Raw genomic sequence first — 107561 nt, 5'->3', positions numbered from 1 at the left:
CTTCCCTGTAAACTTCACAAGTTTTTTGTGCTTCCCTGTAAACTTCAGTCTTAGAATGATCCCACTGCAGGGTTGATAAAGAACAAGGGTTTGCAGGTTATGGCTGTCTGGGCTACTTTCCCCTCCTGCCTTGCTCCAACTGCCTTGCTGCTTGTGTGTTGTTTAGGGCAGATATGGTTTTGTGTTCCCAGTCTTGCAGGATTCCCTTGTGCGCAAACTTAAGAAAGCTTGTGGAGCTGTAACTGTCAGCTCTTGGTAATGGCTTGAGGTGCCAGCCTTGTGTCTGCAGTACACAACCCTGTCTGCTGCTACCAGAGCCTGGCTTGGTCAGTCCCACTCTTCTGCAGCAGCAGCAGCTGCTGGCAGGTGCTTCTGAACCACAGGTCCCTGTAGCTCTGCTGGGAAGCATAGTCTGTGGGTGCATGGGGCTGTGTGCAGGCCTTGCTGGACACCACAGTGACTTTCTGGAGTTCCAGAAAACTGGGGAGGTGCTTATGATGGGGAGCTGGGAGAGAAAGATGCCTCTTCTGAGAGGTTGTGGAGCTCAGAGCTGCATCAGGCAGCAAGCCTTGATGCTGGCTTGTAGATCAGGGATGTGAGTTGGTTTCACATCTGGCCAACTGATTATCTCCTGACCTTTGAGGGCTGCTACTCCCTTGGGAGACCCACAGGGGCCAGGCCTGCTTTAGCCAGTTGAACAAGGGCCCTGTGCCAGCTCTCCCTGGGGTGGCAGCTCTGTGGCCACCTACCAGACTGTTTTGGTGCTGCCTTTAATTAAACTAGTGGGGAGATAAGGGTGCTTGCTTTCACACTTATTACAGGGCTGATTTCTGACCCGAGTGCTGAGGAGTAGGAATGTCGGATGTCTGTGGCAGTCTGTTGCTTGCAGATGGTTGCTGCGTGGGGGAGATATGTGCCCTGCAAGGCTGTTAACAAAACTAACTGTATTGAGCTCTGGTCTCTGTCAGTGTCATGGTTCTGACAGTGCTGTTGTCTGACTGGGGCTGGTCATAAAGGGCCTTGCTGAAGTTGTTGCTGAAGTTGCACTAATTAGCTGTATAGCTTGTTGGAAATATGCAGTGTACACATTGCTTGGTGTAAGCAAGTACTTAATCCTTGATGTTGGTTACTGGACAGATTGTGGCCTGATACTCTAGTTTGCAAATAGTGGGAACTTTTTCTCTGAGATGGGGAAGTGACTCCCTGTTGCTGAGAGATGGAAGATGTGTTGCAAGGTCTCTATGTATTGTGCAGGGTGTGTTTGGGCCCCTAGGGTTCCTGATGATTTGGGATGCTTAGACCTGTTTGCTTGACTTCTCTTCAACTCTTCAAGGCTCGGCTTTGGGTTCCTCATCTCCTCCCAGCTCCTTGCCTAAGAGGATCAGGATGTGGGAGGAGTCAGAGGAAAGCAAGTGTCTCCCATGTGCAGAGAGGACAGATGAAACCAGTGAACTGTGAACACCTGCAGTGTGTGAAGTGTGGTTTAGCCTGGAGTGCAGTAAGAGCAGATGGCTGTCTGGATGGTAAACCACTATCAAAGTGCAGAGGGACATCAAGTCCTGATGTTGTGCACAGCGGACATAAGAGGGGAGTTTGGGTTCCCAGCCACTTGGTGCTCTGTGCTGGAAAACTCTTGCCTGCAGCAGAAAGGCTGGCACGGAGCAGTCACGGCTCAGGCAGGCCAGTGCACTTCACATCCCCCTGCTTAGTGAAGGTAACCCTTGAACCTGCCCTACAACTGCCCCTTGGCAGCTCAACCGTCAGCACCCCAGGGCCAGTGGCTGCCCCGGTGGGACAGAGGAGGGTGAGACATACCTGCATCTGCTCACTGAGCAGGGCACACTGGGGCTGCTCTCTGGTGCAGGACCATGTAGCATGGCAGTGTGGATGGATGCCAGCTCTTGCAAAGACCTGAAGACCTTGGGTTTCCCTGGAGACGTGGTTGCTCTGTTAGCTGAATTTAGCAGGATGTTGTTCTGCCTAGAGAAGCGGTGGAAAATGCATAGGTCCTTTTCATAAGGGCCTGTAGCATAATTCTGCTGGTTCTGCCCTGGTAGAAGTCTTGGTGCTTGCCCAGAGTCTGTGTTCAGGACAAGTCCAGTGCCTCCCATCTTCCCATGGTGCATGTAGCTGTAGCAGTGACAGAGGTCCTTCACAAGAGACAGCAATGAGGGGCTTGTTGCTGTTTGCACTGGTGGGGACTTCTGTGCTAGTGCTGGATTGAAATGGGCTTCTCCCACTGCTTGGGTAGATAGCTGTCATGGACCCCGAATTGTTCTGAGCTGGGGTCCTAGTTGGCCTGTTGTACTAGAGCCTTGGTGGCATCAAAGTCAGCAAAGTGATCTGTAGTGCCTGAGCTGGAGTGTTTCCCTGCAGTGTGAGATGCAGCTCGGAGCTCAAAGGTGACTGATACAATCTCCTGATCCTAGCCTGCCCAAAACAGGCAAGTACTCTGCAGGATTTTTGTCTCTGCCCTGGACCTGTAGTAAGGCTGACTCATTCACCTTGATAAGATAAACACAGAGCTTGAATAGTCAGGTACCTCTGCTGGGAGCTGACTCTTTAGGGCTCCTCAATCTAGCAAATAAAGGTGTAGCTGTATGTAGTGGTTGAGAGCTGAAACTAGACAGACTAGTTTGGAGCTTGCTTTTAGCCATTAAAGCAACATAAAGCTCAGCAGCTTTCAGGACTTCTACTTACTGCATTTCCCACAGCTGCAGCTGTGAGTGGCTCTCAAAGATGCCATAGCTCCTCCTGCACTTTTTGCTGGCCTTTGCTGCATATGGAGAGTGGATTGTTTTGGCAGTGCCCAGGACCTTAAATATTACTTGTATCACAGTGATACTGCCAGTGAGTATTGCTTGGTATTAAACCCCTCGAAACCTTGGGTTGGGAGGGTGAGCATCTGTTTTGCTCCTGGTGTGGGGATCAGTCCTGAGTGGGCTTTGTCCTATTGCTGCAGCTGCCTCCAAGATGGCAGGGAATACTATAGTGAGCCAGAACAGTGTGTGTCGGGCCCCTGTGAAGATTACTGCCAGCAGTGCCTGTCATGTAGGTGCTTGGTAGCACTGCACAGGTTGTTTGCTGCCATCCTACCTCGAGCAAAGAGGACTTTGAGCTCTAACTCTTGCAGTGAAGCTGAAGGAGCGATGCTGGTGCTGGCTGGTGAGGGCTGGAGGTGGCAGTGGCTGCTGAATACTCCCAGCTGAGACCTAACTGGGAAGAAGGCTGCTCTGGCTTCAGCCTCATGGTTGGGAAGAGGCTGTGTGATTCCTGGTGGTGGCAGCAATATACCTCCTGGGGAGACTGGGTTGGGCACCCATTTCCCCAGGCCTGTGTGTGGGCAGTGATTCCTGTGTGCCTTCCTGGTGGAAGGGGTAGGTGGAGTGTCTGGTAGCAGCTGTGGGGAATGCCTCCCTCGCAGGTGGGTGAGTCAGGAGGCTGTGCCTGTGTTCTGCCTCTCTTCCTGCTGCTCTGGTGTCCTGTGGGATGGGGAGTACAGGGAAATGGGTGAGGGTGTTTCGATCTTGCCTACAGCAGTAAGAGCCTGGGCCCCTCCTGCTTTTCTGGAGAGCATCTGCCTGGATCACTGGTGTGTGCTCATAGTGAGGCTCACCAAGTGTGGCGAGTGCCAGTTCCTCTCCCTGCAGCCTGTCCTTCTCTTGTGGCTTTCTGCTATCTGGAAGGGGAGTGGAAATGCCATTGCCAAGCAGGGTGCACCCTCTGAGGTACTGGGTTATGTGATAGTAGTTTCTTGTCAGAGGGTTTTTTACAAGGATATGAAATCAGGAACTTTGACACCAGAAAGTGATGTTTGTTTCTGAACAGGGCTTTCCTTCCTCATGCAGTGGGTCTGGCAGTGATGGTATGCTGCTTCTGTGGGAGGGATCAGGGGGCAGGAGCCCAGAGCTGGTTATAGAGGCGCTGCTCAGTGGAGAGTGTGGGCCAGTTCCCTATCTCCCTTGGAGACCTTGCACCAGGGTCAGGCAGAGCAGTGTGCTGAGTGGGTATGGGTGCCAGGGCTGGTGGCAATGTCATGGTGGCTGTGAGTGATAATACTTGAGCCTGTACAGCAGGAGCAAGATTAAGGAGCTGGAGATACAGTACTGAAGTTGGAAGCTTTCCTAGCTTGCCTTGGAAGGACTGCTGGTGGTGGATGATGGGGTGCCCAGCAGAGCTGGGGAAACAGGACCAGGCTCAGCAAGAAGTGTGGGGCATGTGGCTCAGCTGGAAAGTGGATGCTGGTGTGTGATCAGCTGAGAGCAGCACTGGCCAGATACACACGATTGTTTCTCTGAAGCTGTGCTTGAAATTTGCTGATCTGCAGGGCTGTGCTCTGCAGGCTGCCCTCCTGGGAAAACAGCTGCCTGATCTGCTCTGCCTCTCTCCACAGAGATACTGCCACCACCATGGAGGGGATTGTGACCATGTATCAGGACTTCATGAAGAAAGCAGGTGAGTGTTTGGCTCTGCCCAGAGTAAGGTAGTGCCTTACTGCCATGGGCACTGTGGGGATGGTCTGTCATCCCTGAAGTAGTCTGGGTCTGGCTGCATCCTGCCTCCACCCTTACACAGATGCACCTCTGGGGTTTTTGTGCTGCCTGTTATGAGGCTGTCTTGCCTCAGTGCCCGTGCAAGTTCTTCTGGGGCATTCGTGGATCTCCAGGCTGCCCTGCAGTGTGGCTTCAGGCTATACCCTGCTGAGTCTGGCTGTCTTCACCAACCTCTACTCCCAGACTGCTTCCCTACCTGCACTCCTGTCCTAGGAGAACAGGATTGCCATGTCCTTGCCTCCCCAGTGGCATTGCTGGCAGCAGGTTGGGGTGAGGACTAACTGCTCTGCACCCCGGCTCTTTCCGCAGACCCCCGCATCGCTGATTATCCACTGATGCAGTCCCCATTCCTTGTGATGGGCATCCTTCTGGGATATGTCTACTTTGTCCTATCCTTGGGTCCCCGGCTAATGGCCAACAGGAAGCCTTTAAACCTGAAGAAGTTCATGGTGCTATACAACTTCTTTCTGGTGGGACTCTCACTTTACATAGTCTATGAGGTGAGTTGTTGGCAGCATGGTCTAGCACGGATAAAGCAGTGTGTGCAGGCTGCATGGGTGATGGGGAGCCCCTTTTCAGGCTGTTCCCTGCCCTTCTGTGCAGAGCTTGACGTGCAGTGGGTGATGTGTTGGGCCTCACCCCAGTGATGCTCTTGTTGCAGTTCCTGATGGCAGGGTGGCTTACTGGGTACACCTGGCGATGTGACCCTGTGGACTTCTCACAGGACCCCAAGGCCCTCAGGGTGAGTTCTCATCCCTCTCCTGGTAAGTGGGAATAGCCTTTAATGCTTCTGTTTGGAAAGCAAGGTCACAGCCACTGCCTCTCCCGAGACAGAGGATTTGCAGGTTCTGGCTCTTGGTTGCACCCTGGGGTTACTGTGTGAAGACCTTTGGTCACTGGACATGTTCAGGCTGAGGTGGGTCTCTAATGTTAACCTGTTCTGTTACAGATGGTCAGTGTTGCTTGGCTCTTTGTTTTCTCCAAGTTCATCGAACTGACGGACACGGTGAGTGAGTTACTGAGAAGGCCTTGTCCTCACTTGCTGGGCAGGGAGTTAGGGCCCACTGTACTTGGGGTAGGTGCTTTTGCAGCCCTTCTAGTCTGACCTAGTAGTGCTTCTGTTTGGCATCACTGCGAAGAGGCCGCTCTGGGATATTGCTGAGGCCTCTCTTGGCATGCTGCAGCTCTGGAAGCTGTGAGGTGACCTAGTGTGTGATGGCAGCGAGCATGGAGGGAGGGAAGCATCCCTGGGATGCCTGACACTGAATTAGTGGCCCAGCCTGCTCTAGCTGCTCCCAGGACTGCAGGTCCTTGATGCTGTTGGACTTTCGTTGCAGGTGATCTTTGTCCTGCGGAAGAAGAACGAACAGGTCACATTCCTGCACCTTTTCCACCACTCTGTTCTGCCATGGAGCTGGTGGTGGGGAGCAAAGTTTGGTCCAGGTAAGATGGAAACTGTCTGGGTGCATGGCTTGGGGGAAAGGGTGGGTTTACCCCGGCATACTGAGAAGGGGTTTTTGGCCCTGTTGGGCTCTTAGGAACTCCCTGTAGTGCTGATTGCTGTGGAGTATTGACCTGCACTAATGGAAGTCTGTCTTAACAGGCGGAATGGGCTCATTCCATGCCATGATCAATTCCATGGTGCACGTTGTCATGTACTTCTACTACGGGCTCTCAGCAGCAGGACCTGCCTTTCAGAAGTACCTGTGGTGGAAGAAACACATCACGGCCATCCAGCTGGTGAGTCTGTGCAGTGGAGCAGAGCATGTACTGCAGTCATTGTTGTGAGGGACAGGCCAGCCCTTGTACATTTGAAAGGTGCTGCCAGCACCTGCAGTTGTCTCCTCTGTAGTATATCACTCTGAGCTTGTAGCAGCCTGGTTATTATGCTGCTCAGCCTGCTGCCCCTGGGCTGCAGCCTTGTTGGGAGGGTGAGAGGCACATGCTGCCCTGAGACTTGTGCCTGCCTCTTCCGGCTGCTGCTGACTGTGCCTCACCATAAGGACCTTTGCTTCAGAGTGGGAAAGGAGCCTGTGGGTTTCATATGGAAATAAGGTCTCTAGTGGGTTCCCTGACCCTGGTCCCATGGATAACTTGTTCTTGCTCTACCTTGCTCCCAGGCACAGTTTGTGATTGTCTCCGTCCACATCTCCCAGTATTACTTCATGCCCAACTGCCAGTACCAGTTCCCCATCTTCATCCACCTTATCTGGATTTATGGGACCATCTTCTTCATCCTCTTCTCCAACTTTTGGTACCAGTCCTACACCAAGGGCAAACGGTTGCCCAGGGTGGCTCAACAAGCAGCCCAGCACAACGGCAGCAGCATCCATGAAAATGGCACTGTCACCAACGGCAAGGTCAAAGCCAACTAGAGGGCAAAGCGCTCCCAGAGCCAATGAGAGCCCCGGGGCAGAGGCAGCTGGGACCTGTCCCTCTGTTCCTGGGTGCCACTAGCCAAGTCAAGTGCCTACAGACTGTTGTACCCCTGTGCCCAGCCCTGCTGTCCTCTGTCTGCATGCCCAGCCCCTCTGCTCTGAGCAGCCATGGGCCACTTCTCCTGCTCCTAGGAGGGCTTGTGCTGTTTCTCAGTGTTGCTGAGCAGAGAGGCAGCTGCTTGCATCACAGCTGTGGGGCTGCAGTCCCATTCCAGTGTTTCCAAAGGAACTTCCCCCAAGTGCCTACATCTGGCCCTTCTGCCTAGGGGCCATTTCCTTCTGAGTAGGACCAAAAGAAGAGACCACTTCCTGTCCTGGTGCCCTCTCCTCTTCCCTGTCTCACAAGAGCCTGTGTGGATGAGCAGATTTGTCCCTGGCTGCTTGCCACTGCCAGCTCAAGTGTGAGTGCTCCTGCTCTACGATGCCTTGTGCCACTTTGTTCCATGCCACAGTGCTGCATGTCCCTGTGTGCCCAGCTGGGGGGTCCTGCTCTGGCACATCTGTGCCCAGGTGTGGCTGTGGAGAATGTAGGGGCAGCACATATGGGACTTGAGGGCCCAGACCTGCCCAGTACAGTACACATGCCCTGTGCCTAGTACACAGCAGGGGCTGTGACATCCTGAAAGGCTCCCCCCACGTGATAAGCCCAGGTTGCTCTGCCTTTCTGTGCCTGGGCTGGGTGCTCAGTGTGTGCTTTAGCCACACTTACCTGATCCTCTATGGCAGCTGGTGGCTTGCTCCAGAGTGGGGGAGACCAAGCTCAGCCTAGTCTTGGACAACTTCCACTCCTGTAAATTCAAGACTTGAGCAATAAGTGCCCCTTAGAATCAGCTCCTGGGCTCTGCTGCTTGGGACCAGCCCTGCTCTGGCCTAGCATGAACACAGCAGAGGGTGGTTGTAGCATGCCCTGCTGTGGTGTAACAGTGAGCACCTCTTGCCTCTTTGGATCTGACTGGGTCTGGGTGAAGGTGTACTCTGCCCTACAGCAGGGCAGTGCAGCAGCTCTCCTGGGCCTGGTGCCTGTCACCTGCTCTGGCTGTAACCAAAACATGCTGATGGCCTTGAGGATGAGGTGAAGGAGCCAGGCCCTGTCAGATTGGGCTGCTCTTCTATCACAAATAAACAGGCAGAAGGAGAAATGGCTCTGTCCTTTTGTTTTCTTGGCTCACTGTACACGGAAGCTGTTCCAGGTGCTTGGTCCTGCCCAGTGTGGTTGGAGGCAGGGCTGGGAGAAGCAGCTGGTGTAGCAGGTTTGTGTGTTGGGGGGGGGAGAGTGATAGCTGTGTGCTGATGAAGCAGATGGCAGATTGTTTCCAAGTGTTTTGGTAGAGCAGTGCTCAGGGCAGGAAGTGTGTCAAGGCTTCTGTTGTGAAAGTGACTCCACCCTGTCAAAGAATGGCTGGGGTGGAGTGTGGGTGAGGGCTGGGCACTGGGCCACCTGCCCAGGAGAAGCTGCTGCTTTTCAGAAATCCTGGGGAGCTGAGGTATGGCAGAGCAGGGAATAGAGACCCTGGAAACTCGAGTGATTGGGAAACAGCAGTTTATTGCTTTCTGCACCTGCTGAAGCAAAACTGCTGCCATCTGTGAAAGCCTCTGCAGCATAGATCTGTGTGCAATGTAGCTCAGGGTGGTCAGAGGGAGGGTTATGTTGTTGCTGCCTTGCTCTTGCTGCAGAAGTGCCTCTCACCTGGCTGGGCTCTGTTTTCTGCACTGTTGTCTAATTCAGGTGTCTCCTCAGTGTTGTTGGGGTGCTGGGCTGCCTTCTCATCACCCTGTGACTGGGGCCCTCCTGGGCAGCCTGGGTGCTGACTCAGGCCTGGGAAGAGGAGTGGGTACTGGCTGGGCAGCTTGTGGCTGGGAGGAACGTGTTAGAGCAGCTGCCTCCAGATGCTGAGTTTCACTGTGTGCTTGGCTGTGGGGTAGGAGGGCTTTAGTGGATATCCAGCCAAAGCCCTGGAGCAGGATTTGGTGTTAGAGGAAGCTCTGCTGATCTTAGCTGGGCTGCTGTACAGCTCAAGGCCATGCTCTGAAATGTAGGAAAGCATCTTCAAGTGACCTGGTGTGACTAATATGCCTGAACTGCACATGGTATCACCCTGTTTTACAGGCCTCAGTGCCCTTGTACGTATGAAGCCGTAAACTGGGATTTGGCTGCTGCACTCTGTGGTGTTCTCCCAGTTTTGCTGCTTCTCTGTGAGCAAGGACTTGCATGAAAGCTTGTTCTGGTCCATGCTGAAGTGGTGTGTAACATTAGTTCAGTGCTCAGAAGTCACCACTTCAGGAGCTGTTGTTGATGGTCCAGCTGAGATGGACCTTTTCCTGTCAAGCCTCCTTCTCCCCTCCAGTTGGCTCTTGGCAAAGACAGGACTGTCTTTGCTCCTGCCCAAAACAGTAGCAATACTTTAAACTACTTATGCTTAGTATTTTAGAATGGGCTGTTCCCTACATGTGCTCTGCTCTCCCTTCCTCCAATTGTTCCAGTTAGCTGTGCTCTTCTGTGGGCTGGCCATGGCACTTGGTAATTAATATGCTGTCATGCTGTGAACTGAATTCACACCTTATAGGGCTGTGTTTACTGGGCCTGCTGGATCAGTGCCCAACTCCTTCCTCTGCTCCTCCTCACTCCAGGGCAGTAGGGCCAGTAGGGGCCAAAGACATTGCAATACTATTACCCTATAGTAATGCTCAGAGGACCTTCAAGGGCTGTGTAATGCACAGCTTCTGGGAGTAGGGTATGTGCTAAGGAGAAAGAGCCTGTATTGCCTGTCTGAGAAAGCTGAGCTGCTCTTACTTGGGAGTGAAAAAATTGCAACAGCTTTTCGGCATATAAAGCCTTCCTTCCAGGTCAAGAACTGTGGGAAGGCTTAATCAGCTGTGGGGCTACAGGGCAAGTCTGTGCTAACTCCCAGCACCAAAGTGCAGGGGTGTGGGGCAGGGCTCCCACAACAGCAGCACGGCTCTGGGGAGGAGCCCAACCTTGCATCTGGGTTCCTGCCTGCTTCCCCATTAGACACAGCTGCTGCTCTGGGATCTGTGTGTGAAGGCCAAGGAGAGCATCTTCCTTGGACCTCCTGTGACCTTCCTCAGGTGGCCAAGCAGGGATGCACCAGCAGTCCTGCTGGGAAGGTGCTGGGCTCAGCTGCTGCAGGCCGTTTTTTGAGACTGTGCCCCCCCATATCAGTAGTGGGTGTGGGGTGCACCCTCACTGGCCTTGGCACAAGTTGGTGCTGCCCGTGCCCACCTTCAAAGGTTCCAGCTAGCTTAAAGCTCTGGAGACAGAGCTGGTGCTGGGTACAGCATGGTACTGTGCTGAGGGGAAGGTGAAAGCAGTTAATAATCCACCCTCAGCTAATCACAGGCTGATGGGAGGCACAGGCTTTCTGGAGCTGCTTTGCACAGGCCAAGGTGCTAATCAGCTGCACAGTGTCCCCAGCAGCCCCAGGCTGTGCTGGTGCAGCTGAAGGACAGGCCTGATGGGTCTGCTGCAGCCCCACAACCTCAGACACTGTGGCTCCAACATGCAGAGCAGCATGGCTGTGCTGGCTCCTGCTCAGGTAAAGGCTCAAATATGTTCCCTGCAACTTGCACCAGCATAACCCAGCCTGGATAAAATGCATTTTTCCAAGTGCGGGGGAGTCAAGCTCTGATAAATGTTAGCTGAGTCCTGCTGCCTGCTTCCCTGCATGTCAGCCCCAGCCTGGCACCAGGGCTTCCCCTCAGCTGGAGGGGAGGACAGAGATAGGGCTGCTGGAAGAATACGTGACTAAGGGCTGTGCACAGAGTTGGTGGTCCTTTGTGAGTCTCTCGCATGACATCCAGGCTGGCTGTGGCAATGTAAACTAACCCTTTGTTTTGCATCAGGCTTTATGTCATTGCCAGCCCCTTTCTGGCCTTTGGGGTGATTACAGCTGTTACTGTATGTTTCCACCCCCTCCTCCCCTTTTTCCAATTGTAACTGGCTCTTAACTTCAGTACTAAACCACTGCAGAAGTAACTATTCTACTCCAGCACCATAAGCAGGCAGTGTTGGCTGCCTGTAGCAGAACAAGACAAACTAGTGTGCACATGACAGCTCAGACTGCCAAAGACTGCTCTGGAGCAGGTGAGCACTGCAGATCCAGAGTCATGAGACAGGACACAACAGAAGCTGGGGCCACAGCCATACCATGCTTTCACTGAGCCTTGCTCTTCCCCACCCCAGCTGGCACCAAAGCAGGCTCGAGCTGGGCAGAGGGCCCTGCCTGAGGCATGGGCCAGCTCAGCAGTGGATCACTGAGGCAAGTCAGAGCTATTTGCTTTCAACCCTGCTGTGCTTGTGGTCAGCATCAAGATGGGGCAGGTGACATACATACCTTAGCTGGGACAGATGGAGAAGTACAGCCATTGCACAGCATCCTTATCTTAGGGCTCTATGGTTGTGCTAGGCTCTGTCTGCCTGTAAACAGGCAGGCCCTAAAGAACAAGGGCTCCACCCTTTGCCCAGATCCCAAACCACAGGGAGGAGGGACTTGGTTCTGGGATCCATAGCTTCTTCCATCCGATTCCATAAAAAAGTCAAGTTAAAGCACTTTATTAACATTTAAAATACTGTACAGCATGTAAACCAAATACCCCCCCCTTCCCACAACAACCCTGTGCTCTCAACGGATGCTCTGGTGAATAATGCTGGCTTTGGCACTGTTTGCCTTCTCTTTCTCCTTCTTCTTTATGGGGTCCATCTCAAAACAGCGCCAGAGCCTCAGTGTTTCATCAGCAGCTGCTGAGGCCACTGTTGTACCATCAGGGCTCATAGTCAGATTCAAGATTCTGGCAGTATGACCTGAGGAGGAGGAGTTGGGCAGTCACCCTGTGCACATTTACTCCTGTGTGCCCCTGAGTCCCCCCAGCTTGCATAGCTGTCCCCCCACTGTGCTGTGGCAGCACCAATTCAGACCCTAGGCATGCATTTGGAGAAAGTGTTTCTTCAGCAGCCCATGGGCATCCCTCACTCCAACAGCATGCCCCTGCATACCGTCCTGCCGCAGTGATGCTGCAGGCTCAAACCAAGGACTGCATCTGCCTTCAGCCTCTGGCAGCCCCCCTTCCCCAGGCAAAGGGCCCAGCCTACCTTGCAGCTCTGCAATCTTGGTCATCGATGGATACTTCCATATAACCAGCTGATTCTGTGCAAAGCCATGGCCTGAAATGAACTCCTTGTAGTTTGTTGACCACAGGATAGAACAGACCTGAGAAGAGGCAGTAACACAGGTAAGACAAGCTGCTTGTGCTGATGCTCACCAGCCACAGCTGAGCGTGGTCCCCTCCTTTCCCATGCCTCTGGGCCTCAGGAGCCAGCAACTCTGTGTAGGTGTGCTGCCAGAAGGTGTTTGCTCCAAGCTGATAATTCATGTCTCACCTGGGAATGGGCATCCACAGAACTGAGGCAGGCGCCAGAACACACATTCCAGATGCGGATATGTCTGTCGCTAGTCCCACCTCCAGTGGCCAGAACGTTCATCTGCCACGGGCACCATGCCACAGCCTGGGAGAGAAGAGTTCATTCTACAACATGCAGGAGGCAACCTGGGCACAGCCAGTGCTGCACGTCCACCTTGCACACACCCGTGTGCCCACGGCAGCCCTGCGCTCACCTTGACAGCACCCTGGTGCTGGGTGAAGGTCTGTACAGGACTGATGTCTCCACTGCTCCCCTGGGCGCATGGCCAGACGTTCACCAGGTTGTCATTGCCACCACTGGCCAGGTAGCGGCCATCTAGAGACCACTCGAGCCCACACACCTCCTGCGTGTGGCCAGCAAGCGTGGCCACGTGATGCTCAGCCACACGGACGTCATGGTGGTGGATGTGGCCAGTCCGTGCCCCACTGTGGAGAGAAGAAAAGGCTTGCAGGGTTCAGGCTGACACATTTTCACCCAAATCCATTTCTGTGTTGTTGCAAGACTGCTGTACCTGCCACTGGATTTTATCCAGTGTTACCAGCATCACCGGTCTGTTGGTGTGAGTGAAGCAGCCACACACAGCTTCAGCACAAAGGGCAGTACAGAAGAGAGGCTTTCTCTGCACAGTCCCAACAGAACAGGCTGAGTAAGAAGCCCAAGCTAGAACAGAAACTCCTCTCTGCCATCCTTAACCCACACTACTCACAGATCTAGGGATAGGAATCTGCAATAACTGGACTCTGTCCTTGACCCACCCAGTGCTTTACCTGGAGAGGATGTAGCTGTTCCAGCTGAGGGATCCCACGCGGGCACAATGGCTGGTCATGTTTCGGAGACGCTTCTGCTGCTGAACATCCCATAGCTAGAGAGGAAAAGCAGTAAGTTCTCCAGAGGATGAACCCCAACCCCATTGCTATGCCCTAGGAACCTGGCATTCAGCCTTCTCAGTATGGGAGCAGAGAAAATTTGTATCTCATGCCTGTAGTACAGAGGATAACACCAGTTATCAGAAAACCCCCAAACCAAACTCTGCCTTGCATGCTGCAGTTGGCTGTGGACAGTTCCACCCCATACTAGGCAAGAAAAGTTGGGTGCATTGCATCCTTCCTGTGCTAGCCAAGCCTTTGTCCCCATGCCCCACAGCTCCATCAACCCTTAGACAGCACATGTGGTTTTACTGCTGCACTCACCTGGACCTCAGCATTACTTGTGCCAACAGCAAGGTAGTTTCCTTCTTTGATCCATGACAAAGAGGAAACATAAACATCTGGATGCTCTATCTGCAGCAGCTGGATAATGTCCCCAGAGACATCATTCCACAGATAAACAGAGTTGTCCAGAGCCACTGCCAGGAAGTTCCGGGAGCTCCAGTCAATGAGATTCAGATCTACAATTTGGAAGAACAACACAGGTCACACCATGCTTACCTGGAGAGCCCTGCCCTTCACCAGTGCTGATGCCAGGTCTTCCACCTGCACCAGATGTGTGTGTACACATGTGCATACACACACATAGAAGTAAAGGGCAGCTAGTCAGGTCAGGTAACCCTGACCCAAGTCACCTACACAGCACTCTGGACCACCGTTCCTAGAAGGCTACACAGGGACACTCCAGAAGTGGTCTGTGCTAGCCTGGGTACATAAAGTAATTCAAACAGCCCAGTTACACTGTCCTAGGAACTGCTCTCCAGTGCAGAATGTTCTTGATGCCCAGCACTCAACACTGCATCCTACTTACAGTAGTCATTGCGGATCTCCGGTGCATCCAGGATCCGGTCTGGCATTGAGGAAACGTATCTGCTGTTCTTCCTGCTGGATCCAGGTGTCATTTTCTGACTGTAGAGCACTTTCAGGTTATTCTGATAGCCTGTGTGCAGAGGAACAGATTTGTTGACCTGAGTTACTGTTTCCTTCCAACCTAGTGCTGCTCATCCAACTAGGAATCCCTTCCAGTGAAAATGAAGTCCTGAGAGAAGACAGACACTCAAGAGAGTGCAGTGCGCTAAGCACCTCTGGCAGTATGAACTGCTGAACCAGGGTGAGCTACGCTTTCTTCAGTTACAGAAACACTTGTTTTTTTGTATCCCATTATGTTTAGATACAGTTCAACTAGAAAGTGCGCAGCAGACAGCTTGAAGCTCTTGCAGAGTTCAGGAAGGTTTGTTGCCTCCAGTACAGCTGGCAGTCATTTCAGCTTTCCTAAATAAATTCACTATAACTGCTATGCTATCCCTCAACCTCAGAAACCCTAAGAAGGGAGACTCCAGTGTGCATAGGTCTCAGAAGCCAGATGGTCTCTCCTGTGACCACACAGGACCCCTGACCAGATCTCCCCAGCTGATTAGACTCATGAACTCTGTGTCATACCTTCTGGAGCGTACTGTGGCTTTCCACTGAGGCGGAGGATCTTTGCCTCTTCTACATCAAAGCCATTCAGATTCACTGCCCAGGCTTTCTGTTGCTCCTACAGGGACAAACCACTCTCAGTGTGACGCATTTGAAACACAAAGCCCACAGTGCAGTTAAAACATATACCTAAGCCCCCTTCTCCCAGAATCAGGAGGTGTACAAACAGTGCTGCAAGAGTCAGCCACAGGCAGGTCAAAGTAGTTTTACCTCAGATGTTGGCACATTGTCCTGCTCACATTTTCATACAGTGGCAAATTCAGTGTCACTGCCAGTGGGAAAAGCCACAGCCACAAGGGACCAAATGCTTCATAAACAGATTTCAGAAACACAGTGTAAAACATTCCAGAATTGCTCCCCATGTAGACATTGTCCTAGAATAGCTACCACCAGCAGTTTTACTGTGCATAGGGCCACAGCTTTGTGTTTTTGTAGCCTGCTATATTTGAAAGCCTCTTTAGCCAAAAGCTGAATTTTGCTACCAGAGGCAGCATAGGCTAGAGTAAGTGACAGGCTCTACAGCTTCCATTGCATGCCAGGCTCCTGAAGCCCAGAGCTGGAAGTAGTCATGGCTGGGTCTTGTCAGCCACACGTGCCCACTGCATAGAAACTACAGTATACTTTTCTGTAAATGGGCAGGAAGGATTAAGTGTTTGGAAGTGCTTGTTGAAGTAACTGTGCCTTAGCAACATGCTTACCTTCTTGGTAGGAGATTCCTCAGCAGGGTCATTCTCTTTGGTTAGGAGGAAACTTGCCATATCCATCTGCATAGTGCTGCGGTTGGGAATGTAGCGATCCCCCCCAGCCCTTGTTGGTGTGCTCTGAATTTTGGATCCAGATTTCCCTGTATTTACGTACACAAATATTGTCTTACAACTATTTAACAGCCTGTATTAGAGTTTTCACGAGAGCAAACCCAGCACTCTTCCACATCACACCCACCATTCAAGTCCTAGACCAGCAGGACTCTCAGACCTCGTGCCATCCAGCCACAACTGATATTTCCCCCCCTGCCCCCAAGCTCTGGTTAGGGACTGCCAGGAGACAACTTGGGTCTAGTGCAACAGTTCCAGAGATCACATATAAGGGGAGGATACAAAAACAGGTACACCAGGGAAAGCTGTCAGCAGACAGTCCTGCCCACGCTTGTCCCAACATACAGCTGTGCCAGCAAGGCTCAGCGGAGGGATCAGCAGTTCACCCATCCCTGGAGCTCAGCTGGGGAGGAGGTAGAGTGACTGCCAGAAGCCGGGCCCCTGCTGACCCGCCGGCCGCCGAGGGTACCTGGCACAGCCCACAGCCTCGTGGCTACAGGCAAGCAGCCCGGACTCGCCCACCTTGCCTCTGCCGCCACTCACCGGGTGTCTTGGACGGCGTCTTGCTGGAGCTGTGGGAGCGATTGGCCGGCTTCATGGGCGACACGCCGAGGGGGCTGGGCCCGGGGCCGCTCTCCTTGGCCTTGCGCTGCCACCGCGCCGGTGGCGCGTTCGGGATCGGTGTGTCCAGTTTGAGCAGCCCCTGCAGGTCCGCCTCGAACAGGAACTGCGCCATGGTCCTGCGGGCGGGCGGCGTCAGCTCGCTCCGACGGGCCCTCCCCACCACTGGACAAACCCCGCGGCTCTCCCCGACCGCTCCTCGGGGCCCCTTCCATCCCCCCGTTATCCCCTCCAGCCGCTCCTCGGAGCCCTTTCCATCCCCCCGTTATCCCCTCCAGCCGCTCCTCGGGGCCCCTTCCATCCCCCCGTTATCCCCTCCAGCCGCTCCTCGGAGCCCTTTCCATCCCCCCGACACCCCCTCCAGCCGCTCCTCGGGGCTCTCTCTGCTAACGGATATTCTCCCCCTCCTCCCCTCCGTTTCTCAGTGACCACTTCACCACAGCCATGCCCAGGGCAGGCTCCCCGGCCCGGCCGCTCCCTCACCGCCACCGCACCGTCGCCCTTCACCGGCCCCGCCCGCGCCGCGGTATTTTAAAGCGCGCGCGGACGCGGCCCCGGTTGGTCGCTTCAAACCCAACGGCCGCGCGCTGCCTAGCGACGGCCGCGCGCCGCAACGCCATTGGCTGAGCCGTTGGGGGCGGGTGCAGGGGGCGGGGCCATCCCGCGCAGCTGTGGCGGGGCCATCGTATCAGGGGGCGGGGCAATGGCGCACAGGGGGCGGGGCAATGGCGCACAGGGGGCGGGGCGAACGGACTTGGGGGCGGGGCGACGAAGGAGCTGCAGGCGGGTTGTTTGTGTAGGGACGCGCGTTTATGGCGGGGCGGGGGCGGTCGCGGTCGCGGCCCCCCGCGGCTCCCAGCCGCTCATGAGCAGGTAGGACTGGTTGGCGATGTCGGTGCTGGGCAGGCGGCCTCCAGCGTGCTCCGGCGGTGGGCCCGCCTCGCCCCGCGGGCCCGGCAGCACCTCCAGCAGGCAGGGCAGCACGGCCTCCTCCGGCGGCTGCTTCTCGAAGGCGCTGGCCTGGGGGGACACGGAGCCGGGGCGGTGGGGGCTGCCCTTCCAGCTGCCCTTCGAGTTGCCCCCAGGGGCCTCAGCCCCGCCCCAGCCCCTCACCTGGCCGTGCTTGCTGCTCTCCTGGAGGAAGCTGCCCAGGGCACGGTGCAGGTCAGGGACGGGCGGCCAGAGTTTCTGCTTCACGTTGCTGGGTACGGGGAAAGGGACATCGAAGGCAAACCGCAGTCTGGGGGTGCCCTGACGCCCCCGTGCAGGGTGCCCAGGCCTGGTGCTGGACCCCCCCGCCTGCCCCCGGCACAGCCCTTACCTGTAGAGGGAGGGGAAGGTGCACCGCAGCCCCAGGAGCACCGCTGTGAAGAGCAGCGGCACCACCGTAACGCTGGGGATGATCCAGCCTGCATCGGGGGAGGAACACTGGGGCTGTAGCCCTTCCCAGAGTCACCACCTCCGAGCCCTTCGCAACCCTGTCACCCTCTGCCCGATGCCCCCCATTCCCATGTCCATCTCCTGCCCCGTGTGGCTCCTCTGGCTGCAGTCCCCACCCCTGCCCTGTCCCTTACCTGCATCGGCCATGGCATCAACCACAACAGGCTCGGACCAGGCGCTCCAGCTGCCCCGGTACCACGGCCCGCCGGGCTGGGCCCGCACCTGGGCCTGGTAGCGACTGCCTGGCCGGAGGTCCAGGACTTCTTTCCTGGCTGCCCGTGGAACCTGCAGGACCTGCAGGGAGGCACGGCTGCTGTGGGACGGCCAAAGGGGTGTGGGGCCATCCTGCCTGACCCCGTGCAGGCCGTGTGTTGGCAGCAGAGGTGGGCAGGGCTGCTCGGGGTGCCCTGGCCAGGCCTTACCTTCCAGTCATGGCTGTTCTCCACGGCGTAGCGGATCTGGTAGTCCAGCTGCTCTGCCAGCACCTCCAGGGGCGGGAGCCACTGCAGGCTCAGACGGCCCTGCAATGCTGTCGCCTGCACGAGCTGCGGGGCGTCTGTGAGCACTGTTGGTGTTGGGGATGGGGATGTGTTGCTGTCATGGAGTGGGACATGGGATGCTGTGTCCCCTGAGCTGGGCATGGGCAAGGGCAGTGGCCATGGTGGCACTGGGACTCACCAGCCTGGTGCAGCCAGAAGGGCTCCTTGAAGAAGCTGAGCGTGGGCAGCATCTGGGCCTGGGTGATGTTCACCAGGACAGAGATGGCACTGCCAGCCCTGGGCTGGAAGGTGCAGGTGTGGGTGCCCTGTGCCCCCATGCTCACCTCTTTGCACTGCTGCCATGCAGCTTCCCTGTGTGAGGAGTGGGGAGCCAGTCAGTCCCACCATGGCATCCCCACAGCCAGTGCAGCCTTGCTCCTCCTGCACTTGCCTAGGAGAGCTACTGCTGCCTGTAGTCAGAGGTGCAGTGTGTCCAGGAAAGGTGTTGGAGAGGTACGAGGTTGATGGTGGTAGGGCAGGGCAGAGCAGGACATGGGCAGGTGGCACAGTGTGGGATGATGGGACACGGCAGGACTGGTGGTGCCTGGGATGTGCCTGCCTGAGTGCCACATGCCCACCATGCCTCTTACCTTGTGCCAGCCCCACTTGGAGGTGGCCGGTAGAAGAGCTGGTGGGAGCTGCGGGGCTCTGCGGGGTCCCAGGTCCACTCGCAGCGCACATTCTGCAGGTCAGGGGTGCTGCAGCACAGCCCGATGTCTCCTGGGCAGGTGAGAGCCAGGGCGGGGAGGAGGCTGCTTCCCCTTGGCCCCCCAAAACTTGGGTGCTGCACCTCGCCTCTACCCCAGGCCCCCCACCCCTTGCAGCCCCAGGCGTGGGTGCCTCCCCGCTGTTCCTGCCAGCACGCCGGCAGAGGGGGTGGCTGCTCACCGGAGGAGTGGGGTGTCTCTGCAGCCACTGCCTGCGACCAGGGCCCCCAGACGCCATCCATGGAGGTGCCGTCGGGCTTGCTGCGCACCTGGATGTGGTACCTCAGCCCTGGCTGCAGGTCCCGGAGCACCACCCAGGTGTTGGCCTGGACCAGCCCCTGCAGGAGAGGGGCTGGACTGAGGAGCAGCTGCAGCCCCCAAATCCCCCTGCTCATCCCTGGCCTGTCTTATGTACCTGCCCCACTCCCGGGGAGGCTGTGGCTGCCCCAGCCCTGGGTGTTTGGGTGCTGATGGTTGACTGGATGGAGGGGTCCCCAGGGTGCTCCCCACTGGGGTTCCATGTGGTGCTGCAGGGCATCCCTGGGGAGCTGGCAGGGCAGCACTGCACCTCGTAGAGGAAGAAGTTTGGGTAGTCGGCGAGCGGTGGCTGCCATGACACGCAGAGCTGCCCTGCAGCCCCAGCCCAGCGGACTGTGATGTTCACTGGAGGGGCGATGAGACCTGCAAGAAAGTGCCAGCGTGTTTGCCCTCCTGCTGCAGTCCCTGCCTGGGCAACCCCTGGTCCTGCCAGGGGGCACCTGGAGGTCCCTCCAAGGCTGTCTCTGTGCCCGGCATGCAGGACACAGGGTGTTGTCAGCCCCTGTGGTGAGCAGAAGGTCAGGGCACCCAGATCTGGGGACTGTCCTGGTGTCACAGGGTATTACCCAGTAAGAGGGACTCACCCACCGCGTCCACGCTGAGCTCCCGCCGGTACTTTGTCTGGTTTGTGGTGGCATCCAGGACGCGGAGGTGGAGCTGGGTGAAGAGCCGCACGTCCTGGCTGGGGAAGACGCAGACGTGCCGCTTCCCGCCAGCCCCTTGGTGCCATGTGGAGACCACGCATGCTGTGGGCATATCCCTGAGGAATGGAGAGCGGGGTCTTGCAGCACCTCATGTGCCTCCTGCCTCGGGCCAATCTGGAGGAAAGGGGATGTGGGGCACAGCACCGAGACCTCAGTGTCACCAGCTCCTTTCTTGTGCCACCACCCACTGCAGGACACCATCCCCATGGCACTGAGGGACAGCCAATGTCCCAGCCCTGCTGCAGGGTGTGCAGTGACTGCTGTGTAGCTTCTGTGGGCTCTCCACCATCTCTCCTTGCAGCTGGGAGCCCACTGGGATGGCACAGATTGCTGTGGCACCCTGACCCTGCTGCTCTCTGTGCAGGCAAAGGGCAGGCCGGGCTGTGTCCCCACCACCTCCTACCTGCTATACCAGTAGTAGAAGTGGCACATTCCACTTGTTGCCTCCTCCTCCTCGTTCCAGAAGCAGGTGAGGTCCTCAAAGGAGCGGGAGAAACAGAGGATGTCCTCGGACACCCCTGCCAGCAGTGCAGCATCTGAGAGGAGTGCGGGCATGAAGAAGCCCCTGGGCACAAACCCATCCCCATCCCACCTGCATCCTCCTGCCCCATGCCTGCTGGCCAGCTCACCCCCGAGGCCAGGCTGTGTAGGCACCCGGGGCAGCCTGGGCATGGCTGTGGCACAGGTGCCTCTGTCAGCTTGGCACGGCGGGGAGGGATGTGGCACACATGCTGGCTGCTGGCCGGCCCTGGGGTCCTGGCTGTGTCAGGACTCCTCATCCCCCCCACGGCTCCCCCCTCCTCAGTACCGGGGGTCCTTCAGGAGAAACAAACATCCCGAAATAGCCCTGCGGTCGGAGGGGGGCTCAGGGCCCAGCGATCAGGGGGAAGCACCCCTGCCCTGCTCATGCCGGAAGGTGCACGGAAGTGAGATAAGGAGGAGCAGCACCCCAGGGAGAGGGAAAGGGCCTCGGGGCTGGCGTGGGGGCATGTGGTCCTGAGCAAATGGGGATACCCAAACCCTGGCCCAGGGACTGCAGGGGGCTGTGGGTTTCTCTGCCCCCCTCAGCAAGCCGCCCTCCCTGTAGTTGCGTGGATGAACTGGATCATCACATCCTGCAGGATTTCTGTCCCAGACACTGGTGCTTTGCTGGCCTATGGGCCCCTGCCCCTGTTGTCATGGAAAAGAGGACAGCCCCAAGATGCAGATGTGGAATGGACAGGGGTGGTCTCGCTGCCCCCAGAACTGCTCCAGCACTCCTTTCTCCCCCACTGCCTCTGTCCTGAGACCTGTCCAGCCCTCTTCCTCTTTGTCTTCCTCCTGGCCTTCCTCAGGGGCTGTCCCCAGCTATAGGACCCAACAAGCCCCCTGCCAGTACCTGGCTCTGCTCCCTGTGCTGAGTGCATCTACACTCTGCTGTGCACCCTCTACACTGCCAGTTGAGTCCACTCTGGGCCAAGAATAAGTGACAGTCCCCAAATGTCCCTGCCACCTTCTTGGTGTCCTTCTGCTCTCCCCGTCTCTGCTCTTGCCCTGACCCCCCCAGCCTTGTTCCTCATTTCCTACCCTTGTGTTGCCTTCCTCCCCCTGCCCATTGTCCCATCTACCCCACAGCCCCCCCCGTTCTTCCCTTTTTGCCCCCCATTTCCCACCCCAGGCCTCATGCTGGCTCCATGATCCCCCCCCAGCTCTGAGCACCAGGGGATAAGGTGGCCAGGTCCCAGCAGCTCAGTGACACAGGGACCCATGGCATTGGTCCTGTGGGCTACCAGAGCATCTTTGCTGCACACAGGCCATGTCCTAGGAATAGTGGCCACCCAGCTCTGCAGCCTACGCCAGCTGTGCTCGGGCACTGCTGCCAAACTCGGGCTCAGGGCATGGGGATGTCACCAAGGCTGTGGGCAGAGAGGATGAGCCCAACCCTGACCCTCCTCCCACTGTCCATATGGGGGTGACTGTAAATGTGCTCTGAAGGCCACCCTGGCCAGACACCCAGGGTGAGTCTGGAGAGATGAGCAGGAGATCAACAGGACTTTGTTTGGTTAATGCTTCTTAATGGTGTTACATACATAAAGTGTTAAAGGGGCTAAAGAGGGGCTCAGAGAAAGTGTGAGCAGCCCTGAAATGTGACAAAGTCGTGAAGTGGCTCTACCAGGTGAGCCAGACTGGAGCCAGGTTGAGGATGCTTGGCAGGGCAAGATCATGGCAAGGCTGGTGCAGGAGCACTGGGATTAGCCTGGCAGTGCCACTGCATTACTTGTGGTGCGGAGCTGAGCCGAGAGATGTTAACTCGAATTTTGCTCAAACCCTCATCGTATCATAATTACAAGAACTTTTGAGGAGCAGGGAGCCCCTCTGCTAACTGTGCGGGACTGGGAGCACCAGCCTGACATCCTCAAGAGGCCCTGGGGCTACCAGGTCCTGCTTGCAGAGAGCAGGGATGTTCCTTTACTCTGAGCACCTCAGGGTGTCCCACAGGTGAGAAGGGCACTCCACTGCCCACCCCGAACACCCCCTGCAGACCCTCCTGGGATGCCCCTTCCCAATCCTGCAGATTTTGGCTGCTGTGAGGTGCTCACTGCCCACAGCTGACATGCCAGCTCTTCTCTGGCCAATCCTTTAGGGGAGGAAATATCCCCAAGGACCTACCTTGGGATGTCACTGGCTCAGGGGTTGGCGGTGGGCTGCGGAGGCTGAGCAGGACGGCCGGGATCAGCGAGAGCAGCCAGCCCCAGCACAGGCAGGCTGCCATCCTGCAACCCCCGTGCCGGGGCCACACGTGCAGTACTCGGCCCTTCCCAGCGCCCTGGGAGCTGCTGTGGCTCCTCCAGGCGATACTTTTTATCTGGGAAGTGGTGGTTGTGCAGCTCAGGAAGCCTGGCTGGGGGCTCCCCCCACCTCATCGCCAGCACTTCCCTGTGCCCGAAACCACCACGCCGCAGCCCCTCTGCCGCCAGCCGCAGTGCCAAGGGAGACTGCTCCTATCAGATAGGCGGCATGTCCTGCCCTTGTGGCTACCGGCACGCCGGGGGGCTGGGGTAGGAAGAAAAACAACCCCGGAGAAACCAGGGAGGCCCCTGCGTGGGGCAGGGCAGGCTGTCGGGGGCTGCTGCCATGTGGGACCATGGGATGTCAGACACTGCTCTGGCTCCATCCTGTCCTGTGCCACCTGGAATCTGGTGTGCCCTGGGTCTGCTCTGCCCCCGGCCCCGTGGCTGTGCCGGGAAGAGAGCTGCAGGCACGAGGGGCGCTGGCAGAGCCCGCACAGTTGCTGGTGGTGCTGGTGCAGGAGCAGGGCCACCATGGGGGGGTCCCATAGTCACGCTCAGCCTCGTGCCAATCCACCACTGCTGCCTGGCACGGGTGACCGGAGGGTCTGCCACCCTACCAGGGCACAGCACAGTGGCACAGCCTGGGGGGCACCAGCCAGGACACAAGAAGCCACTTATACGTGTGTCCTCACCATGCCAAGGCCGGGTTGGCTTCTCCTTGCCCAGCACTGCAGGCACTGAGCAGCCGGCACCAATCTGCCACAGCCAAATTTTGTCAAATCAGCCCCACTTCCTTTTCTATTTGGCTACTGGGCTGTGCCATCAAGGAGGCAAAAAGGAGAAAGGCCTTGATGCGAGCAGGACTAATGACACTGCCTCAGACACCATTCCCAGCCGGGAGCAGAGGAGGTGCAGGGGCAGTGGCACACGTCAGGCTGTCTGTGAGGGCCAGTCCCCATCACTGGTTCACTGGGGACCTCAGGGGTGGGGCAGAGAGGCTATTCACTAACAGTTGCAGTTAACACCAAAGAGCACTGGAGGCCAGAATGGAAAATCAGAATGGTGTTGACAGGGTTCAAAGACCTTCTGGGGATAAAAGACTCTTGCCCAGAAGGGCAAGTGCAAATGCTCCTGCCTCTGGCTGGGTTACCGGGCTCTGCAGGAGCCACTCTTGCTTCTCATGGGACTGCAGAAGATGGATAGTCGGGCAGCTGGATGTCATGCCCAGGGCTGAGCAAGCTGAAGCCAAGACAGGTGAAGCCCACCCAGTGTCAGTGTAACAAACGGCAGCAGTGCAGCTGAGGGAGCACAGTCCGGGACAGGCGCTCCCGCGGGAGGGTCAGTGCAGAGCTCAGGAGATCCGTGAGGGACAGGCACAAGGGAATCACCCCTGTAACACGTGTTGTGACAGGCTGGTCGAACACAGCAGGCCCTTTGCAAGACGTGGGAAGTCACCTGCTGGCTCAGCACGGTGCTACGCAGGGTGGGAAGGCTGCGGAGCTGCACAGCCCCGCTGGGGCCAGCCAGAGGAGCAGGGCCATCCCTGTGAGGAGCAGCCAACCAAGGGGAAACTGCAGGAACAATTTTCAAGCATGCAAGAGGCAGCTGTGCAAAGGAAGGACATAGTCTGTTCTCCATATCCCTTGGGGACAGGACCAAATCTTAAATTGTGTGTGGGAGTGAAGATCTCAGTTGGATCCTAAGAAAACCCATCTCCATGGCGTGATGAGACCATGGCCTTTCCTGGGGATCATCAGAGGACTCCAGTGGGGGTAGGTTTCTGAGGAGTGCCCACCACAGCAGTAGACCACTGGGCCTCCACATCCTGTTCCACAGTGCTGTCAGCAGGGTAGAGCTGGGTCCCCCCCCCACACTCCTCTGGACTCAGGTGCCTGTTGCACGACGTTTATTGTCCATAAGGCAGAGCTGACACCTCCAAAGGGTCACTGCAGAGCTGGAGGCTGTGCACAGCCAAAGCCATTCCTTTGCACCCGCCAGGGTGGCCCCATCCCACACCATCAGGGATGCTCACAGCCCTGCTGGCACCACTTCAGGCCCAGAACACACTGAGAGTTGCAGGGCAGGCAGATGCTGGGTTGCTGCTTCCCCCTTTTGCCCCAAAGCTTGAGCATTTGTGTCCATGGGATCAGGTTCCTGAGAGCCCCTCTCCTGACCAATGTGCTGCAAGCACCGTGCTGCTGCTTGTCCTTGGGGGCCATCCCAGCATGTCCCCCAACAGCGTGGGGCTGCGTTGGTGGCTGATGCCATGGCAGTGTGGCCAGCACACGCTGCGTGGGCAGCCAGGGAGGGGATGGCAGAGTCCTGCTGCAAGGAGGGTGCTCTTGGAAGGGGCACCAGCATTTGGCCACTTGGTCCTGGATGGGGATGAGCAGCCCATTGTCCCCACAGCACTGTCCCTGCAGGCTGGTGCCAGCATCACCCCTCTGCACAGTGCCAGTGCAGCCTCACGCCTCCTCGGCAGTGGCATCGATCCCCGCATAGGTGAAGTTCTCGAACAGGGCCATGTTCACGTAGGCCTGTGGGGGAACACCAGTTAGGAGCCATTTGTGACACTGCCTCCATCTACCTCCTGTCCCCACTGGCACACTCACAGGCATTGTGCCCCGGAGGGGGGAGACAAGAGGTCTCCCCGCACCCAAAAAGTGATACTGGGGTTACCACCACATGTGGTGGGTGTCACACAGGTTCTGCCACTGGCTGGCCCCTCCTCAAGCCCAAGGGGTGCTCCAGCATGTGGACAAGCCCAGCACAGGATAGGCATCTGCCACCACTCACCTTCCTGGCCTCCAGCATGCGGATGAGCTGCATGGAGATCTGGGCGAAGGGTGGGCGCTCGTAGGGGCGGTCGCGCCAGCACTGCCGCATCAGCTCGTACCTGGGGGCAGAGAGTTGTGGGCGGCTCAGTGTGCCCGGGGGAGAGAGGAAAGAAAAGCTCTTTGTGGGAGATGGGGGTAAGCAGGTGGAAAACTAAAGCCCGGGAAGGGCGTTTGGTGTGTGAGACTCCAGTTCATCACACAATGCAGAGGGAACCAGGCAGAAGCTATTGCGAGGTGGTGGGAGCCCTGTGGGGCAGTGGGGTCAGGGGGACGTGGGTGCCACCATCAGCTGAGGCTTTGCCCACTTACACCTCGTCGTCACAGTTACGCGGCTTCTCCATGCGGTAGCCCTGGGGCAGCTTCTCGTAGAGCTCGGCACACGTCATCCCACAGTACGGTGTCCCCCCTGCAGCCAGAGACACACAGCTGAGGTGGGGATGGTTCCCAGGGTGTCCCCTCCAGGGCTCCAGGAGGACCAGACCTACAGGGACTTGAGTGGAGGCAGGGGACACAGAGAAGTCTTACCCAAGCTGACAATCTCCCAGAGCAGGACGCCGAATGACCACCTGAAAGGGCAGATGAGGCTGTGACAGTGCCCAGTCGAGCCCTGCTGATGGGCACGGGACAAAGCCCAGGGTGGAATGGACATCCAGGGCTTGGGCTGAGCCAGCAGCTCCGCAGGGAGATGCATCAGCACCACCTCCTGCTCTTGCAGCACCCAGAGCAATAGCATTGCCATGCTGACTGTGCCAGGGAGGGCAGGAGGCAGCCCCAGCCATGCCCCAGCCCTGGTGCCCCCACCTGCAGGACTTACACATCGCTCTTGGTGGTGTACACGCTGTAGTTCAGGGACTCGATGGCCATCCAGCGAACTGGCAAACGGCCCTGGGGAAGCAGAGAGAGACTGTCAGGGGTGGGGGGATGCCCTGTGGATGGAGGGCAGCTGGTCCCAGAAGGGTAGGTCCTTCACACTGGTGGTGGGTGTGCTGCCCACTATATTGGTGCAGACCCCATGGAGATGCTTTGCTCCTGCCTCACCATTGTCTTCTTTACATAGACCTCCTCCCCTCTAGAGAGGCCAAAGTCAGCAATCTTGGAGGCCAGGTTTTCTCCCACCAGGATGTTTCTCGCTGCCAGGTCCCTGTGAATGAACTGAAAGGGGCCAGCAGTCAGCAGGAGTCACATGCTCCCTCCTGCTGGCCCCAGGGACCTCATGCCCCCTTGGGGAGCCCCCAGGTGCAGGGGAAGGATGCTCTGAAGAGCTTGCTGGGGATGTACCTGCTTCTCACTCAGGTACTGCATCCCCTTGGCCACATCTGAAGCAAACTGGAGGAGCTGCTGGGAGGTGAGTGTGGAGGCAGTGCCATGCTCCTTGGCAAAGGCTGGGTCTGTCTCCAAGACTCGGCTTTTGCGGAGGAAGTCGAGGAGGTTTCCATAGGGAGCGTACTCAATGGCGATGTACAGGTAGCCTGGGGGACAGGAGGAGTTGGGCTACTGGGGCTCTCCCCAGAAAAGAGGAATAAAGAGCTGGGCAGAGGCTGTGGGGCTGGGGAGAGGGGGACAGCCCTCACCCTTGTTCTCGCAGGCACCCAGCAAGTTGATGATGTTGGGGTGATGGCCCAGTTTGCACAGCACCTCCAGCTCCCCAGCAAAGTCCCGATGGTCATTCTCTGAAGCAAACTCTGGAAGCAAAGAAGGGATGGACACCTCAGGCCTACAAGTGCCCTTCCTCTGCTTCTCTGCAAGTGACTCCTTACTCTACTCAGCACAAATATGGCTCAGGATGCACCTTCATCCCTCAGCCCATCCTGCTTGTCTCCCCCAACACTCACCTTTCAGCATCTTGATGGCTGCATTCATTTTCAGGCCGTCCTTTTTGATCATGGCCCTGATGACCTGCCCAAAGTTGCCCTCTCCGATCATGTCCTCAAACTTGATGTCTTCCCACTCCAGGATGGGGTAGCTGAGGGGCTCAGGCTGTGGCTTGGGCCGGCGTGTCAAGGTCAGGGTCCCCGAGTTGAACTGCAGGATGGTCTCTTCCCCCTGGCAGATGGGAATGGGTGAGGTTAGAGGCACCGGGCACCCCTCTGCCCATGCGGCAGTCCCGGCAGGGCAGGAGTCGTGGGCAAGGGTGGGCTCCGCACCCTTTCTGTGTGGAAGTGAGGTCTGGCTGCATCCGGACTGGAGGCTACGGAGCGTGACCTGGATTGGGCTGGGACGTGGGGAGCAGGGGACACGGTCCTGGTGGGGCAGGCGGCACTCACCGAGCCAGACTGGTACGTAAAGGTGCGGCGCCGGTGGAAAAAGTTCTTCTTGATTAGGAAAAGCGCCAGGAGAGCAAAGAGGATGGTGAGGCAGGTGACGGACACGGAGCCAACGATGGCCAAGAGCAGCTGCTGGTCTATTCCTGCCTGCTCAGTGCTCTGGCTGCCCAGGCTGGGCGGCACGCTCAGCGCTCCTGCCAAAAGGAGGGATGGAGGGTTGTGGTCCCTGGTTGAGCCCTGCCCAGCCTGCATGAGTGGCCAAGCACCAAAATAGACATCTTCCAACACCCAGGCACACCATGAAGATACCACAACCACGTCCTGAGCCCCTGATGCCACACTGGCACAGGAGTGAGGGTGTAAGCACCTGGGCCCTGCCTCTGAACCACTGATTTCTGCACCTTGAGCCAGATTTGGATCCAGCCACCACCTCCTCCCATGCCAGCTCTGCTCTGCTCCTCTGACCACATCTCCCTCCACATCTCGCTCCACATCTCCCTCTGGCCATGGCAGAGCCGCCCTGTAGGTACTGTGCTGTCACCATGCCACCTCTGCCCCATCAGGACTAGGAGGAGCAGGTTTTCTGGATGCCCACAAGAGTTTTGGGCTCAGGCTGCTGCTTCAGAGCCACTCTGAGAGGTCACCACAAGCACCTCAGTCATTCTTTGCTGTGCCAGATTCTGAGCCCAAGCTGCAGCAGAGCTGTGAGCCCCCTGCCTGCTGGGACACCCCTCTCACCGTCTCCCAGGGTCTTGGCTTTCATGGGCTGGCTCCATTCCCCTGGGACATGGGAGTTGGCGCGGACACGAAACTGGTAGCTGGTGCTGGCGTTGAGGCCCCCAATGACCTTGGTGGTTTCGGCGCCGCTGTCAGTGTCGATCCACTGAGGTTCACTGGTGCCCCCCACCTGCTGCAGCTCCACGATGTACTTGGTGATGCCCCCATTGGGGTACTCAGGGACCTGCCAGGAGAGCCTGACAGCGGTATCAGACACGGACTCTGCCAAAAACAACCGTGGGGCAGAGGGCCCTGGGACAAGGAGAGCAAAGCGTCAGTCCCTGTGACACCTAACTTATGCTGAACACCTGCTCCTGCTTCTACAAGTCCCAGGACAGGTCTCCTGGTGCTGCAGAGGCTGCTGTGAGGACTGGACCCTGTGGATGGCATTGGCAACCAAAGCTGGGCCAGGTCTGAGGGGCCTCCAGGGACCCTTAGCCCCTGCTTGGATGAGATGGAGCTGCTCTCCATGTACAACAGTGGAGCAGAACTGTACTTCCAAATGCTCCCAGCCTCAGACACTGTCAAGCTAGATGCCTCTGTATTGACTAGCCCTTGTGATGTTTTTTTTTCTTCAACCCTCCCTCATACGCTGTCTTCCCACCACCTCCTCTGAGTCTTCTCCTGCCTGTTCACAATCCTAACCCCAAATCCCCAAATCATACAAAGCTCTTACAAACAGGGAGCAGAGGAAGCCTCACATCCCTCAAGCCTGATGCCTACCAGTCCTCTCAACATGTACCAGCCAGTGCCAATCCTCACCAAAGGCCTCATGCATGCCTTCTCCCTTGGTCACCAGAGAGCTTGGTCAGGCTGATGCTCCCCCTTCCCAGAGTCTCCCACCTATGTGAGGGGCTGTGTGAATGTGTATGTGTGCCCACAGGTGGGAGTGCAGGGCTCCCCAGGCCCTACTGACCATCCAGCAAAATTACCTGGCAGCAGGGTTAAAGTGAACCAAAGGGAAATATTTTTTTCATGCCAAGTATAATTATATCGAGGAACTTGTGTTGCTACAGGGTGTTGTAAAAGCTGCAAGTATGGACAGGTCCATCAGGATTTGGGCAAGGGTGCAGAGGACAGATCTGTTTGTGAGCGTCACTTGTGATGGCCTGAATGTCATGTTCAGCTTAGGATGTTTCTCAGCTGCTTGGTGCTGGAGGCTGCAGGGTCTAGCAAGGAAAGGAGGACCCATTTTTCCCAAGCAGCTGTTCATGTTCTATCAGAGATGGAACACAGGAGCAGCCAGACCTGGGGATGGTTGGTGTTACAATTATAACTGATTTACCATTGTAATTCCCTGTAATAACTCTCTGTGTTCCACTGGACCCACCTTTGCTGTTGATCATGACCTTATAGGGGTCGGAGGGTGGCCCCAGGCTGGTGCAGTGGTACACCAGCACCTCCAGCCCATACTCCTTGTTGAACTCCAGGTCCCCGATGCGGGCAGAGAGCACAGAGATGGACGTGATGTTCTTCTCAGAGACCAGCCGCCTTGCAGAGTCGAAGAGGTGGACTATGAAGCCATGTGCTGGCTCATGGTTACTTGGCAACTTCCAGTTGACATGAAGTGTGTTTTTCTCTTCTATGGACCAGCCTTCAATCACAGGCTTGACTGTGGGCTCTGCAGACAAAAATGCAAAACCTCACGACACATCGGCTCTTGGGCTGCAGACTCTGTGCTGTGCAAGAGTTAGGGTCAGGGTCAGGGTCAAGGAGATGGGAGGCTCACCAAGGCACTCAGTCACCATGATGGCTTCAGGTCCCTTGCTGCCCTCCCCACCAGCCCCTGGACGGCTCAGCTGCACCTTGACAATGTAGGCAGTCACTGGCCGGAGGTTCATGAGGGTGATGTTCTCGCTGTTGTCAACTGTCGGCCAAGAGGACACATCAAAACCATGCCCATGACCCACAATCTGCCCTACCACTGGGCATTCCCCTCAGCATCACCACAGGGGGCCTGGTATGGAGACCTCTTCCCACCCCAGACCTCCACTAGCTGGGGCAGCCATCGCCTCCCACACAAGTCCTACCTGTGCCCCCCAGCCCTGCAGACACATACCCACAATGGATGACCATGCTGAATTGTCATCCTTGGGCTTGTAGAACAGCTTGATGGAGGTGATGGGTCCGTCACCAGAAAAGTAGTCCACGGGTGACACCACGAGCTGGCGGCTCTGCTTGGCCAGCAGCCGGGGGGGGCTCAGGGGCGCTGGTGGCACTGTGGGGGGAAGGAAGGAATGACACTGGTGTGAGTGGGAGCAATAAGGACCAGACTGAGGAGACATCTGCCACCTCTGGACTCCCTCCAGCTTTGTCAGGAAAGTCTTTTATAACCACCCAAACCTGTCTGCTGGCACTGCAGCATATGATGGGAAGCACCCAGTCCAGTGCAGGGGGTTTGGTATTGCCTCACTGTCCTGTCAGCCTCCCCCAGCAACCCTGGCTTATCCTGCTTGTTGCCACCACCCTTTCCTCACCTCGGATGTTGACCTTGACTTTCCGGCTGTCCTGGCCCCCAGTTGTGGAGACCCGGCATTCCCAGAGCCCTGTGTCCTCCTTCCTCAGGTGCTGCACCTGGAACTCGCAGGTGATCTGTCCCGGCTCGATGATGGCCTTGATGAGCTGTGGGCACAGAGCTGTGAGCCCCCCTGCCCAGCCCCCTGGCTCAGCCCCAGGGTCAGCCTGAAGCTGTCCAGCAGCCCCTGGGGGAGATGGGTGCTTTTGGGGGAGCTGGCACCATGGAGATGGTGGTGGGGCAAGAGCACGGGTGGTACCTTGAGCACGGTGCCATCAGCCTTGCGCAGCTCCACACTGTCACTGGTGGGCAGTGGGTTGCCAGTGGCCACGCAGCTGACAATGGGCTCTGAGCCCAGGTTGAACTCCAGCTCTGAGGCCAGCTGGATGATCTGGGGGAACCGATCTGGCACAGAGAAATCGGCGTTAGGGCTGGCCCTGCCCTTCCCCAGGCACGCCAGGCTAGCGGCTGTCCTCAGACCTGGCCACAGCCAGGCCCTGGTGCCAGGGGGCCAGGGAGATGGATGCTGTGTCCAGCCCTCATCCCCACCCCACATGCTGGGCTCAGCAACACTCTCAACACAGCTAATCCTGGGTTGCCAGACCAGATGTTCTCCTTGCAGTGCCCTGGTTTCCATAGGGTTGAGGGCTATTTCTGCAGGCAAGGGGTCCTGCTGAACCAGTTGGTGAGGCCAATAGCCATTGGCCCTCCCAGTCACCAGTGAGGAAGGAGCCAGAGCTCGCTTGAGGGTGTGGGACAGACACCCGCCACAGCCCCCTGCCAGCCTCACCTGACTTCTCGCAGTGCTGCCCATGCCAGCCTGCCAGGCAGACACAGCCACTGAAGCGGTTACAGCTGCCTCCATTTCGGCAGGTGCACTCCAGGGCACAGTCGGGGCCATAGAATCCTGGGGGACAGGCTGTGGGAAGAGGAGAGCTCACTGCTACCCCTGACCACGGCACAGGACCATGGAGACAGAGACAGCAAGCAGCTGGTGCCGGCAGCAGCACTGCTCAGCCCGTGCCAACCCTCAGACTGGGAGAGGTTTGCACAGGTGCTGCTGGAGAGCAGCCAGACCCTGCAGGAAGCCCAGGTTGGGTGGGAGAGCTGATGGATACCCGTGTTCCCATACCTTGGTTGCAGCGGGAGCCACTCCAGCCCGAGGCGCAGGAGCAGCCGTAGGGGTCCGGCAGGCAGAAGCTCAGCCCCCGGCAGCCCTGGGCTCTCTGGCACATCTCTTGGCAGTTGCGGCCAAACTGCCCTTCCCGGCAGGCTGGAAAAAGAAACGTGGTTTGCCCTCACCTGCCATTCATCCATGCAGTGCTCGGTGCTGGCTTGGGTGCCCCAAGCCCTGCTATCACCACCTCAAGGAGACACAAGGACCCCGTGGATGGTCCAGCCCTGCTCCAGAAATAGAGGGCAGTGTGGGTGGGGATGCATGGGGGGTGCACAGGGAATTTCTACCCACAGTACTTGGGTCTGGGGGTGTAGCAGGGCCCCCACGTATGCCCTGGGCACAGCACCTACCTCGCTCACAACGGGTGCCCATGAACCCTGGAGGGCAGATACATTCACCAACATGGTCGTGGCAGATGCCACCGTTCAGGCAGTCGGGACAGTCCTTCTCACAGGACAGTCCCCATTTCTTCGCGGGGCAGGCTGTGGGGAGAGCAGAGTGGGGGACAGGGTGGCACCAGGCCAGAGGGCAGGGTATAGCTGGCTGTCCCCACGCCCCAGGGGGCCAGGGTGCTGCTCACCTCTCACGATGAGGCGGTAGAAGGCGCTCCACAGAGGGCTGTCCCCCATGAACGTGGCACTGTAGACACCGTTTTCGCTGACGCTGACGTTGGGGAGTGTCAGGACGACGCGGTCACCCTGCACCTCACCCCGGTCTGTGGTCTGGTAATAGGTACCTGCAAGGGGACAGAGGGTTATCCATGACCTCCCGTGCCTCCAGGGCCAGTGCCAGGCACAAACTGGGAGCAGCCCCAGCCCAGTGCCTGCTCTCAGGACTACTTGCCATTTCTTTTCCACATAACATCTGTCTCCTTCCTCTTGAGGATCCTGGCAGAGAAGGTGGCTGGCTCGGCAACATTCACAGACTGCGTGGCCTTCACTGGGAAGAGGTGGGCTGCAGAAGAGGAGGAGGAGGAGGAGCAGGTTGAGCAGTAGGGAGACACCCCGTGGCATAGCCAAGCACCTACCACATGCTTCTCCTGGGATGTCATGACACATCTCCCATTCTTGGGTCCACTCCTGGATCCAGGACCCTCTCAAGCCTTTGCAGGAGCAGGGCTTCCTTCCTGGCCCCTCCAGTCCCGGTGGGCAGACACCAAGGAATGGGATGGGGCACCCTGCCCTCTGACCAGCCCACCAGTCCCAGCCCAGCATGGGATGCTGCTGGCAGCAGTCTGGGGATGTGACATCTGGGACAAGCTTGCATGGTGCACTCTGTCTGCTGCTGGCTGTGGAGTGCTGCAGGCAGGGACATCATGGGCAGGTGGGGAGAATTCGGTGTGTGGGATGCTGCATGCCAGCCCCCAAGAGCAGCTGCCCTGTCACAGCTGTTTCCCTGATTCCCCGGGTGCTGGGACGCGCAGCAGCACTGAGCTCCTGGAGTATTAATGTGAGTCAGCCAGACCCCAGCTTGAGCACAAACAGGGCTATAAATACCTTAAGGCCTGGGAAACCAAGCCCTGGGCGTGCCAGGACAGACACAAAGGAGGACACAGGCGGCTGCTGGCTTTTGGAGCCTGGCAGTACTCCAGCTTGCACTCACTAGAAGGAGCCACACCGGGTTGGAGCTAAAACACATCCAGCTTGTGTCCCACCCCACTAAGGCCAAGGACCAGAGGAAGCAGCACATGCAGCAGGCGCCGGGGAAAGGGCACCGCAGGTCACACTTCTTGGTAACTTCCCAGAATCGCCTCCCCACCTATCCCTCCAATTGGGATCTTTCTTCCGCGGACTTGGCAGTCCCTTGTAAAGGGCACACAGATGTGGCCCCCATTCTGTCTCACTCCAGCTCACTCCCTGGAACAAGAGCCAACAGTTCCCTGAGGATCTCCAAACACAGCCCTTTGTGTTTGCCCACACCAATTTACCTGTCACTCAATCACTGCAGCTCTCCCAGAGTGCAGCTATCCCCTGTTTCTGTGTCACTCCAGAGCCCATCCATTGTCTCCCCAGGCAGCTCAGGGATAGCATGGCTGCTTGTTTACTTCTTTGTACCCACAGCCAGTGACACAGGTCCCTGCAGAGACCTTCTGCCATGCCAGGGGGAGTTGATGGGAACTCCCCCGTGTGACAAGGACCACTTCTTTTCTTGATCTCCCTTCTTTCAGCCAGTTATTTACCCATGCAAAGACCTCTCCTGCCACCGTCTGGGTGCAAAGTTTCTCTCAAAGAACCTTTGAAAAGGAATTTTCCCAGTTTTCTCCAGGAACCCAAGCAGACAGTGTCAACTGGGTCTTCCATAGCATCCTCACTGCTGCCATCCCAGAGACTCTCCCACTGCAAACTCAGCTGCCTTTTTCTCAGGGGCCACATAACAACAAATTCTGCTCCTTATTACAGTTTCTGCTAATTTGGTGGGTTCCAGTCTGGGTTTACAGGCCTGTAACTCCCCACCCAGAAGCTTTCAGGAAAGGCTGGTGTCCCACAGGCAGTGGCACAGCCTTGCTCACTGCATGCCGGACAATGTTGTGCTGCTCTGTTCCGCTATTTATTGCCTATCTCCTGCTATCAACACTGGCATTTCAGACAGATCACCCAGCAAGTTTCCCCAGCTTCTCTACTGTGCACAGAGATGCAAAACTAAAAGAAGTTTGGTTTTCTGTAATTGTTTTTCTGAGTGTCTTTCTGCTCCGCATATTGTAACAAATAATTTACTGCCAGATGTAAACATTTCTGCAATTACTCCTCAGGATCTCTTTGGTCTGCTTTACTTTGTTTTCATAGCAAAGCTTCCAAAATTTATCTTACTTCTTATGTTTTTGTCCATGCATGACCTTTCAGGAGGTGCCAGCTTTCCTCTAACAGCATTCTCCACCCACTGTTTCAAAGTCCTGGCCTGCCTGGTTGTGCTCTCAGGCTAAACAGGGGAGATGACATATGCCAAGCCCCCAAAGTGGGTTCTGTATCCAGCCCTCCTGCCCCCTGCAAACTTGTAATTTTCTTGCTTACTATTTCCTTTTTTTTTTATCTCCTCCACCTCTAAACAGAGCAATGGCAGCTTCTTTGGAACTTGTAAAAGAGACGCCTTTTTGGCACTTGTAACTCCCACAGGGGCTTGAGCCCGGGCACCGACCAGCTCCTCCACAGCACCATTTTGGCCTGGCTATCTCACCCCAGGAGTGGGGGGGCTGGCTGGGAGAACCCCTTCATGGGAAAATACTGTCACACCGATGGAGACCCAGAGCCAGCACCTCCACCTATGATTTAATCTGGGGGTGCAGAGCCCCCCCGTGCTCCTCACCCCCCACTGCTGGTCATGCCTCCCACTATGTCTGATTGCCTCTGCTTCACTTCCTCAGCACCTCTGTGTCTCTTTGGTTGCTCAGACCAGCCTGCTCTATTTCCAATAGGACCACTGCCATTTTCAGCTTGAGCCTCTGACACAGGCTGGGCCCTGCTCCTTGGGGGATGCTTGGACCCCACCAGCAGCCTCTGTACCCTGGCTTGGAGACACTAGACCTGCTTGCTGAGGCTGTGTTTTAACACAGAGAAACTTTTATCCTCTCCTCTTATTCTCAACAAAAGGTCAACTGTTTTAGCTAAACTTACGAAAAAAGAGCTAAAAAGAATCTGGAAGCAAACACCTATCACAGAAAATCTCAGTCCTAATAGTTTTGCAAAGTCTCAGGCACAGAGAGAGCAAAGGTTGGAGGGGCAGTGTGGGAAAGTGCTGCCCTAGGTGGTATCTCTGCTACTAGCCAGGCCAGGGAGGCCCTTTCGAGTTATATGGCCCAAAATTGGAGCAGGAGATGAGCCCAGCACTGCTCTTGCCTACAGTGCACCCTGGCAATGCCTCTCAGCAAGGCCCACTGCTGGAGCAGTAGCATGCTGCAGCTGGATGGTGTTTGTCAAGCTCCTGGGAGGCTGCTGAAGATATGCCCTGGCATTACCTCCTCCCTGTGAGCCTGCAGTGGAGACATGGGCTGGCACAGCTCCGAAGGGCTGCCCCCCGCTTTGGTTAATGATTTCCAGACCCCACAACCTCCTCCAAGGGCGCTTAGCTTCTTTTTGGACCTTGCCCTGCTCCTAGGCACCATTATGAATACAGACGGCTCCTCCATAGGGCTTACTCACTCTCCTCCAGCTGAACATTGCTCCCATCTCCACCCCGCCCATGCTGGTGGACCTCAAACCTCACCACTGTCCCCCCACCACACCAGCTGGCGCTGGGATTGCAAAACTCCCACGTGCAGGGAGCTCCCACGTGCACCCAAGCTGGCAGGCAGGGCTGCCCGCTGCCCCCCGGGCGCTCACCGTTGTGGCTGTTGTGCACATAGACCACCTGTGCCTGCTCGGTCGGGGTGCGCCCCAGGCAGTAAAGGATCCCCACCAGGTCGGCCATGGAGAAGCCCCTGGCCTGCACGTGGTTGCTGCGGTTGCGGTAGTTTTGGAAGCCCGTTTTGGGGTGCGTCATCACGATCTTGTTCTCCCGCTCGATCTGCAGGTAGCTCACGTCGCGCTCCCCCATAACACAGGAGAGGAAGAAGTCGGAGTGGGACAGGCTCTGCACGTTGGCGATCAGGGTGATGTCCAGGATGGCCCCTGGGGTGGGGGAGTACGAGGGCACGTCACAGCTGGACAAGGGCACGGCCATCCCAGCCCTGCCTTGGGACCACTTCCCGTCACCCAGATGTCATCCCCTTTCCGGGACATTTTTGCCACCCCCAGCCCAGGAGGCACAGCCAGAGCACAGCAAGGTGTGTTGCAGACCCATTGGGATGACACAGCGGGAATTTCCACTCTCCCTTTGGAGATCCCGACTGGCTCAGCTCCCCACCGTGAGCCAAGCTTGCGTAAGAACGGGGGTCTCGGGGTACCTGTCCTCCCATACTGGGGAGAGGCAGGCAAGGGAGGGCACCGCTGGCCTCTGAGATATCTCAGTGGCTGATCACAAAGGGATATTTCTTCCCTCCAAACCCTGCTCGGATGGCACCACTGAGCTCCCATAGCTCCCTCATCCCACCAAGCCTCCCTAGGGCTGGGGCTGCTCACTGGGGCAGAGGGAAAGGCGCGATTTACCTGCCAGGCATGGGAGGAGAAGCAGAAGATAAACCTGGAGTCCCATGTCCTTGGAGCGTGTTCTGAATCTGGCAGAGGTCAGAAAATCCCCAGCATGTCCCAGCCACGGGGGTCAGAGCTGGAGGCTGTGGCTGCTTAGGGGCTCCAAGTAAGCGGCACCTCAGGACCCCTGCCCCCTGCCCGTGCCCCCCATCTTGCTTCCACGCTGCTGCTTGACGTCCAGGGCAGCCGGGACCACCTTCTCTGGTGCATAGCCTGGGCACGGAGAGGAAGACGCCTCTGTTCCTGCTTGCTCAGTGGCCAGCCAGCCACTCCTCCAGGGCTAGGGCTGTGTGCTCAGTGTTCCCTGAGCCATGCTGAACCCCCAGCCCGGGCAGGAGGTGCCTCACGCCCCAACCCGGCCGGGCGGCAGCATCCTCATCCCCTCGGTGCAGCCCCGTGGCTGATGGCTGTGGGAAGGGCTCTCTGGAGCAGGGAAAGGAAAGGGGCCAAGGGGCCGTGGCTGGTGGCGGCGGCGGAGCCAAATCCTGTTTCCCATGCGGCGTTTCCTGCTCTCCACCCATTGTTTGGAGACGGCCCTGACTCCAGGAGCCGGCGGGAGCTGCTCTGCATGGCTGTCCCCCGGGGAGCGGCGTGCGGCGGAGCTGAGGCCGCACACACCTCGCAGGCCTCGGCCTCCCGCCGACACGGGCCCGGTGCCGAGGCGCGGCCACACCTGGGCTCCGTGTGCCGGGCTGGACTCACTCCTACAGTGGCCCATCATGGAAACACCACCCGGGCTGAAAGGGGCTGAGTGGGAGCACAGGCAAGGCAATAAAAAGCCGGCCAGCCCACACCGCAGGGTGGCCACTGCCCGGGCAGAAAACCCTCTGTGTTGCCGTAAACATGTCTGGGAGGAAGTGGAAAGCAGTGGAAAACGTGGCTTTCCCTGAGTGCTTTCCCATGCACAGTGCTGGCACGGGCATGGCACGGCATGACCCCGCTGTCCCCACAGCCCCAGAGGGTCTCACTCCCTTCCAGTGAGGCTGTGCCAGCCACCGGTGGGGTCCGGGCTTGTTGCCTGGCAAACAGAAAGCATTCCCCGGGAAATCACTGTAAGCTTCACCCACCAAACCTGGTGCTGCTTCACAAATCAAACTGTTCCCATACGAAAACCAGGGCTGCCAGGGAGTGAGCCTCATGTTTTGGTGTAGCTTGAGCCCATGCTGTATCCGGCCAAAAATCTAAAGCACACATGGAGAGGAAAGGGAAATCCATTCATCGCTTCCGACTATTTACAGAGTGCTCTGGGGCCACGCAGTGCCCATGGCATGCTGAGGGAGGGATAGCAATGGGCAGGGGCTCCCCCAGTGCAGCTACCCCACAGCAGGAGGGATGGAGAGGATCCGACAAAGATGGACACCAGTTGCAGCTGCCCCCATTTGCCTGGAAACAAAGCATGGTGCTTTGTCATGGGCTATGCGTGGGCAAGGGATTGTTTTTAGGAGACCCCCTGGGCACTTGAGGCACAACCACAGTGTAAAGGCAGAGCACAAGGCCATCCCACTGCAGAGGGTGGGCAGCTGGGGGTGGTCCCTCTTGCTATCAGTGTCTTCCTGGGGAACCGCACACGCCCATTTTCCTGATCAACCCCAAGGTCATTTGCAAGTGCACTGGGACTCATGTGCACACTCAGTAAAGAGGACAGATACAGGAATAGATAGGTAAATGATTTCTTCCCCTTGTATACTGGCTGTAGAGGCCAGTCATGCTCAGAACCATAAGCACCATCGTGCCCCTGCATGTTTACACGTGCTGTGCCTGGGGAAGCAGCTCATTCTGTGCTCCCCTGGTAGCTGTGAGGGAATGCATAATGCAGAGCCTGAGTTACGATTCACTCTGTGAAATGTTCTCTGTCATGAGGATCTATTTGAGAAAGGGATCTATTTGAGAAAGAACACACACACTTTATGGGAAGGCTTTGAGACCACAGGCTCTGCAGTGTGCTCCTCCAGGGAGCACAGTGTGGCCCCCGTGACTGCCCGAGGGGAGCCAGTGCAGTGCTTTGCCTTTTTGGGGAATGGGAGCCATTTGGGGTCACTCTCTGCACCTGGCGATGCCCAGGGGATCTCAAGGAACCATTGAGGGATCTGACCCAAGCTGATTTGTCCACTTGCATTTTTTTTCTAGGAGCACCTGGATAAGAGCTGTGCTCTCTAACTGTGCAGATCCCTTCGGTTGGAGGTAGGCTGAGAAACCTCTCTGGGGAGTTTTGTGGAGACGCTCAGCTAGGACCCTACAGCTCCAGTTTAAGCTTATAAATCTCCAGAGGAGAAACCAGAGAGATAGGTACAGCTGAGCACAGCCAGAGCAGCTCCCCACACATGCTCTCCTGTAACATGGAGAACTCCAGTTGCCCAACCCACAGCACACTGAAAGCACCTGAATTTCTGCTGAATTTTCAGACCTCAACTTTTTTTGCTGAATCATGACAGACTAAAAAAAAACCCAGAGACTGATAAAAATATTCCTTTTTGTTATCATTTGCACGTTCTAATGCACGGCACCACATGCCAGAAACCATAACACACCGATACGTTTCCTGATAGGAAATGCAAACGCCCTGCAAATCCACTGAGGGACTGGGCTGCCCCAGCAACATTTTCTAGCCCTGCTTCTCTAGATGCTTCTTTTGTGCACAGCGGGTCCTGGGGAGGCCCCACAAGCTGGGCTAAGGGCTGCTGCCCTTAGCCTGGTGCATAGGAGCATCCCAGGAGTGGGGTGGCCGAGCGTCCCCAACCCACCTGGTGGCATTGGCAGGGCAATTGGGGAGCAGGAGCTGTCTGGCTGGGTTGGCATCCAGCACATGCCTACAGGATGAAGGACAGGCAGCTGGGAAGCCCTCTCCCTGAGGAAAGGGTGGGACGTGCAGCTGTAGAGGAGCCCTTTGGCAGCTGGGGGAAGAGGGGCCACCCTGTCCCAGTCACCGATGGGTGGAAACTGCGGCTCCTCAGTGCTCTTGTTGGCAGGCGGCTTCCTGTCACTGAGCAGGAGTGGGACCAGGGAATAGGGAGCAGGGTAGAGAGAGCTTGGGGCTCCCTCTTCCTGCAGAGGCAAAGCCTGGAGCAGGTGCTGCCAGCACTTCCCCTGCCTGGGCTGTGGCTCTGCCAGCCCTTGCCCACTCATCTGCCCCAGCATCCGTGGGCATGGGAGCAGGTCTCTCACCCAACCTTGCACCAACAAACACCCATGAGATGCTGCTTTGACAAGATTTCCCAGACTTTCACTGACTCCATGGCAGGTCTGCAAAGGGGGTGCTGGAGGTGGTGGGGCACTCCCATCCTCTGGGACCTTCACAGCCAGGTGCTGCTCACCGAGCTGCTGCCAGGCTCAGAGACCTGCCAGTTTGCTGCATGTTTTAAACACTTTTCTGCCTGATTCTCAATAAGACTTTTATTTTCCTGTAGGACACTTTCATGCTGCCTCAGCCCCAGCTTGTCTGTCTGAGGCTGGCTGTGTGCTCCTGCCCTGGGTATGTGGAGCCAGGACAGAGCAGCCGGCACAGCACCTGGGCCAGGCTCAGGCTGCTCTCCTTGAGCACTGCATCTCATGGCAAGTGCCACAGAGGTGCTTCCTCCCCCTCCTTTGGCCCCCCAGCACCTCCCAGTGTCCTGCTCCCACCCAGGCAGTCCCCATGGCATCCCGTGGTCCACCAGGCAGATGCTGGTGGTCCCCTGGTCACTGATCACAGGAGGCCACAGGGGTGGGAGGTGGCGGGGTGCGGTGGTTAATGTGTAACTGGCACTGCCACCTTTCACCCACGCCCAGCTTGGGAGGGAGTGGGGCCAGGGCGGCAGCCAGGCTGGCTCCCAGGCTCTGGTGGTCTGCAGGGCCGTGCCACTGGGGTGCAGGGGCTCGGTGGGGGCCCTGGCCCGTGTGGCTGTGGCCACACCTCACCCAGCACAGCCGGCTCTGCCGGCTTCTCAGCTTTCCCTGAAACTTGTTTTTCTGCCCGGAAGTTTCCTGGAGCCAAATGGCTCCTGCCTGCCTGCTCAGGGTCTGCAGCCTCCTCTGTGCCTGGGCAGTGGTGACAGGACATCCCTGCAGCCTTGACCACCAGGTAGGAGGGCGGAGGGGGCTCTGGCATGGGTGGCAGCAGGGGGTGGGCAGGGACACCCTGCTCCTGGTCCTGCCAGCAAAGCTGGGGTGCCCACGGGGCAGCAGGGCCTGGCAGGTGACTCCTGGTCCACACAGCTCAAGAGAAGATAAGCAGTGAAAACCCATGGGAGCCAGTGGAGTTAACTAGGAGATGTGCTGTGCCAGTGGCCACCAGCCACAGGGGTGGTTCACCCACACCTAGAGCCTGGCTGTCCTGCTCCCAGCCTCAGGCTGAACACGTTGTCCAGCCTGTTCACAAGAGCACATAATCTGTTCACCAGAGCACGGCACGGCTGACAAACCCTCATCTGAGCCACGGGTGCTTGGTGCAGGTGCCCACAGCTCTACAGCCCAGCCGGCTGCCTGCCTGCCCTTCCAATGGGCAGGGCTCGCCTGCTTCCCTGCCCCAGCTGGGAGGATGCCCTTGTGTCATGGAAGAGCTCCCCAGGGGCCTGGATGTGGGGATCCGGGGGAGGAAGAGGAAGGCCCTCTGCAAGCTGACCCTGTATGATAACTGCCCAGTAAGGAAGGACAGAAGGGTGACAGCCTGGTCCCTTTGCACCCACTTCATCTCTCTGGGTTTTCCCCCCAGCCCTGCATGCTCCTCCTTTACTCCTTCAGTCAGCTGCTCTCAGTCCCGGGCTGTCCTGCTCGTCTTTCTCTATTTATCCAGGCCCACACCAGTCTGGCAGCTCATGTGTTTTTTGTAAACTTGCTTGTGTCTTTGCTTTTCAAAATTCTGCAAGGGTAATTAATTTGAACTTCTGGGGAGTCTCACTCTAGAGATACTCCCCAGTGAGGACAGCCCATCTCAGACAGTAGCTCTTTTCCCAGGGATGGGCCGACTGCAGTGGGAAGAGCCTTCAGCACACTCCAAGTTCCCTTCCAAGAAACATCACCAGTTTGGACCTCTCCTTCAACTCCTTGGTCGTGCCCCGTGACAGGACTCTCCTGATGCATTTCCCTTCCCTGCGCTCTCTCAACCTCTCTAGCAATGCCATGCCAACGCTGAGCCCAGCAACCTTCTCCAACCTCAGGGAGCTGCGTCTGCTGGACCTGAGCAGCTGCGGCATCACCTCCCTCCACACGGACACTTTCCAGGGCCTGGGAAACTTGCACACACTGCTCCTAAGAAACAACAGCTTGCAAGAGCTTGATGTCCCTTTCCTCCTGCCACTGAAGGCTCTTTTCCACCTGGACCTGCAGCACAATGAGCTGGTCTCCGTGGACACTTGGAGCCTGCAGCTGATGGAGACAGTCCCACAGGTCCGTCTGGAAGGGAACCCCTGGGTCTGTGACTGCACCGCGCACCCCCTGCAGCAGTGGCTGCAGCGCAGGAAAGGTGAGCAGACGGGGTGGGTGGCAGGAGAGGTGTCGGGCAGGAGGAACTCTGGGTTAGGGGTCCTCTTGATCCTTTCACTCCAACCCCTGGACAGGCTCTGAGGTGGCTCTCCAGAGACCTAGCAGGATAATTTCGTCACTCTTCCAGGAAAGGGGCTGCATGTACACTTCAGCCCCTAAATCCATCTTTATGTAACTTTGTGGAGTGACCACATTTTCAAGAGCTGCAGAGGGCTTGGCAGCTCCTCCTGTGGAGCCAGATCAGGCTCCCACCATCTGAGCTCGGCTCCCAGGGCAAAGCAGTGCAGTTCCTATCAGTATCCATGATTTTGGCATTGTTCAATTAAAAGGAGCCTGCTAATCACAGTCACACATTTGCACAATTCCTTGGTCAGGGAATTTTTCCTTTCGTTATGCTTTACAATATGCTGAGGGCTGGTGAGGCTGGAGGGCAGAGCCAGGAGCACTTTGCAATGCATCCCATCCACCCAGGAGCAAGCAGGGATCACCTTCTCTAAACCGGGAGGGGATGGGTGAAGCCCCCTGTCTCACCTTAGCCCACTTGTCCCCCAGCCATGCAGGTGACCTGCGTGTCGCCCCCGGGGCTGCGGGGCCAGGAGATTGCAGCTCTGGATTCCCAGGACCTGGGCTGCCGGATGAAGCACCGGTTTCCTCGTGCTCTCAGCACGGCACAGCAGATCACAGCGACCCAGAACGACAGTAAGTTGTGCAGATTCAGAGGTGTCTGCAAGGTCTAGCTCCCTCCTGCCCTGTGTCCCACCGGAGGGACTGCAGGTGGAGACACAGTGCAGATGCAGTGGCTTGGTGGGGAGGGTGGTCACCACCTGGAGGTGTTCGCAGGCTTCGTGACAGAAAAGTTAGCAGGTGCCCCAAAGCCATGCGGAGCACAGACTCCACAGCGGTGGGCACCAGTGTCAGACAGCTGTCAGGTAGTTTTGCCCTCAGTGTTCACACACTCTTGGTGAAGAGCATTCATATTGCTCCTAAGGAAAGACATTGGGTGCTGGCTGCACCCTTGCACCCTTGCTGGCGGATGGGGAGCACTGGGTGTGCCACAGGCTGACCATGTGCCTTTCCTGTGCCACAGCCACCGCCACCACGCTGCCTGCCACTGGGAAGGGGGGAAGGAGCTGGCCATACCTGGTGGCATTCCTGGTGACAGCAGTCGGCATCTCCATCCTGATCGCACTGGCTGCCAAGTGCAAGCTCGTCCACAAGAACTTCGCCAGCTACCGCCACCGACCGCTGCCTGAAATCAGCTCCATCGGAGGCAGCCCCATGGAGGACAGCAGCAGCTGGGACAGGGGCTCTGTGCAAGCTGACCTGCAAGCTGAGGATGATGATGGCTTCATCGAGGACAACTACATCCAGCCCAGCGAGCAGCTGCCAGACAAACAGGAGCGGGACTCGCATCTCTCCATCTGAGCTCACAGCTCAGCCACCACTGCTGCAGCCTCTTGTCATCTCTGTAGCTCCATCCCCTTGGCTTTTGACCCTACATGTTTGGGGGCAGGAGGAAAGGAGCCGAGAGGAGGGGAGAGAGGGATGGGCAGGGAATGGTGATGGAGGCTGAAGGCAGCCAGTCTCACAGTGCCCCAACAGGCTGCACTGTCACAGGGACACCAGACCTGCTGCTGCTTTCCCAGCCTTGCTCGGATTCTGAGGATGAAGGAGATGGTGCCCATTGTGCCCAGGAAGCCTGTTGCAGTGGGAAGAGGACCCTACCCTCGTGCTCTCTGGGCACTGGCCCCACTGCACCAGACCCAGCCCTGCTCTGTCCCTCAATGTGTTGTCACTCTGGGGTGTGATTAAAGCATGATTTAGCCCTGCCTCTGCCTGCAATGTTTTGTTGGGACTCTCCCCGTGGCAGTGCTGGGAGGAGACCCCCAGCCCCACAGCTGGGGTGTGGCTTTTTTTGCATGTGCTTTCAAGGACCATAAATACATTCCTTGTTAACTTCCCAGTGTTACCTCAGAGGTCTTTTCCAACCTACATGATTCTGTGAATCTGTGATTCCCACTATAGCCTTTCTTCCTTTTCTCTCTTCCCTCTCCAGCAAGACATGCTGAAAGACACTTACCTTTCCCCTGTCAGCTCTGCAGAGCTGAGCAGATTTTTCAGAGGTGCCAGTTGCAGTGTCAGGCAGCCACACGCGCTGGGCCGAGACGACCCCGTCCCCCGGCTCCCATTACAGAGTCCTGAGTGTATCTCTAACCGTGGAGTTACAGGAACGGTGTAATTTTTGCATTCCTGTCATCTTTGTGGTACGATAAACAGCACATGAGACACAGGTAACTGCAAGTTGTTCCTGCTGCAGTCGGCTGTGCCTGCATGGGTTACGCTGGGGTTAAAAGCAGGGAGAAGCAGCAACATTTGCTCTCCTTGGTAAGTGATTCATAAGGCTGGTACCATCCGGTTGGGAAGATTTCCCAGGGCACAGCCCAATCGTTACCATGCCTGATAGCTTGGGAATGTCTTCCTCACGCTCCAGAGAGTGAAGTACCAACACAGGGACAGCATTTCTTGCAGCCCTGCCACACAGTCAATTCCCCCACCTCCTTCAAATCTCTGTTTCACTGTTAACTGCCTTTCTGTTTCTCCACTCATTAAGACATTTATAGACCACAGTGTATACAAAGGTAAATAACACACCTCAGAGAGTGTGAACCAAAGAGGACAAATGGGTCAGGCACTGGATGGGCAATACAGCCCAGACAGCAAATGTGACATTTTAAGCCATGAGGAGGAGGAAAACTTGCTGGCTTCCTTTCAGTTCTCAGCCAGTTTTTGCTCTTAAATATTTCTTAAATATTTTGCTCTCAAATATTTCTAAACTAAGCTTTACTTTTGCAGTCATTGTCTCATGGTTTGCCTTCTGGGCTCATCAACTACCCATGAAAATACATTATCTACTGTACTTTTTGGAAATTTTTGATATCTTTCAGGTAAGATAGGAGACTTAAATCTGAGAGCTGGGAAAATGCATTTCATTTATGTTTTGGAGGGCATTTTCTGAGCTGTTCAACATGCTTTTCAATCACATGAATTCAGGTTAGATGCAGTATTTTCTTTTTAGTCTCAGTGATGTCTTAAAAGAGATTAAAACTGCAAGTGCCCAGGCTTATTTATCCAGGATCTCACTCACTCTTGTCCCTCAGTACCTAGTGGTGGGTTGCTTGTCTACTTTGACCCTGCTGGCAGGCCCACTCCTTTATTTTTTAACCAAGCTGACATGTCTGGTTTTCATGTGCGGTTTTTAATGCCCCCTCTCCAGGCAGCTCCAGTGCAAGTGGGCACGAGCCTGGCATCTCACAGGGAGGGAAATACACCTGGCATGCAGAGCTGGGATTACAAGGGGTCAGAGCAGAAAAAGAGGATCCTTCTCAAGGGTGTCAGCCCAGGAAGGTGCCGGAAGGACTGTGGCTGAGGCTGGGGACGGGACTCGGAGCAGGTATGCAGGCAGACTGGTTCCAGGCTCTTTGCAGGGAGCAGCTGCTGCCACAAGGCTCAGCCCTGCCCCAGGGTAAAAGAGCTTCTCTGTAAACAAACCAGCCAGCACTGACATATTCAGGAAGCTTTGTGTGCTCCATGTGAGCATCTTTCAGGGTCACAGCAAGGTCACAGGTTCACAGAGGGGATCTGGCTACATCCGGGTCCTTAGGCAGAGGGACCTGCATTTGGAGGTGAGGGTCATGTATCAGGAAATAAGGTTTTGGGGCCATGGTGGCACTGCCACACACCAGCCAATAATCCAAAAGCACAGCCACAGGAGGGACCCTGGGATGTCGTGGTTTCTGCCCTGGGCCCAGCCTGAGCAGAGGCCAGCTCTGCACAGCCCTGCCACCTCCTGTTGTACAGAGAGGCCGGCGCTCAAGCATCAGCTTCAACACAGTTGGCTTCTCTAACACTTTATTATGTATTTCCACACACAACACGGGAACTGAGGAAGACACAAACCAGTACCCCTGCTGCAGAGGTGAGTCAGTGACTGGGGCAGCGCAGGCTGTCCCTCTGGGCACCGGACACCCAAACCATCATCTTCAGGCACAGTCTGTTCTCAGCCATTCTCTCCTTGGGTTGCTGACAAGGCCCATGATCACCCTTGTCTGGCACAATTCACAGGCACTTGGGGCACATTTTGAAGGGGCTCTGGAGGGGAGGAGGATTCACAGTGACACGCAGGCAGTGCGGAGCTGCGAGCTGGGCACAGCCACACATCTTCACAGAAATGCCCAGATGTGCAAAACAGCTGGGGCAGAGGCAGCTGTGGCCTGTCCACACGTGCGGGTTGGGGGAGCGGGGAGGAACTGCTGGAGCACTGATGCAGGCAGAGAGGGGGGCAGCCTGGCACAACTGCACAGGCACTGACACAGATGTGCAGAGCACCAGCAGTGGTGATGGTGCAGAACTGTCCAGCTCTGACCTGTCCCTCCCTGTGTATGCACAGTGGTCCCTGCTGGACCTGGGGCCAAACAGCCCAGAGGGGAAGGACAGCTCTTTGCTTTGAAGAGATTTAGCACAGAAAGATCTGAGCTCTGTTACACCCTCTGAGCTCTTGGGCAGGTTAAGGGAGGACATGCAGAGAGAAGAGGAAACAGCAGTTTAATAAAATCTACAGATGAAGAGAAAGGGGCAGAAGAAAATGTAGAAATAACAGAGATACAGAAAAAAAAGCCCAAATGATGTATCCATATTTTGGGGAAAATAATCCAAGGCTTCAGGGGAAGGAAAGCCAGCAGGAGCAGGGCAAGAGCAGATGAATACAGATGTGCCCTCATGTGATCTCACTGCATCGGGGACAGTGTGGTCTGGAGCTGTGAAAGGATGAAGCCTTCATTGTCCAGCATATACCTTGTGGGGCTCACCAATGGTGAACTCTGACACTGCCTCCAGGTGTGGAGACAGTTATTTGTGCTTTTAGTAAGGGAATGAGCTACCATCCTCTTCCAAATGAATTTGCTACCGAGCACTAAAAAGTAATAGCTCAGTCTTGTGCCATTGCAGAGGAAACTTGGCAAATAATGAGCAAAACCAACATCTGGGGCAGAGCAGCTCAGATGAGGGGGAGATGGAAGCAGACAGGAAGATGAAGAGAAGGTTTTGCAGAAGCAGCTTTGCTTGGAGGTTAGGATCTATGTCAATGGAAAGGGCAGGAAATGGGTTAGTAGGTCTCTGAAGGAAATGAGAATTTTGACAGGTAAATTAGTCTCAAATCACAGGAGAAGCTCCTGGGGTGAATTGTTAGTCTGCCTCTGGAAAGGACACCTTGGAGATAGACACCTTATAGAGATAAAACACCAAAAAAACTCCAGGTAAGGCCCAAGTGACAGCAGAAAAACTTTTTTGCCCTGCAGGAGCTGCAGCACTTGGTAGACAGAAACAGCATAGAAACAGGCAGGGACTGGGATGAGCTGTAGGGCTCCTGGCAGCAGAGGTACCTCTGCTTGGGAAACTGCAGTGGGAGGGCACAGCCTCTCACACCACTCTTGAAGAGAGCTCCAGCCCTGGGATTCAGGCATTCCATCACCATCCCCCAGCCACTGCACCTTGCTGTTTGTGGCTCACATGGCTGATGCTGGTGTGATAACAGAGCCCCAACACACAGTCCAGCATGGGTAACCTGTCAGGGCCCTGACGCCCCTTGATCACCCCTTTGATAAACCACAGGTGATGGTGGGCTGCAGGAATGTAACGCTGGAACAGATCCTGGCATTGCAAACACAAACAGAATTTCACGTGAGGTCCAGCCATGCTGTGGCTCTGGCACAAAGAATCCCATACAAATCCCACACTCACTCCCACAGACACACAGGTGCTTTTTTGGGAGCAGGCCCTGCAGCCATACCTCCCACCAGGCTCCCTTTGCCTGTGCCTCATGCCTGCTGACACAGAGTATTTCCTGCCATTCACCAGCTGCTGGAGGCTCTACTTCGCTCAGGAGCTGGAGGCCCTGCACAGAGCACAGGGTGGTTTTATACCACCCACAATCACAGTCTCTCCTGCCAGGAGAGCGGGTGACAGTTCCAGGACCTGCAGGAACCAAACAAGTACTGGGGTCCCCAGGGGTACAGGGCAGGCTCACCTTCACTCTGTGACACGGGTCACAGCCGGGCAGGAGCAGCTGTCACAGGAGGTTTGAGGAGATAAAACACCAACTAGGCCAGCACTGCACGCCCAACACAGCAGGTCCCAGAGCCCATCCAGGCACCCTGAGTTTCTGCTGTGCCATCAGCAAAGCAAATGCCAGTCATCCCTGGTAGAAGCAGGAGGCACGTCGCAGCTCTCGCCCTTCCTTCAGGAAAGGCCAGCACTGACAGGTCATACCCACCAAGGCTCACGCAGAGGTGTCCTGGGTCAGATCAGGTTGGCCATGCTGGAGGTGGGAGGCAGCCGCCTGTTCCCAGCGAGGCGGCCGGAGATGGTGAAGACGCGGATCTCGCCGGTCTCCAGGCTCCCAGGAGCGGCCCGGCGGCAGGAGGTGCAGAGCAGGTAGAGCAGCAGGCAGAGCAGGATGGCACTGCCAGCAGTCAGGAGGACGACCCCGCTGGTGAACATGCTGGCCAGCGGCCGCGCGGGGCTGAGCTGCATGGTCGTGGTGGAGAGGATGGTGAGCACGACCCCGCAGACCAGCAGCACCAGGGCGCTGAGCAGCAGCACCAGGCAGTCCGAGAAGCCCCCACTCTTCAGGAGCTCGATCTGATCCCGGCTGCGGATGCAGTTCATGTCCTGGATTGCGGAGCTCAGCAGCTGCTTCAGCAGCACGAGCAGGGCCAGGAGGCAGAGCGTGGTGCCCACGGCCAGCCGCCACTCTCCAGACCGGCTGCTAGTGCTGTACAGCAGGATGATGCCCCCGATCCCACAGGCCAGGATCAGCACCACAGCCATCCCGTAGCACAGGATGGACTTTTTAGGGTCCTGGAACCACCAGAGCTCCACATGCTCCTCCAAGATGTTCCTCTGGATGTGGTCTGCGTCTGCAGGGGCGCGGGGGCTGCTCAGCTCTGCCAGCTCTGGCATGTTGGGCAGCTGGGTGAGGAGGGCACAGTGGGGTGGTTGCACAGATGAATCTACACCCTTATGGTGAAGTGGAGGTTCAAGGCAGCAGCAGTGATGAAGGCAGCTACATTTCTCCAGCAGTGATGTCTCTGTCTTATTCTTTGGATCCTCATGGAGTTTTCTTCTGCAGTGGTGCCACCTGAAGAGCTACGGTCCACGTGCTGAGATTGAGCCCACCATCCAGGCATGGCTGTGGAACATAGTGGAGCATTCCCAGAGCAGCACCATAAGGGAATAACCGGGGCTGTGTCCTTCCTTTCCTGTACCTTTCATCTGAAAGAGTCAAGAAGAGAAGATTTCATTAAACAGAGACTCTGCTCCCCTGTACCAATCAATCCCCTGCCAAACCCTGGGCCTTGGCTCCTCCAGGCTGGCCTGCAGACCTCACCCTGCCTCCCTCACAAAAGCCCTGTGCATTGGGAGAACAGATCATCCACATACATCTTCCCAGGAGACCTCCACGCACTTCAGGGGAACCTCAGCCTGGCCCAAGGGCGAGTCTCCTGCCTCCCCAGCCCTGTGTGCCCTGCTCAGAGGCTACTGGCACATTGCTGCCCACAGGACTCTGCCTGCAGCTGGTGCTGGCAGCAGGGCAGGGACAGAGCAGAGGCAGGTCCCTCCTGGGATAAAGCCCCATTCACAGCTCTGACTTCACATGCTCCCTCATCAGCATCAGCCTCTTGTCACCAACTGGCTCTGCTGCCCAGAATGACAGCAGGAGGTGGGGGTCAGGACCAGGGTTTAACCCTTCCATTCCAGCTGCTGGAAGAGCAAGAGCTGCCTTTGCTGCACGTTCTCAGCCTTGTCCCTACCCCTGCACTGCCAGTGGTTTCCCCTCACAAGTTCCTTAAAGAAATATGGTGGTTGCATCTCCAGTGGTCTCAGCACTGCCCTGGAAGGAGCTGTCTGACAGCTGGGACCAGGCACCCCGAGACTTTGCTCTCCTCTCTGCTGGTCCGTGAAACACTTCACCACTGGAGGGGAGCAGGGGAAGGGTGGTGGTGGCTGCAGCATGGAGGGAGGCTCCGAGGTGCTGTGCTTAGCTGGGCTCCCCTTGGCACAGCACCTTCCTCAGCCCACAGCCCAGCTTCCCGGCCTCGTGTCCCCAGTGTCCTGGTTCCTCTCAGTGCTTCTCTGTGTACAGTTTTACACCAAGAGTGGAAAAAACTTGAGTTTCTCTCACAAAATGTGCCTCCCTGGTACGTCAGTGCCCCAGCTGGTCCCACAGCACCACAGGGAGCCTCTAGAACAGCTCGTACCCAAATCAAGGAGAGGTGCTGGGGAGGACAGGGCAGGAGCATCTCAGGTGTGCCCTGAAGACATGGGGCAGACACTGGAGACCCAAGAACTGCCTCTGTGGCCACCTCCCAGACAGGATGATACCCCCTTGACCATCACAGGCAGACACACACAAACTGCTCTGAGCCTTGCAGGAGCCCATGGCAGGGACAGGAACTGACGCAGGTCCCTTGTGTCAGAGCTGTGTCACTTCTCCCGGGTGGGGGGACAGCCACTCAGCACCCTGCCTGCTGGAAATGGCTCTCAGGAGCCCATCAGCCCATGCCAAGCACACTCTGTTTGTCTTCATGCTCTGCCCTGTGTGGCACTGGGACTCGGGGCTCATTACACACAGGCAGGGACAATTTGTGACCTCCACACTTGGCAGCTCTGCACACACCAGGGATCGTTCCTCCCATCGCTCTCCCTGTTCCCAAACAGTCCCCACAAACCACATCCCCTTGTGGGATTGCCTTTGCTGCCAGCAAACACCTCAAAATACCCTTCCCTTGGGGACCAGCCAAGACAGGGTGGGGGGAGAGGGAGGACAATAGTGTGGGGGGTGCCCGAACCAGACACCGCCTGACAGTGTCAGGCCAAGCTCCTCCTGAGTCACTCCCCGGCTGTGATGGAGCATGAGGTCACTTTGGACGTGGCTCAGGGCACACTGCCAGAGGCAGCACGTGTCCAGGAAGTCTGTAACCACGGCGGGTTTGCAGGCCCGGGACCCATCACACCCCGTGAGCTGCACACAGGGCTGTTCCCTGCACGGCTCCTGCTGCTTGGATTGCCTGGGCAGGGAGAGGGCTGGGGCACAGAAACCCTGGCTCCAGAGGGTACAGTTGCTGGGAGGCCTGTGAGAGATCTACAGCTCCTGGCTAGAGCCAGAACAATCAGAAAGCATCAATTAGAGAGGGAAAAGAGCTGATGCTGATCTGTGCCTGCTGGGACTCTGAGTTTGCATGAGACAGCAGATACCTTGTGCTGTCCATGTGTGCCCAGGACACGGGGCCCTGAGAAGGTGAGGATGTCACGGGGCACTTTCAAGGAGTGAGAAGAGGTTGAGTCTGGAGCTGTTTCCCAGCCTATTGAAATCAGCTTAGTGCTAAACACTGCTTCCTCCTGCCTTTCCTTCTCCAAGCACAGAGGTGCCTTATCTCCTCCTTAGCATCAAATGGGTGAGTCTAGTAGATAGCAGATTTGTAGATTAGATTGAGATTTTGGACTGAGAAAACATAAAGCTTGGAGAAGTGCAAAATCTGTGTCCTTATGCTGCTTGACCCAAGTTGTGCACACAAGTTGTAAGTCAAACAGTAAACAAAAAAACCACAACAGCACAAACCACAATGAGGGAAAATGTGACCAAAAATCAAGGTACAGCACTGCATTCTCATATTACTCTTTAAAAGTTAACCATCTTAATTTTTTATTTGCTCACAAGAAGGGCAGGGAGCAAGATAAAACTGTAGGAGCATCTGGCTGAGGGAAAAAAATAAGGTGTCACCTCTATGAGCACATATTTTCCAGTGTTATATTAACCTCTATTAAACAAATGATTTGGAGAGTTTCCCAGTGTTACATTAACCCCTATTAAACAACTGATTTGGAGAGGCAAAGGCTTCCACTGCAGTGTGCTTCCATGTTTCCTTCTGCCAGTTTGAAAATGTTCTGGGAATATAATCCTTGTTCTGTAAGAAAACACACGCGCTTGGGCTTCTCTAGACTGTGAGGGTTTCTGCTACTACTAACAGTATTTTTACACTTAGAATCACAGAGTAATTCAGGTGGGATGGGACCTTGTGAAGTCACTCATCCCCCTGCTTAAAGCAGAGTTAACCTAGAAGTCAGACTGGGTAGCTCAGGGCCCCATCCACTCAGGTGCCAAGGATGGAGGATCCACAGCCCCTCAGGAATCATTGCAGTGTTGAACCACCCTCATCAGGAATACATTCTTCCTTAAATCTAGCTACAATTTCCCATTCCTCAGGCTGGCTGCATTGCCTCCCATCCTCTTCAGAAAAATCTCTCTATACGTTAAACCAAAGCTGTCACCCACCACTCCTTGGAGAAGGGATGAAAGCAGACCTCACCAGATCTGCTGATTTGGTTTCTTGGCATTATGCAGCACATCAGTTTGCCCAGATCAGATCAAGAGAAAGGAAGGGATATGGCTGCCTGCTCTGCCATGAGGGAGAAGGACAGCCTTTCCACAGCTGTGGCCTTTTCTGTTGGTGCTGTTTGGGCTACCTTGCCTGGGACAGACCATCACACAGACCCCTTGGGAGCTTAAGCCACCAGATTAGCCTTTTGACAGCAGGTATCACAGGTCGTTAATCTCTAACTCACTACTGAACCTAGAACCTTCAGTGCTTCCGTCTCTGTGTGCAAGAAAAAGGAGAGGACCAGCCCAGCCACACTATGCTTTATGTCCAAAGGGCACGTTTCAGGAAAAAATTGACACTCTGTCCTTCCCCACTGCTGGCTAGCAGCTGAGGAGGAAGAATAGGAAAACACTGGGAATGTAGGAAAACAAAAATGTTCATGTTTTTCCTTTTTCATTATGGTTTTTTTTCCCCTCTGCTCTGACAACATTTAACTGGAAACTGAGGGTCATCATCAACAGTTTTCTGGCCGCTCCTGGCTGCAGGTGTGGAAGATGCACATTGGCTGAATTCCTCAGAATGACATATACATATATTTATTTACTTATGAACTTTTTATTTCTGACTGCCTGATATGTGACAGATAGGCCATGGACTGAATGTTAATTAACACTTTAATTTCAGAGCCACGTACAATTCAGCTGTTGAAATACTCCTCACTTCCCTCCTCTCGCTGAACCTGAACCCAGGGTACCCCTTGAGACATTCCTTACCCACAGGATTCAGGAGGGGAAGTCTGGGGTTGAGACAGGCTCCTGCAGTGCTTCCTTCTACTTCCAGCCTTGGAAGGGTTTTATGCAGCCTTATGTGGACTTTGTGAGCATCATGGAGACTGGAAGAGTCAGCAAGATCTGTTGTAAAATGACAATACATAAAAGGATTTGCATGAGCAAACTAGATGAGAGCCAACAGAGCCTCACAATCTCAAACAAATCCAAAGCCATCGCAGTCCCCTGCTTCCCCAGTGCCTCACAGCTTATTTGCTTCTTGGCCAGGTCTGGCCATAGCCTGTTTGGGATGGACTTGCCACCCCTCTGTGCCTCACAGAAACCTTTAGTCCAGAACAGGTATACATTTTCCCCATAATTTCATGTAATTTTTCCAACTTCCAATGCTTTAGGAAGCATTTCTTTACCAAGAGAGTCAGCCCTGAATTGTTGTAGATTCCTTCCAACCAAAACAAGATATTCTGTTCTGTCTGCTGTATTCCAGTTTGTCTATTCTATTCTGTCTATTCTATTCTATTTCAATTGAAGAGGACCTAAAATGATAATCTAATCCAATTGCCTGACCAATTCAGGGCTGACCAAGTACAGGCATATTATTAAGAGCATTGCCCAAATGCCTCTTAAATACTGACAGGCTTGGAGTATTGACCACCTCTCTAGGAAGGCTGTTCCATTGTTTGACCATCCTCTCAGTAAAGAAATGCTTCCTAAGCATATTCAATTCGATTCTAACTCCCCAGTAGGCTAAAAGAGAATGAAGCTCATGTATCTTGTTTTATGCCTGAATTACTGACAATGCACAAATCAGAAGCTCTGAATGTCATAGTGCTCAAGGCCTGTCCATGCCCCTGGGAGCATGTGGGAAGGTTTCCTCTCTTCTCCTGAGAACTCAGGACTGGGGACAGAGGAACCTGCAAAGAATGGGAGTAATGGGGCCTGTCTCAGCCAAAATCCTAGCAAGAGACTAAGCTCTTTTCACTGCTATGCCAAACACCAATTCCCAGCATTTGTCCTTTCTTGGGCTTCTCAAAATTCATGCAAAGCTATGCAGCTTAATCTGTACCTGTGGGGAGAGACCACCCTCTCTACCCTGCCAGAGGGATAATGCTTTCCTAGAAGTGAGCATCCCACCAGTGCTCCTGCCACGAGACACCCTTTGGGAATCCCCAGGGAAGCCCTGGATGATGGTGGACTGTCCCTTCCTTTCTCCAAGCCTAGAGGCTCAGGGGTTAAGGGTGGTGGAGGGTTTGTTGTAACAGGGTCAGTGTGCAGCTGCTTTTTACACAAATCTAGATAACTTTGGCATGCTCCATTACAAAGTCTCGTGTTCCCCCTTCCTCCCTGTGTGCATAACAGGCATCCATTATCCCGACCCCGCAGAGCCTGTCCTGATGCACCTCTGCCGAGGGCGGCCTAGGAGTCCCAAAGGAACAAGAAACTCCCAAGCCTTACCTGCTGAGAGGAAACATAATGGTGCAAGGAAGAAACGCAGTGGAGGCAAGAGGCAGGATCTCTTAAGAAGCAGGTCTGAGGCAGCCCCCAAACCTGCCGGCAGCTCCTGGCGAAGCGCGTCCCTTCCCGCACGGCACAACTCCCGGGGAGGAGGGATCACTCACCTGCTGCCCACACGCGACAACCCGGCCCAGCTTCCTGCTCCTGGCTGGCAGCAATGCTTTTTCCTGGCTTTCCTTCCACTGGATCCAGCTACCGAGGGAGCCCAGGGGGAAAAGCTCTCCCTTTCCTCCTGCAGCTGCCTGCCAAGAAGCAGGTGCGGTGCCCCTGCCGGCTCCCCGTCCCGGTGCGACGCGGCAGCGCCAAGGATGGGCTGCGAGCCCTCACCTCTCGCCCGGGCAGGTGCATTCCCCAGCAGGGTGGCGTCCCAGCAAACCTGCTGCTGCTCTTGGAGAGGCTCCAGAGCCGCGCCGGTGTGCAGGTCCTACCCCTCCTTCCTCGGGCAGGATCTGGCCTCTGGCCACACACCGATCCTGGAAGGTGGCTCATTTCCTCCCAGCTGGAGGGGAAAGGGTGCCGGAGCCAGGGAGCAGCTCCCAGGCAGCAAGGTGAGAGGAAGCCTGCAGCCAGGTTGGCAGTGTTAGGGAAGATTTTACACATTCAGCAAATATTTGGTATTATGTGGCATTAAATAAAGCAGCTCCTGCAGTACTGTATAGGCTAGGGCCATCTGGTCATATCAGACCTGGATCTTTCCATGGCATTAGTCCAGGCAGGCACTTAAGTCAGGCAAGATGTCACTGTGGTGTCATCTTCCCATGACAAGGCAGCTGCAGAACCCCTCGCTGGGAGACAGCAGCACCAGCAGAGCCTACTGTGCTGCAGAAGAGCTGACTTCCTGGTAAGTCCGGGGAAAGAAAAGGGTAACCACTTTGAGAGGAATTAGGGAAACAGAAAAGGATCCATTTAAGAGATGAAGAATAAAAAAGGGAGTAGCACGAACACAGAAGTCAGTAGGGGAATGGGATTCCCAGGCTTAGTGAATATCCCTTCCTTCATGGCTGGGCTTCATCATAGCAGAAGGGATCATTACTGATAGTCTGAGCAGTTGGAAAATCTCCTGGGAGATGCAGGAAGAAGAAAATGGGACTGAACAACAGCTCTTGTCCAGTTAATGGAAAGGGAGGCTCAGACATTAAGTCACATGCTAGTTTTTTTAGCAGGCTATGAGCAGGGAAGCTTAGGATATGCTAATCAAATAGAAACTAAGGAATGTGACAGCTTCAGGAATTTGTCTGAGAAAAATCTGAGATATCTTTTGAAATTTGTGAAATATCATCAATCCAGAGGTTGTCCTAAACCTAAAACAGCAAAGGAGATGTGGTGAGTTTTGTTATACAAACACCCTTGAACAATGAGACTGACCTTACTCAGAAAAACCTGGTCTTTTAGTTGGCCCAGTTAACAAAGAAGTCATCCAAGGGGAAACCTTATTCACATTTAAAGATAACAATACATTCACTTAAAAGAATGGGCTGTAGCTTTATAAGAGCATGAGATGCTTTTCAGCTCGTTTAGAGATAAAAGGAGAAACAGAACAATGCAGATCAAGGGAGGATGAAAGCAGAAAGTGTCTTTGCACCCTGAGAGAATTTAGAAGACCATTAGCACACAAACCCATAATCCAGTTACAACTTATTCTACAACATTTCTACAGCATATGTGTGGCAGTTTGACCTTTGTCTGGTTTTCCCAGTATAGAAGGGGCTTGTACAGCTACTTTGCTTCCAGCAGATCTTTGATAAACCTCACTTGTAACACTCTGCTGTGCTTGACTTTTAATGTTCTCCTATACAAGCAATGTTTTAGCTGCCTCTTAGCTGCTAAGATCACGTTCAAAATCCTTTTCAGCCTAGTTTGGCAGGTGCTTACTTAAGGCTTCATCTGACAGGCCTTGTATTGCCTTTAAAATCTCTCTAATGAGGGTGACACGGGGGCATATTATTAAGCACATCAGTCACCATTTCGAAATAATTCTTCACCTGTATATTAGGACAAGGTTCTTCTTTTTCAGAAAGATTGATTCCATTTCTCTAAACCACTACTATTAAAGCAGTGCGTTCTATGATTCTACCACTCAATTTATTCTGACAGAGAGAGGGGAAAATTACACCACATGGGAGCCTAGCAAATTAAAATGGGTGTGTGCTGAAAATTTAAGAGGGAACTAGTTTCTAAAATATTTACTAATTACATTAATTACATCCTCTTTCTGTACAGGAAGCATCAAGATGATTATATGGGGAGGGGAGCAGGAAGAAAGAGTGTTAAGATAGCCCATTAACAGACCAATTCCATCTTAACTTCTTCCTTTTCCTCCTGTGAAACCTATGCTTCATACAGGTTGAAGATGCAAAATGGAAAAAAAAAACCAAACCAAGACTAAAGAAACTTAATTCCATGTTCATGGACAAAGCACTCAGCTGGAGTCTCCAAAGTCATAGGAGCTCATGGAACCATCTATTTTGCCATGGTGTTACCCTGGAAATGAGTCCAGTATCCCTAATGGTAATGCAGCTTACCTGTTACCCAGCCTTGGCACCACCATCTTCTGTGTAATATTATTAGGAGTATGTGGAGAGCATTTGTCACTTTTCTACAGTTCAGGATAGGAAGAGAAACAGTAACATACTGGCTGTTATAACACCATACAGTTCCATGCTCAGTCAGTAGCTTCAACTTCTGAGGTATGTGAAGTACTCCTCAGTGAGACAGTGTGTCATGCACCAACAACCAAAGATGAAAAATTTAGTTTTTTACCCCTCATTATTAAAGAAATGACTCCCTGCCTTTTTCTGTATATGAATACTTTGCAGAGTGACTTATTAGGAGAATTTCACTGAAAAACTGAATTAAAGGGATTGTGGATGCTGGAAAAAAGACAAGGAAACAAATCAATTTATGAAAGTTATAGGAGAGTTATGACATAATGTTTGGACTTTATTCCAGATTTCACAGTCTGAAACTGGGCTGTCTTTTTGTCCTGCTGAAATTATTGCTGCAGATGAGGCAACTAATCTCTAGGCAGGAGGCAGAGGCTTGAGCAAGGGCTCTAGCTCAGGTGTGCTTGAGTCAAAGGTTGCCCTCACAAGGTAACTGATTGTTAGTCTGTGACTGGATACCTGCTTGGAATAGCAGCAGTCCTTTGTATGGGCACAGGCAATTCATTCCTGGAAAACAAAAGGCTGATGTTGAATTTTGCAGCACAGCCACACCAAATTAGAATTCTAGCAGAAAAGGCTTACAGAGTTTGACCAGTTCTTCTCAACTAGAACACATTAGTTTTCAAGAGAAAGGTGACTACCTGCCCTAGCATGAAGGCACAAAGATTAGTCTTGCACTAACATAGATTTATTTTTTTCTCTTGGCTCCTAAGTCTCATGGAAAGGGTGGATTCCAGGAAAGTAGAAGCGTTCAGAGCAGTGAGCGTTGCACAAATGCTTCTAGTGGTAGAGTATAGGATCATGAAAGTCTAATCTATGCTGTTGCATTTCTAATCTTGCCAGGAGGATATAATTATGTAAGGCATCCTTGAACTGGGTCAGTGTTGCTGTGTCTTGCAGCTTCTTTCCAGATTCAGCTCAGGAAGATTTCTGACTAAAGGAGACTGAACTTGGACAGTTCAGGACTTGCCCCTTCTCCTGGATTTGGTCTCGCAGATATTGAATCTCCAGCTGCTGAATTTCTATGATTTTCTCACTTTCCATCTCTGGATTCAACCTCAGGACAGCTGGGCCAGACAGCAGTTCACTGGAGGGAGCTAGAAGATAAAATCAGAGAGGACATAGCACAGTAAGGTCCTGCTCATACAGTTCTTTGGCATGAATAAGGGAAGGCATCTTTCAGGGCTGAAGCAGTCAGTCTAAATAGTAAGATTCTGCAGTATTTAGCAGCTTATACAATTTATAATATATATAATATAATATACAATTTTTAATATATATATATACACAAATTATATTTACAATATAACAGGTATCACCAGGCAGGCAAGCTAATAGAATTGCTCATCAAGGACAAAAAGGGCTTCTGTAATATGGAAAACACAAGAAACACTATTCACCTGTGTCTTGAATTGCTTTCTTTTTCTTGTTTAATCTCAGTGCTGCCCGGAGGTCATGCACCTGGGTGTTGGCCACCTTCAGTTCTTGCCTCAAGTCATTGATTTCCTTAATCAGACTCACATTTTCCTGCAAAGACATTATGCTGTATGAGAAAAAGCATAGGTACCATCTGGCTGAGCAATATGTATCTTCATGTCATTGGGAGGGGCAGTGGACAGCGCAGAATCAGTATCACCAGCAGAAGATACAGGGCAATCAGTACAGCACACAACATTTCAGATAAGGCTACAGTAGATTTGACACAAAACATGACAGTATTCAAAGCACATTAGCTCAATAAACTAATATTTGCTTTGCTTTTCTGACTGCAGCTGCACTCCAAGGTATCATCTTCCTTGCCAATTCCACAGGGACGCTCAGGGCTCTTCCTAGATTGATCCAATTAATTCAGAATTAATGTGAAGAATTCCCATCTCTCCCTCCAGTGTGTATTATTTTGCTTTTCATTTGTCAGTATGCATTTGTTCACTTAAATTATCTGTATCTCCTTGCAGTTATTCAAAGCCCTTTTCATCAGTTCTGAGCAGACATCACTTTTCAACACCCCCTCTGAATTATTAAGGAATATATAAAGTATATGGAGACTTGAGATATGTACTGCTAACATGAGGAGAAGTTAGCCAAGTATTTGTCTTTTGTTCTTTTTTAAGTCAGTTTTCAGCCCATAAAAGTTCAATACTCCAATTTTTCTAGTAGCCTACCATGAAGCATTTTGCTGAAGGAGCTGTGAAAGTACCAGTAAATGTACTTCACCTATTGTTGCAACAAAGACTTCAGCAAAACCAGTATGGAGTAATACTAGTGAAGGATGATAAAACTCTTGTTCATGATTCAGAAATGGGAGCACCATTAACTAAATATTTCTTTTTTGAATTCAAGAGACAGAAGTAGAATTGTATATTTGCCTCTTACAAAGACAGTAAAATACCTTATCACCTTAACAACTAAGGCAAATATTAAACAGTTGCCATCATACTTGAACCAAGAATATCAACTATTTCAGCCACCTGTGCTGGTTTTTTAGAAGTTTGGAAGACAACACCACTCCAACCCCTGGAATTTCATCATAAATGTCAATATTTAAAAAAGATAAATGGCAAAAAGGCATGCTTTGGGTACCTCACATAATACCAGTCTCAAGCTGTAGGGAACCCACAGGAGATAAGAACAAGGATTAATGAAATTTTCCCATGAAAAAGATGTCTTCGAATCTTGGATTTGTTTTTTTTTTTTTAATTATGATTTTGGTTGATAATTATGTTGCCATAAAAGATTATGCAAGGCATATGATTCAGTTCCTTACAGCATACTTATAAAATTATTGGCACCACACAAGTGGAAAGAGGTTAGCAACAAGGTACAAAGCTTACTGCAACTATCTGTAGATAGATGCACTCGAGTTCAGGTTGGCAGCAATAACTTTGGTTTGCTGGGTGCTAAAAGGCTGCTGGTTGACACTGAAGAAGCCTTCTCTGCAGAGAGATTAGCCTTTAGTTCAATCTTTGCATTCTGACAGAAAGCTTGCACTGCAATGCAGTGGTCATAGAATGGATTAAAATAAATATTCATGGGAAAACTCACTGTCATGGGATGCTGTGCAAAGAACCAATTGTTTCAGAAAAGGGAACTGATCAAATGCATGGAGGATGAGGCCATCAGGTCCAACTGCATAGGATGTCTGGATGCAATCTGCAGCCTAGGGAGTCTCTACATGCTGACTGTCAGAGACAGGTAGGACATAGAGAAAAGATCATCCTATACGGGCTTTGGTTCCAGCAGCATGACTTCAAGATTATTCAGTGCCTCTGCTCTTGTGTATCCAAGTGACAAATACAGAAGGCTGGAGGGAAAACTAATAGTTGTACAACAAGCAACTTGTCAATTGGTAAGAATAATTACAATTATCTTGACAGTTCTAATCATCTGTTGCAGCAGTTCACTAGTGGAATGTACCTATGAATAATCACTCAAAGAGGAATGCATAAGTCTGAAAATGTAAGAGCGACTGAGGAACAACAGAAATACAGAGCTAGAAGATTGTCAAGATGTCATTTACTTTTTCAAAGCAAGTCCTGACAGAAGTTTGTCTAAACCAGTCTTGAAAGCCCCCTGTGAAGGACTGGAAGACCATGATAATTCCTCCTGGCTGTAAAGCTTCATTAATCTACTGGACTTCAGAGAATTGCTTTTTCTTTGAAGAAACCAGGCTGGTTAAAATCTTTGATATCTTCATCTTCCAGATGTTTTATTAATTTGGTTTTAATCATCATTTCATGTTAGGCTTACTGATCCAAGACATCAAGTATTATCATTATGAACACCATCTGTCACCCTATTCCAGCAAGGAAATTCTTCAGGTTATTTTCTGAAGCCATCTCCTTTTGTGCCAAAGGAAACATCTAACTCACAGAGGGGTAAAAAAATTAAAATAGGGAAGGGAAGAAGATCACTGCTGTCTAGCCCTGAAGAAGCAAATTATGAATAAACAGCAAAGAACAGATGACTAAGGAGGGGGCTGAGTTCTAATGATCCTGAGGAAGCATAATAAAGTAACAATGATGAAAGGGCTAGTGAGGGGAAAAGGAAATGCTGACTGAGCAGAAGGAGATCATGGTAAGAAGAAACTAGAAAAGCTGTCCTCCGAGGATGTGTGGTGTGGGGCTTTAGATCCTCTCACTCCAGATGAAAACAAATTGGATCTTTGACCTCAGCAGTCACGAGTTTACCTTGCCCTGTAAGGAACAAGGGTTCTGAGCAAGAGATCTTAGTACAAATAGGCATTTGTATTTCTGAATTTCCTTGAAAAACCTGGATGTGAAAACCAGAAAGTTCTTCTGCATTCAGATCAGTAGGCATGGGACTATGTGGCCAAGGAAAGTAAGTTTTTTTCCTTTTCTTCCTCCAAAATTAGTTCCTAAACACTACCACATAGCAAGTACAGGTTGACACTCAGATAGGGGCAAATTGACTGATGGCAATTATAAATACATTAATTTCTTTAAAAATATCCAGGCAGAGGAGGTTCCCTATCTCCTTTTACATTAGGGAGTGGGAGATCAACAAAAGTATCCACAAAAGAGCAGCAATTTCTGACTTTAGAGATCATGCTCTTTTTGTTCTGAATATTTAATGGAAGCACTTGAAAAATTTAGGAATTTCTGGCAAGAAAGGCAACCAGAACTGTTTCAAAGTCCTAAGAAACCATAACAGTAAGGCTACTAAGGTGTGTTTTGTGCAGCCACTTCCTCTGTTACCCCTCCATGCCACAAAGAAAAGGCTTATTACCTGCATGAGGCGCATGTAAGCAGCTTGGTGCATTTCCTGATCCTTCATCACCTTCTTTTTTAAAACTGCCAAACTCCTCTCATGATACTCTTGCTGTTTCATGTACTGCTTTTGCAAATCTGTGTCCACTGCTTCAGCCTCCACCTGAGAGGGCACAGCATTTTGCCTCAGTAATTACACAACCAGACAAAACCACCTGCAAGGACAAGGCAAAGGTCCTGACTCACCACATCTGATTGCTGCACATACTTGCTGTAGAGTTCACGGATACCATCTTTCATTTTTCTGGAATCCTGAATGAAGCCCACACAGTTGTGAAGATCTGCTTTAAATCGTTTGATGACGGTTTCCATATCTTGCTTCTGCAAGAATGAGGTGGTCACATTTTTACTTGGTTCATCAGAACACTCTATCACATGCAATTTTCTAGAAAGTCTAGGGGAACTGGTGAAAACTCTCATATATTTTACTTCCACTTCATTTATTAAAAAAATAAATTAATCACAAAACCCACTGGGGATGTGAGCACTACGTGTTGAATAGCAGTTGTAGATTTTAGCAGCAATAATAAGATACCTGCATTAGGCAATCTAAGTGCCAGCATCTAGAGATGTCATCTGAAAACCAGTGGTTTATTATGGACCCTACATTCTTATTTAGAAACAACACACCAACAGTTATCAAGAGAAGGTTAGGGTCAAAACACTTATCAGAGACTTGCACAGCTTGCTGATTTCACATCAAGATTGCATTCTCATTCTCTCTTGGTCCCTCGACCTGCTTCCTCACTCGGGCACTGCCTGCCAAGCTCCTCCACCTTCACCAGCAGTCCCTTTTCCTCCCTCATGTCTGATGTGCTTGTTGTCAAACAAGGGGTCCTTGACTTCTCCATTAAAGACCTGACCCTTTATTTCATCCTACAAATGCCTGGGTGGTATCCTACATGCTGCTCCTGGTTAGGCCAAGGGTCCCCAGATTTCAAGCTTGGGCAGGAACAGGTAATTTGTTAAGCATTTGCCTCGCTTTTCTGTTAAACCCAGGAGAATATGTCTTGACACTTAAATAACTGGATTGTTTTTCTAATATCAACTCTCTAACCTGGCTGCAGGCTTGGAAGTTTTCTTTGTCCCCAGTGACCACAGACTCCCTTGGTCCTTGGACACAGTATCCCTGAAGTACCTGTTTGCTCAAATTAATGCTTCACCAGTGTTCTGTTCCCACAGACGTCGTTCTGTAGGAGCTGCACAGTGGTTGTACCCCGTACCTTCTGCCTCTCTTTGTCCATCTCGCGATAAGACGCCTTTAGTTTCTGTTGCAGTTGTGTGATGTTCAGCTTCAACTGCGTGCTCTCCTTGTGGAATCCTTCCAGCTCCTCCTCCATCTGAAAGGAAGCAGGAGGAGGAAATCAGGACTAAGAGGGACATGAAAAAACAACACAAAACAGGAAAGCCGCAGACTGGAAATACAGACTTGAGGGAGTAGCTCCCCCTTCAGGTTGAATTACAACACGAAACCCGTCAATTTTAGAACAACACTGCCCTCTGTCAGAATACACAGAAAGCACAAAAACTAATGTGCAGCTCCCTTTTGAGCTACATTTATTTAAATTATGTGATGCCCCTTCATTTCCTGGAGCTGAACTGGAGCTTTACTGTTCCATCTGAATAAAAATGGATGAGACAGAAATGAACAGTCAATACGGGAAAGATTAAGGGCAACAATAAGTAGAACCTGATACTGAAAAGAAGCAAATGAATTGAAAAGCTGTGGGTACATACATAGAACACGCAAGAAGAAAGTAATAAGGGTACTACAGCATTTAACTGGCATAACATGGTGACCAGAAGAGACAACAGGGATTTAATCATGCTAGTCTGAAGTACATACAACCTGTTCACTAGTTTTCAGTTTATTTTAAAGGCTGTTCTGAATAAACAGACTTATGAAAACTTATATGTCATTGATTAGCTATGTCACCATAGTCCTAGTTTGGCTATGAGTTATGGAGAGATCATAGTAAGTTTTTATCACAAATAAGTTGCCTCAGTGAATTTACTGCAAGCTAAGTATGAATACATGCAAATTTCTCATGTATGATGAATATAATTTGTCCATGTACCTAAGCCCTAAGCAGAGTTATGTTTCCACAAATCTGCAACTTCTCTGAGAGAAGAAGTTCACTCTCTCTTCCCCAGATCAGTAAAAGCATTGTCTTGCAAACCCTATAGGGCACATGGAGGGCAACCACATATGGATAAGATCTATTTTTAAGCAAAATCTAGAATTAAATAGTGTAACAGGAAATAACCATGTTGATCACTGGTAGCACGTGATAGAAAACTAAATAGCAGCTGTTTTGTGCAAATATTTTTATCAGCAGCAAAGATATTGAATCAGTGCTGTGTATCCTTGAACGAAGCCAAGGAGCAAACTGGGTGGAATCTGTCATGAGACTTTTTGGGTCACCTTTGTATTCAGACAAAGGGCTTAGAAGCAGGGGCCAAATGAGAGTGTTACTCACCTCCTGGATCTGTTCCTTCATTGTTTTAATATCATTTTCACGTGACTCTATTTGCTTCTTAAACTCCTCTATTTTGAAACTCAGTACGAACTTGAAATTTTGCAGTTCCTGATTTTTCATTTTTAGGTCATATATATGCTTCTCCTGGAAGAAATTGGTGCAGAGATCTGAATTAGACCCAGCACTCTCAAAATGATCCCTAGGACAAGGCATAAATACAGAAGAGGCAAACCCAGCAGTCACAGATCTTGTGGAAGACTGAACTTCAGTTGCAAATCTACAGATTGGGTGGGAGGGCAGGGGGCAAATAATGCAGAGCCATCTACAGATCCCAGGACAGGGGATGAGAAAGCCAACATCCTGAACTTGAGCCCCTCAAGGAGAGTTTAGAATGTCAACTAAAAACTAAAATCTCAAACTGGAGATCACAAATTATTTAAGTTAAAACTGAGTTTCCAGTCACAGGATATTATCACAGCAAATACTATTAAAATAAATATCTGTATTAAATTAAGGGAGGTGATTTTGATCTCAGCCAGTTGTCCAGTTTCTCACCTTGTCTAGGATAGTGTCACTTCTCTCTTTAATCTCTGTCTTCAGTGCCAAGATGTCCTTCTCCAGTGCTCTAATGACGTTTTCCAGCTTCTGCTGTTCCAGTCTCATTTCCTCAATATCCCTAATTCGATCCTTGAGCTCTTTCTGTAGGTTGTTCAACTAGAGAGGCAAACAAGTAAGAACTCAGCAGTCTCCAAAAGCTATGCACTACTTAACCATCCTATTCTGTAAGATACCTTATACACAGTGTGGGATAAAGGATATCAAACTAAGATATGATGAAGGAGCATCACATGAGTTACATGTATATTCTGATGGAACACCCACTGCACTACAAGGAAGCAAGGAATTGCATCCAGAAGCAAGAAGGGCAAGCATCAGCTGCAAATAACACACAATCCATGGAAAATTCTTTCAAGGTGAACATTTGTCATATATCTGAAGATGTCAAAAGTAGACTGGAAGGGTGCCTAGTTCATAGCTCTTGGGTACCCTCAAATTCTCTGCCTCAGTACTAAGATCTGCAAAGTCAAGAAAGTCAGAACCAGCAAGTGTTGCTGGACAAACCATGGAGAAATTCCTGGTGTCTCAAAGATAATGAAACTAAAGACAGTACCATGATACTAGAGGGTATGAAAAGAACCTCTCTGTCTCCAGATAGATACTGAAGAAAATGAAAAAGAAAAATTGTCCCTCTAACTTCCTTAGGCAAATGCAATACCCAGACAATAAAAGAGCTAAAAGATTTTATGCCTCCCTAAAAATCCTGGTAAAACCAATAAAAAATGATGATGCATACAAAACATGGTGTTTATTGCATCAAATGAAGCAGTAAAAGTATTTTACTAACAAAGCAATGTATCAGATCTTAGAAAAATTAAAAGGTTCATTTCTTTCCCATCATAGGATGAACAATATTATTTATAATTTAAAACCATGTAGATAAGAAAAAGCGTACTAATAAAAACACACCTCCTCTATCATCTATCTCTAATCATATCAGCAATATAATCAGCACACAGCTTCTTCCTCTGCCCAAATATTCTAAAACATTCAAACTGACCTAAGAAGGGGTTACTGTTCTCATATGAAATGTCACATATTTACAGATCAAATTAATGGACTAAATTGACATGCCATTAATCACATTCAATCCTCAGTTACAGGTCTCCATGTGCAGGTCTGATCCTACCACAGAATAAAAGATACCCTTTTATTCATGACTCCTATTTCTCCTTTCAGTTGCGTGTTGGACTCCTTCTCTTCGCTGAGCTGTTTCTCATACTTGTTTTTGATCTCTGAGATTTCTTTGTCTCCATCTTCATAAATTTGTTTCTCCATTTCTTCATGTGCTTGAATCTGCCTCCTCATATTCTCCTTTGTCTGCAGTTAAGGAAAGCAAGCATTAGAGAAGACAACAGTAAGAGACGAAAAAAAGGTTGTTTGTAACTGTTTCTCCTGGGAGGATCTATATTTAGTGGCCTCTTCAATGGCAGCAATATCATTTAAGGTTACTTCTTAGGAGATTAAAGTAACTTTAAAAACTGATAACATACACATTAAAAATTCTTCTTTTTTTTTTTTTTTTTCTTTTTAATTATTCCTAAGACTTGAATGCTTCAGGGTAGGAACCTGGCCCAAATACTAATCAGCAAACTTGTTCTGGCTGCAGAAATCACAAAAAAGTGACACTTGAGAAGATCTTTTAAAATTGCTGTTTCTGATGCATTACAATCAATAACCACTCAGGTTGGCCTCAGTCTCTGTATGCTTCTCTTCCCACATTCTTTTCAAACAGGTATTGCAACACAGGGCTGCAAACAGTAATGTTGATAGGATTTACTGACTCTAGATATGTAAGTATCAGTTATCTGGCTGCCTTTTTTTCAAGCCAAGTGTTTGACCTCAGTGTGCAAGAGTTTTTGAAGTACTCAGGGTATTTATCTCTGTTGCCTAAATTATGCAGGTAGGAACCTCAAGGACTCAGGAATGTAATTCACCATTTTCAAAATGTTATCTCTTCACTAGAACAACATGATTGAACCTTTCTTTCTTCAATTACATTAAATGTACCAACTAAACCACATTAATAAACAGGAATTCTTGGATTTAGCTAAGAATGCCCAAAGTTATTAATCTTAGCAGGTTACTCAAGGTATGGAGCCCAGAAAAGTTGGTAACTCAGCTGGGTTTTCCTCATTACTATTCTACCTGTCAACATATTTTCCCAAGGTTACAGGCAGATTAGGATTTGCAGGGAGGATGCCAACCTCTCCTGCCCTAGGGAACATCTTATCACAGTTGAAGATAAACTGGGTCAACAAATCAAACTGCAAATCAAGTTCCCTACCTGTTCCAGCAGAGCAGATTTCTGCTTAAGCTTTTCCTCGTAACGCTCTGTCAGCTCCTTCAAAGCCGTGCTTTTGCTCTCCTCCAAACTGTGCAATTGTCTCTCATATGCCTCCTGCATCCTCTGGGATTTCACTTGCAGCTCCTCATATCTCTCATTTTCCATTAAGAGTTTCTTATTACTTGCAGATTCTGTTAACAGGAAACATGTGGAATGGATAAAACTAACAGAAACGAGAGGTGAGTCCTATCCTTCTGCAGGCAGCACTGTCTTATTCTCTACTGGCTTTTTGGCAGCTGGTTGCAATAAATTACAGTAGAAGCAGTTCATCACTTTCTTCATCAGATATACAGGGGCTTTAGATTCTGTGGCCATACAAAACTGACAACTAATTCAGGCATTCCCTTGAGATGATGACCATGGCAGAGCTGTATAAGCTTAACTGTCACCAAGTATGAGTGGGCAATGGACTCATTTATGGATGGACTTGCTCTTTGGGACTAATTTGCAGTATTTTCATCTCAATTACGAATCTGGAGTCCAGGTATTTCCATCTTGTGTACACTGTACATTAGTCCCCTTGCTGAACTGTATAACTTCACTGGTTTTGCACAGTGAGCTATAAAATAAATGAAGAAATTAGCAAACCTCTAAGATACAGGGCCCATGAGCATGTTCTCATCATGGGCATGTGTGTGGTGCAGTTTAGGCAAACATTTGGTGTGCAATAGCTATATGACATATGTGCATTTTTCCTTGTACTTCTACTCTAGTAATCAATCCTTGCAGAACTTGCTATCAATCCAAAGCATTTCCTCCAGTTTCTAATTGCAAACACTTGTTATAGTCTAACCTAGCTGTTGCACCTCCCTGGCCTGTTTTTTCACCAGCTCAGACAGTTGACACTCGTATTGTAGCTCCTGTTTTTCCTTCTCTGCCTGTAAAATCTGGGGGGAAAAAATAAGAAAAATACATTTTAATTTGAAGCTAGGCGAAGCAACGTCCAAATTGTTTGTGCTCTTGCCCCATGGTGGGGAATACATACATAACAACAGAACTGTGTTTTGAAGTCTCTCACCAAAATTCAGATGCCATGTGTCACTAATGCAAGTTTTAGCAGAGATCAGTTTGTTATGACAAATTACAAAATTATGGAAAACTAAGGGGATGTAGCAAATGGGTATAATATAATACAATATATATACTGCAAAATCCTAATCTAAAAAGAGAAGTTTGTGAGTTACAAAAGCCTCTACTCATTTATGTGTTCCTGCTTGAGGAGAATTTGCAGTTCCATAAATTGTTGTCCAGATACTAAAGTTCAAGCTGCTTCCTGTCTCACTTGAAGCAACCCTGAGGTCCTAAAACACTGACATTTGCACAGTCTGACATAAACCTAAGCAAGAGCCTATTCTGATTGCCATTTGCTTGGAATGTCTGACTACCACTACAAATGACTTAATCTTCTAAAAAAGCACAAAGAACTGGAGCGAGAAAATAGGTGAGAAATTTCCCAGAAAACCTCAGAACTGTACTATAGGAACAATTTTTTCACTTTCTTCTCATAATAACTGCATGGGTCTTGCATAAGCAGAAATATTCTATTTGTCTGATGGATACAACAGCTAGAAAGGTTAGTCCCAAGCCTGTCCAAAGACGTCATTGACTTCAATCTTAACACATACTGATGCTTGGACAAGTACAACTTGCCTGCCTTCTATTCACCTTCAGAGGTTTTTGCAAGCCTATAATCAGCAAGTCTAAAGAATTTTTAGTGTAGCTGAGATTATTATAACTCTATAGCCAAGCACTACTTATCAAAAGACCTGAAGAACTGCAGAAAAAAACCAGCAGAATTGAAATGGCTTCTTGAACAAGGTCAAGTTGTACAAAAAGAGGAAAAATAGAAAGGTTAGAACTCAGGTTATTTGAATGAAAAAAAAACCACAATGAGACAAGCCAAAGAGTCTGAAGAACTACTTGAAGAAAACGTTAAAATGAATAATTAAACTTCCTCAAAAAATAAAAATAAAAATCCTCCTAGAACATTTGTAGGGCCAAAAGACAAGAAAGGTATAAAAGGAGTGCTTGAAAATTACAAGCCTGTAAAATACTAAAACTAGCAAAGAACTTGGCAGGCTTTCATACTGGAATCCTTTATGTGGATTATGTGGAAACACTGCTTGAAGGGACTATGTACAACTCAACAAATTACGCAGTAACAAATCACCAGAACAGGACATTATTCACCCAAAGGCTCAAAAAGAACATGAGGTTGACAGAATTGAATCAGGTGATATGTAATCTCTTACTTCAAGCTCTCTTACTGTCAGAGAAATTGCTACTGGGTCACTTGCCTTCTAAGTCTAAAAAAAAGTCCAGAAGTATAGCAAATTACAGGTCAGAAATCCAGATGGACAGAATAGAATTACCAGACACAGATAAATAAGACACTGTGAGGAATTATAATAGCCTTTGACTTTGCAGGGATGTCCTGCTTCACCACAAGAGAAATCAATAAGCACATGAACAGAAGAAATCCAGGGAATATATTTTTACTTTCATTTTCAACAAACATAAAAGACACCTCAGCAGATGTTCTTAAAAATCTAAGCAGACAGAACAAAGAAGGCATCACTGAGAAGAATAACTGTTAGATCCTGCAGCAGCTGCAACCTTGTATGTGAAGGAGCTTTTAGGGCATGATACCATTTCTACTATTGATCCTTGGTCTCAGGCAGCATTTTATGTGCTGTTTTTATGTGAAGATATTACAGGTTACCTAGGAGAACTCTTGCATCCCCTTGTTCCTATAATATATTTGATTCAAAGGTAGCTTCATGTGTTACAAATATCAAGAACATCTTCATTGGAAAGGAATGATTCATTTTTCAGATGCTTTATGGCATTCATATATATTTCATACAAGCTTGAATTCAACTCTTCAGTGAAAGATTTCTTTGTATTTGGTTCTGCAATATGAATCATACCTGGTGTTGGGCTTTAAGGGAGTCTATTTCCTGAGTGAAGTTCTCTTCCAATGCCTTTATTTTTCCAGTACAGTACAGGTCCTTGAGACGTAGCTCATAATCACTTTCTGTCTGTAGATCTTTCACACAAATCTGCAGGTCTAGTATTGCCTGACTCTGTCAGGACATGGATGAGAAGACAATTTTAACAGAGAGAATATTTGCCATTAGCAACAGCTTATTAAGGATGTTTTATTTACATGCACATATTTATGAATGACAGCCTTTACAGAGAATCTTCAGAAGTTCTAGAAGTAAGACTCTTTTGTTATCTTACAAGATGGTTTATAGAAACCCATCTTATGACTTCTCTACTCCATTAAAAGTGTTTTCAAGAGATTGGTGAAAGCGTTAGAGAAAAGTCTAAGCCTTTCTCCACACTCCCTGTTTGTACAGTGCTGTTTGCAGATTGACAAGCAGCTGCAACTACTTGCTGTAACCTCTTTTTAGGATGAAAGCCATACAAGCCATATAGGAACAGCTAGTCAAAAACATCATGCAAATGTGATTCATAAGCTGTACACTGTGAATCCTGTGGTTTAAGTTCACAAGTTGCTCCTCCTACCTTCTCATCTATATCTGATTTCATGATCAGCACTTCCTCAGCATACCCAGCTTCTGCTTCCCCTTTCAGTGCCCCACCTTCTTTATCATGCACTTTCCAGATAAATATACAGCCATCCTCTGAAGCAGTCAGTAGAAACTGGTCATCACTTGTTACGGACATCTTAGAAGGAAGAGACAACAAAATATATAGAAGAGACAAGGAAGAATGGAGACACAGTATTATTTTAAACCAGATTTTTCTCCCAACCCACGTACTCCCTTAATTTCTACGGTAGAAAGTCAATGGTGGAAATAATAACATAGCCCCACTACCAACATTTTGATTATGTCCTTTACTCCTGTTCCACCCTGGTTGAAACAACAGGGGAAGGGAAAGAAAAGAAGAACATGTGTAGACACTGAGTCTGCTTCTGCTCTCAAAGCTGCAGGAAGATTTAAAAAAAACTGGAACAGGAAAGGCCTTCTAGACAATTATAGAACAGACAAGCAATTTATATGACAATTCCAAAGGTCTCTAGTGTTTTTCTTTGAGAAGTTGCTTGAGCAACAGATGGCTAAATATTTCCTTTTGAAACTGTAACTAAGCTCTAGAACTATCTGGTAATAACTGCTGTCACCTCCTTCAGACCTCCCGTGGCTGCACGGCCTGGGATAAAGTACCTGGGAGCTGATATAGCTCATCAGTGAGGTGAAAGTAGAGTTCCAATAACTGAAGTTCATATTCCAGTGTTGGACTGTGCAACTATAACTCAAGGTGCTGTAGTTGACAGTGATACTTAAAATGCCAAAATTGTGACCAGTTTTAACAAGACAGAACGTGTGGCCTCCTGGAGGATGGGGATCTATCAAAGCATACTGAGGGAGCTGGTGGGGATTGGCCTCTTCTCCCAAGTAACAAGTGACAGGACATGAGGAAATGGCCTCAAGTTGCACCAGGGGAGGTTCAGACTGGATATTAGGGAATAAATCTTCACCAAAATGGTTGTCAAGCATTGAAGCAGGATGGCCAGGGGAATGATGGAGTCACCATCTCTGGAGGTATTTAAGAGGCATGCAGATGTGGCATTTAGGGACACGGTTTAGAGTGGACTTGGCAGTGCTGTGGCAATGGTTGGACTCGATGATCTTACAGATCTTTTCCAACCTAAACGATTCTATGACAAAATTATCTTCCTGATATCACAGGGAAAAGAAAGTACTTTATGTTACCTTTGTAACAGCACCTGCATGGGCCTGATACTCGTGGAAATCCCTCTTCAGGGTGAGTGGGTACTTCATAGCTCGGATTGTCCCCAGGGAGGTACCAACATATATCACGTGCCCGGAATGGGAAACAGCTACAGCAGTATAAACAACGCCATAGGCAGGCACTTCATGCTGGATCTAAAAAAAACCCCAACAACACAAACCACCACACAAACCCCTCAGAATACATTAAGTGTTTGATTACCTATTGCATGACCAATTGTCACACCTCTGCCTGCAGCAAATAATGCAGTTAAAAGAATTTACACGCCTATGGGAGTAAAGCCATGAACAGTAATTAGTATTAAGCTCTACAGATTTTTAAAACGTGTTTTAGATATAAGAGAATATTTAGATATAAAATTGCTATATTTATTATAGATATGCAGTATTAAAATTTCAATCCAAGTTTCATGTGAATGTATGATCTGAAAGATCACACAAAAGTTACCACTTTTCTGGGAAAAAAATGCATGTACCCTACAGGAGTAGATGTGATACACTTGTATTTCAGCAAAACAGCTGATGCAATATTGCCTAGTTAAGTTTGTTAGCTGGATTAGAAGACTTCTAGGTAAATCCAAGTAAAATTAAAAAACCCCACAAAACTACAGAAAAATCTCAGGTTTCATGGCAAAGGACATAAGAATACAAAAGTGTCAGTAAATATCACAGCTCTCAAAACCAGACCAATTCCTACTTACCAAAGGGATGATAAGGAAACCAAAGTACTAGCACCCTCCCCAGAGAATTTAGCAAAATCCCAGAGTGCTTGTTGCTCACCGAAGACTCTGAAATTTCTTTGAGAGTTTGGTCAGATCCAACAGCAAAGATAATTTTGGCATCAGAAGACAGGGAAATGCTGCTGTAGATGCAGGTCTTGAGCACACACTCTGACTCCCTTTTACCTGTCATCAAGTTCCACTCAAACACAGCACCATGTGTGTCACAGGAGACAAATTTAGCATCATCTGTGCTCCATTTAATTGCATGTATCTGGCAAAGGCAAAACACACCAAGGAGCCTGATGTGTAGGTTATAGACATAGAGCATGGTGTCATTTTACTGGTAAATCCATGACAACTTTGGAATCATACATCGAAGTCTTACTTAAAAACCCCTAGATGTTTCTCAGCCAATTCTATTTTAGCATTAAAAACCCCCACAAGATAAGTAAAGACTACTTTATGAACACACTGTCAGGAAGAAGTTCATTTCAATACTGAGTAGTACATTTTATTTTTATAATTTATTACTGGGATTTTTTCCTGGTTTTGCTCCCTGCCAGTCATTCACCATCAATTTAAGGACAGACTTTTTAGATGTATCTAGTTCATGCACACTTTGCCTACTGACCAAAGAAAACTGAGTTTTGTATTTCTATATTCAATTTTTGGGGCCCTTTCAGATCCAAAATTGTACTTTACCCCTTCAAAATACATCTTATCGATTAGTTAATACGTTAATGTGTTGTACTGTATAGGATTTGTTTACTAACCTTCCCACTATGTCCTTTCAGATTACTAACATTGTCAAAGGTGATGCTGGAATAAATTTGAATCACATTTCCATTAACTGCAGCAAAAAGATGGCCTCCATTACTGAATGAGCACTACAAAAAGAACACAACCACCCATTACTGTAGATGGAGTGGATAAAGACATTAATGCATTGAATTTAAATGATGTTATCTAATATCAAACTGTTACACAAAAAGAAAACTTCATAATTAGCCTCTTACTGCTTTCTTAATTGATGCTTTCCCCTGGAAAATGCTGTCCTTGAGTATTTCTGAGCAAATTACCCCTTCTGCTGCTTCCCAGGTCAACAGTTATGCATCAGCCTGGGGGCTTGTTTTCCAATAGTCAGAATCCATTTCTCTATGCTTTGATATCCTAAATCCTACTAGGATGTATTGAAGAAGTTTCTATATTCTGTCATGTTCTTCACCACTCTGCTCCCTATAACTCCCCAATTTCATTTTTGCATCATTCCTTACCTCTCTACACTTCCTCACAGCAAACTCCTTGAAAACATGCATGTCCTCGTACAGCAGACTTATAAATCGTAGTTTGTCAGAAAACCCAACCAAACAGAAAAGGCCAGTGGGATGAAGTGATACTGTGTATGCTTCCTCCTGATACTCCTTACACAGCTCCAAAGTGCTGAAAGAGAAAACCATTGTGCAATATGGAATCCTACAAACTCCCTCTGCATGGTTGACAGGACATTATCTGGCCCTGGAAGGACACCTGCAGCTACAATCTAACTCTGCCTTGTCCTTGAGGAAACGTGCTGTTATTCAGTTAAGTAATGGTCACATAGATGTTACAGGAAACAAAGGCAAATTTGACTTTCTGGTTCACAGATCAGGTGTGGAAGGTGCAAGAGCAAATCCTTATATACTGGAATATAGTGAAGAAGGTAAATGAATTGCTGATTGCAAAGCTACACAAACATCTCTTGAGATTTGGTTTCTTCCCCTTCTCCTTCCACACAACCTTAAAAGCTGGAGTCATTATGCTTGAGAAGTATGGCTAAGAAGCAGGAGATGGGACAACAGTATCTGAAGACAAAGCTGAACGAAACTTTCCTGAAGATATTTTTTTCCCAAAACATGAGAAGTCTGACATAAAAAATAGCTTAATAGAAAAGGCTTTGGATTCTTTTGGCACTGGTTTTAAAGGCACTGCTTATTCATACTCCACAAATCATGCCAGTAAGACCATTTACGTCCCACACCACACAAGAATTCTACCAGAACAACACTCTCATTCATATGAGATTGCCTGCTAAATACAATATACAGAAAAGCAAGAGGTAATAACAAAGATAAATAACTCTTTACTTCGTCTTGTAATTCCAGATGCGGACAGATCTATCCAGGGAACAAGTAGCAAGAATGGGTTTCCAAATACACATGTCCAGACCAGTGATCGAATCAGAATGCAATGGGAAATTCAGATATGCAAAATAAGATGTCTTCTCCTGAGAAGGAATGAGAACATTAAAAAAATCACAAATATTTAATTGCAGGCAGTAACTCAGACAAGAAATCTCTCATGGGTCTTTGCATACAGTAGCAGAATGAGCAAACCACTTAATGCTTTAACTGCACTGCTCTGAACATAACAGTTTCATTCCTGGATCCAATGTGTGGTGATCATATATCTTTCAACTTTTATCCTTTCTTTCTCTTTCTTTTCCTTATACGTTTTCCGAAGTGTTATTTTTATGCTTTTATATTGCTATATTGCTATAGATGATAACAACCAAAACGGCTACATAGCTGGATTCCTTTGAAATCAAATTGTTTTAAAATAAACCCTACATATATATATTTACAAACACCAATCATCAGTGTTATTTCACTCTAATCTGCCCCAAGGGGTCTATTAACAAGAACCTGTGTTACCCTCCCCTTCTGGGGTGGGTTATAACACTGCAAGAATTCAGTCAATACCTCCTGGCCCTGTAGATACTTTAAAAAAAAAAATCAAGGGTTCAGATGCTATTTGAAGGATTTTATGAGAATGCATCACAGAAAACAACACTGCATAGCCTGTGACATTACAAACACCCCTTACTGGACCTGATGGCTGTGGAATGTGATAGGATTGCACTTACCCTTATAAGTTTGGTGGAGACCATAGGAAACATGTATAGCTGATTTTTATTTGTGCTAATGACCATTGTTTCCTCAGAGGGGCTGAAGCATATACATGTAATGTCCTGTCTGTCTGACTTTTTTGGCTCAGTTCTGAACTGGTCCTGAGGAAGCTGCACAAAAAATGCATCCAATGGGATATGCCAGGTTTCCATGTTTTGGCAGTAGGCATGCACACACACACACACATTTCTGAAATGCTACTTTAATAAGGATATACACAATAGCAGCAAGACAACTTGGATATTTAATAGCATGTAACTACTGTAAGGCAGGGAATAGAGGACAAGAGGACAACTGTATCTCTAGCATTACAGCTGAAACAAAGTATTAGAAGACATTTCAGCAGTAAAGTACTGCATTAAACGAGACTGAAAATGATGGCAGAAAAACATCAAGAAAAAACCTAGCAAGTGCCAGAATGAAAATTGCCTAAAAATTGTGATCTCAGAATAACAGTTCTTCGTAGTGTATCATTCAGGTTGATAACACTTATTACAGGGCCTCAAGCATAGGAAAGATCTGACCTTTTAGGACCAGAGTATGAAATCTTGACCAGGTCATTAGAGCTAAGTGTTCTCAGGCAGAGACTGCAGAAAGTCAAGGCATACACCATAAAACAGTTAGAACAGAAACCTTACTGGATTATTTAAGAGTGCACAAGTCTCATGACAGTTCTAATAAATATCTGAGTGGAGAAAAGCTTCTCCTTGGGAAAACACCAAGCAGCCAAGTTCTTCAAAACTGATGTAAACTACTTCTTAGCTCCAAAAGTCTCTGCAAATAAAAGTTTCTTAAAGGTTCCCTGAAATTTAGCAGCCTCAAAGTGCATTTTACACATGGGAAGGGAACATGCAGAATTACCTGGACATCAGCCACTGACTTGCAGTGTGACCTTTGGCAACTCTCTTCCTTTCAACATCACCAGCACAGTTAGCTAATGCTTACAATGCAATTCAGAATGTGCTAAAAATTATTATTAATAGCTGAATCAGAAGCACCCACAGTCATCTAAACAGGCCTCTCCTGCATAATTGCTTAGAAAAGCTTTTTTTCTCCTTACCCAGATTTCTTGACTCTCCTCGTAGGCTTCCTTTCCCTTGGTCTTCTCAAACAGAAGAACAACTCCTGGGCTAGGTGAACATGCAAAGCCTTTGGAATATGCTGCAACTGCAGATATTTGAGGCAAAGAATTATGTTGTCTACCAATATCTTCAGAGGCCAGTCCACAAGAAACATCAAGAGAGCTGCAAGCAGGAAATGCATAAAGACTTAAGAATAAAGACAAATAAAAAAAATTTTAATTGGCAGCAATCAAAATCATAAGCTGGACAAGAAGGAAATCAGTCAGTGGCCTGCAACTAATCTGCATGCACAAGCATGAAACTATCAGTAATAATATTTAACGGATTTACCTCTCATATTCTTTTGTTGTTATATCTTCTTCTAGTTCCCTGGGTGGTTTTCTGTACTCTAAATTTGTTTCCCAGTGAAGCTCTCCAGTTTCAAACACGCTAAGTTTGCCTGTGTCAGTGCCACATACAACTTTCTCCTCAGACAGCCAGGCATGGCACAAGTAGTTTTCTGGCTCTCCCTTTTGTAAATTCATCTGCTTCAAATTTCCTTCACTGTACTTAAAAAGTTTAAAAAAGCCATTTCCAGTGATACAAAGCTGGGTGCTGTCTTGAGGACTAAAGCTAACCTATGGAACAACAGAGAGAAAGGATTTTTTACAACTATGTTCACAAACAAGCAAATATTATACCTGTTCTGAAGACTTCCAATACCAGATAAAGGAAAACAAAGAAGGGAAGACAGTTCATAGAAACATACATGAATACAGAAGAGACTAACAACTAACTATCATAACTACATATTGCAGTTTTCCCCCTTTCAAAACTGTGTATCAAGCAAGTTGTCTCTGCCCTTCAAAATTAAATTACAAAAGTAAGGCCAAAATACCTCTTTATCGCTGATTAGCAAGTTTTTCCAGTAGCAAGCTTCCTGAAAAGTGTGACCATTTGTTCTTAAAGGCCAGGAATAACTTCTGTACTTCAAGCAAACATTATGCATATGAATCCACATAATTAGGTGTTTATTTGTGAAAATGATGGAATAGCCATCTCAGTACCCAACATGAAGGATAGCAGGGGTGGTTAGAACTCATTTTTTATGAATGGTACAAAGGAGCAGGATGTAGCTGAATGGAACTTAATAGGACTTTAGACAGTGGGAGTCTTTACAGCCCTTTCCCCTCTTTAGAAGTTGAGCTCATGAAATCAGCAGTTCCTCCAACCTCTGCTTGTAGCTGAACCCCATGTACTGGAAGCATCTTACCTCCCTACAAGAAAGATTCTAAAAAAAGGGCACCCAAAGCAGGTTGCAGGGTTCATTTGAGTGCCATCAGCCTGCTCCTAGCCACTCTTCTCCTCTGATCTGCACATAGAAGACTGCAGGAAGGAAAAGGTGCAGGAGCATGCCCAGAGCTTTCAAGAAGTGTGTTACAGTTACTGAGCACAGCCAATATATTTAGTAAGAGTTTCTGCAGGGACGAAAGGGACACATTGCACACACACTGGCCAGCTGTGCTGGCCCCATGACACAGACCTGATGTGATGTAAGAGAATCTCATGTGATACAACACATACAGACATGAGAATGCCCATTATAGGTCAAAGCAAGACTTTATTTAGCCCAGTGTCCTACTGCTGAGGGAGGCCAACAGCAGATGTCAAGAAAGGTCACAGAAACTGTATGAAATCTACCATGTGGACAATGTGGAGTCCTCTCCTCCTCTTGCCCAGGACAGAAGCCATGTGGCCACAGGAAAATGTGCTGTGCACATATCCTGAAGGATGAACATACGTGCTACCTGGCACCCCGGTACTTGTTGAACTCAAGTTTGATCCTTTTATCCACCTTTCCGAAAAGTGCAATGCGCTCCCAAAGAACCGGTCAGCTGCGAACCGAAGTGTTAAAAACGAGCCGCAGAGGGGCTGTCACAGCTGGGTTTCGGCAGCGGGCGGAGGTGGCGCCGTTACCTGGCAGGGGCCGCTGCCCGGGGCCAGCAGGCGGACGGCCGCCTCCAGCTGATGCTTCTCCCAGAGCCAGCAGGTGAGGACCCCCTCGGGCATGGCCGTGGCGGCCGCCAGGTACCGGCCGTCGGGGGAGAAGGCGAGGGACACGGCCTGCCGCGCCGGCAGCTCAGCGGTAGCCAGCGCCCTCCGGCGCCGCGCCCGCTCCGCAGACAGCTCGTACACCGCCAGCACCGGCTGCTCCCCCGCCGCCTCCGACACCGCCAGGAACCGCCGGTTGGGGCTGACGGCCAGCGCCTGCACGCCCCGGCTCTTCTCGGTGCCTGCGGGGAGGAGAGCGGTCAGGGCGGGCTGCGGGGCCGGGGGGGGCCGGGGCCGGGGGGGGCCGGGGGTCGGTGCCACCTGGGATGAAGTTGTGCCACTTGTGCTCGAGGTGCAGCCGCAGGCAGCCCGCCCCGGCCGCGTGCAGCACCACCTGCTCCTCCAGGAAGCAAACGCCGCCGGCCACCCGCGGCCGGCAGCCGAACACGGCCACGGGCAGCACGGCCGCCGCCATGGCCCCGCTGCCCCGTCGCCCTGGTGACCGGGCCCCGCCGCGCCCGGAAGCGGCGGCGCACGCGGGCGGAAGGGGCGGTGGGGGCGGCGGCGGCGGCGATGGCGGCCATGTCGCGGCGCGGGTCCCTCTCGGACCTCGGGTCGGACTCCGAGGACTCCTCGCTCTCGGACTCGGAGGTGAGACCGGGGCCGCGGTGGGCGGCGGGGCCTCCCCCGGCAGCCGCGGCCTGACCGTGCCCGTCTCACAGCTCCAGGAGGCCTTCGCGAGGGGGGAGCTGAAGCCGGGGCTCAACGTGGTGCTGGAGGAGCGGCCGAAGCGGCGCAACGACGCGGTGAGCGGGGCTGCGGGGCAGGGAGGGCTGCGGGGCTCTGCACGGCGGCGGGGGTTTGCGGTGTGAGCCGAGCCTGAGCACGGCCAGCCGTGCGGGGCCGTGCAGAGCTGTGCTTCTCTCGCAGGACGGCCTGAAGCAGTGCCTGGCCGAATTCGGGAAGCAGCTCGCGTGGGTGGAAAGGCTGGACGTGACTCTGGGCCCCGTCGTGGACCCCGTCGCCCAGAGCGCTTCCAGCACAGATGCCGTTGACCCTGAGAATGATTTCCAGAGAGAGATGAGCTTGTAAGTGTCAAAAAAGAGGTTTCATGTGGGGTCTCAGCGTGGTGCTGCGTGCTTGTAGTTGCGTTTCACCAGTGTACTGCAGGGTGCCTGTCACTGGCACTGTCACTCTTGGGCCGTCTTATTTAAGATTTGATGGCTCTGAATGTTTTCCAAAATAACTACAAATTAATGCTAGTATATTTAACTTGCCTTGTGACTGAAAATAAATATTTTCCCTTTTCCCAGCAGGCTTCCATCCTTTGCTGAAAAGTATATTTTAAAAGTGCCTTGGTAGCAGCACTAAGGCTGTAATACAAGATATTGATTTTTCTTTGTGGGTTTGGTTTGGTGTTCTTACAGTTCTTTTGCTTTGCTATGCCTTTTATATTCCAACATATTAAACTGTAACTGGCAATAAGTGCATATATGCAAGATACTTTCACTAGCATTGTATGTGCACAGAATGTTGATGTCGTTCTAGAGCAATGCTTGTTAGATCCCAGTATCACCCAGCTGGTGTGCTCAGAGTTTCTGTCAGTGCTGTGGGATGCCTGACATGCAGTGACAGAGCTGGTGCAGTGACAGAGCTGGTGCAGTGACAGAGCTGGTGCTGTGCTCTCTCCCAGCTACCGGCAGGCTCAGGCAGCCGTCCTGGAAGCCCTTCCTAGGCTGCAGAAGCTCCAGGTTCCGACCAGGAGGCCGGATGATTACTTTGCAGAGATGGCCAAATCAGACCAACAGATGCAGAAGGTATGTGCAATGTCTTCCTTTCTTGTGTAACGTGTTGGTTTTATCCTGTAAGAGGTTGGAACATAAAGTAGAAAACCCTATTTATACTTTGTCCTGGATGTGTTTAATATTAAAAATGGAGAATTTTTCTCAGTGTGAGGGGTTGTAAAGTTGGCTGTGTTTTTGCTCTTTGTCATAAGACTTGCAGTTGACTGTGTCTTTTACACGATCCTTTTTTTCCTATTTATCACCCTTTGTTTATAGTCAGCGTGTTCTGGTTCTTGGTGATTTTAGACTGTCTGTTATTGATTGAATCTGTCTTGAATAGGAAGTCAGATTCGTGTAGGCAGTAAGACTTTCACGAACTTGCGTTTTACTGTAGTCTTTGCTCAAAAGGGAACTCTATTTTTTGTTTTGGATTTGGAAAAAAGACTGTTGTATAAGTGAAAAAACCATGAGCTGGACTCTAATTTGGAGATTCATGTATGACTTGTTTTGGTGTTTGATAGAACCTTTTTAGAGAAGATGAAGAGTAATAAGTGGCTTGTGCTAAGGCTTAAGTCAATTCTGCACATTACTGTTCTTTTCTTTTCCTGGCTTTGTCTGAACAGCAGTTTCTGTCTCCCAGTGGGGTCACAGACTGAATCCAGAAGATCTGTGTTGAAATCCTTGTAATCCTTTGTAATGTGGCATCCTTATAAAAATGTGATCAAGGAGGGAATGGAAAAGATGTTTTCTGTGGCACAGGATTATTGACTCTTCTTCAGTGCTTTACTTTTAGTAATGACAAGACAGAAACTATCAAATTTTCTTCATGCACCCGAGTAGACTGACAAGATAATCTCGATTCCATTAGAGCCCATTATAAGGCTTTGTCTTGTCTCTGTTTGAGTATTGTCTTTTCAACCAGGTTTTGGCTACAGATCAGTTCAGGAGTTTCTGTAATAACTGGTTTAGCCTTGATCTGAAAGGATATTGTGCCTTGTAAGCATGATCTGTTTGAGAGATGACTTTTTACACCCATATATATTTCCCAAATACTGACTTAAGGACTGTTAAGCAGTCATAAAATTCTCTTATTTTCTTTTGTATTACTCATAAATTTCATTTTTTCTGTCCCCCAATAAGATTCGACAGAAGCTTAAGAGTAAACAGGAAGCAATGGAGAGGTCTGAGAAAGCAAAACAGCTCCGTGCAATGAGAAAATACGGCAAGAAGGTGAGGAGCTGCAAAAGGGAGCTACAATCTGTGACAAGAATCTAGAGCCTGAGTGAGCAGCTTGGAAAGTGAGACCACCAGAGCCTGGCTAAAATATATAGAATTTGTCTAGTCTTCTGTCTAGCTGCTCTGAAGGAAAACAGAGCTAAAGATAGGATACCTTAAAAAAAATAGCTTAAAAAAAATTATAGGACACTGCAAGGAACAAAACTAACATTCTGCTTCTAATCACAGGTGCAAACTGAGATTCTGCAGAGGAGACAGAAGGAGAAAAAAAATATGTTGAATGCAGTCAAGAAATACCAGAAAGGTAAAGTTAACCTGACATGAGCAATGTAAGGCAGTGTGATGGGTGGTCACTACATCTGTAGTTCTGGGCCTTGAGCTTGGGAGGCTGCTGTGCAGAAAGAACCATGTGCCAGTGCCAGTGAAAAGCCTCCCAGGTAGCTGTTCTTCAGTGAGGGTGACTTGGTGCTATTACTTCCTTAGACTGAAAATTTGCTTTTTCTGAGCTGTGATGTCTTCACTCTTGCAGGGCTGTCTGACAAGCTGGACTTTCTAGATGATGAGCAGACGTCGTCTCAGGGGAATAAAAAAGGCAGTGCAAGTCAACGGACAAAGAAGGGGTGAGTCTGGAAATGAAAGATGTTTAAACACAGAATGTCTGATTCTTTTCTGTCTTTTTGGGAGCATGAGTGTTTGTTAAAATAAGTCCAAGGTGGCTTTCTGTCCCTAGGGAGAAATATAACTGGCCAGAATGGCACGGAGACTGAAATGTGCTAATTTCTGCATCTTTGTTATGGGGGAAAAGTTTATGATGGCTGTTGGGAGTCCATCAGCACATACCTGTGCCTTGAGAGCTTCCTGAGGAAAGGAATGGAGGGCACTGATGCTGTTTGGTTGTTTTTCAGACCAAATGCCAAAAGACGATACAAAAATCAGAAGTTTGGTTTTGGTGGGAAGAAGAAAGGCTCAAAGTGGAACACAAAAGAAAGTTTTAATGATGTATCCAGCTTCCAGTCAAAAGTGGCTCACAACAAAGGCCCAGGAAAAGCAAGAAAAGGAGGGAAGAAAGCCCTCAATGTAAGTAAAATGTTGTGTGCAAACACTCCTGGTTGGCTGAGAAGCCAACCCTCATCTGGGAGGGAGAGTTGAGTACATGATGGGTGCCTACAGCATCAGGAAATGATAATGCCTGTCTTTGGGAGCTGAGCATAATTGGGTTGCTGACAGAGCTGAGAACAGTGGTTTGGTACCAGCAGGGAAATGAGCAAGGGAGTTAATACCACTTGCTACCTGTGTGCTAAAACCTCCCTCTCCAGATGTACTGACAAATACCCTCTTCTTCATATCCTCCCCAAGCTATAGAAGTAGAACAAATATTGAGAACATGAAAATATAGATCTCAATCTGTTTGTTTGTTGCAGAAGAGACCTGGAAAGAGAACAAGGCAGAAAATGAAGAATCGAGCGCGCTAAGAGGACTGTGCTTCCCCCTGGGGTTCTTGTGTGTCTGTGTGTTGCAAGATGTGCTTCTGCTGGCATCAAGCAGCTAACCATGGAGCAAGCTGGATGCTTCCAAGTGGCATGGAAAAGAGTCAGTGGAAACTAGTGCCTTATCACTAATTTCTTCGTCCTGTTTTGTTGAAGGATTGTTTTCTACGTAAACCTTTGGTGTGTGAACGCATTAAATGGTTTGCACAGAACTATGTGTAACTCATGTTTAGCTGTTTTATGAATGGCAGCTGGAGTCTGCCCTTTGTCCCCTTCATTCTGACAGCTTTTTTCACCACTACTGCTGATGTGAGGTTGGAGACCTCGAGTTCTGGGTCATGTTGCTGATGTCAAAATAAGAAGTCTGAAGCCTGTGAAGATGTTAGAGTGGTTTTTTAGACTATTCATATAGATTGGTTTAGAAACAGCAATGAGACGAATACAGCAGTCTTATAAGTTTATTTCTGTCAGTGTTGTCAGGCTGCAAATCTGGACAGACTGAGGTTCTCTCTTCCCTTTTCTATTGTCTGTTACTAGAACTCTACCAGACTTGCCTATTAACAAGCAGGCCTAACAGATTAGATGTCATTAACAGTCTATCTGAGTTTGTGGCTTTCCTCCTCTACTACTGAAGGTTCTCACTCTCCTCCTCCCCATGCCCCAGGGCAGCCATTTATGTAGTGAACTCGGTTTTCCGGCGTGGGAAGTGGAGTCTGCAATCATTACGATCCACAGGAATCTGGGAAAGAAAAATGACAAATAGTCATGTGCTTTTGCTAAAATTGGTAGCAGCAGTCCCTCCTGGGAAGAGTGATGCATGATGTTCTTGCTGCTGAGAAATGTCCAAGTGGAAAACGAGCAGGGTACCACCATACTGTGACAGTAGAACTGCTTCATTATGGTAGAACCTGGTGAAAAAGGCAAGATTAACAAATTAAACAGCATTATGAGCCCTGACCCTATAAATTGAACTTGCTTCCCTTCATGCATATTTAGTTGCCTCTTTCCTGCCAGTCTAATCCTACTAGCACTGTTTTAACACCATAAAGCCCAGCTGGCATGTCTGTCTCTACCCTTGTCAGGAGTAAGTAGTATACTTGATGTATAATATGAAAAGTTGAGGAAAACTGTCTTATTTTCTTATTTGTCTTAGTTTTCTTTGTAATCCTCACTTGCCTTTCTCAAAACACTGATCTGTAAAGTCAGCCATCATCACAGCTATTTGTTTGTCAGGTATGATTGATGTCTCAGCTTGTTAATCATACTTCTTTACCTCCTATTTAGTCACGCTTCCCCAGATGAATCCTCACTGGTGTATCTGCCTGGGGTATACTTAGATGATTATTAATTTCATGGTTCTGCTTGCACTTTTGTTTGAAAGATACTGTGCAGCAGCAGATTTCTTTTCACAGTACTTACATGTCACTTCACGTTGCTCACTACACCATTTCTCATGGCTGAAGGCTTTAGTAAACAGTGAGTAAGCACGTGGCATTTGGCACTGTGCTTGGGGTCCATATTTTGCATTCAGGTTTCTCAGGGGAAGTCTGCTGTTCCTGTGTTCACAAGCCTGTGCCAGTGTGAGGAGTCCTCTTAGGTCTAAGTTTTTAAAACTGGTTATGAACACCTCTGCTCACTCCTAGTCATTCCTGTTTTTCATGTTTGTCACAAATTATTGTTTTGCATGAGTTTCTTTCAGTGGTGGGCTGAACACCTCTGAATCCTGCAGAGAGCTGAGTCCCACTCACCAGAGGTGTTGTGTTCCAGCCAATTTCTTGGCTTTCAGTTTGCGGCTCTGAATATTTCTGTCTTGGCTGCAGTGCTGCGCGGTGAAAAAGTTTCAGGAACTCGTCTGTTGGTTTAAGAGACACAAATACAAATGAAAGCATTTAAAAATTTAAAAATCACTCACCTGTGGATGTGTATTAGAATGGGACAACTTAATGCTGTCCAAGCCATAGCAAGAAAGCCAAGGATAAAAGCAACCTCTGTGCTTCTATGAATTAGTGTCAGAGAATGCAGGGTGACGTTTCTACTTCAGTATTTCCTGATGCAGTTTCAAGATTTGCCTGGTGATATTGTCCTGTTAATTCTTACCTGAGCATTAAAGTTTTTAGACAAAATTAGCATGTTAGAAACAAGGGAGCAGCTGCTATCAGGGTTCTTGTTACCAGTGCTCTAAAGCAAGACTGGACAGTCATTTCAGCAGTTTACTGTGTGTGGTGGTTAAGTAGAATCTGCAGTGACAGGCAACATGTGTGTGTAGATCATGTTTCCAGTTGTTTAGGGGAGGTTTAGATTCTCAAGCAAAATTTTATAATATGAATATAAAGAAATTTTATATATATTTTATAGTGTAGTATAGTTTTTAACTAAAACCAAATAGCACAATTGCATGAATGCAAACTTTTGCTGATAATGGAAAGTAATGGGAAAGGGCCTTAAAGTGGAATAAAATCTGCTTCACATTTAACAAAAATCATGAGTGAGTTTTAATTTTCTTGTACGGTCACGGAGGCGTTTCCACAGACATGATATTTTAGACTGATTGGAATTATTAAATCTTATTTATTAGTAATTTTCTTAGGTAATTTTGAAAAAAAGATTTTTCAGAGATTTCTTACCATCTGTTGGCTCGTCTATATTGTCATGCCAAGACATTGGCTTCCTGGTGACTGTGTAAACTGGAAAGAAATGATGCAGGTGAATAACATGAATTTAGCATCACAGCCAGGCACAGAATATGTACCATTGCAGATGTTCTTTTTGGTTATTCCACACCCAGCTCCTTCACTGAAGCTGCAAAGGAAGAACAGCACGTGAACAGCAGAAAATGAGTTAGAAATACTGATTAATGGCAACTTCCTAGGAAGGCAAGGGGCTTAAGCATGCTGAAGGCCCTTCTACTGAATGCTGCCTGTGTTCACCACACCAAAGTCCCACCCCACCCAAGTGGTGGCCTGTGAGTGCCAAGTCTCAGGAAATTATTTTCCTTTGGTTTTTGTTTTACTGCAAAAGCTAGACCTGAATGAATCTACTCCCACCACCTGTCTGTGCCAGCACAGACTGTGATACTCTGTGACTCTGAATTGACAGGTAGAAGGTCCAGGGGCTGAAGGTACACAGTGCAGTGATCGGGCTCTCTGCCCCATCTTAGCTCTGTATTTGCTCAGGATTTGTAGGTTCCACATCCTAAATAGTTGCCTCACTTTAGTAACTCCAGGGTTACTAAAGGCTATCCGGGGCATGTCTCCTTGCTGCCTCTGAGTGTGCGGACCGGCTCCTCAGGCGAAAGAAAGGCCCGCCGCTTGCTCCTTCCAGCTCTACCCCTGTCTCTGGCCGCTGCTGCCATTCCTGGGTGCAGCTGCCTGTCCCCGCCGCGCAGAGCTGAGCGCTGCGGGCCCGCCCCCGCCTCACCGGGTTGGAGCGGGTTCACGGTGTACTGCGTGTAGAGCCTCTGGTGCCGCATCTCCTTGTGCACCCGCTCGCTCAGGAGCCGGTCCAGCTGCACCGCGTCCGGCCGCTCCCGCTGCCCGCCGCGGGCGGCCATGGCCGCGCCGGCCCCGCGTCCCGCTGCCTGGCAACGCCTCACGTGGGGCCCGCGGGGCCGCCCATTGGCCCGCTCGCCTTCCCGCCTCCCATTGGCCGCCGGGTTAAATCCCCCGGGCGCCGATTGGCGGCGGCGCACGCGGCGCGTTCAAACGGCCGGCGGGGCGATGGAGGCGGCGGAGTTGCGCTGCACGGCGGCCGTGGAGGAGCCGCTGCCGGGGGGCTGCGGCCCGCGCCGCCGTGTCCTGCGGGACGCCACCGTGCTGCTGGGCCGCAACGAGCTGCGCCAGCCCGTGCTGCGGGTGGTGGGCGGCAGCGGCGCGGCGGCCGCGGTGCTGAGCTTCGCGCTGAGCGGGGACGCCGTGCGGCTCTTCACGCGGTTCGCGGGCGAGGGGCGGGCGGCGGTGCGGGTGGGACCGGGCGGCGCGCAGGTCTTGCTCTCCGACTGCCCCCCGGACGCGCTGCGCCGCTTCCTCCGCCTCCTGCGGCTCAAGGTGGCCGCCGGGTCGCGGGGCCCGGCGCGCCCCCCGCGCCTGCTGGAGCGGCCGCCGGCGTCCTTCGCCATGATCAGCCCGGTGCAGGAGCGGGACCTGCTGCACAACCCCCGCCGCGGCTGCGGGGAGGGGCGGGGGGAGCGCCCCGCCGAGGTGGGTCCCGGGGCGAGGGGCGGACCCGGTACCGGCCCCGGGTTCGGGCGCTGCCCTCACAGCGCACCGCTGCCTGTCTGTCCCGCAGGTGCCCCGCGCCGAGAGGCGGCCCCCGGCGCGGCTGTCGGCGGAGCAGGAGGCGGTGCTGGGAGCCGTGCGGAGCGGCAAGAGCATCTTCTTCACCGGCTGCGCAGGTGAGGGCGCCCGGCGGCTCTCGCTGGGGAAAGCCCTCGGGCCTCCTGCTGACCTGTTGCTTCTCTGTCCTCGAAGGGACTGGGAAGTCCTTCCTGCTGAAGAGGATCGTGGGCTCCCTCCCTCCGAACGTCACCTATGCCACAGCCAGCACGGGAGTGGCCGCTTGCCACATCGGTGGCACCACTCTCCATGCCTTTGCAGGTAATGCCTGCCCGACAGCGAGGGGCTGGGAGCTTTCACTTCCTTCCCAATGAATCAGGAACTTCCCAAAGCTTTGCTTTCTTCTGCCCTGCCAGGGATCGGCTCTGGGAAGGCACCGCTGGAACAGTGCATTCAGCTGGCAGAGAGGCCGGGTGTGCGCCAGCACTGGCTGGCCTGCCAGCACCTGATCATCGATGAGATCTCAATGGTAGATGGAAAGTTCTTTGACAGGCTGGAGGCAGTGGCAAGGTGAGCAAATGTCAGGTCAAACAACTAACTGTGAAACGAATTTTTCTAAATTTCCAGGCTGCTTCCTTCCTCTGGTTTTGTGAATTGATACAAGGCAGCTGCTGGCATAGGACTGCAAGGAAGCATGGAATCATAGCATCTGGGCAGATCCTTATCATGAGATAGGTTTTGATTGTGTCCCCTCCTCACTCACAGCTGTGGCTGTTCTGGTTGCTCTTTCCATCTCCTGAGCTGAGTCCAGAATACAGCTGTTCCCAGAAGTTCTCTCTTGCAGAGAGAAGCAGCTGTAGCATAACAGCCACCAAAGAAAGATTGGTAATGGCATCTGGGGTGGGTAAGCAAAGCAAATTTAATGTCTTACCATTGCTTAATTGTTTGAGCTCTTTTGATTCAGCTGAGGATAAACATCTGTGGTGTATATTTGAATATCCTGACAGATTAAGAAGTAACTTCTGAATCTGAGTATGTCCAGGTTCTGGAGGACATTCAAAACTTCTCTCTTCCATCTCTTTCAGGGCAGTCAGAAAACGGGATGAGCCTTTTGGGGGAATTCAGCTAATCATCTGTGGGGACTTCTTGCAGCTACCTCCAGTTTGCAAGGCTAATGAAGAAACCAAGTTCTGCTTCCAGGTACAAAACTGCCCCTAAACTCATTCTCATACTTCAAGTCTGCCTCTTTCTTAACCAGAGAATGATTTTTGCAGGCAAAAAGCTGGAGGAAATGTATCCACATAAACATGGAGCTGACTGAAGTGCGGCGACAGACTGACAAGACCTTTGTCTCACTCCTGAGTGCAATCCGTCTAGGCAGGTGAGGAGAAACTCATCTCTTTGTGATCTCTGCTCCCCACCTATGGAGCAGAAGAAAGAGCAGTTTGTCACTTTTCTGGGCTCTATCAGGAATATGTAGCTGGGGGTAAAATCTATAAAAGCTTTAGTTAATGTAGGCAGATTTCATATATCCTGCTCTGATAAGGAAGGACACTTTCTAGGGTTCCTCTTTAATTTCTGTGAGTTAATTCAATGGATCCTGAGCTGGCAGTGGCCGGGGCACACACACTGTCAGTGCTCTCCAACTTTTGTATATCCTTCTCTGTCCTCCTCTCTGGAGGCCTGCAGCTTGCACAGACAGATCCAGCTCTGTGAAGGTTACTGCTGCTCAAGACCTGTTCCTGATCACTTTAAAGAATAACTCCCTTTTCCTGGTTACCAGGTGCACAGAGGAGGTAACCAGGCAGCTGATGCAGACGGCTACCAACAGGTCTGAGCGTGATGGGATCCTGGCTACACGGCTCTGCACCCATAAAGATGATGTCGAAATAACTAATGAGAGACGCTTGCAACAGCTACCAGGTGAACTCCCTGGAGGAAACTGCTGGCTCTGGGGCTGAGCTCTGAGTGGATGCAGTGAGGATACTGTGGTGTCAGGAAGAACTAGTGTTCTGTCATGCACAGCAGCACCAGTCAAAGCTCTGTGTGTTGGAGTTGGGCTGCCTGGGGAAAAACTTCAGTTTTTTGGTTAAATATTCAGTGTCACTTCTTGGTGTGTAATAGACAGCAAGCTCATTGATTGCTATGAAGCAGGGTTGGTCATTTATTGCCTCCTCACCTCTGCTTTTTCTTTCTATAGCATCTTATTAAGGGCTTTCTCAATTTTTGCCTCCCTTTCTGGCAATACTTTCTGGATACTTCCTTTAGTGATCTGATGTTGGCAGGAAATGAAACTGGTCATATGCTCAAAATGCTGGCTATTACTTCTTATTTACTGCTGGCCTTTGATTCCTGTGCCTTTTCATGCTCTGCAAATTCTGTTGGGAAGAGAGGCAGTAGTGAGCTCTCTGTTGTTAGACGTGACAAGGTTTGTGTGAAGATGTCCTAGCAGCAGAGCAGAATGGATATTAAAAGAGGAATTGCTATTAGAAATAAATACTGAGCCTCCTGCCATGCTGTGTATAATGTGTTCAACAGCTGAAATTTTTTATGTCTTTCTTTCCTTAACAGGAGAAGTGCACACGTTTGAGGCTTTGGACAGTGACCCAATGCTAGTGAAGTTAATTGATGCTCAGTGTCCTGTGGGTGGTAGAGTTGAGCTGAAGCTTGGAGCTCAGGTAAGTATGTGTACATACACATGGAATAGAACAGCAGATCAAATGGTATAAGAAAAATAAAGAAATATTAGATAAATATATAGAGTAGATTAATATACAGAATGCAGATTCAATATAGAATGTCTATGCCAGGCCAACAGAAGATTCTATTCCAATCTTTTATATCTTCTCTGCTTGGAATCTTGTCCAAACAGAAAATGAGTTTGATTTGAGTGCAGTCCATGTCTTGGGGACAATGATGATTGCTGTGACTTTGACACACTTTTCCAATCAGGTTTAGAAGCTTTCAGTAGCAGAGAGCACAGGCAGCTCATAGCTGTGGACAGAAGCAGCTCAAGTGAAGTGTTCAATGCTGTAAAATAGCTGGGAATCCTAGGAAGAAAAGGCTGTGAAATAATTTCAGTTGGAGATGGTGCTCTGTCCTGCAATAGGCAGGATAGGATGATGTGGCCATATCAGCTTGATGTGCTTATGCTTCCTGGAAAGAAGTTTAGCTGCAGGTGGCTGAACAGGCTGTAAACCCAGTGCACTGATGGATTTTTCTTTTTCTCTGTAGGTGATGCTAGCAAAGAATCTGGATGTGTCTCAAGGGCTGGTGAACGGGGCACGAGGTGTTGTTGTAGGATTTGAAAGTGAACAGAAGGGTAAGTGAGCTTCTTGATCTCTTGTTGAAGGAAGAGGGGAAAAATAACAAAATGATTTTTCATTGATGGCTGATGACTTCTCAACTTTGTTTACTGCCTGGTAAGAATCATTAGAGGGAAAGCAGGGAGGAGATCTCTGCAAGGGGGCTCTCACCAGCTGTGATGTCATGCACTGCATCAGCTGTAGCTATCTATGGGCCTCTTGTGTTTTCTGTATTGTCTAGATGTGGGTGCTCATTTGCATTTCCTGTTTGTTTTGTTCAAGCAAGTTTTTGTTTGTTTTTTTCTCAAAGAATAATGTTCTGCTACCTGCAATGTGTATTTTTCTCTGCATCTCAGCTGATAAATTACCTGACTTTAATTCTCCTGCCTTAAGTAGGTGCCAAACATCATTTCAGTGCATGCTATTTACTGTCTGCGGGTTTAGGTTTGGTTTAGAAGGGGGGGGGGAAATGTTCTTAGGCTGCTGACTTCCTGGCTTTTGATTGTCAGGAATACATCCCTGTTTCTCTCCTGCTCCCATTCCTACAGGGCTGCCTAAGGTGAGGTTTCTCTGTGGGGTCACGCAGGTCATAAGAATGGAGAAATGGGTCTTCAAAGGACCATCAGGAGTTCACCTGAGTCGTCAACAGCTGCCTTTAAAATTGGCGTGGGCCATTTCCATTCACAAGAGTCAGGTGGGTGTCCTTATACAGCTGTCTATAGACTTTTATACCATCATAAGCCTTATTTCCTGGGTGAGCTTGCATTGCTGGTAAAACAGGAGGGAAAGCTGAAAGGCCCTTGTTGGGGGGGAACTCCAGAATATGTGTGTTTAGCTGCACCTCTTCTGCTCATGATGCCTGCCTATAGGGTCACAGATGGACTAGATACACTGCTGGAGTTTCCATGGGGTGCTGCCATCTGCATAGCTGGTGTTGGACTATAAAGCAGCATTATTTACCACTGTGGGCTGATGAGAGCAGTGTTTCCTTGAGAGTCATCAGCACTAGAGACCCTGAGGTTTGCAGTATAACTGAGGCAGCTGCCAGAGCCAGAGCTGTGCTCTTTGGGCTGGACTGCTCTTTGGTGGTGTGTGTTTGATTTTTTTCAGTGTAACAGTGTAACTTTCTCAAAGTTCCTTCCCTTCCAGAAAACTTCATACACTTTGATAAATACTGGTCTTGGAGACCTGTGAGTTTGTTCCCATGCCACTGTTTATTGTTCCTGTGCCACTGTTTAAACCAGGGCAGGCTGTAAATTCTGCTGTGCCCAGGACAGCCCTGCAGACAGGCCTGACCCAAACTCTCTGATCTGCCCAAGGACTGCTTGGGAATGGTGACTGTTCTAGTTAACTACTAGGAGTGAAACCAGCAGGATTTCTTTCCCTGCTGTGTTGATTAGATGGGATTTATGGAGTTTCATGCAACAAGAGGTTCTCTGGAGTTAGTGGATTCTACTATCTGCTAGCAATTTACTGACGGTGGGAAACTGCCTTTCCTTTCTGATTCTCATCTTTTAATCAGTTATACAATAAAACAAACGACTTCTTTGTTTTTTTCTTTTTTTTTTAATCAAGCCCTTACACCAAGAATGGTACCTTTGACAGACTCCCAGGTTAGTGTTGGTACAGCACAGTGTTCTTGTTTCTTTGTTCTGTAACGAAGTTCTCTGTGTCTTTGGCAGGGCATGTCTTTAGATTGTGTGGAAATCTCCCTGTCCCGTGTCTTCGAAAGTGGGCAGGCTTACGTAGCCCTCTCCCGAGCCCGTAGCCTTGCAGGTCTCCGTGTTCTGGATTTTGACCCAAAAGTAGTGAGAGCTGATCCTTCTGTGCTGCAGTTCTATAGACAGCTGAGACGTCACCAGCTTTTAACCCAGGTAAAGAAAAACTTCATGCTAGCAAAGCCTGCTTTGTGCTATCAAGATGAGAGATGTTGGCCCTGAGATGCTTCTTTTTCTTCCTAAGCAAGACCATTCAAATTAAAACTTGTAGTGGTAGGAGAGATGAAACTGCAGAGAGAGCATGTGCCAGGGCAGCTCTTGGTGGTAAAATATCTACAGTAGTTTTGGGATTGTACAACACTACCTGGCTCTGTGGGTGAAAGGATAGGTTGGGATTCTTTGGTCTTCCTCTTGCAGTAAGGAATGGAGGGGAAGTGGGCACAAAAGAAATCTGTTCCATTTTTTCTTTTATTTCTTCTTTCTCCCCAAAGGATTCACTACACACCTCTTCAGATGCTGATGAGAAGGAGAATGTGAAAGGCAGCTGATAATGCTCTCCTGGTTTCTGTGAAGTGTCAGCACAGACAGCTGAGATGCAGTGATCTTGCTATTGAGTATATTTGATAACATAGGTAAAGTCAAAGGACTTTTTTTAGCTGTTTGCTTCATTCAGCTGACTCTGGATATATAGAAGTATCTCTATCTTGTGCCTCTGGAATTTGGAAGGCTTCTGCAGCCCCTTTCTGAGCCCACAGACCTAAGTAAGCACTTCTGTGTCACAGATGGAATTCTAGCAAACAAAATGACTGAACAAGGATGTTCCTGAAGGACCTTCCTATGGTTCTATCTTGCCTGCCTAGTTGCATTTAATCCTCCACATATATAGACTGAAACTTGTGTCCCTTTCTTCAAGTATACCACTGTTGTGAGATGGAAGGTGTCTGGATGGATTGGAACCTGTTCACAGGAGCTGCTGACACAAGGGAAAGCAGTGCTAAGTATCTGGAATACATACTTGATTCTTCTGCAAACAAGGAGCTGGGCTATTACTTTACAGCATGCTGAGGTGTTCCAGATGCTTGACACCAGGAGGCTTTGCAAAACTTCCTCCACAAGCAGAACTGCCAGTTACATATTGCCTGTTATGCTGATATGTAGTGTTTTTATTAGTCTGTTGCATAAGACGTGATTTTTATTTTTTTAACCTTTTGAGATGGGCTGGCACTGTTTAAAGATAGGAGGAATTCCTACATCTTATACCTGTAATTATGGAACTACAAGAATTGTGAAGTTCTGTTACTCCATTAGGGAGAAGATGGGTAGTGGTGAGAGTTCCTCTTGTTTAAACACGTGAGGCTTGCTCAAATGAAAACTGCTCCTGGAAAAAACCTGCCTGACTAATAAGGTGGAAGTTTAGTGTGAAATAGGGAATAATGGCTATGGACATGTGAAGTGAGCTGTAATGTCACCTGTTTCAGCAAAAGCAGACATAAGCAGAACTAATATACTGTCTTAATTAAGGAAAAGCTTGGGTCTTTGTATTTTAGCACTTTGTTTAAAGCTTAAGTAACTTGTATGTTTTAAAATGTTTAACATCTTAAAACATAACATCCAGCTGGAACTCGTCTGTTGCAGGATAACATCTCTGACAAAACCTCTGCTGTGTGAGTTGAAGGTCACTTCTTGGCAGCTGCTCTCCTTAAAGCCAGGAAAGGATGTTGATTAGCCAGTGGTTAATACAGCAGAGAACAGTTTTAATAGGATTTCAAAATGCATATTTTAAGTGGGGGTTGGGTTTTTTTTTCTGGGCTTGAAAGGTAGAGATTTGGAGGGAGTCATGGTAGAAGACAGAAGTGTGACTATTATTCAGAGGGGTTCTTAATGTATCAGCACATTGTTTCTTCAAAGAAGTCTGGTGGAGAGTGGATGAAGTAGCTGGAGCCTGTGGAACACAAGCCCCTTCCCCCTTGCACTGCAGGCTGTAAACTTTTTAAATTTTTTTTTTAAACAATACATTCCAATCCTTTGAGCGGGACGTAAGCTGTTTGTCCACCTTGGGGAGGAACTGAAGATTAACTTTTCCCTGCCCACACGCCTGGCAAGGAGGGTGCTGGCACACTAAAGCATCATTTCTGGTGCAGATGAGCACTGAGGTGTGATTGTTTGGCCTGCAGCTTCCAGAGCTTCCACTAGAGCTGGGTGAGGGCCTGACTCTGTTGCAGGCTGTGTCCCCCAGCTGCCAGTGCCAGTACCCAGGTGGGGTGCCCATGAGCAAGGTGTGCTCAGGTTCAGCCCCTTCCTCCTGTGGTAGGACACAGGGGGTGCAGGTGTGGCAGGCTGGCTCTAGCCTTTCCTTGGACACCTCTTGTTCCCCCAGCTGCTGTGTGTCCCCATCCTGAAGCACTCTTGCTCTTTCCTGATGCTGCTGTTCTGCAGTGGGTGCCCTGGCACAGACTCTGCTGTGCCACTCGTGCCTCCTGTGTAATTCCAACTGTGCCTCAATGTGCATCCTCCACCTTTGTGTGGGTTGAGTTTTTGCTTTTGTTCACCCCCCATGTCCCTTGTGCAGGTGGGCAGAGGCTGTGGGTACCCTGATCATCAGGGCAAGGCTGTCCAGGCAGGCAGGGATGCCCAAGGGGTTACCTTAAAGCCTGTATGCTTGGTCAGGGAGCTGGGCTGGGTCCAGTTTGCACTCTTGTGGGTTTTTAGAGATGAGATGCTGCAGTATGAAGGCTTTGTGTTGCACTGGAGGTTGAGGTGTGGGATCTGAAATGCCCAGAATGTCAGTGAGTTTTACTCTTGGGGTAGACAGCTAGGAAGGATATGCCAGGCATGTCCAGTCATACACAATACATTGATTTACTGACAGGTTGCATAAGAGTGATTAGATAATGCAGGCTCAAATCCTTTAACATCTCTTAAAAAGTTCCTGTATTGCTGCAATGAAAAGATACTTTAGAGTGTAAGAGTGGTGATTATGCAAATAAACTTCTAATTGTGATTTTAAGAAGCAACTCACTTGACTGTAGTTTTCCTGGATTTAGGGACTGAAATCTTTCCAGTTGTATGGGGGTTTTTTTTGGTGCCAAGCTGAGGTTTGAGATAAATTGCTAAACAGAACTTAAAGCTGGAAAGGCTATTCAATGTTTCATGTTAGTATTAAATATACATGAAATATTGTGGTTGCCTTCTCAATGATGGAACTGTGGGAACAGAATAGTGGTGGCTTTTGAAGGGCTGGCAGCTGTTCTGAGGCCAAAAGGGGTGGGTCTGTCTGTGTAAATTTTGGATGTTCTTACTTCCAGCTAAAGCAGATGTAGGGATGGGGGCTGGATCTGGAGGCTGCTATTTAAATCAGAAAAGAAGCAGTCAGGACAAATCTGAGCTGTCAGGCTCTGTCATGGCTCCCCTTCAGTCAGGGTTGTGATGAGGCCTTTTTTAACAGAATAATACTTCCATATATACATGAGGTAAAAATCTTGTAATACAATAAATATCCCTTCTTCCAAGTTTTCCATAATGTGTTGATTTTTCTTTCAGAGGGACACTCTGTCACTAGAACCCAGTATGACAACATGGAATTTTTTTTTTTTTTAAGAACTCTTTATTGTGGTAAGTGTACTGCAAGAACAGAGCTCCTCCTCTCTTCGTTAGTCAGTAAAATGAAGAAGAATCTGAAGGCTGAGCAACTTTTTATACAAGGCTGCCAAAAAGCCATCCTCAAAATGTCTGGTGCTGCTGTTGCTTTCACCTGCTGAGGCAAGGTGGGCTTAGCAGGCTGGATTCTTGTGAGGACAATTCACATGGCTCATGACAGAGCAAGCACCTATGCCATTCTCCACTTACACAACCTAGCGTTCATGCTTCTCCCCTGCCCCTCCATGGATCTTCTCCACAGGCTGTGGTCCTTCAGGAAGAAGTCTGCTCCATCATGGTCTTGCTGAGGGCTGCAGGGGCACCTGGAGCTCCTCTTCCACCTCTGACCTGGGTGATCATTTCTCACACCTTATTCCCCACACTCTGCAGTTTTTCCCCCTCTGTCTGTTGTTACCACCAGTGTCAGTGAGGGGCTCAGCTGTGCCCCGTGGTGGGGCTGTCCTGGAACTGGTTGGAATTCGCTGTGTTGGGCATGGGGTAGCCCCGACCTCTCCTCACAGAGATTCCCAACACATGTGCATGGGCACCACATACACCAAGAACCAAGTGTGTGAGCATCCTTCAAACTGACCCACCACCCTTGCCTGCAGCAGTTGGGTGGTTGGATATCCTGGGCTACAGAGGAAAGGCTGGAGGCGCTGTGGTAGGTGAGGGGGAATGGTTGGTGATGGAGGAGCTGCCATGGCCATGGGGCAGTGGGCAGGAGCTGGCCCGGGGTGCAGCTGGAGCCCAGCTTGTGGGAGAGGCACTCCATGAGGGCACATGGCTGTGCAGCAGGGGGCTGGGTCCCAGCTCTGTGGAAAAGGAGGCTTCCATTACTGCACTCCCATAAACATGGGGAATTAATATTGTCCTCTGCTTTCACAAACTGAAGAGCAAGAATTTAAACTTGGTGTTTGCCTTAACTGCAGCTATCATTAAGTGAATTAAACTAAGAGTTAGATACATAATTGGTATTTCTGTTACCACAAAGTACAGCCATTCTCTTTTCAAATACATTAAACAATAAGAAACTGCTTTATACCAGCTAAAGCTTCATAATACATTTATGTGTTATTGGAAGCATAATTCACAAGCAGAGTGTTATTAAAACCTTACCAGCTTCCAGTTTAAATCTTTGTACAGTGATTTAATGCCCTTCTCATTTCTTTATGTGACATTTTCACAATAATTAAACATGAATGTGTCCTCACAGTCTGTACCCACAAGTCCTGTGAGTGCAGGAAAGGCAGCAACAGTCCTGTTGGTCTCTGATGCTGTAATAAGATTGTGTCCAGGAATTAGATCTTCATATCCAGAGTTGCTCTGAATAGATGAAACAAATACTACTCTTAAGGGATGGGAATAGAGTACATTGTAGGTTATGTTATGAATGCTAATAATGTAATTTTTCTCACAGATATTAAAAGTTTCTCGTTTTGTATTATGCCACTCTGTGACATGCAATTGTCTTCTGCTGTTAAATCTAAGCAGTTCTATTATTAGCATGAGAAAAGACCCGAATTGCTATAGATTGCATTTAGATGTGTAAAATCTCTATTTTGCGGCTTCCTGTATAATTATTTTATGCTTGTTTCTATTACAGATTATAAGGATGTTGGATGGAATTTTTTAGCTAAACTACTGACTAGGATATAATGTATGAAATCTGGTTGTAAAAGCAAAATAAGTTGATAAAAAAATCTAAGAGTAAAGTTTTTCACTTATAATTATTGAATAGTGCACTAGCTGAATTTTTTTTTTTTTTTAATTTGGTATGGTATTGATGCAGAGGGCTGTCAGATGTAACAGAGAACCTATGAGAGCCCTTTTGGGATGGCAGCTGGGTAGGCACCAGCAGCATCCTAACTGGTACCATGTGCCCATGTGTGGGCAACCAGATTAAGCCTGGTGTTTATATGGTTTTCTGGTGTTGTGTGTAAATGCATCACCTCTGTTTTAAGGAAAGGCCACTGTAACACGGATTTAGGGCTGTTTGTTTCTTGGGCCACTTGTGGGTTCAGCTGCAATGAAACTGCCTTGGGAAAAATCCACTGTTAATTGACTTCCTCTTTGACTGAGGCAGCCTCTGCTCTACAGAGTGAGTGATTTCAGGGGGTCCAATGAAAACAGGGCTCGTCTGGGCTATTGCTGCTGCTGATGTCTCTTGTTTTTGTGCTAGTTTAAGAAAACTTATTAAACAGGTTTGGATGTTTTTAAGAGCCATTGTGAGGTTACATCTGTTCTGTTGTTAAAAATGTTTGATACTGCTGTCTTTGCCTCCCATTCTAATTGTTTAATTTGAGTATAGGGCAATTTATGCACGTTTGTGTTTTGAATGGATTTGGAGGTGTGTGTTGCTGTATGTTGCAGCCTCATGAGGCATCTTTGGGCTTGTGTTGTACGAGGGATTTGTTTGTTTTGCCTTATCAAGGCTTTTGCACTGACTGTGTGTAAAGGGTTATGTGTTTCTGCAGTTGAAATTGTAGGTGGTTGTTTCTTTGCTACTTGTTTAGGTTTGGTTTTCCATGTTGTGTATGGCACACTGTCTAACAGCATTTTAAAACAGTGAGAAGTAAATACTCGATTTAGGGTCCCTCAGAGTATTTCTACTCTTCCCCCCTGTAACACAAAAGAACCTTTTATAATAGTAGATAATTTGTCAATTAGTAAAGTTGTCCTTTTGTGACTTAGTAAGTTAAATATGGCAGCTGATAGTTGTATGTCTGCTGTGTTTTGCAATGTTACCTTTAGACTGTTGGTTGTGTCAGTAGGTGGATTGTGTTGTTCCAGCTGAAATTCTCGCAGCACAAAACCAGCAGCTGCTGTTGTTAGCAACGTACCCTATATATATATTGTCCATTTTAACATTGGTAGCTTTGACTTCACTGATGGTCTCGGCTTGGGCCGAGGAGTGTGTTTTGTGTTTTGTGTGCTTTCCCAGTCTGTACTCTCTTCTTCGAGCTGAAGTAGTAGCTGTAGCCATGTTTGCTGTTCTTCCTCTTCTGCAGGATCCAAAACTGCTTGTCTTCTTTCTGGTTCTCTCATCTCGCTGAGTTCGGTTTGCCACAGCTCGGCTAAGATTTCTAGGGTGCCAATTTCTAATCTTCCTCTTCCATCAGGCCGTCTTCGGCATAGAAGCTGTTCTGAGGCTGGCGAGGGCTGTGGGTTGGTTTTTGGCAGGAGTGCCACGGTGGTGTTTTAACTGTTATGCATTTGCTGTATGTTGGTTGAACTAGTGGTGACAGAAGAGGCACTTTAACTTGCGCCTCATGACAGGAGTAAGCTGGCTGTGTCCATTGCTCTGCAGAAGTCTCACGGCCACTGCGCAGCCAAAGAGAGTTACTGGACCCCCCTGACCCCACAACAGCAGTCCATCCATTGCCCCCTCGTCGCAGCCCCTGCAGCCCATGCTGCTGCTGGTGCCCTAACACAAGTGAAGTCTGGAGGGATTTGTGGAGGTGGGGGGGCCTGTGGGAGGGTGAGTGGGTGGGTAGTGGCTTGGAGATCTCCCTCTGGAGATGTAGGAATGTTTTCCTTCTTGGGGAGGAGCTGGTGTTTCTCAGGCTGAACTCTGTCCCCCTGCCTTGGCAGGAGCCCTCCGCGAAGAAAGCAGAGCCGTGGAGCGGGACGGCGAGGCAAGAGTGAGGAAGAAGAGCGTCGGCTTCGCGCTCAAGAGGGGGCGGGAGAAAGGCCCTCTGGGCAAAGGCCCCTCCCTGGCATCCCCGGGGCAGGGATTGCTGAGGGCAATGTCTACTGTTACATGGGCTCGAAGATGAGGAAGGGGAAAGGAAAAGTTAAAAAGAGGCTCAGAATTGAACCTCTCCAGCCTGACAAAATAGTCTGAAACACACTGCTTCCTTTGTGCCTGCTTGTGGAGATTGTTGATCCAGTCGTGAGCCAGTTTGACACAACTGGGAATGTGCTAATTTACGAACTCAAAGTGCTTGTAACATTTTGCTGGTGTTTAATATACATTTATTCAATTCCTCCTTTGTGGTTACCAAAAGTACCAAGTTTTATTCACACTTCCTTCTTGGTTGGAAAGGAGAAAGAGTAGAGGGTGACATTTCTTCAGTATTTAGCAAGCATTTGGTGTTTTAATACTGTATACATTGCATAATGAATATCACTAGGATCACCTTGATAGAGCTACAGCTGTCAGTGGGTGAGGCAATTACTAAATGAGGGCATTCAATACTCTTGAATAAATACTCTGCTGTAAACTGTCGTATTTATGGGTACTAGAGAGAATATATTTTGTAGTAAAATATGATTTATTATACTTATGCAGATTTGGAAATTGCTGAACAGCTGGGCAGACAAGTTACAGGGCTGTGTATGTGAGTATCTGCTTGTGCTTTGTCTTCTGCAGGATAGAATTCCTGCACCATCCATTTGCAGAGATGGGTTCTACCACTTGGAGAACATAATAACCTTCCCTTAGGTACACTCATCAAGAGTCTGTTCAGCAATCACCCTAAAAACTCAGCCTCTGAAACCCATCTCTGCACACTTACCACTTTTTTCCTCTCCACAAATATTTCTCACCCCTGGATTCTTAGAGTGCTGAGTTTTATGCCTTTCTGAGGAGTGAGACACAGATTATTTTGTGAGAGCAGGAGTGAGAGCAGGTTATTTTGTTGGCTTCAACATGTTTTCCCAAAATGCTTGACTCTTACTGACAGTCATTGTCTTCCACACTTTCATCCCACTGGTAGGCTTTCTATGCCTCAGGATAATCTTTGAATCAAAGAGCCTGATCTTCTGATGTGCTGATCTCCCACCATTCCCCTTGGCTTCAGTTGGCATTGTGAGTGCTCAGCACTACTGTAAATTAGTCTCCAAGTGTGTAACTGGTAGCCTGTGTTCTTTGTAAGCACTGGCTTGCTCGAGCTGATCTGCTGCTTTAGGAGCTTTGAACTTTCTTAGGTCACTAAATCACAGTTAATTTCCTATTGGAGTTCATGAGTTCGTATGGGAAAAATCTTTGTCATGTGAGAAACAAAGGGAAAGGATATCCTGGCTTTGAGTTCCTGTGTGTTTTACCCTTCTCTTCCTGTTTCTCCCCTGTTAACCCCTAAGTTAGTGACCTGGAGGGTAAAGGCAAACTAAGTAAACTTATACAGAAGAAGAAAAACGTTTTGGTTTAAACTCTCTTTATGTGATGCACTGCTCACTAGTATTTGTACAGGTTTATTGAATTTTAATTCAGAGGACTAATTGGAGTTGTAATCTTCATCCTATGTTTTCCTAACGTTATTTTTCTAATTTGTCCTGCTAGGCAAATCATCACCACATATGACCTGTAACCTAAGGCTGACAAAGATACTTTCTAAATCATATTGGCTTTAATTTGTTACTTCTTATATGAACAAAAGTCAACGACATTTTGCAGTGGACAGACCTAACACATCAACAGTGTCTCTGCAGTTTTGTGGTCACACAGTTTTCAGCTTATTTAACCTCACCATCTCTAGGTCTAAGTTTCCTGAGCCAGATATGCAAGATTCACAGGAAAGCTACCAACTTGTTTTAAGAAATCCCTTCTTTGCCACATAAAACACAGAACTTATGCCTCTACTCAGACTGGCAACTGGGTGCTGGCTGCAGCTGTCTGTGCTTGTTCCTAGAGGAACAAGCATATCCTAGAAATTCACTGGAAATTCATTCAATGGAAATTTATTGCAGCAACACGTACTAAGGGATAAAATGAATCCTACCAGATGTCCAAAGATGATGCTGATGAGAGCAGAAGGGCCCTCCGGAATGATAACTTTATGGAGGATTTTTTGAATGCTGTGAATTCAGCATGAGGAGAAATATTAGTGGGTACAGCTCACCACAACATCCTTCTCGGACACACAGGAGATTTCACCAAAATTGACCCAGGACACACCAACCTGCTGGTCTCTGGAAAGATCTTTTTAATGCAGCATTAAGCCAGCTGCCCAACAGATTCTTTCTTTTGGTTCAACCCATACACCTAATGGTAGAACTGGCATGGCAAAAATTCTCCCTCCTCTGTGCTCTCAGGGAATTTGTCAATTAAGAGCACAAGAGGCAAGAATATACCAGTGCATTCCCAGCCTGCCTAAGGTTCTCATCAGCAAAGGCTGCTCACGAGGTATCCCAGCTAAGCATATTTGTCTGCCTGTCTCACCTATATTCCTTTGCAATCCAGCTCCATTGTTTCTGCAGGAGTCAGTTGTTTTGGCGTGGTAAGGAACTGCACTATTTCAATCACATACAACTAATGGGATTTCACATCCTTTCAATAAGGTGTTACTGAAACTGGGAGACCACAGTGAAATGGCAGTGGGGCAACTGTCTGTAGGTGTAGAAAAGAGATGCTGGGATGCACAGCAGCTGCAACGACTGCCTGCTTAGCCTACACTAACATAATTCATCCTCACAACAACTTTGTCCCACGGCCAAGGCAGGTTAAATGATGTTGCAGACACTGCTCAGAGAGAGAGATGGCACTGCAGTCCTCTAGCTGGGACTGCTAGTAAGGACAAACTGTGTGTAGAAGCTGGAGGAAAACAAGTAAGGTTTAATTGCCACCTTATCCTTTGTGTTTATCTGTTTCACCTGGGAGCAGTGCCTTCTAAAGGAACCAAGATAATTTCAAAATGGAATAAAACCAGCATGGACTCAAGTGAATACCTAAAAGGTGGGTTGAGGTCCCTACACCATAGAAACATATTAAAAAAAAAAGTGCTACATTTCTGCTCCCTCTTAATCCCCCCTAAAATCCTTTATTTGCACTGAAAGAGCTTTCCTTTATAGTGTTTTGTGGTCTGTGATTACCTATTGAAAGAAAAAGCCACAGAACACTCAAGTCTCAATCTAAAATCAATGCATCAGGTACAGTGGCTGTGGTATTTCTTCTTTTCCTTGACTGCTTGTGGTAGTAACGATAAAAAAACTTGGCACTTCCTAAGTATTTAATGTCGATAATGTGCTACAAAAACAATTAATTAAGCTTCCCCAGGAAAAACATCTGTGCCTTTTGCCTCCCACATCTTTCCCTTTTGCAGTCAGGTTTTCAGCTCTGCAGATCTGGGAAACGGTTTGTATGAAAGAATTTGTGAGAGATTCTCTTACACAGCAGGTAAAACTGGCAGGAAGGGCAAGAAAAGGTGTTTATGTCAATTTTTCCACTTACATTTTTGCTATTGAATTGATCAAAGTAGGGTAAGTTAGGGACTACTTTGGTGTATGACTGACTCCACAGTGAGCTACTGTGGGTGGCTTTGTGGTTAAGAGCAGAATTCAACACTGCAAACACAGCCCCAGATGTGCCAGCCCTGAGCAGCACCTGATGCTTTCTCTCTGCAGCAGGAAATGAGGACGCTTGGTTAATCTGTCCTAAATTACTCCTTTCTAGAGGGCATTTTCCTCCTGTGTGGTTGAAGGTCCTGTAACATCCTGTGGTTTTTCAGAGTGACATGTGAGGGAGGGAGGTGGTGGCCTTGCTACGTGCAGCAAAATTGTCTTTGCTAAACTTGTACAGTTTCTGAACTTGAATTTGAAGCAAGAGTTTCTCATGGTCTCTATTAGGAAAGTGCTCAGCTGATGGCAATTTCAGCAGAGTTTGATTACCTAAATTAGATTCCAATTGTCCACCTTGGTTTTATAGCTTCTACTTTAAATCAAATGTGAAATGTGATACCGAATGGGGACCCCGCAGTAACCCCCAAATGGGGATTGATTTGAAATATGTAAATCTAATAAAGGAAAGAAGAAGCCAATACATACAAAGAGAGCCTGTGAAGGAAAGGAAAGAAGAACCTGACTGGAGGAAGTGACACAACTGAGCTGTTTATGCCAAATCATCAGATTAATTCTAACTGGAGTTGGGAGATGATGGTTTGCACAGAATTAAGGCCCAGAGCCACAGAGACCCTTGACTGATTCTGGTTGTAGTAAATAAGTGAGATGCCTAAATACCTCTGAAAACCTGGTCCTTAAAATGCTTAAGTGTGTACAGCTGTTACAGAATTTGCAAACCTCCAATAATTACTAAATAAGTGAACGGGCAGAACATGAGAAATACATTGGCTTTGGCAAAACAGCTGCAAAGCAGAAGCTCTGTCCATGATTACCCGGGAAAGGGTGGGGCAGTTTATTTGCTACTAAACGCTTTCCAAGGGGTGAGTCTCTGTGGCTCATCAGCTGTAACCCAGGTGAGGGAGCTGCCCTCTAATCCGACAGCTTTTCACTCCGGGTTTGCACTGAGGAGGGAGCAAGTTGGGAAGCAAGACCAAGCTGAGGAAGTGTGGAAGAAGTAGGATGTGCTCACCAAGGTTAGTTCTCAAATGAAGCTGGGTTGATGTGGTGTTATTAGTAGTGGTTTTTTTCTCTAAACATTGTGTGTGCAGCGTTGGCTTTCTAATATTAACACATTTCAGAATATCTTTCCTGTGTGTGCTTTGCTGTCTCTCAAGCAGGCCATGATGTCTGCATGTTCAGGACAGTGAATGCATGCTGTATTCCCTTCTTTTTTTTCTGAGTAATTTTTTCCTTTGTGCTAGAAACCCTTTCTCTTTGTTTTAAATCATTGAATTAATGTGGACCTCGAGGTGTTTTGAGGATTAGCTTAACTGTTTTTACCATGCTTGCTTTGAAGATGTAGAATACTACTGAAGTGCTAAGATTTAAATATGGGCTGTGAAGAAAGTACTGCTGATGGAGTTTTTAGAGGCAGCACATTAGGTAGCACTGTGTTTGTTATTTAAAGGTAAAATGAAATCCATGGGGAACTGCCAAGTATGAATAGTAGAGAAAACTTTTAAAGACTGTAGGAAATAATACATCTCTGTTTGTTTTATGGATGCTTAAAAACCTTTAGGGCTCAATATAGATTAGAACATGTAAGGGATTGTGATGGAAACAGCAGTCAAAGCCCGTCATTTGGCCTGGGACTATCCTGTCATCCTCACTATGGATGACAGATATAATCGACACTTTATAGTTTTTTGTTGTTTTAAATTTTGATCCATGCATACAAAACCAATAGAACAAAGAAACAAAATCATTACTGTGTGCACAACAGCCCAGAGGACAAAGAAATACAGATGGACAGGTCTTAGATGGAAGGGTTTTAATTTTTCCTCTGAATGGAGTGCTGTTTTGTAGAACGATATGGCGCAGATATGAATGGGTTAAGGTATTCTGCCAAACATATTGTCAGAGTTCCAGAAAAAAAATCACAGTTTAGTTCCAGTTTTCTTCAGGGGGACTACAAGTATACAGATTGTGGTGGTGTATTCTCTGCAGCAGGCATAAAATCCATCCAACAAATTTTCTTTCATTAATAAGTCATTGTAATGGAAACTTAGTATTATATATGCATAAGGATTGATGTGTTTCTAGTTTTTTTCCTCTTTAAACAGTGACCATTTCAAAGTCTGCCTGAAAAATAGTATTAATGACTCTCTTAAAGAATGTGCAGTAAACATTTAGAGGGTTGTCTCTCCCTGTTAGCATCTTTTGAAGACTCATTTCAGATTAAAAACGTCAAGTATGAAATTCCTTCTGACTCGAGCTTGGTTTTGTTTGTTTGTTTTCTCCCCAAAGAACCGAGAATATTTTGGACTAATCCGAAATGAGTTTTTGTGTTCCCCAAGCAAACTGCAATATCAATTATTTGCATAGCATTAGTCTTACAGTGTATCATCTGATATTGCATGTCCTCAGGAAGACAGTACCCCTGGTGTGCTGGCACTTTTCCAAACAGCCAGAGTGATAGCTTGTATCAGTTTGATTCTGTGATTTACTACATTAACATAAAGATGGAAGCAAATCTGTTTTCTATTTGTTTCAGCAAGAACCTTTATCTCACATAACAGTATTTTACTGCACTTCATCTGACATAAAATAATCCTTGTAACACATTCTGAGTAGGATGCTGGAAGGATGTTTTAAAAGGGAAAAATATGTTCTCAAGGGGACCAGCACTTCTGAAGAGAATGAAAGGCCAATGAGTAGTTGTTCAGGATTTCTCTTGCCTTTACCTTTCTCAAGAG

General features: G+C 49.9%; 10 protein-coding genes across 18 annotated transcripts in view; 4 read left to right on the top strand and 6 right to left on the bottom strand.

The window, feature by feature from the left end:
• The window catches only part of ELOVL1 (ELOVL fatty acid elongase 1), a 13819-nt gene extending 5687 nt beyond the window's left edge, over positions 1-8132 (top strand). For both annotated transcript variants that reach the window (XM_027649300.1, XM_027649301.1), the window contains exons 2-8: positions 4394-4455; positions 4863-5053; positions 5215-5295; positions 5503-5559; positions 5891-5996; positions 6157-6293; positions 6674-8132. In XM_027649300.1, the coding sequence (XP_027505101.1) occupies positions 4410-4455; positions 4863-5053; positions 5215-5295; positions 5503-5559; positions 5891-5996; positions 6157-6293; positions 6674-6928 (873 nt within the window). In that variant the 5' untranslated portion in view covers positions 4394-4409 and the 3' untranslated portion in view covers positions 6929-8132. The remainder of the gene's footprint in view (positions 1-4393; positions 4456-4862; positions 5054-5214; positions 5296-5502; positions 5560-5890; positions 5997-6156; positions 6294-6673) is intronic.
• Positions 8133-11545: 3413 nt separating this feature from the next.
• CDC20 (cell division cycle 20) lies at positions 11546-16861 on the bottom strand. Of its 3 annotated transcripts, none has more exons than XM_027649241.1 (11): positions 16753-16861; positions 16192-16388; positions 15532-15677; positions 14795-14891; positions 14166-14294; positions 13619-13815; positions 13196-13290; positions 12622-12853; positions 12387-12512; positions 12099-12216; positions 11546-11810 (listed from the first exon to the last, which is right to left on the bottom strand). In XM_027649241.1, the coding sequence occupies exons 2-11, from the start codon at positions 16382-16384 to the stop codon at positions 11632-11634; spliced, it is 1512 nt and encodes a 503-aa protein (XP_027505042.1). In that variant the 5' UTR covers positions 16385-16388; positions 16753-16861; the 3' UTR covers positions 11546-11631. The 3 variants fall into 3 exon arrangements, with proteins under 3 accessions (XP_027505042.1, XP_027505041.1, XP_027505040.1); XM_027649240.1 differs by having other exon boundaries at positions 16707-16823; XM_027649239.1 differs by lacking the exon at positions 16753-16861 and adding an exon at positions 16699-16716.
• Positions 16862-17079: 218 nt separating this feature from the next.
• MPL (MPL proto-oncogene, thrombopoietin receptor) lies at positions 17080-22888 on the bottom strand. Its single transcript, XM_027649208.1, has 11 exons — positions 22627-22888; positions 20381-20513; positions 19858-20033; positions 19371-19636; positions 18839-19293; positions 18388-18560; positions 18132-18274; positions 17844-18003; positions 17591-17678; positions 17383-17470; positions 17080-17289 (listed from the first exon to the last, which is right to left on the bottom strand). The coding sequence occupies exons 1-11, from the start codon at positions 22727-22729 to the stop codon at positions 17080-17082; spliced, it is 1995 nt and encodes a 664-aa protein (XP_027505009.1). The 5' UTR covers positions 22730-22888.
• Positions 22889-24576: 1688 nt separating this feature from the next.
• Positions 24577-38190, bottom strand: TIE1 (tyrosine kinase with immunoglobulin like and EGF like domains 1). 2 transcript variants are annotated; one of them, XM_027649205.1, is made up of 23 exons: positions 37397-38190; positions 36632-36919; positions 33162-33272; positions 32899-33054; positions 32669-32800; positions 32274-32414; positions 31932-32060; positions 31401-31546; positions 31104-31248; positions 30686-30844; positions 30356-30493; positions 29957-30247; positions 28588-28878; positions 27730-28043; positions 27418-27628; positions 27157-27267; positions 26864-27054; positions 26624-26737; positions 26400-26470; positions 26111-26151; positions 25895-25991; positions 25545-25644; positions 24577-25285 (listed from the first exon to the last, which is right to left on the bottom strand). In XM_027649205.1, the coding sequence occupies exons 1-23, from the start codon at positions 37440-37442 to the stop codon at positions 25214-25216; spliced, it is 3495 nt and encodes a 1164-aa protein (XP_027505006.1). In that variant the 5' UTR covers positions 37443-38190; the 3' UTR covers positions 24577-25213. The 2 variants fall into 2 exon arrangements, with proteins under 2 accessions (XP_027505006.1, XP_027505008.1); XM_027649207.1 differs by having other exon boundaries at positions 27850-28043; positions 37397-38189.
• Positions 38191-41207: 3017 nt separating this feature from the next.
• CUNH1orf210 (chromosome unknown C1orf210 homolog) lies at positions 41208-44724 on the top strand. The gene is made up of 4 exons (XM_027648916.1): positions 41208-41495; positions 42368-42875; positions 43448-43594; positions 43983-44724. Exons 1-4 carry the CDS (start codon positions 41409-41411, stop codon positions 44318-44320), a joined length of 1080 nt encoding a protein of 359 aa, XP_027504717.1. The 5' UTR covers positions 41208-41408; the 3' UTR covers positions 44321-44724.
• Positions 44725-48596: 3872 nt separating this feature from the next.
• On the bottom strand, positions 48597-54184 carry TMEM125 (transmembrane protein 125). 4 transcript variants are annotated; one of them, XM_027648920.1, is made up of 2 exons: positions 54105-54184; positions 48597-50224 (listed from the first exon to the last, which is right to left on the bottom strand). In XM_027648920.1, the coding sequence occupies exon 2, from the start codon at positions 49910-49912 to the stop codon at positions 49250-49252; it is 663 nt and encodes a 220-aa protein (XP_027504721.1). In that variant the 5' UTR covers positions 49913-50224; positions 54105-54184; the 3' UTR covers positions 48597-49249. The 4 variants fall into 4 exon arrangements, with proteins under 4 accessions (XP_027504721.1, XP_027504722.1, XP_027504720.1 ...); XM_027648921.1 differs by lacking the exon at positions 54105-54184 and adding an exon at positions 52208-52276; XM_027648919.1 differs by lacking the exon at positions 54105-54184 and adding an exon at positions 50340-50635.
• A 4313-nt stretch (positions 54185-58497) lies between these two features.
• On the bottom strand, positions 58498-80582 carry CFAP57 (cilia and flagella associated protein 57). The gene is given in 23 exon segments (XM_027648912.1): positions 58498-59253; positions 59255-59391; positions 59695-59821; positions 63041-63184; positions 63268-63402; positions 64305-64421; positions 65562-65705; positions 66117-66275; positions 67326-67499; positions 68467-68657; positions 69320-69413; positions 71457-71612; positions 72061-72222; positions 73272-73445; positions 74091-74303; positions 74806-74919; positions 75307-75472; positions 76156-76295; positions 76935-77087; positions 78038-78221; positions 78390-78676; positions 80016-80332; positions 80412-80582. Coding segments are annotated over 23 exon segments (3723 nt in total). The 5' UTR covers positions 80566-80582; the 3' UTR covers positions 58498-59172.
• A 28-nt stretch (positions 80583-80610) lies between these two features.
• On the top strand, positions 80611-84982 carry EBNA1BP2 (EBNA1 binding protein 2). Its single transcript, XM_027648917.1, has 9 exons — positions 80611-80741; positions 80813-80896; positions 81021-81178; positions 81784-81907; positions 83015-83104; positions 83339-83414; positions 83640-83730; positions 84016-84187; positions 84532-84982. Exons 1-9 carry the CDS (start codon positions 80664-80666, stop codon positions 84580-84582), a joined length of 924 nt encoding a protein of 307 aa, XP_027504718.1. The 5' UTR covers positions 80611-80663; the 3' UTR covers positions 84583-84982.
• Positions 84983-85039: 57 nt separating this feature from the next.
• On the bottom strand, positions 85040-88179 carry FAM183A (family with sequence similarity 183 member A). Its single transcript, XM_027648922.1, has 4 exons — positions 88015-88179; positions 87222-87281; positions 86346-86449; positions 85040-85336 (listed from the first exon to the last, which is right to left on the bottom strand). Exons 1-4 carry the CDS (start codon positions 88145-88147, stop codon positions 85271-85273), a joined length of 363 nt encoding a protein of 120 aa, XP_027504723.1. The 5' UTR covers positions 88148-88179; the 3' UTR covers positions 85040-85270.
• Positions 88129-94840, top strand: PIF1 (PIF1 5'-to-3' DNA helicase). Of its 2 annotated transcripts, none has more exons than XM_027648914.1 (12): positions 88129-88793; positions 88882-88987; positions 89064-89189; positions 89285-89438; positions 89954-90068; positions 90143-90249; positions 90652-90791; positions 91440-91546; positions 92103-92190; positions 92722-92867; positions 93856-94047; positions 94383-94840. In XM_027648914.1, the coding sequence occupies exons 1-12, from the start codon at positions 88146-88148 to the stop codon at positions 94437-94439; spliced, it is 1986 nt and encodes a 661-aa protein (XP_027504715.1). In that variant the 5' UTR covers positions 88129-88145; the 3' UTR covers positions 94440-94840. The 2 variants fall into 2 exon arrangements, with proteins under 2 accessions (XP_027504715.1, XP_027504714.1); XM_027648913.1 differs by having other exon boundaries at positions 89261-89438.
• Positions 94841-107561: the final 12721 nt, after the last annotated feature.

The sequence above is a fragment of the Corapipo altera genome, unplaced genomic scaffold (genome assembly GCF_003945725.1).
Source record: "Corapipo altera isolate COAL_440 unplaced genomic scaffold, ASM394572v1 112, whole genome shotgun sequence".
Lineage (NCBI taxonomy): Eukaryota > Metazoa > Chordata > Aves > Passeriformes > Pipridae > Corapipo > Corapipo altera.
The sequence above is the reverse complement of the archived record's forward strand: the minus strand, read 5'-3'. Positions and strand labels throughout refer to the sequence as shown.

Coding starts and splice junctions, on each gene's coding strand:
- CDC20 (XM_027649239.1), bottom strand. Junction 14,295..14,794: donor GCCACAGTACGCTCCAGAAG/GTATGACACAGA, acceptor CTCTGCACACAG/GCTATCAGAATAACCTGAAA. Junction 13,291..13,618: donor CAAGTAATGCTGAGGTCCAG/GTGAGTGCAGCA, acceptor TTTCCTCTCTAG/CTATGGGATGTTCAGCAGCA.
- MPL (XM_027649208.1), bottom strand. CDS start 22,729: ATGGCAGCCTGCCTGTGCTGGGGCTGGCTGCTCTCGCTGATCCCGGCC. Junction 20,514..22,626: donor TGAGCCAGTGACATCCCAAG/GTAGGTCCTTGG, acceptor CACTCCTCTCAG/ATGCTGCACTGCTGGCAGGG. Junction 18,275..18,387: donor CTTCTGGCTGCACCAGGCTG/GTGAGTCCCAGT, acceptor CAACACCAACAG/TGCTCACAGACGCCCCGCAG.
- TIE1 (XM_027649205.1), bottom strand. CDS start 37,442: ATGGGACTCCAGGTTTATCTTCTGCTTCTCCTCCCATGCCTGGCAG. Junction 32,061..32,273: donor TGGCTCCCGCTGCAACCAAG/GTATGGGAACAC, acceptor CTCTTCCCACAG/CCTGTCCCCCAGGATTCTAT. Junction 26,152..26,399: donor TACACCACCAAGAGCGATGT/GTAAGTCCTGCA, acceptor CTGCCCTTTCAG/GTGGTCATTCGGCGTCCTGC.
- CUNH1orf210 (XM_027648916.1), top strand. CDS start 41,409: ATGGCTCCTGCCTGCCTGCTCAGGGTCTGCAGCCTCCTCTGTGCCTGG. Junction 41,496..42,367: donor CCTGCAGCCTTGACCACCAG/GTAGGAGGGCGG, acceptor CTCTTTTCCCAG/GGATGGGCCGACTGCAGTGG. Junction 43,595..43,982: donor CACAGCGACCCAGAACGACA/GTAAGTTGTGCA, acceptor CCTGTGCCACAG/CCACCGCCACCACGCTGCCT.
- TMEM125 (XM_027648920.1), bottom strand. CDS start 49,912: ATGCCAGAGCTGGCAGAGCTGAGCAGCCCCCGCGCCCCTGCAGACGCA.
- EBNA1BP2 (XM_027648917.1), top strand. CDS start 80,664: ATGGCGGCCATGTCGCGGCGCGGGTCCCTCTCGGACCTCGGGTCGGAC. Junction 80,897..81,020: donor CGAAGCGGCGCAACGACGCG/GTGAGCGGGGCT, acceptor CTTCTCTCGCAG/GACGGCCTGAAGCAGTGCCT. Junction 83,731..84,015: donor AGTCAACGGACAAAGAAGGG/GTGAGTCTGGAA, acceptor GTTGTTTTTCAG/ACCAAATGCCAAAAGACGAT.
- PIF1 (XM_027648913.1), top strand. CDS start 88,146: ATGGCCGCGCCGGCCCCGCGTCCCGCTGCCTGGCAACGCCTCACGTGG. Junction 88,794..88,881: donor GGGGGGAGCGCCCCGCCGAG/GTGGGTCCCGGG, acceptor TCTGTCCCGCAG/GTGCCCCGCGCCGAGAGGCG. Junction 90,792..91,439: donor ACGCTTGCAACAGCTACCAG/GTGAACTCCCTG, acceptor TTTCCTTAACAG/GAGAAGTGCACACGTTTGAG.
- FAM183A (XM_027648922.1), bottom strand. CDS start 88,147: ATGGCCGCCCGCGGCGGGCAGCGGGAGCGGCCGGACGCGGTGCAGCTG. Junction 87,282..88,014: donor CGTGAACCCGCTCCAACCCG/GTGAGGCGGGGG, acceptor ATTTCTTTCCAG/TTTACACAGTCACCAGGAAG. Junction 86,450..87,221: donor TATAGACGAGCCAACAGATG/GTAAGAAATCTC, acceptor TTAAACCAACAG/ACGAGTTCCTGAAACTTTTT.